The 130,141-nt window shown below is 41.9% G+C and overlaps 3 protein-coding genes and 1 long non-coding RNA gene across 4 annotated transcripts in view; 2 read left to right on the forward strand and 2 right to left on the reverse strand.

Annotated features, from left to right (window-relative positions):
* Nucleotides 1–3,007, forward strand: part of LOC109520659 (versican core protein-like) — a 13,214-nt gene extending 10,207 nt beyond the window's left edge. Inside the window, exons 6-8 of the mRNA XM_019878023.1 lie at nucleotides 1,825–1,969; nucleotides 2,374–2,556; nucleotides 2,638–3,007. Of these exons, the coding sequence (XP_019733582.1) occupies nucleotides 1,825–1,969; nucleotides 2,374–2,556; nucleotides 2,638–2,798 (489 nt within the window). The 3' untranslated portion in view covers nucleotides 2,799–3,007. The remainder of the gene's footprint in view (nucleotides 1–1,824; nucleotides 1,970–2,373; nucleotides 2,557–2,637) is intronic.
* Nucleotides 3,008–5,398: 2,391 nt separating this feature from the next.
* hapln1a (hyaluronan and proteoglycan link protein 1a) lies at nucleotides 5,399–11,167 on the reverse strand. Its single transcript, XM_019878000.1, has 4 exons — nucleotides 10,865–11,167; nucleotides 6,836–7,177; nucleotides 5,825–6,127; nucleotides 5,399–5,583 (listed from the first exon to the last, which is right to left on the reverse strand). The coding sequence occupies exons 1-4, from the start codon at nucleotides 10,953–10,955 to the stop codon at nucleotides 5,399–5,401; spliced, it is 921 nt and encodes a 306-aa protein (XP_019733559.1). The 5' UTR covers nucleotides 10,956–11,167.
* Nucleotides 11,168–48,864: 37,697 nt separating this feature from the next.
* On the reverse strand, nucleotides 48,865–119,979 carry edil3a (EGF-like repeats and discoidin I-like domains 3a). Its single transcript, XM_019878086.1, has 9 exons — nucleotides 119,629–119,979; nucleotides 93,764–93,892; nucleotides 80,680–80,793; nucleotides 76,735–76,916; nucleotides 71,934–72,089; nucleotides 70,534–70,678; nucleotides 70,243–70,427; nucleotides 55,341–55,496; nucleotides 48,865–49,118 (listed from the first exon to the last, which is right to left on the reverse strand). The coding sequence occupies exons 1-9, from the start codon at nucleotides 119,690–119,692 to the stop codon at nucleotides 48,969–48,971; spliced, it is 1,281 nt and encodes a 426-aa protein (XP_019733645.1). The 5' UTR covers nucleotides 119,693–119,979; the 3' UTR covers nucleotides 48,865–48,968.
* Nucleotides 118,721–119,478, forward strand: LOC109520690 (uncharacterized). Its single transcript, XR_002169220.1, has 2 exons — nucleotides 118,721–118,812; nucleotides 119,123–119,478. It is a non-coding gene; the product is annotated as an uncharacterized LOC109520690 (long non-coding RNA).
* Nucleotides 119,980–130,141: the final 10,162 nt, after the last annotated feature.

A 130,141-nucleotide genomic window follows, 5' to 3' on the forward strand; every position in this document is an offset into this window, starting at 1 on the left:
CAACCTCTATGGGTACAATACGGTGTACAAAAGACATCCGCAAATAGAGAGAGATAATGTTGGTCGGATTAATTGATTCAGTTCAATTTCTCAAAATGGGTGTATATAAATGACAGCACATAAAACATCATTTCTACTTAATACTGTTGTAGATCCTGTAAGTACATCTCAAAGTTTTTTTTTTCCCCGTTGTATCTGTACTTTTACTTACTTACAAAGTCTGAGTACTTTTGCCAATTCTGGTGGTGTCGCGGAAGCTGTTGAGTATACGTCACGAGACAAGAAAGTGAGTAATTGCCACGTGCATCTGTGCTGTACAGAATGATGTCCATATTTCAAAGATTATTCAACAGATAGGCTTTAAAGATTAGCACAAGCCACCTATTGATCCCCTTTCTCAAATGAGGGATGATGAGGGTACCAATAACACTTTTGGGAGGAGGAGATAGAGGTTATAGACCGGCAGGCGTAGACAGGTATGTTTTAGTGTCGCACCAACCCCCCTCCCTCCTTCCCAGAGCAGGCAGCCACTCGCTAGTGGAAGGGCCACCAGGCGGGAAGACAACACAGATGGACAGCACCTGTGCCCGCCTGCAGAAAGACAGAGAAATGGACGAAGCAATATGGGGGGTCTGCATGGGTGGTCACACTCACCCAACGGCTAAAAATACGCCACGTGTTTACGCTTTTTCATTTCCGTCATGATCAATGTTGAAATACAGTAGCATAACAGGGTTCAAAAAAACAAACAAACAAGGCACAGCCTTTTTCCTTAATGTAAAGGTAATAATATTGTAAAGATAAATGTTGTAAAATAAAATAATTTTAAAACATTGGTACTTAAAAATTAGGACATAAAGTTGTATTGCACATAAGGTAAATAAAGAAATGTACCAACCAAAATAATCATTTTTGATGTGGCCCTTACACCAATTAAAACAAGGGGAGTAAAGTGTTTTGGCTTGCGTAACCTTGCGTGGCTGATCAGAGTTTGTTTGATTATTTTGAGAGAGATGGCAGCCTGCTGTGCACAGTTGTGCAGCTGATGACATTTGTTACCAGCGAGGCCAGCAGGAAGTGGCTGTGTTTGTAAAGCCTAATGACAGAGTAGCACGGCCCAGGGACAAGACTTGGAGTAGGGTCGGGGGCTGGGATTGTGCGAGGGCGCGGAGGGGGGCTAAGGTATGGTGGGGGTCTCATCTTTGAAGAGGTCGTTTGAACCCACAATTTGCTGAAAGACCGCAGGTCGCATCAATTGCACGTCGAATACCCCGCAGCACTTCAGCTGTGTGTACACGTTGTATAAATGTGTAAATGAGCAGCACATCTGTGGAGTAACATTTGTAATGTTAAGTATGCAGACCGTGTGATGTCATGTTATGTCAACGCTTAAGTCTGACAGTCATTTACATGCAGGAGATGGAGGGTTTCATTTGAGAATCATGCTAAAAAAATTCAATTCGACTAAATTTCATATTCGTTGAGTGTGAAACGCTCCAGTCATTACAGAATTGGAGGTCTTCCATGACTGGAATGACCCTTAATGCTCCTCGAAGTAATTTATAACATCTCGTTTCATTGGGTCCCCCACAGAATTTAAAAAAAAAAAAAAAAAAAAAAAAAAAAAAAGTAATTTATAACATCTCGTTTCATTGGGTCCCTCACAGAATTAAAAAAAAAAAAGAAAGAAAAAAAAATCACCTTCACATCTTTCCGCACAGAGGCGACCTCTGGTGGCCATCGAGTAAAATCACAGCTCAACGAAAAAGATTTTCTTTTTGCGTGACGTCATGCCTCACACGCCCTGTCCCTCTTGAATCGCAGCACTACGTAAACTGGAGGCCCAGCCAGCCCGACAGTTTCTTCTCTTCCGGGGAGGACTGTGTGGTGATGATCTGGCATGAGGACGGCCAGTGGAATGACGTTCCGTGCAACTACCATCTCACCTTCACGTGCAAGAAGGGCACAGGTAAATGTCACATACACACAGACAGATGATGCAGAACATCTGATGAAGATCAGTAACACTTTGTACACCTTCATTAATGCTGACATTTTATGGCCAATAATTATAGTAGTCTGTAACAATTTTTGTGACCAATCTTGCTTTTCAAATTAATGTTATAATACATCAACAAACTTTTTTTTTGTTTTTTTACTGATCCACTGGTGAACGGAGACTTTGATTTTCTCCTCCTTCATCTTTAACTGCTTTAACCCTTTCATGGACAGCGATTACTACAGTGGACAGCTTATCATGTTATCAGGTGACAGGTTGCATGAAAGGGTTAAGCTATGAGGCATATGTAGGAATAGTTGTTACACGCTTCTGGTCGTCGGCGAATTTCATATGAAGTTGCTTGTGCTCCTCAGTGTCATGCAGCCAGCCTCCTCTGGTGGAAAACGCACGGACCTTTGGGAGGCAACGTGAACGCTATGAGATCAACTCGCTGGTGAGGTACCAGTGCGGCATGGGATACATTCAGAGGCACCTCCCAACCATCCGTTGTCGAGGCAATGGACACTGGGACATTCCCAAAATCACCTGCATGAACCGTAAGCAAAGCAAAAGGATTCATTTGTATTGGTTGTGTAAAGGTTCTCGAGCTAACTTTTCACTTTTTTTTTTCATTGCAGCATCCAACTATCAAAGAAACTTCTTTAGGAAACATCACCACACAAGGGTGTACAGCATCACCCACTTCAGGCAATGGCCGGATCAGCAGGCCTTCCGTCTCCACCATCAGCGTTACAGGGGACGGAGAGATAAGCCGGAAAACAAACGGAAGAGGATGTGATGACCAATGTGGATCGAGGACAGATCAATTATTTGTGCGCCAAAAAAAAAAAAAAATGGAACAAGCACAAGGGAATACAAACAACCTAGAGGACCTGCATTGGGGATGACAATGGAATCTTAGGGAGTGCCTTTTAAAGAAAATGATTTTTTCCAACGAGAGACACTGATTTTTAACATGGCCTGCGTGGAGATATATTTTCAACTGGCTACTGGAAATGCAAAAAAAAAAAAAAAAAAAAAACAAGACACTTTTTTTTATTTTAGGTCGTCAAAAACAATATAACAATGCCATTACATTCTAACATGACTGTTACTCAATTCCACCTTAGCTTTTGAAAACCGCCATAAGTGGTCCCTACGAAAACGGTGTGAATTTATAGCGCTTACGTTATTTGAAAGCATTTTGTTTGCTGCTATGCGCTTCGACAACGACATTTCAGAGCGTAGTTGCGAGTACCAGTGGTGATTAATCGCACAAAGCAGTTGGCGTTGCCGTCGTATAACTGTCGACCAGTTGAATCATTTTAAAGGCAGCTTTCAAAGGTACCAACCTAAATTCCAACCTTGATGTTTTGCCTGGGACATTTTTTTTTTTGCAAAACATATTTCTATGTAGAGAATAAATGCTATTTTATTTTGAAAGTATGGTCCATGCGTGCTAGATAGAGATATTGCACATCATTAAAGCCATCGACCAATGGACATCGATACACCAATGGCTTTCTATAAAAGGCGTAGCAAAAATGAATGCATTTGATGTGCACAACATCTTGCTACGACATGTTTACAATAAGCATCACGCTGTTTCAATGTATACACCACCGAACTTTGCTGTCATCTGCTGCTTCTGAGCTACACCTTGCCGGTTATTGAGAGAATGTATTTTGTGAGACTCTCCGAAAGACTTGAACAGACCACCTGTTTAAGCAAGCAGACATGCATGTAATTTATTTCCCATATGCTCCTGATTTCCTGAAATGCTTTTGTTTTACTTACCTGTACCAAACATGTAATAATTGACAAAATGTTTTTTTTTTTTTTAATGGAAACGTGATTTTGTTTTGTCTGTGAATGTCCTTGTGAGTGTCTCAGCCTTAATGTGCACATAATATCCTTTTATATTTATAACTTGTGTCACACTGTGAATGTCTGGGACGTTTTTTGTTTTTTTTTCTTAAAAAAGAGGTCCACCTGTTCACCTCTCTCTTTAACTCACCAAAGAAATAAAAATGAATATATCAATATGCTGTACTCGTATCATTTCATTTGATTAGGTAAAAGTGAGGAAGTGTGGCCCTTCCCCCGAGGACGTTTTGTACCTCAACCAGCAGGTAGCGCTGTTGATCAATCCTTTGATTCGCTCGTGAGTGGGGCGAGGTTTTCCATTCCGTTACTGAATGACTAACAGTCCAACAACCAAATATTTCAAGTGAGATGATTGAATGACTGTTTGGCTCTTGTAGACCGACTTTGTTTTTGTGGGGGGTGCTTTTTCTTTGGCTTTTTTGTGTTGTGGTGCCACTAAAGAAGGGTATTAATGTAGACCCAAAAGAAAATGTGTTGACTACTGTCCCCATAATTATTTTTTGTATGCAACATGCTGGTTAGTGCCCCATCACATTTTTTAAAATAAAATTTAAGTAAGTTTATTTGGTGAAATCCTGTTTTTGTCTGTGTGTTATGTTGACCCTGCATCCATAGACATTTCACCAAGGCATTTATATTTTGCTGGCATTTCACTGCAGGAGCAAGCTAAACATGACCCCATTCCCATGCTTTGCAACAGACTGCCTTTCAGACGACGGTTCCTTTTGTCTAACTTGAGGGGCTTCCCAGCCAGTCTTGTGCAAATTAAAATAAGCCAAAGAATAAATACGTGCGTTGGGGGTGAGCTTGCTTTTGAATCTTCTCAGGGAAGTGGACTCTAAATTGCCTGTTTAAGTTTTAAAACCTCCAAAAATTGATTTTTGGGAAGAAAAATTCCACAACGTAAAATAACAGCTGTTTTATTTTTCATTATTGTTTTAAAAATAGCTTTGTAACAAAAGTCAGTCAGAATTGTAAAAAAAAAAAAAAAAGGAAAAAAGTAAAACAAAATTAAATCGTTACGGAAGCTGATTTGATTGGAACTCTCTTATTCGGAAGAAATCACAGTCAAAGTTGTTTACATTCATTTTTCCCTGTGAAATAAAAAGTGTGCAAACCGCACCATCTGGTTGAAATGAAACAAAATGTTCGGCAATGACGATGCAATGTAACATGTAAACTGCACACCAAACGTTGCAGCTAAGTTTTAGTAAACGTGCAAGGTGACATTTGATGAATATATTGCAAAGTTTTATGTTTTATTAAAAACAAACAAAAAAACAAACAAAAACACTAACGGTTTCAATGTTAGCGCTATAATCATAGCAGCGCTAAACCTTGAGCTTTCCAGAATTACTCAGTGGAGAAAAAACAATCAACTCCTTGTCGCCGTCAAATCTGTGATTTTGATACATTGCATATTGTATTCTACTGTAGATGATATGATAATGTCCTCTAAAACGGTTCTGAAAGGTAACCACGGTTGCTTGTGTGTTCCAATGTTCATTTTAGTCAAGATCCAAGGAGGCGCCCGCTGCCGTCGGCCAACCAGCCGGCGTCGCAACGATCGTAGCCTTCCAGCTTCCAAGCGGAGAACATGTGACCCACCTTGGCAATTTCTGCGCCGTCATCGAAGCAAGCCTGGACGGCCTCATCGAAGTTGAGCTTTTCAGGCTGTGTCAGCCAGTAGAAATGTCCTGCGTGGAGTAGACGAATCAGGACATTTGATCGGAAACAAAATTTCAGTCTGATAAATTGAAGTGAATATCGTAACTGTCATGTTACAAATTACAGAGACAGCTCGATGTCAACTAACGAGAGCATCTGTTGACAGTAAATTTTACGTTGCTCTCTGGACTACCTTGCTTGAAATCTGGATCCAATTAATGTTTACTTGCCAGGTCAAAAATAAAAAAAAATGGTCGCCTCAATACTCACCATTCAATGGAGTGGAAAAGCAGAAGGCATCAAAGCGACTCATGTACTTGTCACGCCTGCCGTAGTTTCTGAGGCCGGGTCGGTTGTTGGCACCACCGCAGGGTTCTCTCGGCTTTGTGATGGGGTACTGCACGGTGCCATCGTCCAGCCAGCCGGCGTTGCACCAGTCCATGCCGCCCTTCCAGGCTTCAAACAGTTGGTCATAGGAGGCGACCACCGCGTCCTGATCCAAACAAGCCTGCAAAGCCTCGTGGAAGGAAAAGCTGTAGCGGCCAAGAGGTGGTGAGTAGGGGAACACCACACCTGTGGGAGAGGAGATACCCTTCAAACTATTGCGCACAAATGTCCTCCATTTCTGTCAGTACAACATAGACTTGAGAAATACAGTTGTAACGACAAAGGACTGCTGCAGGGTACTGATGGCGTGACAGCGCTACATTTGCCTGACTTTGATGCAGGCAACGTGGCTTGCTTCCAGTGACGGTGTGCATGTGAGAGTTAATGGTCGGTTGTGTCTATACAGTTCGTATGTGCCCTGCTACTGACTGGTTATTGGTGACCAGTCAGCTTTTTCTCAAAGTCAGTTGAGATCGGCTCCAGCTCCTGGATGGACTTAAAATTATTGTCGTTACTTTGATGACTGCGTTTGGTGCGATGGTTTATTCAAAAACCATTATCTAAGGGTGGGTTGGAGCTACTCATTTATGGAGAACATTGCGATGGTCGAAATGTAAAAAGCTAAAGCATGTGCTCAGTTAAACTTGTTCTACGGAGTTCTGCTAAAATAATGTCGTTCTCAGTCATGTCGCCATTTAGCAGATGCAATTGTAATAATAAGATGAAATGGCGTCACCTGACATTGACGTTTCTGTGAGGTGCAGATTATTTACAGTATAGTTTGAATACACTTTTTTTCCCTACCAGATTAAAAAAAGATACGAACATGTTCAATAGAAACACAAGCGTATGACCCAAAAAACCCAAACAGGATGGAGATCTAAATCAGTTTACCATCACGGAGGCCACTTTGAACCTCCAAGCCAATTTCTTGGATGGTGTCTACCATGCCGTTGATGATCTCGCAACGGTACGTTCCGGCGTCATCCATGGAAACGTCCGTGATCACCAAGGAGGCGTCGTCGCTGTCGCGCTCCTGCAGGTAGACGCGATCCTCGAAGCTTCCGTACGTTTTCTTGTGGAAGCCCATGGAAAGCAGCACGTCCTCATTCAGAGCCTCATCCTCCGCTACCTTGGTCCATTTGACTCGGATGCCGATGCTAAAAAAGCTGCTGCTTTCTTGCGGGAGACGGCAGGGCAAAGTAACGTTGGCTCCAAGGTCGGCCATCACCTTAACTAGAAAGGAGCATGGGGATGGTTGAACGTTGTTAGAAATGTTCAGTTTGTCCTCTAATGCTTCTACCAAATCTTGAGTTAAAACAGATATAAACAAAGCTTCTAACACACACAACACGTCGACAAAATACATATCGTATTCCTTTACTACAAGCAGCACACCCTCCAAAATGGTAGCTCATTTATTTTGCGACATGGGTTCCCACAACCTCTGTAATCACCCTTTTTTTGACCTCGCAGGGCTTGGATAAGTGGGCCTGAAGCAGCAAAACAGCAGTGCCCCACTCTAGGCAATAATAGGCCCCAGATGGACAGATGTACACAACCCCTTGACCCCTGTCTCCACAGGTACAGCCCTTGAACCAGTCCGGTAATTGGAGTCAGGAACTGCTGTGAGCTGGTCTGAAACAGTGTGTCCTAGATTTCTGAAGGAAATGACTGAGTTGGAACTTTGCTCGGACTACTGGATGTAGTTCAGCATAAACATATTTCCTCGACTGGGCAAACTGGGAGCATCTGGCGCCACGAGTATCCTTGGGACCATTTAGAAGGTAATCTGCCCGAATGCATACGGACACTTTTAGATTCTATACTTATTACTTACTTATACTTTTTATTACTTACTTACTTATATACTTTTGGGGGGGGGGGTCTCTTACCCATCCACCCCCCCTCCCCCTTTTTAGGGACTAGCATATTGGAGGTTTATTAGCAAGTTTTTTTTTTTTAACTTTACAGGTACTTCAATTGATTGACATTGAAAAAAAATCAGGAGGCCTGAAATATTCTGTCCCTGGACTTTTTCATCACTTGGCATACAAGGAATAAATGGAGTCACCTGCTTGAACCCATTTCCAGATAATCTGCCCTAATGCACATTAACACTTAAATGTTTAACACTGGAAGAGTATCCAAGGAGCCCAGTGCCGAATACTGACCACACAAGTAGAAATAGCTGGACTTTATTCAGTGGCTGTTACATTGTTAATATTGAGCTGTCATGCATGCGTACTGCTTCCAGATTCAGTCTGGCTCAAATTAAACCAGAACACGATTCACCAAACTCAATTTATGTCCAACGCGACTAGTCAACACAACGTCAAGTATTAGAACGGCTTTAAGAAACAGCAACTCCAACCAAGCATCTTTTGAGTGGTTTTTTTTTTTTTTTTTGGTTCTATGTTGTAAGGAATGACGCAAATCTTTACCAGGGCTCATAAATACTCTGCATGAGTTCCCATTTCATGAGGTGTGCTTAAAACCTAAGGGATTCCGATTGACTAACCAGCTTTTAAAATATCCTGGAACAGACGCCATTACGTCAAAATTGACTCTCCAGATGTGATTGTCGGTCACACAATTAGGCCAGAGAATTTGTAATTGTAATTTGTCTCATTTTTTAAAAGTGATTCATTCGATAAACAATAAAATGCAGTGTGTTTCCTTCATTCATTTGTAATGATTGTTGATTGAGCATTCTTCCAATGTACAAGAAAAAAATGTATAGACGTGATCGATGGAAGACGGCGCATTTGTAACTTATTCTTTCAGATGATGCTTCAACACTCCACCTCAGAACTTTTCGCTCCTTTGGTGCTGGCCTGTTTGTGTCAATATGGCAGGATAATTAACAAGCCTAGCTGGCGCAAACAAAGCACGTCGAAACCTCCTCACTAATTACAATACTGTTCACGCGCTCTGTAATGAATAATGAGCACAAATATAGAAAGCGGGTATAGCACAGTGGCACGGGGTGGGTGCGTACTTGACAGGATAAGCAAATCCCTGCACACCGACCTGTCACGTCAGATTTACCTCACAATTCATGAGCAGATAAGTTAACGCAACCGTGCATCATCACTGTCTGATATGGTAACCTAAACACGACTTGAGGCCTGGATTTGGATTGAGGCCATTTCCGAGGGAGCTCTTTCCCCAACGAGCAGCACCCGCAGCTGGAATCACGTTTAACAGACTTCCAGGGAAAAGTCTTATTTGGCTGCCGTTCAGTATGTGGTTCTATACATTTGGCCGTTGGTCGTCGATCGTAACTCGGCTCCTGTCAGGATGCCCGTTACTGTGTCAGTGTGCCAAAAATGCTTTGAGTGTGGGAGTGAGTCACTAAATGGAAGGACAGGCGGCACCCTGTGAGCAGGTAGACAATGCACCGATATAGGTTTCATAAAACGCTACTTGTATTGTGCTGCACTGCACTGGAGGCGCTACATGAGTGCGAACAGGAGTGACTCACAAGATGGAGCAGTTTTTCTTTTTTGATCTAAAAAAAGAACAGTGATTAAATTGCCCAGTTTGTTTAGAAATAAATCCTGACAGTACAGTTTGAGTCTTGGTTCTTTTTTTCCCACTGGCATGAAGCCACAAGGCCCCATGCAAACGAATATGTGTCATGTAGGAAAATGAAAATTTCTGTTCTCTGCGACTGCTAGCAAAAACGCTCACGGCGAATAATAATTTGCGCATGGTTTCTGACATTGCTGTAAAATGAGCAAACGTACATTTTAATATTTCCTTTGAAAATCAGAAAGAAGTAAAAGACTATTGTCGTTTTCCTGGTGCTGAAGCTTAGTCTCATCAAACAAGTGCTTTCTCATAGTGCAGCCCATCCCCCCCTCCTGCGCTCGCACACACTTCACTGGTTGTTGTGGGAACAAATCCAACATTTGAAAAAAAAAAATAAGTTTCACCACTTCCCAGCGTTGTCCCTCCCACAGACAACTCTGAATAGCACAAAGTTGGCTGGCTATCCAGCCTGCGACATCTGAGTCAGCAATGAGCATGCAGGCGATGCTGAAAGTGCATTCAATCAACTCGCGACATCAATATAATACATATATTTTGTTTGTGTGTTTGTGTGTGCGTGTGTGTGGTATTTGTCTCCCTCTTGCAGTACACAATATTTAAGGATGTTTTTAAACATATATTTTGGTGCTATTGGAAACCCAGCCGCTGGGGGGCAGTGCCCTCCCCTGGGGGTGCACTGTTCCCCAGTGCCGGTCCCAAGCCCGGAGAAATGGGGAGGGTTGCGTCAGGAATGGCATCCGGCGTAAAACTTTTGCCAAGACGACCATGCGAGTTGGTAGGACGGTTTGCAGGGGCGGATGGAAATTACTGACTCGCTGTGGCGACCCCTGAATAGGGACGTGCCGAAAGGAGAAGAAGAAGAAGAAGATTTTGGTGCTATTTGGCATCAAAATACACCTCTATAATTTTATTGCCTCTAACAAACAACCAATGTGATTCTAAATTTTAGAGTTGACCAATAGATGGTCCAAATGCTTGCCTAAAGAACGAATGAATGATCCAAATAGCAAACCAAGTGACTGACCGACAAAAAAAAAAAAAAAAAAAAAAAGCAGACTGCCTAATGAAGAACTTCCAGAAGACACACTGGCCCCTGTCAGACAGTTGCACAGAGCAACCTCATCGCGTTCTGTCCGACTTTGTGAGCGCTGGCCACAATGGCGATTTATTCCCGAATCATTGCAAAACGCGGTGGTCTGCTGGCAGAAAGCCAATGAGCCAATGTCTCTTGTGTGTTACTACCCCGGAAACCTCCTGTGACCCTCCTGCAGCGTGGAAGCAGTTTTCTCATTACATGGCTCATTCACTCAGAATTTAAAATAACAAAAGTCATCATTTTGAACAGAATAAAAATTGGAATCTTACCTGAATACAGTGTGGCAGAGCCTGTCCGCTGACTGTACGCACTGCCAGCCAGGGTCAAGGAGAATATTGTGATGCACAGCAAACTTATCATTTTGTCTTTTTTTTTCTACACAAGAGGCCCTCTTAGGTTGTAATTTGAATTAAAACGATTTTTTAAAGTTTTTTTTCCACAATTTTTTCTCTATTCTTTTTTTTCTTTCTTTAAAAAAAAAATGGATTGCTGTAGCCTCTGTCTTTCGGTGCAGCAGATGCCTTTGATGCTACTGGAAAGTGCGGGCTCCTCAAAGGTCCACACAAGTGGCTTTTATTGAAGCCTTGTAGGATCGAGACCACTCCCCTTACCATCAGCCCATCATCATGCGTGGCTCTATTGGGGCTCCTCTTTGGCACATTCTCTGGAACCCCCCCCCACTTCTCCATCTTGGCTGAATGGGAGTCTCGGCTTGGCTTGTTCTCGACAGCCGGCACGTAGACAATGCATGCGGTCGTGTGGGCTAATCGGATTCACGCAATTACAACAGTGATTCAGGTTTATGGAGAAAAAGAAACAAATTGAACAATAAAATGGAGAGTGATTTAAGAGTAGTTTAGCCTTATAAGAGGCTAGTGAGGGGAAGATAGCATCGGTCTCCACATCAGTTATATGAAGCTTTTCAATCTCGTTTTTGATGGGCCTGCTCTTCTTTTGTGTTCCTCAAGTATTATTTTAAGTTGTATTTTGTGTAAAAAAGTGAATTATTTGTCAGTATATATATGCCTTAAGAAACTGGAATCATTTGTTTTCTGATCACACTCGTAACACAAAACGCTTGTATCTCCAGGTGCCTTTCCTCATTTTCACAAATCTGCGGCGTGCAAAGGTGGGAACTGATAGGGGAAAAAATTCACTGGGCAGCAAAACAGATTTTGCACTGCAACACACCAGTCGCATGTGAAACAGAAAAATCTACAATTTGCAATCCCCGCCCATCAAGGACTCTTTTGGAAATGTCATCAGAACACGAGAAACGACATCCATCTCAGACAGAAGGCCATCGGCACCCCTGGACGCTGGATGTATATCGACAAGGAAAGGCAACGTTTGAAAACTTATTTTTGGAGACTACATTTTTGAATCGAGTTGATGTTTAATGAGACGTGGCATCGTTTTGCGAGTGGCGCGCAGCAGAGGTTGTGTGGCTCCACTTCACGTTTTCCCAGCCACTCAGTTTGTCTGTGAAAAATCCGGGAGTGGAGCAACACGGCGCAGATGCTGCTCTCAGCAAGAGCCCTGCGCCCCAAATGACCAAATAAGTCATTTGTTACAGCCCAGTTGAGTTATCACAGCTGTGATACGCTAAACTGTTTTCGGTCGCCATCCCTGACTTCCCCGTCTGTCCGCTGAGATGACAGCGTGGTGGGCCTCCATTGTACAGTCTTACAGTTCCAACATGCTCCAGTCTTGGATTCCCTCACTTCTCTGGAGATTGAAAAGGGAAACTTGCATAAGATGAGCAAAGTGGACACAAAAAAAAAAAAAGAAATAATACACTTGAGGTCTCCACGTGATGATTGCTACTCCCCCTTGTATTCGGAAAGGACTTAAATCACTGATGTCATCCCCTTTCTCTTGTTACAGCTTTTTTTTTTCTGTTTTGGATTCACAGCTCAGCAAAGTTCTCAGTTGCATCAGTTCTTGCGTGTTAGGTTATTGAAATGTTTCCCATTCATAAAGCCCTGCAGAAATCAAACACTGGAACTACTACTGACGGACTGATGGACCTTCCGTCAGTACTGATGGAATGCCAACTTTTGCAAGCAAATCAAGACTTTGATCAGTAAAACAGCCCACTTAGCTGCAGTCATGAATTTTCTTACTGCCCTTAGTCTCCTCTCGAATTTGAATTTGCGATGAAATAAAGGAGAGCCTCATTCTCCTCCATGATTTCGCATGTCTCGCGCCAGTTGATGTGGCCATTTTTTTCTCTTGGTACTATTTTGAAGTGGAAACGACTCACAAACAGCGGTGGGTCGAGTTCAGTGTGGTGGAATAGCAATAGCGAAAGACACATCTGGAAATGTTTGCATTTTTAAACACCCCAAAATTAAAATATATATACTGTATATATTTTTTTTCCCTGCAGTCAGGCCATTTACTAGAAGAGCAGGGCGGAGAAAATGAAGACAATATACAGTGCAAACACACACTAGCATAAACGCTAGCTAGCTAAATAAATAAAGAAATAAATACAATGCCATTGACATGAAATTAAAATGTAGGATATGATCTACAGCTTTGAAAAAAAACATGCTGAACTTTTTCAGTATCATCTCAGTTTTTAACTCTGAAATTGTTCGTGTGAAGAGGATGCGAAAGATATGATCACTCACCCTCCTATTTATTTATTTATTTATTTTTTGACTCGATGCACTTCTTTGCGAGAAAACGTCCATGTGGCGTTGCTTTTTTTGAAGACATCGGCGCTACAGGGGCTGCAAAAATTGCAAAAGTTGACGACACGGTTCACCGATGCTCATTGGAGAAGAAAAATATGTTTAATATTTAATATAATAAATATCATTTAATATAATTATATGTTTCCATTGGCTTCAATGGGACACACAAGTCGTCCAAGATGTATAGCTGAACGTGATGAGGCATAAAGGAAACCAATACAATACAAAAAAAATGTACAAGGCTGATAAATCATTCAGCAGATTGAAGAAGTCGACACATTTCTAGCTGCATAGACATATTCACGGGCCAAAAACGGTACGTGCAGTCCTGGCAGTTTTCTCTCATTGCGGTTCCCGTTCCCCAAAAGGGATATCAGATATTACATAACGGTTACCGGTACCTTATTCAAACCCTGACGGGAAGACAGCTCTAACAATGAAGTGGCGATATTTCTGTGCATACATCAGGGCTGAGTGAAATTTGCCATTGTTTTTATTGGAAGCGCATCTACCTCCATCCATGTTGCCATTTCATCCAATAAATAATCAAATCATAAATCACTTCTCATATCATTTGAACCTATGCAGTGACGTCTGACGCACACTGCTAGTTCGGGTGATTTTGGCATCCTCGGGGAATCTTTATTTTCCTGTGGCTAACTGCTATTCAAAAAGGAGCACCACCCTCTGCCAGGGGTGATAGGAAAATAAAGAAAGAAACCATATGAACGAGTTTTATTCATTGACCTGAAGTTATGTCATGTAAGCTGACACACCATCAAAGACTCCCTATGCAATGCCGAACTTTACAGTTTCAAAGTTTGTCATCCAGTGTGCCCACGGCACTCACATTTCATGTCATTGTTCAAGGTTCAATTCTTAGTTTCTTTCAGAATTTAGAATAATTTATATTACACTTAGTAGCGTGTTTGTACAAGTCTAAATCTACGTCATTAAATCTCATCGAAACGATAATAAGTCCAAAGCAACCCTTCAAATTAACGTTTGAGCTAAACACTAACAAATGACGCAGCAAATGGTATGACGTGTAAAAATAAACACAGTTCAATAATCTTACAGATAACAAGGGAAGGTGATACTAAATTCATCCGGGCGTATGTAATGCTCGGTAGAAAACACGAAGACGAAAAACTGAGCTGGAACTTGAAAAACTCATGAGGTGGGAGGCTCATAATACATTCGAATACTTGGAAAGAACCTTTATGACAAACAACTGGGAGCAAAAACAATGCATATTATTTGGAGAGCTGCCGATTGAAATACTGCACATTCAGGACGCGTCGAATACATCCAAATAAGAAGAAAAATATACACTTGCCAACCTGGATGAAATAAAAGTGCAACCAATAAAACAGAGGCCGCAATCCTGCTTCCAGTATGGCCCCAACAAAACGAATACTTTGCATTTTGTGCCAGAGGAGCGCCTGCGCTTGAGTAGGGAGGCTCCGAATACTGAGGGCAATGTTTTAATGTGCGAGGATTTTATTCAAACAATAATTAACACTTCAATAGAACTGTCATAAACAGTAAACACATGTTTGCGTGAGTCAAAGAGAAGCTAAAAAAAAAAATGCGCCTCTTTGTTTAAGCGACAGTGCTCCAAGCTGTGGGAGAAAACCTTTGTCGACTGACCTTTACCAGCGTGTGTGTACGTTGAACAGGACAGAATGTACTCGACGGTTTTGATGTATTGCGGATGTCTCGGGTTTGGAGCTCCACCCAAAGTGTCTTCCACGGCTCCGCTGCACCGGAGCCAATTCTCAAGGCCGTGAGTGCATTCACAGCTGGCTATCGGCTTTCCAGCTCTTTGCTGGCTTGTAAAGTTCCCGCTAACAACAAGCAGATCTCTTGTTCCGGGTCTTCGGAGCACCGGGGAACAGGGACAAACATGTCCCGTGGGAGTCTGCTGACGCAAGTCTCCCGGTGAGTTTCAACGGGGAAGGTGGAAGCAGCGCAAGACTGACTTATGAAGCACTTGCCAAATTGATAACAGCCAGCGCCGAGCATGTGTTTCTCATTATTTTCATCTGCTTTGGCGAAGATGAATCGAGGATAGCGCGTTGTTTGCCGCTAACAAGGCAGAGTACCTACGCCAGAGAGCAGCGACTCAAGGGTGTGGTGTGGAATAAGATGGAAAATGTGCTGAGTGGATACGAACTGGAGCAGACCGGCGTTGTCCTTCACACAGCTGGTCTGCATTTTGCTACGTGTTATGAGAACTGGGCGGACCAGAAAGTAAAGATTTTATTGTGGTCTTTCAAGATGACTCATTAAGTGTTGGTGGCCCGATTGGGGTTTCACGGCTCATTCTTGGTGGTTATGCTGCTTGAGCTGAATATCGGGCACGGTGGATGGATTGAGCGGTGGCACAAAAGAAGGGCCAATTATCCGTCGCTTTTTTGATCCCACTTAACCCTGTTAGGATTGCAAGTGGAGCCGACTGCAGCTGACTTTGGGAGAGAGGCGGTGTACACTGAACCTATATGACTTGTTTGTCAGAAAAGTTTCGGGAGTCGCGTGACTAAAGATAATATTCCAACGCCAAATGATAAACTATAAGCTTTCCGTTCCGTTGCGAATCACACAACAAAGCAGCACTTCTGTAAAGCTTTTCCCGGTTGCTTCTTTCAGTGCGCGAAAAGAGTTGAGAGTTTTGGCAGGACAGCTCTGGAGGGTTTTTGTCGAAATGGATGACATCGAGATGACCGGAAGAATCCGGTGGTTGCACCTTCTCGGCAGCACGCGCGTACCAGCACTGATTTTGATTGGGAGGAATGTCGGCGCCATTTGACTGTCGGTGCTGGACAGCCCCGGGGGTGCTTGTGTTTTTTGCGCCTGTAGTGGGCAACATTTCTCACAGCCCCTTTTTGTTCAGCGGAGATGGCGGCGCTGTTGGACAGTCTGCGTTGGTGCGGCTGGATGGATGGCTTGCGGAGCGCGGATGCGTATTTGGAGCTGAGAGCCGCCGCTTGGAATTGATGCGGATTTACATGGGCCAGGAGATGTGAACCAATCTCTTTTTTCGTCAATGGACGCAACAGCTTCTCATTTACTTTCAAACTTAAAAGTGGTTAAGATTGCACGACTGTCCGTGTTTTTATGTGTTGTGTTATTTGACTTTATGTTAACTGTTTTGTAAAGTGCTTTGTTACAGCTGCAGCGGTTGTGAAAGCACTACATGAATCAGGATCGTTCATTTTTCTGAAACGTTTATTTTGTGCATGCAATACTTCATTTTCTTTTTTGACCTTCCATCCCCCCACCCTCCACCCCTTCAATTTTGCTGCTGTAGATTGCAAATTTCTCCATTGTGGGACAAATAAAGGTTTTCTTATTTCTTATTTTTTAGGATGTATTATATTGTGTTGTATTGTATTGTATAAATGTTACTTAAGGAAAAACCATTGCCATTTAATTGTAATTGATCGTTCAAAAAAAACACGCAGTGGACAGATTTATGAAAGGAATGGCACACGAACACAGACATTCAAACAAATGGTGACTATTAAATCATGACTAAGAAAACCGCAAGTAAATCTGAGTCGTGTCAAGACGGCAAGAAAAGGTCAAGAGTCAAAAATCATATTGATGTATTACAGGAGGGTTCATTCATCCGACCTGCACTGGAGGTGAGCTCATGGAGTCTGGGAAGTCGTAACAGTGAGTCATATGTGGATTTTACCATGGAACGTTCGCAGATCGTTATTTTAGCCACATACAGCTGCTTTTCTCGACACATATCATATATGTGGGCGTGTCTGATATGTGCACGAGTAGCATTTTCCAGTGCCATTGTCAGTGTGATAGTAACACACACTGTAGGGATTAGGCAAATGCTGTTGGTTTTGTGGTCATGGTAACAATACATGTCACATTGGAAACCGCTCCTCATATGTTCCAGAAACTTGGATCCATGGGGTGAGACAATCTAGTATACCATCAATCAGGACCAGCAGTTGGTAGCTAGCGTCAACGCCATCCTCGGAAAGGCTTGTCAGAGGATGCACTTTAACCTCAAAAAGTTTGAAAAACAGCCGAAAGAGATTGTGATTAGGTCTACGACGACGCTTGACATGAACTGAGGTGCGAATTGGACCGTTGAAAACAAATAACGGGCGTACTCGTGTCACGGGAAGGTTGGGATGGCAACGGGCGTACGACAAATACAAATGTTTGCTTTCGCGTTTGCCTTCTTCATTTGACATCAGATACATCGACCTCCTTTCATCAGATCACATTCAAAATGAAGAGTGCGTGTTCTCAGTTGCGGGGTGATAACCCTAGAATATAGTGTCCCCCTGCCCCGGGGGCTGTGGCCTAATGACTGAAATCTGTAAAAAGGCTTTTGCCTCGTTTGCAAAAAATGATGGAAAAGGGAGCCACAATGGTAATTCATGTTCCTGGCCATCCAACAAATCCCCCACTCCCCCTAAAAAAGACAGAAACATTAAAAAGGTGTATCGAAGAGCATTTCAGCATGAAATGCCGTACGACAAATACAAATGTTTGCTTTCGCGTTTACCGTCTTCATTGGACATGAGATACGTCGACCTCCTTTCATCAGATCGCATTTAAAATGAAGAGTCAGTGTTCTCAGTTGCGGGGTGATAACCCTAGAATATAGTGTCCCCCTGCCCCGGGGGCTGTGGCCTAATGACTGAAATCTGTAAAAAGGCTTTTGCCTCGTTTGCAAAAAATGATGGAAAAGGGAGCCACAATGGTAATTCATGTTCCTGGCCAGCCAACAAATCCCACACCCCCTCTAAAAAAAGACAGAAACATGAAAAAGGTGTATCGAAGAGCATTTCAGCATGAAATGTCGTCTGAGATCTTGAGGCGTAGAGCGTCACGATACAATTTCTGGGTGGCTTTCACGCGGATTTCATGAACAACTCGGAATCCTTCACAATGTCAGTATTTGAGCACATGTGCTTTTTATTCAGGGCTGATTTACGTGCGTATTAAAAGTCAAGTTCAGCATTTGGACCAGAGAAGCATCCAAGAACACGGGTGGGGGTCATTCATTTTTACATTGTGAACAAAAGACACGTCGACCTGCTTGGTGAAATGTTTACAGTTTATTAGAAACAAATCCAAGAGAATTATCACAACCGATGAATGAAGCCTTGTTTCATGGGGTTACTGAGGACTGCTTCCACTTGAAAACAAATAAAGTGAGCTCTTAACTTGCGTTTGCTGATTGCAAACAGACGCTGTCCGTACTTGGACTGCAGCACAATCGAAACTCTCAGATGTTTTAACTTTTCAGCGATGACATTTTAGGAAATGATGAAACACAAAATCGTTAAACTTGTTTGAAAAGACAGTATGCTTATGAAGTTAACAAACAAACAAAAAAAACGTCACTAAACATAATCAGTTGCTTTGGATATTGTACAGCTGTCATGGCTCGGTGGTCGATTGGTTAGCACATCCGCGTCACAGTGTGGAGATGCGGGGTTAGATTCCGCGTCTGGCCTTCCTGTGTGGGATTTGCATGTTCTCCCCGTGCCTGCGTGGGTTTTCTCCGGGTACTCCGGTTTCCTCCCACATTCCACAAACATGCATGGCAGGGTAATGGAGCACTCAAAATTGTCCCGAGGTGTTACTGTGAGTGCGAATGATTTTTTTTCATCTATGCGTGCCTTGCGATTGGCTGGCAACCAGTTCAGGGTATCTCCCGCATACTGCCCGAAGACAGCTGGGATAGGCTCCGGCACGCCCCGCGACCCTTGTGAGGCTTAAGCGGATTAGAAAAAGGATGGACAGCTGAACGGCAGCTGAAAATGGAAAATGAATCGTGTGTCCCACTCCCAAGGCAGTAAATTGGAAGAAATCTTGATAGCACCTATAAGAGGCTGAATGTGAGGAATGGTGAAGAAAAGATTTCCACTCCTCAGATTGGACGGCCAATTACTCACCACACAGAAATGTCATTTTTACACACTGCATATTATAAGGTTATGGCATTGCATATACTCACACAGCAGGATTTTGACTGACATATAAATGGAAATGAATCAATCGTTGATCAAGATTAGAAAGTAGTTCTGTGAGCAGGCGTATTTATTTATTGATTTATTTTATTCCAGAGTGCATTAATATACCAAAACACACATTGTGCATAAGAATGCATAATGCCTCATGCTGATAATTGTATCGGATATTGTTAAATGAAGTACCGGAAATCAAAATATTACAAGCGGCTCTCAATATAATGTCATGTTTTTCTCGACTCCACTGCAAATTACAACCAAAATAACCGAGATTGGTAAATCAATCCCTTACAGGCGAGGTTATTTCAAAGCGATCAATATGTGACGACAGAATGTTGGACCAAACGTGTCTCGAGTTGGGGCCACTATTTGACGAAACGTGGTTCATTATGATTTGACATCTGCATGTGTCCTTAAAAATGGCATTTCTGTGCATGCAAACTCAGTTCTTCCACTGGAGCCCCCCGCTCCCCCTTGAAAGCATCATGGGAATTCCAACTCTGCAACTCTTTGAAAAAAAAAAACAGCAACAACCAAAAAAACCATAATAATGGGCGACCCTCCGATTGGTGATCAGCGATTGGTCACATCTGCGTCTCAGACAATGCTGACTTGAAGGCTTTTATGGATAAAGCAGGCTGCGATGCAAAGAACCGTGTTGCCCCCCCAACTCTTCCACTGACTGGCACGCAGTCTCCGCTCACAGAGGATCCTTTGTGCGATAGGCGGCAGAGTGAAAGCGAGAGAAAATGAGGGTGGAATGGATTAGTCTGAACCTTTTCTTCTCTTCAATCGTACTGCGGGACCCATGTTTGGCAGGAAATAATTGAATGAAGTAATGGTTGTAAACCGGGGCTTATTCATCGGGGGGGGGGGGGAGTGATGAAGCTCATGTAATGACTCAGGAGGGAAATGAGGAAAATAATCATAAATATTTTTTCCATTATATATATATATATATATATATATATTAAATATGCAGGTGGGGAAAAAAAATCCATTCGTCGAGTCACCGCGCAACAAATTTCAAACGAGATGTGTCAAGTCATCACTTGGATGAGGCAAGTCGAAGCATAGAATTGTGCTCGGTCAAAACATCATTTGGAGTGCTAATAAAACTACTTTTCATTCATCATCACACTAAAAAAGTGTTCCACATAAATATAACGTCAACACAAACAGTTAAGAGTACCGAAGGTATTTTGAGGCCATCTGCCAGCCCTAATTCAATAACGTGCTTATTTTTGGTGACTGTAGGGGTGTACGAGAGACCTTTCTCATCTTTAGACTCTTAAGTGTAACAAAATCTGGTGACCACGTTCTTAGATCCAGCTGCGGTGCAGGTCCACACGACTGCACTTTACAACCACAATAATAAACAATCTCGTTGAACGAGTAGCACTCGGACGGCGTCAAAAGTGACTCTTATTAGCTTTGGAAAGTGATCTTTCATACAGCTCTTGTACTTAGGAATAACAACATGATGGTTAAATGTCAATCACCGACCTTGCGTGTTCAATCATATCACATCTGCAGTTTATGAAAGAGTTTTCAAATATTGTATTCAAAGTGCGCCCCAATCACCGCCATGTCCACTTCCCAGACAAGATTATTCACACTGTGGATTGTTTTCTCTCTCATAAACACAAATGCAAATCGAGGTGCCCGAAGAGGGGGTGACATTTGAAGACCACCCGATAATTCTAACACACCAGCAGGAAGTTCAACCCCAGATCCCAAACAAGGTGACGGCGTTGTGGTACGATACCCAGCTGTTGCCGTTTTTTTTTTTTTCACTGGGGTCCACTCATTAAGAAACATATTTGAATGCAGGTCTGGAGCACCAACCACCACAGAGAACAGTTGATTGTATTTTCACTCGAAAGCCACATGTGGATACTTAACTTTCCATCGTTCTGATTTTTGTTTAGGTTACATTTGGTTTTGTTTCCTCATTTTCCTTGTTTTTTTTTTGTCTCCACCTGTTCTTGTCACGCGGGTCCCTTGTGTTAACCAATCAGCTTCCTCAAGCCTTTGTGTCTTGTCCAGGTGTTTCTCGTTGTCTCGTCACTTTGTTTGTATTTAGTTTGCCGGGTTCTGTCAGTCTGTCAGTCATTGTGCTCTTGTCATGTTGTTTGTTCCTGCATAGGCTTTTTGTTTGTTTGTTACTTTGACTTCATGGGGTTTTTCAGGACTTTGTTTGTATATTTGAGGTTTGTTTTTTTTTTTTTCAGTGTACTCCTGCAAGCATTTTGGTGTTAATATATTTTGTTCGGTCTACCCTGCTCTTCCTGCCTCCCTGCTTGTTTTGGTCCTTCTACCATTATGCAACAAGATGACAAGGATACAGTTGAGCAGACAAATCCAAGACAGTTAATTTGAACAGCAGCAGCCAAACATGCACTTTGGGGAGTGATGCGGGGGGTTTTATACCAGTCCACAGTGTAGTGTTATCCCCGCTCGAATACGATTCTTTCCGATCCAACCTTCTCAAGCCTTTCTCTCTCCCGGTCATCATAAAAGTCACGTCCTTTGCAAGTCACATAAATATCCTTAAACAAACCGTAAATGAAAGAAAAAAATAAATACACCAACCCCTTTGGAACGAATTATGCTAAAAAGAAGGGGGTCTGGACGGTGCATTCAGGGGTTATCATACACTTCAGCCTCACTGATTAGGTCTATTCAGGAGTCCTAGAGGGGAGGGTCCGTCGGGAGGTTTAATCTCAGATTTAAAAGGAGCGATGTGGTTTTCGTCCTGGCTGTGGAACAATGGAACGGCTTTACACCCTTAGGATCAATTTGTGGAGCTCAGAGTTCAAAGCAAACTTGGGGCATCAGCATTTCGCTGTTACGCTGCATGCAAATGCTGCCCCAATGTTTTTAATTGCAGGTTCGAAAAATGTCTTTGTTCCACCTGTGATTAAAGTCTTTTTGAGCATTTTATCGAAGCGATTTTTCCAAAATCCTGTGCTATCCTTTCTTTTGTAGCAATTTTAGTAAACTACTTATGTCTTTCCTTTGCCTTTCTCTGTCCTAAATTATTCAGTTTTTTGTATTTCTGAATTCAAATCAGAATATTTGTTATTTGACTGGCAGCTGAATGCCGTCCAATATTTTTTTTTTCTGCATGTGATAGTCAAATTGTCGTCGACCAAACAGGGATGGAAATGAAATGTCGATGAGTGGGTTCAATTTGTTGGCGTCAATCCCTTTCTTGCTCTGAGAAAAGTTGAGGCAACCACTCTGCTGCAGCCAGCCTTCTGCCTTCACTGTAGGTCATTTGCAGCACACTGACCCATTGTTGCATAAACATTTGGTACCACTTATTTCTGAGGGGTCCCATATGCTTCCTCGACTACTTAAGACGGCAGTACAGGACACTTGGGATTTGCATTCATCTGATCCTGTGTTGTGGGGGACATTTACCTGATTTATGTGGCTATAAAGAGTCGTTTCGAACAGATTGGCAGGGACATTAAAAACAAAAAAATAAAACAATCTGCTCATTCTCGAGCTTGAAACGTTAACGGTCGGCTGGAGTGGTTTTTCTTGCAGATCAAATCTCACAGAATCTAACAGCAGTTTCTGCCCTAAAAGATTTAGCCGTGAAAATATTTACATTGTTGGGTCACTTGAGGAAATGTAATAACATTTAAGAGTGACAGAATACAATTGCGGGTATTTCTGTTAATGTCAAATGTCAAAACAGCTCAAATTTGACCCCCCAAAAAATTTAAGAATTAATAAGACTGAGTATCATGAGACCCGCCTTTGCAAAAGTAATCATGCTCTGGTTGTACTTTATATTATTTGTGGCGATTGCTATTAGAAATGTATCTTTCTTTTGTTTGTCACTTTGTGATACGATGAGCTGAATGCAGCAAAATATAATCAGACATGCAATTTGGGAGCCGCTATAGCGTATCCAGATTTATTCCATGCATCTGATGATCACTTGCGAGATGTGATAAAACTGCATAGTACGTAGTGCATCGCGGAGAGAATCAAAAGCGGCTGCGCAGCGAAAACTGAGATGGAAGGGAATCCGCTTGTATTGGCATGCAGAGCGCCGCTGCTGTGAGACGCACTCGTTTTTATCTCATGACAGCTTTTCAGCTGTCATGGGCTATGGTGAGGCATAGAGAGTTAAATACATTGTTCAAGTCAACTCTTACTCAGTCGTTTTTGAAATCAAAGGACATTTTCTCCCCCCCCCAATTGCAACTATAAACAATTATGAAAATAAATGGTCCCTTTAAAAATATATATATTGGTGCCTAAGATGTCCTCAGGCACCAAAACTGTATTGTCAGGGCTGTTATGTACATTTTCAGTACATAAGGAGCTAGAGAGAGACCGTTGTTTCCGGTTATCACAACTGCCCTTTAAGACACTGATCATCCAAAACTGGCCCGGCTTTGCCACTGATAGGTCATTTCAACGCACGACAGCGACACTGCCGTAAAATCGTTTTCCATTTGAGGTGATCAGCTGGATAGAGTGCTGTTAGCAATTCAGCTGAAAAGACGCAATCCCTTGAAAGTGTTACTTGTTGCACACACACACACACACACACACACACACACACACACACACACACACACACACACAAAATCCGAGCAAACGGATTTCGGACTTGAGAAACGGCCCAGATAAGTTCTTTTGGAGAACCGGAAATATAATTACGATAGGAATCATTAGTTTTCTTGCCTGACGATTCTGATTAGCGATTCTGCTTTGACTGAGGACGTGTAAGTAGCAATAACAGAATTGGATTCACTAAATTCATATCAATTCCCTTCCCTCCTGATACGTAAGCATCTCTGTTGTAGAGAATGATATATGTTCGAGTAAGGCACCGCCATTCATGTCAAATGTGTCATCTTTGTGACGTTGGGATAAATCAAGTTTGAAAGTAGCAAATCCAACTTCAATACACTTTTCTTAGTAGTCCAAAAATTGCGACGTCTGACATCTGATTGTGAGTATGAATGTTTGAATGATCATTTTTCGGTATGCGGCTTGTGATGGAGACCAACACATCAGTGAACCCGTGCAACATAAGTTGGATGAAATGGATGGACATCATGCGATAAGAGATGTAGCTTTCGACGTGGTTTGTAATTCTGTTTGTGTGACAGTCAAACAATCCGTTTGTTACAACTCTTGAGTGAGTATGGAAACTTGGGCCGGTATACTCAGAGCTTGCTAACCCAGCGAGTGACATTAAAATAACAAGGCAGAAGCAAGTTCGTTGCCTTGCACCATTAACGAGGTGTTCCGCGATTCAAAGCCAAGCACCATTTACCCCCTCTGGTCAAAAGCTACTTGTTGTTTTTGTAGATTCTTGGAAATATAAACAGTTTCTTACATACACACATTTACACACGACATGATTTGGTTTGGGAGATGGCTTATAAAACAACAGGGATGCATATAACTGACAAATGAGCAACTGATGTAAAAGGTTTTGGCACATTAGTCTTTTCTGTTTTGTTTTGTTTTGTAATGATGCAACATGGAACTTTTTTAATGGAGCCAACAGTCCAAAACAATGTTCTCCCCTAAATTCTACACCTGGATGGGATTTCATTACGACTGGCATGACTGAATTTTTTTTTTTCATAATTCAAAATTTTAACTCATTTCAAAATAAAGTACTGTATACAGGCAAAAAGGTTTTAATTCAAACTCATGTAATAAACGTTTTATTCCAACAAAATGACAATTTAAAGTTCTCACAACAACAATCCATCCATTTTCCGATCCGCTTTATCCTCACAAGGGTCGCGGTGGGTGTTGATCCCAGCCGTCTTCGGGCAGTAGGCGAGGGACACCCTGAACCGGTTGCCAGCCAATCGCAGGACACACAGAGACGAACAACCATTCGCACTCACACTCACACTCACACATAGAGGGACAAATTAGAATGTTCAATGAGCCTGCCATACATGTTTTTGAATGTGGGAGGAAACTGGCGTTCAAGATAGATAGATATGTGGTTTCTGTGCTAGCTAGCTAGGTAGCTAGCTAGCTACATAGATGTAAGCTTCAAAACAAATTCAAAGAGACCCTTTTTGCTTCCCCTGGGCTTCAAATGACATTTGGATTCTACTCCCACAAAAGCGTTCTTCCATCATTCATTTTGGCTCTTGCTTGTCAATATGGGATTAATGTCATGAAATATGCCCCCCCGTCATAAACAAAAAGAGCATCTTTTTTCCTTTAAATCATGCACTGTCAAACTGAGTACTGTGTAAAACTCTCCAAAAGGTTACAAAGTTGTTTCCCAAATTGACAATGAAAAACTGCTTGAATCGTAGCAGTTCATAGTGCACCATCGAAGTCTAAAAATGAATCCATAGATTAATTAAACAAACCAAAAAAAGAAGAGAATGTGCAGAAGACTTCTGACAAATGAGGGACAGTGAGCGGAATCCAGGTGAGATTCTGTGGCTTGCTGCCTCTTTTCTGTTCTCTCCGGGGAGTAATTTCACACTCTTGAGAGGCTCCTGCACACATTTCTTTTTTCAAAAGGGAAGCAGGACTATGTCGGAAAGGATGGGAGCATTTGATTTCCCATGTGTGCGCTTGATGATAGGTCTGCCTTTCGAAAAGTTTTGTGCACTGTAGACCTCTCGGGGTTTTGTGAAAACGTCTTTCACCAAAGTGACGGGGAGAACATCTGGCGTCTTTGATGAAAAAAAACATCACCTATTGTCTGTTTGTGTTTCTTGCACGTCTCCCTCCAGATGGGATGAATATGGAGGACTCACCAGATGCAGCCGGAGGCTCGAATATTAGGGTGACAATTTTGGGGGTAAAATTTTCCACCAATGATTCCAAATCTGCCTTTGTTTTTGTTTTTTTTTCTCGACCACATCAGGTATTAATAACATCCGCTGTTGATTAGTGTCATAAACATAAGACATGACTGATGAGGTGCCAATCATTTGCTGTTCGCTAAAAATGCTGTTTTAGTCTTGCTCGCTCTGCTTTTTTTGTTATAGCTGGGTGTGCGTTCATTGTGACTATTCATCACAACGACGCACTTTGATATTGCCATTAAAAAATGACCGTGTTTGAGAATCGCACTTGGGCACATTCGTGACGGTTGTGGCTTTAGTCAGAGACTGGAGTGGGGGAGGGATTAGTGAAGTCAGGCAATGTTCAAATCTCGCTAACATTTTCAACACCGCAAATTCCCGCTTCGAATGCAAATGTATTGTACTTAAAAGTTAAAGACACCTGAACTGTACTCAGATGGTGATGCTTTCACATTCCACGACAGGGAGCTCTCACACGTGGGGAATCTTTATCACTGGACTCTTTTCTAAACTTTCAATTCCCTTTTGTGACAGGGAGATTGAAGCACGCTATAAGTTCCTTTGCTTCTCCTCAAGTTGGACTCGGAGCAATAACAATACTGTGCCTTTCTTTCATCTGAGGCCGCAATAGTCCTTGCTGTGGAGATCTATAGACATTATGTCAAAGAAAACCACGTGGACAACAGATGAAAGCAAAACGGAACCAAAAAAAAAACACACATTTTATGTGCTTAGACTTCTTTGTGGTTGACAAATATACATGGAGTACTGCGGGGCTTCTAACTTCAAAGCTATTTCAATTTACTGTATAATCCAACAAAGCTATTTCTGCTAACCAAAGCAGAACTATATTGTCAAACGTGTAAAATACAACCTCAAAGCCTCAGTGGATCTATGAGGTCTGAGAAAAGACACCATAAAGAATGAGCTGGACTTTTATTTATTGACTTATTTTTTAAGATCCTCTCCACCGCCACGAAGGTTTTCACTCCAACACACGCGATAATTTACTTCTGTCAATGGGAGAGAGGACAAACGCCAGCTGTCGGGCGTGAGGAGACTTTGGTGAATGAGCCCATTATGCTCATTCGGGGTCAGAAGTCAAGTGGAAATATGAAAGCAAAGTTGTATTTGAATGACAAGAAATAGTAATAATGACTCAACGCTAAAATATCAGTAATATTTCACAAGCAAGACATAAATAAGTATCTTATATATCTTCTGCCCACAAGCACGGACACATGCGGTGCCTGACGCGGCCGCATTACCCGGATGTGGCTATTTGTGAAAGGGCAAAGGTGCCCGGAATTCTTCTGGGAAGGCGACAAGGCAGGTTCAATATTGACCGTCTCTGTGTACTTATGTACATTCTTCCTGCTGGGAAAGCTGACAATGCAAAGGCAACAAATGAAAACAACCTTGCTAACACTGCGATACTTCTACATACTCACCCAGCAGTGATTTACGTCATGCGGGTGGTATCCGCTCACTACATTTGTCCAGGGGCTGAGCTGAGTACAAACCGTGCCAGGGTAGAATGGCAATGTCGGTATACTATACACGTTAAAAACAAGCCTATGTGTTAACCACATAAAAAGAGATAACGACTCCTCGTAGGCAACAAAGTCAAAACGCACGGACAGTGTTAGCAGAAGCTAATCAGCAAGGACTCGCTAAATTCCCGTCTCGCATCTGCATGCGGATGATATGCAGAAACGTATTCCACCCGAGCCAGCATCAGTGAACAGTAAAAGGAAATCACAGACATCCTGTAGCTTCCAGGCCACACAACAGCAGGACTCCAACAGCTGTGTCAATGCCCCCTCCCAGCACCAAAAGCCAAATCATGCTGAAAGATTCCTACAGAATCTTTACTTGTGCTGGTGCCAAGTGGAGGGCAATTTCAGCACCACCATTTTTGACAACTGGACTATTTCGTTGACACATATATTATTTTTTGATAACTGGTGTGTTTTCAGGATAACTCATCATATTATTTGATTCATCCAGCTCAACCATCAACATCAATGGTAAACGTTTTCATATCTTCCGCTGTTTTGCGCCAGCTTGCTAACAGATACTCAAGGAACCTTGAAAACAGATTTAAAAATGTCATGCCGGGTAAGTCATTTACATTCACGTTTCACAACAAAAAATGAGGACTTTACAGAACGGTTGTCCCTTTTCTGGAAGCCATATATATATAAAAACACACACACGCACACAAGCACACACGCATACACACACACAGGGAGGCTTTCTTTCTCAATGTTGACAGCTTGAGACTTCCCTGCGCAGTACGGGCTTTATTGAGCTGCGATTGGCTGCTCATATTGACCTGTACACATCATCAATCACTGCCGCCTCCCAGGTGGCTCACTTCTTGCCCCCCTTCCCTCTTTATTAGTCTCTGAAGGGCCAATACCCTGATGGATATCGCCGAGGGATACCGTTCATCTCCGCGGGGGCCGGTAACTTGAGGGCGTGCGGAAAATTCACAGAGATGAAGGGAACACGAAGGTTAAACAAGACACCATTTAGGCCTTTATGCGCTATTATACGTCAGACGTTTCTCGATTACTGCACCTCGCATTGTTATCATCCACTGATGGATGCATTTAAGGGGAATGGGGAAATAGGCAGGAGACCATAGCTTTACCCGGGAAAACATATACATTCAGCCCCATTAGCCACCTGACATGCAACGAACAGAGATGCTGTGACAATGTCATATACCAAAGCTTAAAGAGCAGGCACATGTGCTTGTATGGTTAATAGAGCCACAACACGAACCTTCTGTCTTTGCTATGAAGGAGATAAGAGCAAACTACAACGGAGTGGCCCTAGCTCAGCTCAGCTGTATCTATTAAGGGAGGCAAAACATACATATATTCCCAGCTGCTGATATTGTCAGTGGTAGGAAATAACAAAGGTATAAATGCTCTGTGACTGAACAGTAGAAGATTTTTCAGGTATCCGTACTTACAGCATTTATTTTTCGGAGGACTTTTTCATTTTGTTTCAACATTCAAACAAGATACTGCATTTTTCCTTTTTTTTCCCTCTTTGTCAACATAGGCTTGTTGCTTTTTTTTAACCTCAGAGGATGACAACACTTCTGTACTTTTTTACTTTCAGTTGAGAACATGAATAGTGAATCAGAACTTCTTTTACCGTATCCTTTTCATACAAATTCCTGTTCTGTCCTTTACTTAATTTTCAAGTGTGAGTACTTTTGCCACCTCGATATTGCGTTATGGAGATGTTATAGAAGAAGCAAACGAACAATATTATTATCGGATTCAAGAACACAATTGTGATCTCTTGTAGCATTGAAAGTTATTTTTAACACAGATAATAAGCATTGAAAGTTATTCTGCAGCTTCTCAAGAAAGGTGAAGTTAAGCGCAGTGTTAGGTAATGACCACTAGATGACACCATTGGACACCTTTCACTTTACTCCCCATAAACGTGTTCAGGTTCGGATAAGGGTGGAGCCAAGTTGGATGCTCCAAATGCACCCTGTATGATGTAAAATGACCTAATTTCACTCCTAAGTCTTTTTGCGAGTATGCCAAGTTTACTCGAGTTTACTCAGACATACGGTACATGAATGCCACTTGCCACTATTTTTTTCTTTTGACTTCCCATTGTCTATAGTCTGCTTCACCGCATGGAGAGGAGCCAGATGAGCTGGCTCGGGCCTCTAGTTAGGAAGCCTCCCTACTGAGTGTTCCGGGCGACCTCCCATTGAGAGGAGGCTGGCCTGGAAATGCCTCGGGATCCCCCTCCAAGTGCCGGACAAAGTGGCTACGGCTGCTCCTCCTATCCAGTGCATAAGTGGAAGAAGATGGATGGATTCAGACTTTGTAGTTATCCATCAATTTGTTGGCAAAAAAGATAATAATAGAAGGCAATTATGCATTTGATGCGGAGGGATATGTTTGAGGGCAACTTTACATGGGAACATGCTCATACACACTACTGACACACTCGTACACACAACCGAAATGCTCTCATACACACGACTGAAACACTCTCAAAACTACATCAACTTGATTGTACACGCACACACACACACACACACACACACACACACACACACACACACACACACACACTATTAAAAGGCTCACACACTACTGAAACACTCATACACAACTGAAACATGATCCGATGAAGTAGTAAAATGCCCTCACACATACAACTGAAACACTCGTTCCCAACTGAAACACTCACGCTACAACTGAAATGTGCTGATGCACTGTAAACACTCTCACACACTACTGAAACACACTTGAGCACACAATCTTGAAACACTCATACAAATAACTGAAACACTCTGACACAACAAACATTTTTATTCACTAATGAAATACTCTCACACACACTAATGAAACACTCTCATTCACTGTCATGTTCCCACATTCACCTCTGATGTCTTCTCACACCCATACCACCAAAACACTCTCATTTACAACTGAAACCCTTTTGAGCACATTCGTGAAACCCTCTCACACAAACCACGAAATCACCTTCATACACACGACTGAAACATTCTCCGACTCTACTGAACAGCTCTCAAGGACACTGGCTTTACACGCAAGTGCACAACTCAAACATTCTCACAATCACAACTGCCATTTTTTTCCCCTCATTCGTTCTTGGGTGTTCTTTCACGCACTAATAAAATGCTCTCACACTTGATTTATTCTCCCACGCATACTCCACTGAAAAGCTCTAACATACAAATGAGACACTCACACATTAGGAATGCTCTCTCTCTCTCTCTCTCTCTCTCTCTCTCTCTCTCTCTCTCTCTCTCTGGCTCCCTCTCTCTTACAGACACACACGTACAACAACACACATACACATATGCGACTGAAACAGTTTCACCCACTACCCAAATACTTGCGCAAACTACTTCAATAATCTCACATAATATACCAAAATTCCACTTTACAATGTAATAACATGTGTTTCAGCAATTTGCACGAGAGCTTTACCGTAGTGGGCAAGAGAGCGTTTTCATTGTACAAGTGAGAGAGGTAATTTGGAATTATGACCCTGACGGCCCCTCATCGTCACACGCTCACAGTGTGTCATCAAAGTTAATGACGAGTACGCCCAACACTTTGTTCAGTTTGACTGTACATAGGGTAAGCTTCTTTTTTTTTTTTGTTGAATTCCTAGAATGCTTTTAGTGGTTGAGGTAAAGGCTTTTTCCCATAGTTGTTTCATACTGTATTTGGACACCTTTCCAAACACTTTGTATGGTCTCTTCTCTGTTGGAGTGTGTTAAAATGTTCATTTTCTTTCCTTAGCTTTCCCCTTTTTCTCTTCGTTTGAGCAAGAAATGAAGTGGTATTGAAGAACGCTCTTAAACCACCGACACCAGCACCTTCGAGCACCCCAGCCTGCATTATTGAACATTCTGCAGCACGACCAGGAGCAAAGACCCCGGGTCAATGTGAGAGAATCGGATCAGGTGTAGTGGACATGTTCTATTTAAAGAAAGGTCAAACCCGTCCTCACACAAGCATGCCACCCATTTCGGAATGGTCTTTGGGTAAAGCCAGGTTAACATTATTGACGTTCGCTTTCAGCAACAGTGATTTTGAGAATAATTGTCCTGCAAAACGCTCAGGTTAGCACTCACTGTAAACTGTTTTTTCTTATACAGTCAACTGGAAAGTCGAGTGAGACGAGAGGTCGCCGGCACATGCAAGCATGCCTCGCTGGACATTGCTTGCCGTGCTGGAAAAAAAAAAGAGCCTTTGCGAAACAGCTGGAAACATAAAACCGTCCAATTTGTGTGGAATTGCAATTCGGGCGCCTTGTTCAACCTCTGATTGAATTCTATGAATAAAATCAATTGATTAAAGTCCCTCCAAACACTTTAGTCCACATAAGGAAGCCCAATTAAATAAAGCAAACCATCAGTGCAGAATAAAAATGTGTCTTTAAATGCAGAAAAGATGACATCATTGAAGCAGAAATTATATCATTGGGAGATGTCGCTGCAGCACTTGGAAGCTTGAAGGATGATTTAGCTCTTTCTGTCAACACTAAGAGAGTAGCAATGCAGCTTGTTTCACATGACCTGAGGTGTCCTGCTGTTTAATGGCTTTGAGGTGTATCAGGAGGGCCATGGGGGAACAACAACAAAAAAAGATTCCCTCTTAAAATCAAGTGAATTGTTGAATTCTACAAAACGTGACTAATGATCCCCATGTTCCTAAAATTGACTTTGAATTTTAATCAAATTGACGTCAAGACAATAAATAGAGAGAACTGCCATCAGTCGGTGTCAACGTTCGTTCTTGAATGGGAGAAACGTGATGTAAAGAAAACTACCACGATGGTTAATTCTATAAAGACATTTTGAAATCAGTCATTATTTTCCAGTCACTTTAAAAATCTGAAATGTCTTCTGTGGAGGTAAAACAAAATACATCTGCCTGAACAAGAAAGTATTTACATATGAGGCATTATCCAATAATTCTCACGGTTGACTGCACTGGAAGATGAGCGATTTAATGTGATGCATTCAAGGGACACAGTGCCGGAAAGTGGGGGTGATGAGTGAAAAAAAGAGGGCCAGAGGGACCGAACGGGAGCAGCATCTTTATGACAAATGGACCTGTAGGAGTTTAGATTATTTCCTGATGTTTATTTTAACTCCAGATGTTTCTATCTATCTATCTATCTATCTGTCTATCTGTCTATCTGTCTGTCTGTCTGCTAGCTAGCTCGCTAGAGAGCTTGCTAGCTAACTCTGCATTTCTCTCTGTAACACTTGATGAATGAAGACAATTTAGTTTGTCAAGATGGTTTGGTCCACTTTCGGTTCTGTGTCAGATATGAAATAAATAGACTTTTCTGAAATATATATATTTGTTTTTCCCGCACCTTGATCTCGGTAATTTTCAATTTATTGATTTTTAAAATGATGAATTAATCAAAATAATTTGATTTATTGCCCAGCCCTATTCTGTGTGTATTGACAAAACGACTCAGCAAGTTGACAGTCTTAGCCGTACTCAATGAACACAGACTTGTTGATCTGATGACACAAACATTTTCAAGAGCTGCAGTAAGAATTTTGAGAAAGAAAATGTTTTTTGCAGCGGAACCATGATGTTTTGCTGTTAGTACAAATTGAGAAATACACATACTGTTTCGCAAATGTCAATTCCGATCCGACCAATCGATCAAAGTAAGTGAGAAAAATGTGTAAACACACAATATTGTGGAATTCGTAAACTAATCTACAACTGGTTTGTAATGAGCGTTGCAAAGAAGCTACGTAAAGACAAAGAAAAAGAGTCAATCCTTTTTATGCTGGCTGAACCAAGGCCTCACTTCAGAAGTTCCACTGTTTCTGTTGAAATTTACAATCACCGAAATAAAAGAGGAGACACTATTAGTTTGAATTACTCTCGAATTAAATAGATTTAGAAAATGACTCATCTGTGTCTCCGGCATATTTTCCACCGTGTCTCTTGTTATGATCGTACCTAATGCACCTTGCCGTTATGTTCTTGAGAGAAAGAAATTGTATGTTGGTGCAAGCTGAGCCCTCAGTCATGTGTGAAAACTGAGCATTTAGTCTGTTAATGAGGAAAACAAACAAATGGGTAAAATAAATATATAGCATCCCTGCAAAGCATAAGCTATCGTATGCATGTGAAATAAGTAGACTGAAGATTTGTATTAAGATTCTTTCTTCAGAGGCTCATTTGTTGACAAATGCGATTCATGGCTGGAGGCGGTGAGATTTGACCAATTATCCATGTGTGCCATTGAGCATCCCTGCTTGAGCTGCATATAATAATGCATGTGTTTGGCTCCACAGCACCCACTGGAAAGCCCATTCAAACCGTTCAACCAGCACCGAAGCTCGCGGGGAACCTCAAATTTAAATCAGTGTGTGCCTAATAAAGCAGCAATTGAAAAGACATTAAAGCATATGATGTTATTTCTTGGTGCAGTTTAAACAGCTTGCTAGTGGATATTTTACCAAGAGTGTCTGTATAAACAGAAAAGAGCATCACAAATCGATGTTTACTTTTTTTTAGTTCAGTGATTCCCAACTCAGTGATACGGAACTGGATCTATAGGCGTACGTCAAAAACATAAGTGATACAAAAACTGTGCATGCTGCTACAACAGCTTCAACTTCCAATCCAGAACAGGACATTTGTTGAGTGCAGTTCAGTTGTATTTCACTTAAAGTACAAGACATAATCATTTAATTCCTTAGAATTATTTTCAATTTGATTATATTATTTGCAATACATTTGAATGGAATCTTTAAGTAGAGTTGTTCTATTTTCTTCTAGTAATGTCCAAACTGTGCCTAATGTTAGGGTGGCTTAGTTTATGATTATATATTTGGAGTGCTTAGATTTGTATTTTTTTTTTTAGGTGGCGCCGTATTTGGTTGTAAAAGTTTGAGAAGCACTGTTATAGTTGTTTAGTTTTATCTTCACAGCACCGCCGTCCAAAAGTCACGCTTGCAATCTGTGAATGTCCTGTTCTTTTGACACTTCATCAGATTCAAGCTAATATGAACGTGCAATAAATTATACAATAAAACAGTCCGTTAACACATATGTGTAAACACTGAAGAGGCTTCCTGACACACGGCGTGGTTGGTTTGTGACCAATGGGATCAAGTCAGCATATTTTTCTTGAAAAAAAAAAAGGTGTATATACTGTCGAAGTGAGAACTTCAGACAAACACATGGTTGGGTGTAGAGCTAGCCAAACAACAAACACAAAGCGACATGAATAATTTAGACCGGTCCTCATACTCTGTGCGATATCTTTTTTTGTGCGACTATATGGATCCGGTTTGGACGAGAAGTCCTCTGAAGGTCAGTCGACTCTTTGACGCAGATTTGGCTGCTCGCACAGAGCACAGGTGACAGCCATGCATTATGTAGAAGACAGGAAGGGAAGACCGGATGTAACATTAAGACATTCACACGCGAGATGAGAGAAGCACGGTTGACTTTGAAATGATTCCGCTGACATGAACATGAAGAGAGGAGGGTGAGCCCTTATGCAGAAGAAAGCTTGCAGCTTTCAGACACCGGGGGAGTTGGAGTCTGGTGGGTGGAACCTGATCAGCAAGGGGAAGGGGGCGTGGAGGATATTGATGATTAGTTATGTCCGGTGACTCGCGAACTTCTGCCTTGCACAGCACTGACATGAAAACCGTTTGAGGTCACCAATATTCTGAGTTTCCTTCCTGGAGGAGTTTGGCTAGGCCTTCACAGCAGTCAACTTCACTCGCTGTTTGATTGCAGTTTTTTTCTGCCTTCACTTTGGTTCTGAGTAAGAAAAAATGCTGATCATGATATTTTAGGTTGAGATCAGGGCCACTTACTTGGCCGGCGAAGAATATTTTCTTCTTTCTGCAAGTCTTGAGGTGCCGTTGCGGTATCTCACTGAAAGATAAATGAATAATTTCTTTTACAAAGAAAAAAAAACCCCTCATCACAGAGTCAAAAGAAGCCAAGAATATGCTGTTGAAGATCGTTATTTTTCTTTCTATGAGAACAGCTCATGATGCCTCCAACATGGTGGAAGCTGGGTCATGGCAGGGGCGTGCAGAACTGTACTAATGGAAAAGGCTCTCTTGTGTTTATTGATGATGAGACGGTTGATAAAAGCAACGGGATGGATTTGAGGTCTATAGGAACATTAAAAAAAAATCAATATGACCGTGCTTTTTGTGCAGCCGGAGAACAACCTGAAGCTTTTTTACATTTTTTTTATTATGGAAGCAACCGAAGAGCTTTTGAGGGCAAATAAAAGGAATACATTTTAATGGGCAAGTCAAGTCAATGGTCTGATCTGTCCTCACTGGAAGCGCCAATGCGTCAAAAATATACTTAGCACTCCAAGTACCACTACAATGACCAACAAATTGTAATACAGTAATGTAAAAGGCCCAAGTGCTCATCAAAAATGCGAGAGCGGTTTTATTTCTCTTTTCCTTATTTATGCCACTCGAGTGACCCTGCATACCGCACGTGAAACTCATTCCGTAATTTGCCAATCACTGCGACAGAGCGTGCATTTCACTTCATAAGCAGACCTAACAAGCAGCAAGTGAACGTGAGCGCAAAAGAAACCCGGCAGAGCCGCCCCAGTGAGGAAAACGACACATTTAAGTAACGTTTGTGGACTCTCGACTTCAAGCCGTCATTGACTGCGAGGTTTTTCTTCGATGTATTGAAAAAAATGATAATTGTATGCAAAATTATGTCTCATCCAGGTAAGTAACGAGCGATTAAGTCCACAGTGGAAGCTCACCACCCACCATAAGCTGCAACTCCTTCAGCCTTTGCTGCACCATGATTGCAATTTAAAAAAAAAAAAAAAAAAAAAAACCTCTTCCACACAAGGTAACATTGTTTGAAAGAACTCGGTTATATAATATATTCACCAGCCAGTTGACTAACATCCCCCTCCGAGGACTCCTCGCAGGGTCACATCTGTCCTCCATTGTGGTCGGGAGGGACGCCTCAAGTCAAGCGCATTCATCATCTTCAAAGTTGTTGATGATATTTTTTATTAACTGTGAAAGATTAATGCTTCAGATTAGGCTCACTGCAGGAACTGGCGTCTTGTTCACTGTCCACGGTTGGTTTTACAGGAATAATAGTGATATATTTTAATTTGCAGTGAAAGGGAGATATCGCATCAGGCAAATGTCATTTGGGCTTATTACTCCCAGCGGTGGAGGGGGGAGCGTCACACCAGATCTAGCAGTCTGAACTGTTTTCAGCCTGTATTTTTTTTATTATTATTATTTTTTTTTTTTTACATACAGACTTTGGAGTGACTTGCAGAATTTATTAATATGATGTTTTTGGTGCAATTTCCTGCGTAATTTCCTCTGACCATATTACTCCAGTCCTGAAGGCCTTGCACTGGCTCCCGATGAGAATAGATTTTAAAATTCTGCTACTGGGCTATAAATCACTGAATGCTTTTGGTCGTGAATACATGAAAGAAATGCGGATTGAATATCAACCCAGTAAGGCTCTGAGATCTGCCGACTTGGTTTAATGAGAAGAGCCCCGAATTCATCCTAAACATGGTGAAGCTACATTTAGCTGTTATGCCGCACGAAAATGGAATAAGTCAAGACAACCCAGAGAGTGTCAATGCTTTTCAATCCAGGTTAAAATCTTTGCCCACCTCATACCTTTGATTAAGGTCCCCTAAACACATTTAAATCATTTTTATTCTTTATTCTTCTTATTCTTTGTTATTTTAGAAGTCCACTTTTATTTCTTTTAAAAGTTTTCTGCCCACTCATAAAATGGTGTCATGCTGCTTTTGTTTTCGCTGCTTGCTTTTTTTTTTTTTTTGTAAATGCTGTTGTGTTTTTGTTTGCAGCTCCACACTGTCGAGAGTTAAATCAACACTTTTAAAATAGTTAAATATTTAACACTGGGAGAGAGTAATTTTGTTTTACTCGCCAAGCAGAGTAAAAGAGTGGAGAAGTAACTTGTCAGACACAGTTGTTTTCCCTCTGTGTTAGTTCAACTCCTTAACTGGGAGTAGATTGCAAGTCTCCTGAGTCCAAAGTCACCAGTGCTACATACAATATCATTCATTTTTGGACCAATTAAGGACAATTGGAACGAATGAATGCAAAACATGTAAAGAGAGAATCTTTGGAAGTGAGTGGCTGAGGCTAAGACTCAAAAAGAGTAATAATGAAAGGCAGCTCATGCAGGCACGCAAATATACGACACACAAGGGGATGTACTCCACGGGCTTCAAAACGGTTCTCGCAGGTACTACTGCCATCAGGAAGTGTGCACGGTGCCTCTTGATTAGTCTTTCAACAGGCTGAAAATTCTTAATCTTAATCTGTCTCTTATCGCCGGCGCCAGTTGAGGTGGCCCTCAGACCACCACTTGGCTTCTCCCCATAACTCGGCCGTTTCTCCTCATTAGTGCTTTAAAGGACGATGTGGCTCGGTGTGATAATGCGTCACTGCACTGTTCGCTTGATAGTGCTCTTCTCGTTTTGTGCCCTATGAATGATGTGCGTCTCCTGTGCGGTCGCTGTTTTTTTTTTTTTGGAACTCATGTTAAAATGGTGAAAATTGCGCAAACGTGGAGGTCATCAGATGGATGTGAGAATGAAATCCATCATCACATTTGCCTGGTGAAAATGAATGCAGGCACAGGTTTGTGCAAAAGAAAACTTCTTACATACCGCATATTTTGTTCCACACTTCAAATTCCCATAATGCAACATTTTTAAGTTTCTCCACCCGATTTTATTCATCGTTGTGTTGATTTCCAGTTGCACTTGGCACCCTCAACAACAATGCAGATGAAACAAATTGTAGGAATACATCATGTACTTCTGACAACTTGCTTTCAAGGATACATGCTACTTTTTCTTCCAGTGAGAACCAGCCAACTGGGACAGCACATGTTGAAACTTGCCTCCAGCTTTTTGGTAAATTCTGATCGTTCGACACAAACTCACAGTCATTTGAACGGCAACGCTCGAATCCCAGAGCAGCCCGGGCCAAAAACAAGATGTAAATAAATGATGAAAAAAAAGTGAATGGAGAAAAACACAAGCAAAATAGAAAGACAGCGCACAAAAATGGCATCTTTTTTTTTTCAACTAACCCTTTCAGGGGCAGCAGTTATTACAGTAGACAGCGTATGTTATCGGGTTACAGGGTGCATGAAAGGATTAAAATGATAGCCCCCCCCTGAGTTGTGTAAAAGCAATCACATTTTGTGGATTGCTTTGCTCGATCTGCCACTAGAAACTGTAACATATCACACAACATCGAATGTTGCCTCACAAGCAACACACATGGACAACGTTTCAGTGAAGTCAATATTCGCGATTTCTAAAACATTTGGAATAACCCGTTGACATGAATGAGCGCACGGGATGTTTCCCGTAGTTTCTTCCTTGTTTGTTTGTTTTCTTGAGTGAATGCATTTGTTTTGGAATACGGCTGCTATTAAAAGATCATTTGGAATTACAGAGAATTGAATATGTAGTTGTCGCTAAAACATGTCCGCGAGCAAATTGTTTCAAAAGTGACATTTTGACGTAAATTGAGCAAAGCTTCCACATCTTCGGAAGAGCACTATCCGTTTTCCACTGAGAAGACGGACAATCCAAATGGCTCATTAATTAATCCGTAGAGCCTTATCAGACCTCATAGAGGGCTCTTATTGCACGCCGCTTCAAGAAACTGGAGTCCCCAATTTTCAGGACGGCGCTGACACGCAGCTACTTCAACAACAGCCATCCGAGTAATGAGATAGATGTTGGCGCATGGCGTGTTGACAATTAGCTAACGGCAATTAGCTAACGGCAATTCATCTTGCTAGCACCGAGATCAGTGCGCGGAGCTGCTCGCCTCATACAAATATCTCATTAAGAACTGAATTACGTTTCACGATGACCAGTTTTCATGTTTCATAATATTTCCTCTCGCGTCATCCACATATATTTGTAGGTGAACGAGGGGATGACTTTATGTACGGAGATATGTATTCCATCCCTCTCGGGTCAGGGAGGTCAGCATCGCATGCTAGTCCGAATGTGACTTACACGGTGTTGATGTGTACAGTTGATTTTCGGAGATTCACTATAGTCATTTAAAACGATGTTCCGCAGCAAATATTAATCAGGTTCTGTCTTCGTAGCATGCATTCATGCATAAAAACTGGATGGGGGGAAAAAAATGTTGAGGACAGAATAAATGATGCTGTTGAACAAGATGTATCACATGGAGCAGTGGGGCAGCAAAAAGGTTCTCCGTCTGAGCCCTGCAGCATCCAACATAAAACAGTGAGCGATGTGGTTTCACACTGTTTGTATCCACTCAAAGCCCAGAGCTTCTTGTATTGAGTGAAATACAAATATGTCGGTGCCTTTGTAAACACGTCGCCGCGGAAAGCGAAGGACAGCAATGCAGTTTAGTCGACACTATGAGTCAACGTAGCAACATTTTGAAAAGCGTACAACAACAAATCAAGACACTCGTATAGGAATAAATAATGAGCCCGAGACACTGATTTGTTGAATCTCTGATCGGTTGCCTTTTCTTCAACTTGTAGGTGCATATCATATCATACTCAGATGTCTTATTTTAACCCTTTCAGGGACAGCAGTTACTACATCCAACCATCCATCCATTTTCTGATCCGCTTTATCCTCATAAGGGTCTCGGGGCGTGCTGTAGCCTATCCCAGCTGTCAGCAGTCGGAATGTGGGAAGAAACCGGAGTACCCAAAGAAAACCCACGCAGGCACGGGGAGAACATGCAAACTCACAGGGTCAAGGGGGCCGGAGATGGAATCAAACCCGGTACCTCTGCACTGTAAGGTCGACGCGCTACCCACTGGGCCACCGCAGTTACTACAGTGGACAGCTTATCATGTTTTCAGGTTACAGGGTGCATGAAAGGGTTAAGTGGGTGAACACTTACGCACACATACCAATATTTTAATCTCGGCAACCCATTGGCTGTCAAATTATGACATAGAATGGGGGGCGGAGGGGGGGCTGCCTGTTCATGTGTGTTTATATGACCTTGCTTACAGAGAACATTTCTAAGCTGTAACCATCCTGGTTGGAATTGAAGGTCTCCTTGGATGCAGGTTTATAATAAATTCCTCATCCCTCATCATTGTCGAAATGCTTGTCCTGTCTCTACGACATGTCCGACAGTTCTCCCACTAAACAGCCCCGCCTGGACGTCAGTGAGGCGGGCGAACCGCTACGCTGCCAGCGACAGTGGTCGTTGGAAAGTTTTTCATCCAACCTGCTGTTTCTGATGATGTTTGACCTTTATGTTCATTAAGGCGTTTGAATTCGAGCCCAACGCGAAGCGTAGAAAGTGCAGCGTGACCAACAGGAAGACGGGAATCCATCAGTTTGAGTAACGACCTCGCGGGTGCAGCCAAGACACCTCACCTGTCCAAGCTGAACTACGTCATGGCGTCATCGTTCCTGTGGATGTTTGAGCCGCAAGCCAACAAAAAAAAAAAGTGGTTATGCTCGGTGGCCTGACCTCAGCAGATGAGAGCCAGCGAGGACAGCTGCAGGGGACAGATGCCACCATTTCAGGATTTAGAGTGGAATTTCAGCTCTCCGAATACTATTAGGCTGCACTGTCGTGGAGGCAGCTTCCAAGGATCGGATTCACTCTGCGGGAGTGATTTCCGCAATCCAAGTGAACATTCATCTCAAGACTTATCAGTCATATCGCATATCCTGTACATCGGGAGTAGTGCCGAATACTGCGCGAAAACTCATCATTAGCGTTGGATGTGAGCGGAACCAGCTGAGGTTGGCGGTTGGCGGGATCAAAATTGTTTCTTTTTCCAAGTCACAACCTGCCCAGCTTGTCCTTCCTGATCATCGGCGTACTTTAACTTAAGATCTGTGAAGACAAAAACGTCGTGGTTGTTTGTTTACCCGAAGCCAGCAACCTCTTTATCAATTGCTTTTGCATTTTTGTCGACAAAATGATCAAGAAAGAGTTTCCCTTTTGATAACGCTACTGAGTCACCTCCTTTGGCTATAATGCAGCACATTTGTGTGCAGAGATGTAGGGCGGTTAGTAGGAAAGGCTCTCTCAAGTGGAACTTTGCACTCAAATGGCTCATCGGGCTTCCCACACCTTCTTGTACGGATTAAAAAAAAAAAAAACAAAAATAAATAACTCACCCAAAAAGGTCTACTCAATTTTATTTCGTCAGGTGCACAAAATAAAATCATCTGTAACCAGATACATTCGTTTAAGAAGATATTTAGTGTCGCAGTTTGACCTCTCAATCAGTCATTCCCAAGTAGGCGGTGCTATTATCCGATTTCACTTAAGCGCTTGGAAACGTATTTAATCGCGACAAATCGTGTTTCTCTCTCCCACTTTCTCTCCCAGCGATGTTTCGTGGCGTCGTGTTGAATCATCTCGCCGTGTCGACGCGTAACGACGACAAGCCGCTTCAGATGATGTCGATCAGTGGTCTCTACCGCCTTTGAAAAGAACCAAATCTCGTCTGTTGTCTTGTTGTTGATCCCGGAGGCGCGCGAATCCCAGTCACGTATGTTAAATCTTTGACTCGTCACATAAAAATGCACATGTCTACCAAAGCTCTTTGGACCCAATTAAACTCACATACTACAAGCAAACACCCCCAGGTAGTAAGAATGTGGTGTGGAGATTTGTGCTTTGACCTCGAGCAATTTCTTTCTTTTTTTTTTTTTTTTTTTTCTCCAACACTTCGACCTTGCATCATTTCGCTTTGGCACCCACATCAGCTCAATGTCAAAGTTTTTAAGAGCCTCTCACATGATTGACGGAATATAAAATTCATAGATCTCGTGCGGACATTTCTAATATCTTTGTCAATGAAATGCATGTCTATCCTTATATGCGTGCATAATTAGATGCAGAAATTTGCGTACGATTTAAAGCGTTTTCAGGTCAACTTCCATTCAGAAATAACCTGATGGGCTTCCTTGTGGGTATTTATTCCAAGCTGATTGGCAGAGATTCTCCCAAAAGTTGCGACTTATCTCGGAGACATCAGGGAAAAGATGTGGTCGAAATTACCTCGCAGAGTGCGGACGTGGTGTGCAGCGAAGGTTACTTGAAATAATGCATAAAACCGCCCAAGATGCCCTTGATAGTTCCTTTTCCGAACAAGGGTTTTCTTAATCTGTGCACTTCAATTGTGCTCTATTTTATCACCGCATTGGCATTCTGCTGAAGAACTCATTTGTACTGCGACAGTCAAGATCACCCCGCTAATGGATAAAGCGGGACTTTAAGCGTCTCTTGCGACTTCCATGGTAATTTTTGTCCCATTTGACTGCGCTATATGTCTGACAAGTAAACCCAAAATAACATTTGCTGTGGTTTCATTAGGTAAGCAGAAGGCATAAGATTGGCCCAGTTCTGCCCAAAAAAAAAAAAAAAAAAACTCCCCGTAGACGACACAAACAAGATAAGCAGCAGTATCACACAAAAACTTGCTTGCCCTCAATACTGATTGTGACAAAGCGCCATGAAGACAAATTTAGTCCATATGATAAGTGACACTAAATTTAGCGCTAATGCTGGGTGGCATTGTGATGTTCCAGATTTCGACTGTTTGGGGAAGATGAATGTTGTCAGCGCAGATTTTTAAAATGTGCTCAAGTTTTCAGCATTAGTGGATGTGCTCTGCTTAAATCCCAGACAAGATTTGAGAAGCATTAAGGAGCATTTGTAGATGCGTCCTGTTCCAAATGACTGTATTCATTATTGCTGCCGTTCCCATAGCAGTTGACGAAATATGTGAAGACCCTGTACAGTGAATTTAGAGATTTGGTTCGAGATACATTATACGTGTTTGAAAATGAGTGCAATTTCAGTTTTCCTGATTTTTTTTGGGGGGCAGGGGGGTGACACTTTGGAGTCTGGTACGAGTTGCTCCTCACCCACTACAGAAGTAGTTCGGCACCTTTGGGTGCATGAGCGGTTCGTGGGACTTTATTTGATTGACCTTTGACAGTTGAGTGGGATTTGATTTCAGCACAGTCAGCAGACATGCCCGCAGCATTTGAGAACGGAGAGAAGAGCTTGATTTCTCATGCTTATTGAAGCTTTATTTGAAATACTACACTTGAAATAGTATACTTCATATATACAACTTTGTCATAGGGGCAGTCAGAGCAAAACATCTCATTGCTACTGATTTCTGAAGGGCCCGGGCACATTAGATTGACACGGCAGTAAATACGGACTACAATGTGATTGGATGATACATACTTCATAGTATACTTTGCACTGTATCGTTTCCACTCGTGCACAGCAGCCTGCCACTTACTGTGTAGTGCATTTTAAAATAGTGTTGAGTCCCTTGCTCGAACTCCTCGCAGTCGCAGTCTTTTGATGTGGAACATCTGCTGTCTGCGTGAGGTACGAATCTGCCAATTGTTGCTCTGTGTAAAGCGGTGGCCTAGAGAGGAGAGCCATCGATAAAAGCTCTGTATCACCGCGAGCAACATGGAGTGAATATGGTTCGACCCAGCATCGAGATCATGATGTTTTTTTTTTTTTTGGGAGCACACTTGGCCCATTGTTTAATTTTGTCTCGCCCACAACGCTAGACATACAGGACTGCACGATCTTGGCACCACATTTAAACGGAACAAGATTGCAGTGATTGAAGTCGGCTGAGACCACTCCCACATCGGCGCATCCCTCCCTCTCTCAGATCCGCCAACCCGTGCTTGTTTGTGTGGTTACCAATGATCAATTCCGACCCACCTCTGCGCAGTTATGCCGCACGCAGCACGGTTGACGAAAACAGAGCTCTCAGTGTTTTGGCTGATTTGAAAAAAAAAACAAAAAAAAAACACAACCACAATACTTTCACAGATAATGTTTTATTTGTCAAACTGAACTGAGTTTTGGAGTTGAAGCATCTTTTTTTTTTTTTTTAACTGTACACAACATCTGGTGTCACATCAGCTGGCTTGAACCTAACCAGCGTTATTTTTAATTACATTTTCTAGTTGGACACTCGGGTTGAGCAGGTAATATGATGTCGACATACAAAGACAAGATGAGCTTCTCTTCATTTTCTACTCCCTCTTGAGATGCACTTGTACAACACATAAGACAATCAATGGCGAGTACAAAGTAAAACCTGTGTGGAATACAACAACTTAATGTACCGGTGAACATCTTTATACTATACAGTTCAAACTCATCATGCAAATCTGCCCACTCTTGTGCTCACGGGCAACAAGGACCAGATGCCGGATGAAGGGATTCGGCAGTAAACTACTTTTTTTAGCGCAAAAAATAAGACGCTTGTCTATGCTTGTCTTGCATCCACGAACGTGAAGAATGCCAGTCGTTATGCGATATTTCATAAATGAGTCATTTACAACATCATTTTTTTTTTTACAACAGTTTGCACAGCTAAGGTTGTCTGTGTCGATGTTTTTTTGTTTTGCTGTGCTTTTTCTCGCTTGGACAAAGACTTCCTTGATGTTTAGCTTCCCTAAATTTGAATACCAAATGAATGAAACAACTGCTGCCATACGGTGAGCTTGGAGCATTAAATGAAATGGTTGACTTTCTCTTAATACATTATTTTCCATTTCAGGCTTTACCGCAATCTAAGACTGGATGTGTTGCATTTGTACAGTATGAAATAACTGGATAAATTCCTTAAAGTTCATCAGTAATGTGGCACAAGAGAGGCATTTCCCTTCAACTTTCCTCTAAAGCTAAGAAGTTTGGATCAACGAGAGAACTGCAATGGTAATTGGAGACCGTTATAAAGAACATCCAATTAGTCGGGCACACTTGACACCTTTTTGTAACCATACAAGCCAGCTAGAATATTCAGAATGTGATTCCACAGCAGACTACCTAATCGTCATCAGCGCTCGACAAGGATTTTCTGCTTTTCCATTGGTATAAACTGCTAGCACTGGGTATTATTTTGTACCTCACTGGTGGGGGTTCCAAGCAGGCCAAGCGTCTATCATACTGCATATCTGTTGACAGCAAACCACTTTTAGTTATTTGTTGATGGCTCGTCATTGACACATTGAGAATTTATGGCTAGAAATAGCAAAAATAATAACACATGACCAACAGCCACACACCACAAAGAAACCAGAAATCCATTCTCCTCCATTGATGTTGTTTGTTAGCGTAGCTTGCTCCCACCGATGTGTTTGATGCAGCATGTTTTTTTTTTTTTTAGCTGGTACTTGTGTGCGTACTATCCATCCATCCATTTTCTAATCCGCTTATCCTCACGGGCATGCCGGAGCCTATCCCAACTGTCTTCGGGCGGTAGGCGGGGGACACCCTGAACTGGTTGCCAGCCAATCGTAGGGCACACATAGACAAACAACCATCCGGGCTCCTACTCACACCAAGGGACAATTTGGAGTGTTCAATTAACCTACCATGCATGTTTTTGGAATATGGGAGGAAACCAGAGTACCCGGAGAAAACCCACACAGGCACGGGGAGAACATGCAAACTCCACACAGGAAGGCCGGAGCTGGAATCGAACCCTGCACCTCCGCACTGTGAGTCAGACGTGTTAACCAGTCCACATTGTGCCACGCGTTCGAATATTGTGACAAATGTGTCAAGAAGAACCACAAAACTTCTCACTTTACGATTGTAAATGCATTTGCACTTAATAGGAACCATCCCATTGAATTGGAGAAACAATCCTTGTGCCGTTTGGAGAGTGTTTGGTCAACTGTTACCATGGTTATTGCAAGTGCGTGACAAACATCGCTTACGTCGCTGCATGATTCATCAAGGGTGCTCTCCTTCCAAAAACAAGAGACATTTGTCGATTTAAACATAATCAAAGTAAACGGTTCACTTATTGACTTACGCTTACTGACTAACCATTGTGGTTAAATAATAAATCACAGATAGTGTATGCAGTTGTGGGCTTGATGGGGCATACAGTATATCCTGAGCTTTTTAATAAATTCAGCTTACCATAGACAACACTGAACACAGATTTATAAAATGTGGAGGAAAAAAAATTTGGAATAAATACAAAAACGCACAAACACTCAAAACACAAATCTATGACATAATAGTAATGAGCAAAAATGAATACAAATGAGCACGTCAACATCCGCGTCGGCGCGGCAACGCAACTGAATGAATCGCCGAGAGTATTTGCCGACTTCACAAAGCTCCCCTGTTTCAGAACAATTTGAAAGCTTATGGAAAAACAGTTCCCTAAATTGAAGCCATTACCTTCACGGCTGGAGGTTTTGACTGATTTGTCGTATTAAGCGGTCTTTTCCTTCACGCACCATGCAATTTCCTAGTCTTTTACATATAATACAAGAGCATTAAATACGGTTTTGTTTAATGCAGTAACGCAAGTGCCCATTAAGGTGAAAGCATGGCCTGGCAAAGTTAAAGTAAAAAATATATTTGACAATTTGATGCGTTTGTGTGTGTGTGTGTGTGTGTGTGCGTGTGCGTGTCTGTGTGTGTTTGTGTGTGCACGTGTGGTTGTCTGCGTGTGCGAGGGTGCGAACGCAACATGGCCAACGCCTACTTTGTTTTAAAAAGTGACTCTGTACAATAGTTTGTATGGCAAATCCACAGTGAGACCCCCAGCCTCACACAGCCCCCGCCCCCACACCCCCAACCCTGAACCCACAAATGTATATTACAGTTCTCAAGAACAATAAAAAGGCAAGGATCACGCTGTAAAGAAAACTCAAGTGACATAAGAAACTAACAGAGAGCATTAAATTATTGTACAAATGATAGATCAAAAATGGTGACTCTTCACAAAATTCCTGAAATAAAAACAAACTACTGGAAATCTTTTTTTTTCTTCTTTTCTTTTTTACAGGTTGCACAGTTTGTTTTTCCACCACTGGGTGACATACGCCAGTATACCGCTAAGACGGGAAAGATGTTGAAACCAAGCAGGGAAGGACGTCACTCTTCCACAGTGCAGCCGAGTACCTCTGCGCGCAAAGTGATCCTTCCGTACCATGACCACGGAAGGATCCGGATGAGCCGAGCGTAGATGGGTGGATCGATCACGTTCTTTCTGTGGGTCTCGTTGTCAAAGTTCCCCTGAAAGACCTGCAAGCAGAGAAACACACGGAACTTTTGTTCTTTTGGCATCCTCAGCAGATCCTTCCTTAATCCATATTTAGGCCTTTCCATCGCTTTGGTATTGGTAAAATTTGGTCTCATCGGTCCATAAAACTTTCCAGACTTCCAAAGTCATCTCTGTACTTTTTTTGCAAAATCCACTGTAGTCCGAAACGATGGAGGTAATGTCATGACTGTTTCTGCAACAGGCTCACTAGTCATTATTGATGACGTAACTGATGATGTAAGCAGCAGAACGAATTTGGACTCTACAAAACTATTTTGTCTGGCAATTTAGAGAAAAATATATTCAAACTTCATCATGCAACATGATAATGACGCAAAACACACTGCCAACACAACAAAGGACTTCACCATAGGGAAGAGTGGACGTTCTTAGGCTGTCGAAGTCAATCACTGGTCCCTGATCCACTAGAGCCTGCATTTAACTCGTCAAGAGGAGACTGAAGAGGAAAACTGCCCCAGAAACAAACAAGAACTGAACGAGTCTGCAGTAAAGGCCTGGAAAAGCATTTTAAATAAAGATAATCGATTGCCTGGTGAAGTCAGCTGGTTGCAGGCTTCATGCAGTGATTGCAAGCAAGGCTTATGCCGCCAAATATGAAATGTAATTCACTTTTTCATTTCATATGCGTGTGCGTGTCTGTGTGTGTTTGTGTGTGCACGTGTGGTTGTCTGCGTGTGCGAGGGTGCGAACGCAACATGGCCAACGCCTACTTTGTTTTAAAAAGTGACTCTGTACAATAGTTTGTATGGCAAATCCACAGTGAGACCCCCAGCCTCACACAGCCCCCGCCCCCACACCCCCAACCCTGAACCCACAAATGTATATTACAGTTCTCAAGAACAATAAAAAGGCAAGGATCACGCTGTAAAGAAAACTCAAGTGACATAAGAAACTAACAGAGAGCATTAAATTATTGTACAAATGATAGATCAAAAATGGTGACTCTTCACAAAATTCCTGAAATAAAAACAAACTACTGGAAATCTTTTTTTTTCTTCTTTTCTTTTTTACAGGTTGCACAGTTTGTTTTTCCACCACTGGGTGACATACGCCAGTATACCGCTAAGACGGGAAAGATGTTGAAACCAAGCAGGGAAGGACGTCACTCTTCCACAGTGCAGCCGAGTACCTCTGCGCGCAAAGTGATCCTTCCGTACCATGACCACGGAAGGATCCGGATGAGCCGAGCGTAGATGGGTGGATCGATCACGTTCTTTCTGTGGGTCTCGTTGTCAAAGTTCCCCTGAAAGACCTGCAAGCAGAGAAACACACGGAACTTTTGTTCTTTTGGCATCCTCAGCAGATCCTTCCTTAATCCATATTTAGGCCTTTCCATCGCTTTGGTATTGGTAAAATTTGGTCTCATCGGTCCATAAAACTTTCCAGACTTCCAAAGTCATCTCTGTACTTTTTTTGCAAAATCCACTGTAGTCCGAAACGATGGAGGTAATGTCATGACTGTTTCTGCAACAGGCTCACTAGTCATTATTGATGACGTAACTGATGATGTAAGCAGCAGAACGAATTTGGACTCTACAAAACTATTTTGTCTGGCAATTTAGAGAAAAATATATTCAAACTTCATCATGCAACATGATAATGACGCAAAACACACTGCCAACACAACAAAGGACTTCACCATAGGGAAGAGTGGACGTTCTTAGGCTGTCGAAGTCAATCACTGGTCCCTGATCCACTAGAGCCTGCATTTAACTCGTCAAGAGGAGACTGAAGAGGAAAACTGCCCCAGAAACAAACAAGAACTGAACGAGTCTGCAGTAAAGGCCTGGAAAAGCATTTTAAATAAAGATAATCGATTGCCTGGTGAAGTCAGCTGGTTGCAGGCTTCATGCAGTGATTGCAAGCAAGGCTTATGCCGCCAAATATGAAATGTAATTCACTTTTTCATTTCATAATGTCTGCTCCAATACTTTTGCTCACTTGAAAAGCGGGTGGCTTCAAACGGGAAGTGCTCTGTCCTGAGTTGTTTAACACATCTAAATGTGAGGCGGTCTTTTCATTCATGTATTTAGTTTTTTGTTAGTTTTTTTTTGATATCCGCAGAAATGAAATAACCACTTTAGTGCCCGCCAAAAATATTTCAGAAGCTCTGTCCCGCTATTGTCGGCTTGGGACTGTAAAATATAATCAACGTAACACTTTGTGGCGCATGCTGATAGGAATTGTCGTCACATGTACACCGCAGTGCGGCCACTGAAGTACCCAGGCAACAAATGGAGGCTAAATGAAGTCTGATAATGAATTTATGAATCGCTTTGCTTGCAATAAACCTTTAAACAACAGCGCGGGGCCCAAGTCATGGCTACAAACATGCAGAATGCAGCATTGCATTCGTAAGTGCTTAATTGACAGTAGAGTGAAGTTTATTAAGAGGAAATGAATCTACCAGAGGGGGCAGCTTCATTGAAGGATATGATCAGTCCAATTAAAAACACATGATTAGGCCTGTGGAATTAGAATGTAATGAGACTCACTGTTGTGCAAAATGGAAAAATCAGTGGGCCAAATCCAAGCAAATGATGAACAATTCATTTTCATATTTTGGGGGGGGGGGGCGTTTTAGAAGACGCATATCGTGGAGGTTTCATTTAAGCAGATGGTTATGACCAAATGACTTTGGTTGAGAATAAGATGCTTTGTGGCGCTGTTTTTTTTACACACAGTTCCTCATTCTCCTAAAATAAGCCTTAAAAGCTTTGCCTTGATTTTAGTAGACAGTATGTCGCTTTTCAAGCATCTTTTATGTCACTGTGTACATTTCTAAAGTAAGAACAATGACTCATTGTGTTGGGATTCAATTTATTATTATTATTCTTTTACTTTTAAACACCAGGATTCTTTTTGCCAATGGCTCGACAAAACTTTTCTTGACACGCTCAAAGGGAAGAATTCAATTACCGTCAAATCAACGTTTTGCAGCCCAAATTGATAAAGAGAACTGCTGTTTTCAAGAAATTAGTCCCTTGGCCAAAATATGGACCTCGAAACCCAATCTATGTATTCATTACCCTGAATTTATAATCTATCAATTTTCTGGTGTTACGTTAAATTAGAAAATTACAGTTTGTTTAAACATCCAGCATTTTTTTATTGTAAATGAAGTAATGATTCACAGTGCAAGTGAAATCCCCGAGATTATCGCCCATTTTGGCGCAATTGCATATTACTGACCAAGTCACTTGCACCTCTTTGTGCCTTCTTGTCATAATTCATTTATCCCTTGTTTGCTTTTATTGGGTACTGCCAAACAGTGTTGTCAACTTTTCCGACCACTCTTTCAAAAAAGCGACTAGCGACGGAATCTGGCGACTTTTTCTGGTGTTACTGGAGACTCTCATTTGAAAGCGCGTATCGTTCTTATGGTTCTCGACGTGCGGCGGGTGCTTCCGTCGGCCTCTCATCCCATCCCGGAGCGCTCATGGGCGGCCCAGCCCCGTCCCAGCTGCTGTCAGAGCAGGAGAGGTTGACCCCTCCGTGTCCAAACTGCACAGGAAACGTGAATGCACTGTCCTCTTCCCCAGCCTCCATTAAAGCGTGCACGTCGTTCAATGATGCAAATTGGGTAACGACGTCATTTAGTGGCAACACTGCTGCCGTATTGGGTGTGTCTCCGTCTTCGTGTTTTGATCATGTGACAGTTGCAGTCTTTCATTGGTTTTGCCATACGTTTGATATTCTTTAAAAAAAATAAATACCGATTGACAGTTTTCTTACACATTCCGTTTCATCATGTTGCTCCTCCAGTGAAAAGGGTTTCCAGTTACGTCTGACACAAATTTTACGAACACGCTTCCATCTCTTCAGAAACTCCGCTTTAACGCTATCATGTTAATGGAAGGTGTTGAGCAATCCTATCCTGCCTTGCAGCGTTTGGTATACAGACCTCAGAAGGGTTTACGGTTGGTCGTGACTAATACTTGAGTACTATTAGCGCAGAATTTGCAGCTTAATGTGTACAATGAAATGTTCCCAATGAAGTTGCATATCCGCCCGGTCGGTAACTTTAATCAGCCCGAGGGATAGGCCGAATTTAATCCTTAATTGCAAACCAATTTGCAATCTCTTCTCCGGGGAGCCGCAATCTCGAGTAATCAGGAGTGGATGGATGATTTAAAAATAGACACAATAATGCAACTCCAAATTCTTACTCAAAACTGCTTCTGGAACTGCAAAACTATTGATTGTGTTGTCTGGTCAATTGGTAGCTTCACATTGCCAGCGGAGGCCTTGTGTGTCTTGGGAAATATGAACGTGTCTGTTATTTCAACCTGCTGGTTAGGTTAAGAGTCCGAGTCACCCACATTTATTTGCGCTTATTATCCTTGATAGAGAGACATTGGAAACCTGGCAGTTTTCTTACCGAAACGTCACTAGCCCAAAACTGATTTTAATTATTGATGACTGATCCAGCGTCCCCCTCCCACCCCCCCCAAGCTGCCAGACAAGCGGTGGAATGAGCAAGTTCATGTGCAGTTGTTTTCACAGCAACCATATTTTGTCACCTCTTTGCAAATCAAGGAGCTAATGGCTAATTAACCTCATGACACCCAAGTGGAAACAGTGTGACACATAAATCAATAACTCGGTCTTGATTGATCCCAACAAGCGATGGTGTAAAAAAAAAAAAAAAAAAAGGCAAGGGGTTTCCCAGAGTAGCAGGCCAAACACAATGGTCCACTGGAGATATGTTGAAAAAAGAATGGAGTTAGCCTGTTTTTCTATAATTTCAAGATATTTTTTGATATTGCACAAAAAAAAAGCCTTTTTTTTTTTGCAACTCAAAATACCCAATTTGTTCGGAACCCGTCATATGATTTTTAAAATGTTCAGTGTGTCGTATTCAGGTTGAACTGGCCATCAAGTGGACTTATCTGTTTGACAAACCGCTAATTTTCAGAAAATCTTGTCGCCTTGAACTACAACCCAAGAAAAATAAAGATATTTTGATTTCGCTTACATTTTGACAATAACTCAAAGATCCAAAATGAATCACACCCTTTCTAAGGACACATATCCAGTGTTCTAAATTGATCCTTAATGGCGCTCAAGATTGTCTGCTACTAATGGGAAAATGTATTTTTAACTATAAAAACAGGTAATTGTAAATATTTGTAATTAAAGCCTAAACATAACTTTTTAAAGTGCATTATCCTGATCATGTGCCAATTCACCAAATACAAATTCCCTTCAAATGAAACTGGCCTGTTGTTGGATCACCTTTGGACTTGAATGCGCATGAAAACCTGGCAGGAAGTAAAACATTGATACCGTCGTTGACGTCTCTCTTTTACGGTGCGCTGGAACAAAACAGGACCATCCCCTAACGGTTCCCACAAAGTTGGAAGCACACCATCAGAAATGTCTTGGTCAGAATTAGGATTCGGGACGAAGCCCCACTGATGAACACATCGATGAATAAACGTGCCCATGCAGTGCATCGTGAAGGACGACGTCATGATGCGACGCGTCTCGTGCGAAGAAAAGGCAACAACAACGGTCTCCTATGGACTTTGCGAGGGGATCCTGATATGAGTGCCAGCGAGCCGCTGACTGCCGATATCTGTATTCTGACAGAGGCTCCTTTCTAAATCTCCATCTAACCGCCTTTAGCTGCTGCCACACAAGAGCTGAAGGCAGCAGCTGAGAAGAATATTTAGAAGCATCGAACACTGTGCCCAAACCGACCAGCCAGGCGCACACACACACACACACACACACACACACGCACTATACATCCCTGTCAAGTCCACTATTGTGGTGTGGAAGGAGGAGCCACAGGAGCCCGACAGTCAAATGTGTCCTCTGGCATTAATGGCAACTTGAGCTGTCTGAGGGTTGAGGGTGGGAGGGGGGGGGGCACCTTGAAGAATCATGCTTCTGAAAGGTCCCCTGGCTCACTCTCAGGACAAACTGATTGACATTCTCCGCAGCCCTGCTAAACAAGGCTCTCCTCTAATAGCGCGCACACTCCGGCTGACTGGCTGTCCTTGTTTTGCCCTGAAGTATATTGCCACAACAACTCGGGGGGGAGGTGCATTATACACTGAAAGAAAGAGCTTTTCACAGTCGAACGTCATTTCAATGGACCCCGTTGACAACGTTCCCACCCCTATAACACTTCAAAGTCCCAAATTCATGCAATTCATTTTCCATTTGCGGATTTTGCTTCCTTAATGACGTCAACTTGATTATAACGACCGGATTTTTCCCACAAAGGAGTGAAAAGGCCCTCGTTAGAACGAACTGCGGGAAGCTAATTGCCACCGCGACCTGGCTTATAAGCAAAACGTACAGCGTGAGATGCCCCTCCGTCGCCTAGCAACGCGACTGATCGACTCGTACGTTGTCGTACTTCCGGAGGCACGGCGCGCATGTTCTGAAAACGTGTGTGGTAAACGAAAGCTATCTGCGAAGCCTGAAATTGTCTCTTACTTTCGAAAGGGGAGACTCCCAGACGAAGCTGAGCAAAGTCGACGTTTTTGACAATCATCCGTAATGGCAACAAAATCATGGCAGGGTTTTCACTTTTCACCTTTTTTTTTTAAATTTAAATACCAATGCTTGTACTTATGAATGTATTACTATTACTACTTTGGTTTGTGTTAAGTGCCAGCCATAATTTGAGTTATAAGCAAGCTTCGGATATCACCGCTCAGTTGAAGTGAAGAAAAAAAGAAAAAGAGCAATTAGGTAGTGGCCTTGCGTGTAGATGGATGTCTGCTTATAAAAAAAAAAAACAAAACTAAATGTTCAACTTCATTTTATTTGAAGTTTTTCCAAAATTGCCCCTCTTATAATACACCGGAGAAGCTCCGCACATTTGCAAGTGTCATGAAATGTAAACTGGCTCAATGTGGCAAGGTCTTCAAAAGGGCTGTGGATTTTCCATTGCCGTGGTCTTACCCAGTCACAAATAGAATCACAAGAGGCAGTGCTTATCTGTCAGTAACACGGAGACTGAGAAAAGTAAACAATGGCCCACTTGCCGACAGCATGTGAAAAGACAAAAGGTTTTTAGTTCCGGCTGCAGCTCTCTTCCTATCAACAGAGAAGCCGAGTGCAGCCCCGCTGCCTCTGATGTCGAGGCCGATTGGAGGGGACATGTGTACCCCGCTGAAGGGTCGTAAACAAGATTGTCTGATCAGAACCGGTCAAGCTTGGTTGACACAACAGTCTTATCTGATCCTAAAGCGCAAAGGCAATCCGAGCTAGGTCAGTCCGAGGGCTGGAAGAGGAGCTGTCGACGTGGAAAAGAGACGCGGGAGATGGCCAAAATGGAGATTTGGCATTTTAATCAGCTTCACACTTGTTTGTTCAGTTTTATTTGACTGCTTTTTCATTTAAAAAATTTTTTCTGGAATGTAGCCATTTTGAATGGCATCGAATAAGAATGCCCTTCATCCATGAGCATGCACATGGTGGCTGAGTGTAACGGGGTGAACGCGATCCATACCTTGTCCTTTCCTTGCTTCTCATCTTGGTATATTTTCCACCGCTCTCCGTCATTACTGTACGCCAATTTGTACGAGCCGACAAACTGCACATGGCCAAAGTCTTTAGCTCCCTGGGTGATGATACCCGTGATCTTGGTCGGCACCAGCAAGTCCACCTGGAAAAAGCCAAGCGAGAGAAAGAGACAGAGAGGGAGATTGGAAGAGACATGAAATAAGTTTGCAAGAGAACCAGAGTTGAAAAATGCTGACAAGATTAGAAGAATATAATTTTTGCATGTCTCTTTTCATGTTTTTTTTTTTTTTTCACGCAAGGAGAGAACTTATTGAGTAGAAACGCGCGGGCGCAATGAGTGGCTTTCATTATCCACAGATATTGAACAGCAAGGGGCACGTTCACAAGCTCGACTAAGCAGAATAGAAATCTCATGCAGCTTCAAAGAGCCAGACGTGTTGATTGGGGCTTCATTTCAAAGAGGTTCTTATTTGTTACACGCTGCGGAAATTTTACAGTGCTTACGGCTTTGAGGTGAAACATTCTTTTCTTGACATTTGAGGGGTCGCTCGCCAACAATGATCGCCGATGTGACTTTCAGTCGTTTGGAAAATGAGAGATTGCAAGTGCTTGTCAATAACAGCTTTTAAAATGCCTCGCTTGCGCAATAAAGCATAAAGCAGTGTATGTTGTGCTGATGCTCACGCACTTCAGAAGTATCTTTCTTCGGGGCACACAATTCGAATCACAAAATGAATCGAATTTGCAGTGTGATTTAGTAGAGCATTATCCCCCAAAATGTGTTTTGTTTTTTCTTTTTTTGGAGGGGCGGGGGCGCACAGAAGTTGCAACTCTGCAACTGATGTCACATGGAAAGAAGCTGACCAATTTAGAAACTCTCAGAGTACAAGAGCGACAAAAGGTGAGTGTTCCTTTTGCTGAATATACGCATTGAGGAAACATACATCAAACCAATTGCCTTAGCCTACATAGTACGGATCACAGCACACTGACAGGACTAAATGCACGTTAAATCCGACCTGTGTAGATTCAAAAGAAAACCTTTTAATAATACAAGACGTTAGGCCCCACCTTCGGGTTTACACCGAACGCCGCGGTGACTCTTCGAACCCCCCACTGCACTTTCATTCCCCCAAACAGCCTGCGTAATCTGAAATATCTATTTTAAAGCGATGCGAAGCAGTGACTGAGCCAACTTCCGCTGTTTTCCCTCTCAAGACTTTTGAACACCGCTCGAGAGATTTTCTCTCTCTCCCTTGACTGTGAGGTGAATTTTAGAGGAGCTTCCTTCAGCACAGCCGGTGAAAACAAAAAAGGAAAAGACCTTGGGCCCTGACAGACATGTAAACAGCAGGCCCCTGTTTATGCCTGGCATCAACCTATCACTCTAAGCAATACCCGGACTCTAAATCCTAGATTGATAATATCAGTAGAGATGCACCACCTATATATACACCGGTTTTTCAGATTGAGAAAACAAAAGAGTAAAATAGGCTGTTAGAAGTGATGGTCATGATATCAGTACAATAATGAGCTTATGTGGTGCTCATCTGGCATACCGTATTTTCCGCACTATAAGGCGCTCCGGAGTATAAGCCTATTTTAAAGCTGTTTTCATACATAGGGCGCGCCACATTATAAGGCGTATAGAATAGAAGCTACAATAGTGGCTGCTTTCACAACTGCTGCAGCTGTAACAAAGCGCTTTACAGAACATTTAAAATACTGCATCCAAGAAATCAGAATATTGATCCATATATATATATATATATATAAAAGGCGCGCCGGTTGCAAGGTGCACTGTCGGCTTTTGAGAAAATGTAATGCTTTTAGGTGCGCCTTATGGTGAGGAAAATACGGTAATTCCCTCAAGGAAAAAAATGCGGGGTGCGCTCAGGACGGAGTTCTCGGCATCAGCATTTTAGGCGATGGCGTCATTGTCAGAGTACAACAGACACTGGTAGGTGTAGTATTTTCAAAATCCTGGTCGTTCTAGCGTTAAAAATATTTCAATGCAATTTAAGTTAGGCTCCGCCTTCTTCAGTTATTAATTCATTCTAGACAGTGACAAAGCACCTCCAGTCCAAGTACTTCCATTTATGTACTAGCCAATATTGAGAACCGATACGTCATAATGCCATTACGTCTCGCAATCGTGATGAAAATGTCCATAAAAGCCACAAAACAAAACATGGCACAGTTCACTCAAACATGACACATTTTAGAGTCACAACTGGTCACTATTGACATTTTAACATCCAATTGTTTAGTCTTCCGATAGTCCGTAACCCTATGATGCGTGTCAGAAGACTAGAAAGGATGATGTAAAACGAGCACATAAGTAGATGAGAAATGAAGAAGAAGCTCGTGCGGCGGCAGCCTCCTTTGCCGCCCGAGCGGCATTCATCCATTTTGCAGAGCGTAATTTATAATCGGCTGAGAAAGTGTTATTACCTTAAAGAATCAATGTTGTAGTGTCGGTGCATCTCGAATTGTTGCAATATGACATATGGGTGTTCTGTCTTCTTGAGCGACATTCGAGATTCATTATCTGCATTTTCTTCACTCAATTTCCATCCGATTAAAAAAAAAAAAAAGATATCTGAATTGGAATTCAGCAAGCAGCTCAGAGTGCTGAGATACATTTGACAGGCTGGACATTATTCAGCATTTCCTCAATTAAAAAATGACAGCGCATTTGGTCTTTGCTTACAATGTTTGTATTTGTATGCAGGGCAAAAGAGCCCAAAAACTTCAGACAAGGTGAACATGGAGCCGCATTAATGCAGAGTCATTCTTAATCAGAAAAAGAATGTACGAAACATATATTGTTGATCAATACCTCTCGATGTCAATCACAACAATCGCTCATTGTGTGTATCGTCACTGTCAATCCAAATTCAGGAAGATAACATTGCCTGTGGAATGTTAAGGCTGATTCTTTTTCAGACCAGTTGAGCTGATTTTATTGTAAGCAAAGGAAAAAAAAAAAATGAAGTCTGGCATCGAACATGGAATTGTTGCCGTGGGTTGTGGTCGGATAATCCAAAGCACCTTTTGCAACCGTAAACTAAACGTGTGGACGAGATAAGCTTCTTCGAGCTAGACTTCCTCTTCAGTCTTCGTACACCAATGAGCAAAGAGAAATGCTTCAATACTGTTGGGTGGAATCCTGCATTGAGTGAAAACATTTGAAAACATGCTCCATGTGCTTCTATATATTTGTTTCCAATATTTGTTACACAAGCAGATGTGACCCGAAATTGTACTGGCAGGAGGCAAAGAAGCAACATTTGTACACTTGGGCCGAGCAAACGCTCGACTGCTCATTAGCGTGAGAGATTTGGTGGGCAAACTTTGTGTCCCTATTAGAAGTAGCTTTGCCAGTGCAAACTAAACGGATTAATGCAGCGAGGGTGGTCAGAGGAGCCTGGCTTTTCCTTATCTTATAAATACGGCACATGCATGCATCGCCTATTGCTGACAGCATCGCTGCTTTAACTGGATATGGTGAAGCCTCATTTAGTCTTCTTAGCCTGTGGCAAGTGTGTGTGCGTGCGTGCAAGGCATGCATGTTCTCCACTAAGTCACAGTGCAAAGTTCAGAGTTGTCTGTTAACTCAACTCGGGGTAGCATGAAAGAGATGATGTGATGGACCATCAACTCCACAGACAGGGTATAAACACGGTTTAAAAGTGGCAAGGACTTGTTGGGGGGAAAAAAAATAAATTAAAAAAATCATGATTGATCGAAACAGGCAGCCTGGAAAATGCCATCCATACATACACTACAACCACCGCCTTGCCCAGCTGACTTTGAGTGAGATGGAGTAAGTAAAGGTTATTTATAGAGCACATTTAAACACAGCTTCGCACTAAAACGAAGCGCCGTACATAATGCATTAGTAGGAAAAAAAAAAAAAAGCAGTGACCGACAAAACAGGTATAGTTGCAAATCAGAGGTGGAAAACTAAGGCACCAAGAGACAAACACCTAATTTCAGATGAACCAGGGTCAAACACTCAAAACACTGCAGAATATTTAATTTGACCCTGGTTTCAGAACCAGGGTCAAACACTCAAAACACTGCAGAATATTCTGGGGTGACAATTTCCCAATTGTCAATTTTGTTGAACATGTGTAGTTTGATCAATCAAATCAGATGAGACATATTAGCCAGAAACGTGAGAAATTGATTTTGTGCGCATGAGTGCGGAGGCAAACAAACAGCCTGCATGTGCTCCGTCATTAGCTCAGCCCACGGTGGCCAAAGACATAAAAACGTCTCAAACCGGAGAGCAGAAGAGGTCATGATGAATAGTTGTGCGCCCAAACAGGGATGGTCCCGAAACAGCTAACGATCTCATCATGACCACATTGAAATCCAATTTTTTACACAGGATACACAGTCAATGGCTTTTTATGGGATATTTTTTAATTTTTATTTTACATGTACATGAAGGAAATCACAACGATGGTAAAAATGATTTTATTCATTAAGAAAGCTATTTCATTGATATGGGTAAGAGCACAGAGCGGTTTTAGCCAGAGTATTTTGTTCGATGAAGGTGACAGGAGCTTGACGTCACACTTTTTTACACTCTTACATATTTCTTAGACATACATGAAAGGAAAACAAAATGTGTACCAGATGAAAGACCAAGGTCTCAGGTGTATAGTTAGTATTCATGCCATTTTTCTATTTTGTTTCCGTGCCGAGTTTTAACGAATCAAACAGAATTTAAAACATGTTGCCCCACAACTGTGTAAGTTGTCTCATTATATCGGGAATGATGTCACTCTGGATTTTCCAACTCATAAAACAAGGACAAAACACCCCCCCCCTCCCTTTTTTTAACGTAATAAACACTAAAGTCAGGCACAGAAAATGTCCAAAGTGATTTTTGCATCATTTGATTTGATATCCTCAATGGTAAGACACTGTCCAGCTTTTCAAAATGTACGTAAGACCTTTGTTGTTTTGACAGCACGTTACAAATGAAGTCAGCCGGTTGGTTGGTCAAGGCACATCTCACAGCCAAAAGTGTAACGGGATAAAACATGAGGAGAAAGCACGGTGGCGAATGGTGGCAAGCACACAAACCGTGTGACACGGCACGGGCATCACTTTGCATTAGACAGCAGCTTCCTCCTCCTCTCCAACCCGATCACTTCCAAACTCCCTCTTGATATGCCAGAGCAACGGATGGAAGCAATTCCGCAGTTGGCATAATTTCACAGTATCTGTTATTCAGACCAGGCATATTTTGGTCTACACTGTGCGCCTAGAATGTTTTTTTTTTTTTTAATATCCATTCATTATTGCCAAGCTACTACGTTGTTTAAAAATGGCTTCCTTCTCAACCACGTGAAAAAGTGACAAATGACAATGTTGACACTCATTACTGGCTGACTTGCTCTGTATGCAGTTTGTCTTGATAGTGTTTTTGTTCTTATTCTGAAAAAAAACCCGCCCCCGTTCTAAATATTTTACCTCAAACAACACACATATCTGTTTAGCTTTGGAAAAAAAATGACATGGCTCTATTCCTTTACAGTGAAGCGTGTGATATGCATTTTGTCTTAAGTTTAATTTAGCCTACCCTCGATAATGAGCTTCAATTAAATTTGTGACTCACTCCACATTTCGTCAAGCTTCATCATCACCCCGATCTGTTCGGGGTTTCACGTTAATGTACACCATAATGTTCCATCTACAGCTGTCAAGACTAACAGCTGGGTAGAGTCTACAAAGGAGCACTGATAAGAATCGTATTGTTTCAAAGTGTAAAGCCTTGTGGAGCGGTTACGCCGTTTCATCGTGGACCTCATTTCGTCATTTCCACATTCATTGGATTAAAAGACTCACGTTTGTCGGGAAAATGAACGGCACAATACGCACTCGCTCATGGTCACAAGTCTATGGCTGAGCAGGCTTTTTTTTTTTTTTTGGCAACCGTTAATGTTTCGTATTACATGATGTATGATTACAATTTGGATCCGACTTTCAATAACATTCAGAATCTACTGAACACATCATAACCAGACCATCAAATCACTGTCCCGTTTTATTGTTTCTTTCGTGACGAAATCCAAAAGAATACCGTCGGCATACGATGCTAGAATTGAATTCATTGTTATTTCTCCAACCACACTTTTCAGCACTCGACCTGATATTGTTAGAGCCACTTTAAGCAGACTGCAGTAACACAGATGGAGCCTCAGTTCAGCTTGTCAAGTAGACTCGAAATGGCTGCAGGAACAGATGAAGGGAATTGGCCATGGCAACACCAACAGGAAGGAAATCAACCATGATGCCGTGGGTCATTTAAAGCTCTCCCAGCAAGGAGAACAAACATCTGTGACTTTTCATCGTGTGTCAGTGTGAGTGAAGATGAAGAATGGCTATGATATTGCCTTCGAGCGAGACCCGGTAGATTTCATTCCTTTTTTAATGTTCACTGTGACCGAGCACGTGATGGACACAGTGACGATATTAGTAATAAGAAGTCTGTCCCAATGTGTGTCCTTGTCTAGAATCCAATCTGTAACACACACGGCCACACATTGCCTAATACACATAAAAGGAAAGGTGTGCTGCACAAAAAATACCTCTGCAGTCGGTATTGTTTCGGATCGTTCTGAATGTTGAATAAGTAGACAGGTGCAGTGCAACCCCACATATAGCGAAGTCTCCTTTGCCGTGACAATTTGCCTGCACTCACCAAACAATTACTGTTGTCGCTAAACCGAAAAAGTGACTGAGTAAAATGTTATTTTGCATATTTATTAACCTATGTGTTAGCATTTTAATTAGGCTAGCATGCTAACTAATGGCACAGATAGCATTGATGAGCCTCGTGTGAAGCTGGTTTATTTGTTTTGAATAATTTAACTCTTGAATGCAGCCATTTGTGTAACATGGTTTAATAGTTGTATCCATGCTTACATGCATGGTGATGTTACTTTGCCAATTGTTCTTCATCTGTGTCTGATACAAAATTAATTTGGGTTCAGGCCGCTGCACTCCAGACAATTCTGGCAGAGCTGCTGAAGACTCGTAAATTCATCATTGGGAGATAACACAGATACGTGAATGCTAAATTCGTTGAAAGCCGACAACGGGAAGGAAGAGAGCAAGTGTGGCATGGAGGTGTGCAATAGATGTGTTGCGGAAAGATAAGATGGTGTCCTTGGATAATGAAAAGTTACCCAGGCACCAGCAGGCACATACAGAATGTTTAAGGGTGCGTATCGTTGGAGGCAGCCAAATGCTAAAAACCTCCTACCGTAAGTAAATCAAGGAAGCAGATGGAGTCACCGTATATTCGGTAATCGAATTTGGTAGCTGATTTAATCATCATACTAGCTGAAGGGAAATTGAATAAAAAAAGGGGAGGAAAGACGTATTATTGAGCCGATTACACAATACAAACAGAATACCATAATATTATAAGAACAGAATGTAATTTACAACGGACAGGTTTAGATTCTTCAAAAACAGGCCCCTGCGATGAGGGCAATTAAAACAATTTATTTTCTGTTGTACATATTTTCCTAAAAAATATATTCCTTTGTAACACGCCATTGCCAAATTTCAAAACATTTATCAAATCAAAATAAATCAGTGCATGACTTAAAATTTTCACGGAATTCCTACGTAGGTAACCAGCGTTCATAGTGTTTCTTGTTAGCTCATCTGTACTTTAACAATAATGTCCGGTGGTGTACATTGGTGCTCACAGTTTTTTGCATAATTTCCTGAAAAATTTCGAATGCATTCATGGTCAATGAACGACTCTATCATATATAGTAGTGACAAAGTTCCGCATATTTATTGCTTTGACTTGAGAGCAGAAATTCAAGATACGAATGCTGGATGCTAGCAGTGAAGTCCACTCGCTTATCAGCAAGCAGCAGTTTGGCAGAAGGTGAAAAAAGTTTCAAAAACAAAAATTCAAGGTGTTTACTGCCACCGCAAATTGGAGTTTACTCTGAAACAAAAAGTAAAACAAAGAGATCATCCAATCACGAATGATGAGGTCGACTAATAGAAGTCCAAAAGTCATTTAATTTTCATCAGAAAATACGATACCTTGTATGTTGCTTATTGGACATTTTTTTTCCTCACAAACATTGTATAAATCGATGAAACAATTATAGATAACATATTATTTTGAGGATGTTGATATTGTGGTAAAAAGCTTAAAAAGCCATAAAACAAGTCACACGGCAGCAGCTTCCGCTAATGAAGCCATCTAAAAACGGGTTTTATTTCAGTGCAAAACTGCGAGTTATTTCTAACACCACACAAAAGACTGCTTTCGTAGAATTAGTCATTAGTGTTTAATGTTGTATGAAGACGCGGGGTAGCTACGGGCCAGCTTCCCCAGTTGTTTGTCATTTGCTAATGACCAATTTAGCTCCCCGATGTTGTTTTGAGTTCTGGCCTCCTCAAGTATAAGATAACAAATGTAAGATAAGTAAACAAATAAGTAGATGCAACTGAAGTGTATTTTGTCATCTGCAAATGGGGCACATGATTAAATAGAAATGAATTGATGAATTGGACGAAACAATCATAATTTCATCGTACATGGTTTGCAATAAAATTGATGTCATGAGACAAATCCAAACAGTGGTAAAATAATGAGCAGCCAGTGGAATAAAGCCTACTGTAGGGAAAAGCACCTTTATCTCTGTCCAGCTCGATCAATACGGCATGACAAGAAGATAAATGCAGGATTCGACAATAACTATGAATTTATTTATTTTTTGGCATGTGTGTGTGGGGGGGGGGGGGGCTGAATTAAGTTTGAAGAAGTCACTGTTCAAAGTTGCTTATAAGGCTACAAAGAAGAAGGCTCTTTCTTGTTCTGGAGAAAAAAAGACATGATGATTGCCATTCAACTTAATCCCTCAGTGGATGAATGAACCAAACATCCCGGCTCAGTCTCACTAATTGAAAGAAATACAGTTTGTTGTCGGTGGCGCTCCAATCGAGGTAACGTTTCGATCAGGATGTGCAGAAGTATCAGTAAAACTCGGTTTGATTACAACGGCATGCTCACAAACACGTCCGGAGCGGTCATCAGTCACATAGTAAAATCGTCCCTCAGGTCTCTGTTGGGACACAGCTACATGTGTCAAACTGATGCTTTTGAGACTACTTGCACACAGATGGCCTGTTTAAGTTTTATCGTATAGCAAGTCATGCATTTCCGCAAAGGGCATTCTGGATTTCATTATTACGGGAAGATACTGAGCCTCGGGTTTATATTTTCCCATTGATCGTATTTAAATTGACCCGTTGTCGGCATCTTTAAAAACCGTTTTTCACATTTTCTTTTTGTAAAAGACCTTTAATGCCCCAATTGTAAAAATATTTTAATTGACTCAGCTTGCAGTATGTGCTGCTAACCAGAGCAGGGAATTTAAAGGTAGACGTCTATGTACTCGAAAAGGCCACTTCAGGTTTCTGCTGAACATTCTCAAATATTTGATACATGGTGTTGATCTTGCTTTTTTTTTTTGTTCTAGAAGAACAAAAAATGCCGCATAGATCGCCTTTTATTTGATATCACCTCATTCCATTATTGGCAGTATTGTACCACGGCCATTGCTGTTGAGATTTTACTCTGACAGGTGTCAATACAGTCTGTCTGTGGGCATTCACAAAAATCCATCCAGGCCACTAGCGTGTCACTAATTCCTCGATGATCACACGATTGATGATATGCTTGCTGGTTGACAAAATGCTAAAGTATCTAAAGTGTCAGGAGCCTTTTGAGTTATCTTCTTAGTGTCTAACCTTGTATCTGTAAGTCTCCGTCATACATAGTCATCTCTCGTTATATTATATTCAACGGCAGGTTTTCCATTCGTGTCTCTCGACATTCACGCAACCCTGTTACTAAAGCCCTTTGAGCCATGTAGTGGAAGAGTTTAAAAAAAAAAAAAAAAAAAGTGAATGCCGTGATTCAGAAGAAATGATTATCAAGCTGATGTAATTGTTCTGACCATAGGTAGACCTAAAGTAAGTCATTGCTTCTTTTTTAATTGTTTTCAGCTGTAATGGAGTGTGTCACTCAAACAACACCAGTCCTCACATTATTTGAAAAAGACGTTAATATGATAGTTTTTCTTTTTTTAATCTAACGGCTACCGTATTTTCACGACCGCACAGCGCACCGTATTAAAAGGCGAAGTGTAAATTACGGGTGCGATTGGACGCAGGCATGGTAAAACGTATGCTAGCTTAAATAATACGGTAGCATGCAAACATGCGCGTTAGCTTATGTTTTTAAAAAGACAGCGGGAGCAAAACTGAATTTGGTTATCCTTTATTAAAGAATTTAACAATATACTCACATTATTATTATTATGTTTTTGATCAATCCTCATTGTCAAATCTCTCAAATTCCTTATCTTCTGTAGCCAAATTGAACAGCTGGGCAAATTCAAAATCAAACTCGCCAGGTTCCCTCGCGTCATTGTCAGAGTCAGTCTCGCTCAACACGGTCGCAATGGCCAAGGATCGAAACACCAACCTTTCTCAACTGTTTAGCATCGCAGCAAACACAGTGACCGTTGCATTGATATGCAACGTAGTTCATATCAACTTAACCCACTGTAATTAATGTTGAAATTAAATTAGCATTTTATATATCTGCGCTCAATCTGTCTGGTGCTAAGTGCTACCTTCGAGTGTAAAAATACTGCTTACACAAGAGGCTACCATAACCACACAGCAGTAAACGTGTTTAGGCAGAGTTGTTGATTTTTCTTTTTTTTTTTAATTGGACATATGTTCACGATTCATTAAATCAGCACAAGATGGTGCATACAAATGTGTCTAAGAAAGGAGATAAACAGATTGCTGATAGCCCAGTCGTGAGTTTGGTCAAATGGGAATGTTGCCAGAATGAAACTTGATTTTAGAGTTTCCCCACATGCTTTAAAAGCACATTTTGGGATGGAGAACAGAATCATAACAGAAAATGCAGACCTTTGGGGATTTTTGCAACAAGAGGGCTGCTGTTGCAGATGTTGTGATTTGCAAATATGCGCTGTACTGAATCGGAGCACCCGCACCGGCGCATCACTTGCAGAGCAGCTAATCTATTTATTTCTGCATTTTCACAAGTGTGAGCTGACTCGGGTTTGATCTCAGACTAAAGTAATTATCAGTGTGCCACAGCCACACTCGCACAAACACACACACACACACACACACACACACCCCCATGCTGCACATATCACATCAAGGTGATAACTGGATGAAAGAAAAACGACTTACAGATGATAACTAACACACTTGAATACCTTACAACTCATCTACAAAGTACTTTTCCTTACCCCGTAGTTGTGGCTGGTCCTCCTTTTTGGGATAAATGTTGCAGAGTGATCTGCAGTTTTGTTGAAAAATCTCCAAATTGTCCTATCTATGGAAGGCTATGCATTTAACTCAGACGACTAATATAGAGTACAATATATGAGCTGGCTGATTTTGAATGTGTAATTAGCAGGCAAAATACTCATACTCATATACTAGTCAACATTTTTAAAATGTCAAAGAAAAAGCATCAATGACAATTGATCCTGGCCTGTCCTTTAGCAGTTGCTGGCTTCCTCAAAATTACTGGAGCGATGAATTTATTTTCTGTCGCAATTATACTTTTCCACTCCCACTAGCACTTCCAATTGCATCACTTACAATTATATTTTGTGCTTGCACCAGTCTCCCAAGGTTACCATGGTAAAAAACAAAAAACAAACAAAAAAAACATCAAAGCTACTTTGTACTTAATTAAAGGGTAAACCCCTTTCTCTACCACTTTTGCACCTGTTGCGACCAGCTCGAGCAATCTGTCACAGTGAGCAAACACGCAGTTTAGCTCTTTTCAATCTTCCCTAAATCAGGCCCATTATTACTCGCTCATCGTGAAATCCGGGCCTGTTCAGTTGAAGACAAAAACGACTATCCTGGATGAATGGCAACATGGCGATATGCAGGTTAATTGTACCGTCAACCGTTTAGTGGAAGAGCTTGAAACGGTTCTTCGTGACACAACATTGCTGGCTAAGATACATAAATAAAGATGCCTTATTAACGAATTAAGTGGAATGAGCTAACCACCCGCAGCATGGCTGGTGGTCTCTTGGCAATTACGGGCATATGCCCGCCTATAAGTACCACTTGCTGCAGTAGAGAAGAGGCGTTCAAGATTTTCAACAAAGAACCAAAAATTTTGCGTCAACGGCAGATGCTAATGACACTGAAAACTGCAGAGGCACAGCGGATCGTCTTTAAATGGCTGCCTTTAATGTTGTTTACGAAGTTTCAACACAGCTATTAACCACTCCAAGACTTTATCTTTATTTTGATGTTTCCACATGGGATTCGTAAGAATGTGAGAAAAACGTGCTTCAAGTTTACGCCGCGGAATAAAACCTAAGTGCCTGGATCTGTGACAGTAATGACATTCCTTAACAGGTGCCTACAGACAAAACTAACTTGAAATAAAGATGATAGATGTTGGGTGGAAGTGATTATAAACTGGGTGTGGAAAAAAAAAAGTTGTTTCATAGCACCGGACTGTAGAACAGGTGCGCGTTGTATTAACAGGGACAACTAGGAAAGTTGAAAGCAGTCAGGAGGTGTTCGAGTGGATAATAAACTAATCTTCTCAGACCAGCTGGAGCATTTGGCAGCTCACTCTGACAAGCTTCAGCTTCCCTCTTTAAAACATCTTGAACGATGATTTCGTTTCCTCGCAGCCTGAAATAATTCTGCCTTGGACAAATCCCAAACAGGCGTGCTTTCCTTCACGTCTGTTGAGCGTTTTAGATTTTTTTTTTTTGGGCACCATCAATTTTAAATCTGTTTTCATTCACTGAAAGACAAGAGATCGGCGTTTCGGCAAGTGATTTTGTTGAAATGTGCGTTCACATATAGGAGCTGTCAGTGATCCGTGATGGACAGAAATATGGTGCAGAATGTCGACGTTGTTGAGGCGATGAGACATTTTTGCTGATGGCAGAAAGTGGGGAAAAAGCTGCATAGCAACCTGATGCAATTCATACACGAGAATAATAGCTTTGTGCTCAAGTAAACAAGTTCAGTATCACGCTGGGTGAGTAAATGTGTGAGTAAAAGGAGGCAAGATTGTCATTATTTCAGTTATTGACTTTTTGTTGGCGGTGTGCTGTGAGATTTGTGAAGAGGTGCGACGGGGCACAGGATGTGGGAAGCTACTTAGATGTGTAAAAAAATAAAATAAAAATTCTCAGTAAAATCCTCCGATTTTTTTTTTTTTTTTTTTTGTTCTCCCATTTAAAGTGAAACCGAATGCATCAAGGAGTACGGTTTGCTATTAGTGCCTGAGCAGCTACCCCGCAGTGCACAGCAGGGAAAGCACTGGGTGCCTTGATTAATTGGAATGCTTAACTTGTCATTAAGGATGATTTATTTCATTAATTTGTAAGGTTGAAACGAATTTCGTAATGTGGCTCAGAATCAATTATTTGCCGCGGTGGCACAACAAAGATAACTGATGGGTTGAGGTTGAAGAATGAATACATACAGCAGTGATCACTACTTGATTAGTCAGGTTCAATTGTAGTCGAAGTGTGAAATGTGAAAGCGCGCCGCACAGCGCACGATCTTATTGTGCTCTCTTTTTAAAGCAGATGCTGTGTATTAGTGCGCAAAAAAGGGCCCTTGTCAGCGAGCATCGATTTTCACAATGCAACTATATAGCGTCTAAAGATTCCTGCGGGCACAGCATGTAATATGAGACAAGTTTTCTTTGACCAACAACAATCAATTTTGCTCAGCCGAGCTCTCCGGTCGGGATGGGGCCAGCCTAAGTACACGTCTATTTCCGGCACACACCCTCCCCGAACCTCAAATCTTAACAAAACCTTTCAGTGTAATCAAAAACATATCGGAATAGAGCCCAAACAATCTAATACCATCGAGATAAGTCAGTGTGACACCCGAACGGTGTCATCCATGGACAGGCTGTATGCATGGAGCGGCAGGCACAGCAGTAGGGCCAATAAATCAAAGAAATCACTCTGATCTTCAATTCCCTAGGAGGATGATCCACAGTGCCATTCCCAGTGCACATGCATCGGTTTTACAGATTGAACTTGGAGCAGGGGGCTCACTTGAAAAGAAGTCAGCGTTTTCTGCCTTTTAAAGGGGATAACAGCAACACAACAGATCATCCTCATGAAGGCAAACTGCTAAATTGACAATTACTTTGAAATGTATCGGACTCGGCTTGTTAAACAGAAAGCGAGGGACGCAATGGTTCACTCAGAGGCATATCTTTTTTTTACCATTTTATGAGATATTTCCAGTCATCACTTACTGTAATGAAAACAAATGAATGAGTGCTTTGATGAAGAGACTAAACCTCAGCTGAAGCCCAAGATAACTGCACTCATTCAACGATGGGAAGGTCCATCAAGCCGAGTGAATGCAAAAAAACAGTTTCAGCGCATAATAGTTACAGCGAGCAAGTATGAGCCGCAATTCCAATGGAGTTGGATCCACATTCCGGGTCCTAATTATGTGCCCAGTGCAAGCATAGCAGAGAGACTCTGCGCATGGGTGGAGTTTTCTTTACTTTGGTGTTTTGCAAGACGAGCGCAATTAGAAGTACATTTTGAAAGAACTGCAAGAACTCCACTTGCGGATGATCTATTTTTGTCAAGTGCGTCGGTTTGGACACCCCTGCATTAGATGATGTCGTGTACCTAACACTGCCTTTGAGCAAATATTTTCAAAAGCGGATGTCTGTGTTACATCCCCCTGCTTTTAATATTAGAATATTTAAGTGTCAGCGCAGCTTCAAGTGAGCTCGGGTCATTCCTTACCTGCAGCCACTGTGACTGGTCACTGCGTCCTGCAGTCCAAGCATTCACTTTGCCCTGCTTGTCCAAACGGGCTTTTCCAGGCTCCCAAGTGAACATATCCATGTTGAGCGTCCTGAAGATGGAGGAGGCTGTGATCTGGTAGTCCTGGACGTGACCGGACTTCATCCCCAATGGTTCCGAGCAACCTGAAGAAAGCAACAACATATTACTTCTGTTTTCTGATTGCCTAATTGTATATTACCCATTGCAAATACCAATTAAAGCGGGTAAGTGTGTGATCTGTTCACTCACCTGTCACCTCGCATCCAAGCAGTTCCATGCGCAAGGTACAGTGCCTTCTGCAGACTTGGGGATAAATGCGCACAAACTGGGCTTCAATGGGTGGGGTGAAGGAATTGGCCGATGGAGCGTTGTTGTCAACATTTCCTCGGAAAATCTGTCACAGGGGATGAAAACACATGTAGCGTATGGGGGTGACAAGGGGTGCTGGAAGAGATCAGTTTTACCATTATGTAGCAGTCTGGCACCAATGTCTCTGGTGTCTACTCAACACTGAGCAAATTGCTCTCCTTCAAGGTCAATGAGCTCCACGCGCAGCAAAAAGAGACAATTTCTCGCACGATTTGAGCCGGTAATTCATAAGAACAGTAGTGTATTTGGAATTAGTGCTCCTTTTATATAACTATTTCTTCTGATAGTTTGACAACATTCCCTTATCGAAGGACTCATGCACCGTGAAATGGTACATTTGCCTAACTTTCACATTCCCTGTCAAGCATTTTTAGTTGATGAGAAAATGTGCATGAAAACACGACTTGTTTTAGTTGCTCAGCAACTACAATGCCACATTATTTACAGATAGAGTGAAACCTTGCATATTTGCGGTTCGGCATTTGCCAATTTACCCATTTTTTGAGTGCCATCTTGTAAAATCTTGAAATTATGATGATGTTTTTTTCCCACGTGCACTTGAGATGTCCTACTTTAGTTGGTGGTCCTGGAATGCACCTTGTGCGAGGAAATAGTGACATTGACAGCACCTAATTTTGTTTAGATTTTGTAGTCCACTTTGCCATTAAAATTTGCATATAATCTTTAATGTTCATTATCGTGTTAAAATGCCCAAATGTGAACTGAATGACTTCGACTATCCGTGTAAATATATTTGTTTACTCATCTATGATGCTACATTCGTCGATGCTAGCATATTATTTTGGCTAGTATGCCAGCTAATACTGTTGACATGAAGGTAATTGAATGCGTGGCGTCCATGCTTTACTAGTTCTTCTTTGTGTTGTTCCAATCCACAGTGACTATCTCCAGTCTATGCCCAGACTTTTTGCCCAGAAGTCTTCATTTTAAAAGTTTTGGAGGTCAGGATTATCCGTAGCATGGCCCAACTGAGGACAGGGTTAGTGTGCTGTCAGCAAAGACAGAGCGCTTTGTGACCCATTTGGTTTCTCCTCATCCACAAATAGAATGGAAAAAAAAAATCATAAAAGTGAAGGGGGTAACAGGTAGCAAGATAAGCGCAGCGTGTGCGAGATAATTAAACAGCACTCTCAACTTGTCCTCTGCCCTGCCCTTGAGTGAGTTGAACAGCCTCTTACTGCCGTGCGTTCCTTCAATAACGGAGATACGGTCCTGTACATAGTTGTCGACAGTTGTTTTTGTGGATGTGTGTTTCTCACCATGTCTTCATCTTTGCCCTTGACTTTGTATGTTCTCCATGTCTTCCCGTCCTCGCTGTACGCCACTTTGTATGACTTGACATACTCTGGGCTTCCAATTCGCTTTGCACCCTGGGTAATTAGGCCCGTGACCCTCATTCGCCTCTGCAGGTTTATCTGTGGGAATCAGGGGGATATAAATAAAAAATGTTGCAGATACCAGAATTGTCGGGCTTCGCAGGGACTGTGCACGGATGCTCAGTGCACCAATTGAAGTCATAGAAATCAATTCAGCCTCTTGACTCTGGCTTGTCAGGGCCATCCATCTTTTTCAGAAAGTCTGTGATCAGATAGAACATTTAATCAATCCTCCCATTCCAAAGCCAATCTGCCATTTCTGTGTCGACTGTCAATACGGTCCCATGTAAATTACCAATGAAGAAGAGGTTAAGACAAGAAACTCAGTATACCGCAAGATCATTAACAGTGCATCACAGATGTATTGCACACATGGTTTTCTCTTTGGCATCCACGTTAAATAGCTTCTTTGTTTTCCCCTGAATTTTCTGAAAATGTCTAAATGATTTTCCTTTGATGTTCATGTTCCATGTATTGGATTTTACATTACAATTTTTTTTTAAAAGCATACATGCCATAATGTTACTAAATGCCCTCGCAGCTCTTTTCCACCCTTCCTGTTTTCTCTGTTCTTTGCATATTTATCACAAAGGTTTCAGTTCATCAAACCAATTTTAATATCACGCAGACACTATGCAAGGAAATACAAAATGCAGTTTCTAAATGCCAATTTAATTTCTTAATTCCCCGCCCAAAATCCAAAACTACTGACCCACTAGCCCTCTATTACCACTCACTTCGAATATTAATCAGCTAATACTTTGGAATTGCACTTAAAATTGGTCAATTTTGAACATCCCATTCACAAAGTATGAATCATATCCATAGCAATTGCCACTGAATTCAACTAGTTCCCAAATATAATTTGCTGCAAAAAGGTCCAATGTGTTCAAGCGAGATTGCCCGTTCAGTGAATGGAAAAAGTCGAAATGAGAGGAACCGCTCATTTTATTCTTTTATCACCAGCCTTGTCTACACTCAATATGATATTCTGAGCTACGACGGTTCTACTTCTTGCAGTTTTAACAGAGGACTCAAAAATATGGTTTCCCCGGCAAACTTAAAGCAACTTATAAAGTTAATTATATATAAGGACACTACTTAGAGCCGCATAGCTGCAGTGACCCACTCTTTCCCATTCAGGGCATTTCTTCTTTGACTTCCCCTCCACAGAGACGTATACTTCTTTCGCTAATTAGAGGCTCTGTTACTAAAAGGCCACCGCCGAGGTAATTGGGGTGATCCTTCACATTTTTAATGAGCGCTCAGTAACACACCTCTGACACTTCAGTGCTAATAGTGATGCATACATTTGTTTGAGTGAGGCATCTTTGGAAGCATCCTGCGGAGACCTTGGTCTGCAGGCTTGCATGCATGACCTAGTTTGAAAGAAACATTGGTCACTTTGAGGGTAGGATTCACCTAAATTTGTCTTTTTTTTGGGCATATTCTTCTATGTAACATCTGCTTGAGTGATTAAAAAAAATATATGTATATACTGGCAGTTGCCTACGGCGGTTGCCATTTGATGACTGAATGTTTTCCGAGATGAAGTAGGAAGGCTACAGTTGTTTGTTTCACGTCTTATGAAGTCTTTTTTTTTTCTTCATATACACGTATTTGTAAGCGACAGGTTTATACTGTGTTCCATGTTCATGGTTTTACATCTGTACGTGTTCATACTGTATTATACATCGTAGTTGGCGGCCATTTTTTTGGAGATGGACACAATGAACTACCGTTATAATGTAGCGATTCGTTATGTCCCTCGAGGTATGCTGTAGTGAGGTTCGACTGTCGTCATCCATCTATACAATATACGAATAATACTCATATTTATTGACCCACGATTTTGCCAAGTGTGTGTATATTCAACAAATGCAGCATCCTCAAATGTCCCGCATAGACTTGCGATGGACACAAGCCAGTGTAAACTGTAGATCTCAAGGGTTGCGTCAGGAAGGGCATCAGGATTCAAATGATTCTGATCATGAGCGTTCATCCGAAAAATTCCAAACCAAATCTGTCACCTCCAGCGCTGTTAACCTACAGGGCACCTGTGGAAATCAAAACGACTGTAGGTCGAAGACAGAGGAAAGGTAGAAAGAGACAAAAAGAGAAGAGGAGAGCCAAAAACCTAGACCATGAAAGTTGGGACTTTGAATGTTGGGGCGGCGTTCAAATTGTTTTACCGTGGTGCATGGTAGAGTTCGTTAGGAAGAGAAAGTGTTTGTTAGGAATGTCCTGGAAATTAGAGTGTCAGAGAGATGAGGCTGAAATTTGAAATCGAGAGTGTTATGCTTAAAATAATTAGTGGTTAAGCCCAGGGGGTGCACATAAGTGGTGTGCAATTGCGCATGTGGAGTGAAAAAAAGTCACATGCCCGACTGACTTGATTGCCTCAGTGCGAATTTGTGTTCCAAGCGTGACTGTCAGCAGGCCAGCCTGCAGTCAAAAAGTCAAAGTCAAGTCAGCAGCAGCAACGATTGCTTCCTAAGGCGAGCTTCAGCATGAATGAAACTTAAGGCATCAATATCCTGATACGGAATTACTGTTTGGCTTTTATTTTGAAGTTGGCATCGCGCTCAGGTGCATGGCGACAAGTCTCAGGTGCTGACGGCGGTGGCGGACGCGGGGACGCTGCAGACCGGACCGTCATCTCGTTGCGCCGCGGCTTCGACGGTCAATGGTGATGCGTGCCTAGAATTATATTGACTGTTTAACACCTTTTCAATGATGCATAGACATTCTCAGGTGCTTTGGAGTTTTTTGATTCTCTCAACAGTGCTGGTTGACACCATATTTTGCTGATATTGGTCAGAGCTGCAGTATATTTCCCCGGAGTGTTCACATGCATTTTTACGTGTGAGCTAACTGTAGAAAAGACTGCGTAGAGAAAAAAAAAAAAATGACACTCGCATTGCATAGATGTGTGAAGAGAAACAAGTGCATGAACCAACACAAACAAACACAGTGCATGCGAGCTTGTAGGCAAGGCTGTGATGTATTATTCAAAGTCTGTTGCTTTTGTGATTCATTTGTCGAGGTTCAGAGGAGAGAGCTCCACTGACTAGCTCCCAAAGACGCACACTGCATCAGAACAACACTTTCCAATAGCCGGAAGAATCAAATCCCTTCACAGACAAGGTTGTCATCTGTCAGTATTACCTGTGTCACATTCCAGACATCCAAATACAGTCTGCCAAATGGTTTTAGAATACAAAAGCAGGCCCAGAATATTCCCAAACCCGTGATCCAACGATACATGTCTGCTCATGTCCCAATTATCCGAACCCACATGTAGAAACACACAATGCCTACAGCATGCTGCTCAACATCCCACATGACATCATTAAAGCCAAACAAACTGCCTGAATGTTTGATGTCCCGTTCTCCTCAACCTCTGCATGTGCCAAGCACCTCATCTCTCGTTAATGTTGCCTTTGCCTCATGAGTTTCTTCGACAAATCCCTTTTTTTTGTTGTGTCATTTGTCTATAGATACCATTTCTGTTTCTCCATTGCACAGGCGGGTTGATAGAAGCACGACAAATTCTTTAGACAGTATCGTAGTTGTCTAGACAATAGGCTGAATGAAGCATGTCCTGCAAAAGAAAACGACCCACTTCTATGCCAAGGCATAAAAAAAAAAAAAAAAAAAAAAAGAAGATGAAGTAACATGAAAAAAAAGAAAAAATAATATTGCTCTGTTGGGCTAAAGATATCTCGCACAAATGCTTCATTTACACCACAGTACAGTCGCTGAGAGACGGTAGCTAGCGAAGCGTCCCGTTAGTTTACCACCGCGTAGATTTATGAGCTAAAAGCGGGAACTAAACGCTGTTGTAAATCTGTGCGGTGGCACAAGATGGAGACCAAAAGCCCAGCCTTCTGCTTTGACTGAATTTGCATATAGTTGTTTATATATCCAATTTACCTCAGGGGACGAGTAAAGTATCTAGCTAGCTAGCTAGCTATCAATCGAGGTATCGATCTGTCTAGCTATCTATCTTATAGCTGCTGCTCTATAATTATGCTACTGCGAGTCTGACAGCCTTTGAAAAAACAGAGAAGGGAGTTTGGTTTAGCACGGTGATATTCTTCCCGGCGAGGAACTGTCAGATGCTCAGCAATTGTGAGCAGCTACTAGCTGTCCGACCACAACTCTCGACTCTTCTTGCACAGTGAATGAAGGAAATGCCACGGGATCTTTTTGTGCTCGTCGATTTCAGGCTGGCGTTGAGGGGTATAACTCACAGTTTGGGTTTGTAATATATTCTTTGTGACACCGGTCCTATACCCTCTTCTGACACACCTTGTAAATTAGAATCCGAAACGACCACTGACCATTTTTTTTTTGATATATTTACACAGTTCATTTATGTCTTTGTCAGCTCAGCTTTTTTAGCTGTTTGGAGGTACCAAAGCCAACCCTGGTGAGTTTGTTGCCAGTGCTGAAATATACCACCCAGGTGACTCCAATAAAGGGATTTCCGCACATCAAAACGCAACAAGAATGTATACTTAAACAAACAAATAAGAAAACCCCTTTACAGCATTAGCGTTGCCATTTTAAAGAAACACGGCTTCCGCCAAGCACAGACAACCAAACTGCGTGTTGACTCATCTTTTAGTGGCCTTGACTCAGCTTGGTGTTGGGCCTTTCGAGTGTATTGTGTATTTACCTGAATCCACGGCCATCTGTCATTTTCAGCTGCAGTCCATGCGTTGACCAGACCCTTCTTGTTGAGGCGTGCAAAGTACGGGTACCACTTCTGCAAGCCAAATAAAGCCCGGTGGGTGGAGGATGCTGTTATCTGCTGGTTGGAGATTATGCCGCCTTCCATGCCCAGTGGTCCAGAGCATTCTGAACGAAGAACACACAGTGGAATATCGGTCATGCTGCAGCTCTCAAAGTACAGCTCGTACAACTGCAGCAAACAAAGTCATGTTGGTCTTAAAAGTACATCAGACAAAATTATATTTGTAAAAACACAATTTTCTGGACCTTACAACAGTGCAAATGGTGCAAAATCTCCACTCATGGGCACAATTACACTGCGCTTTCCGCTAGTCTTGCGCTGATCATGAAAATTGAGATCTTGGTTGTAATATGTCATCCTGACAAAATGCAACATTTTTCCACTTTGAGTTCAAAGTTTCACTGACAACTTTGTCATCAACAAGAGACAGTCAGACTTTGTCCCGAAGGAATTATCATTATTATGATTATTACTATTTCATGACTGAGAAAAATGTGGAGAAATCCTCTCACTTCCCGAATCACACACTGGGGTATCGAACACATTTGTATCCTCACGATAGAAAAATCCACATTTTCAAGTAAAAATAAAAATACAGCAAATTACCCTTGAAAAAAAAAGTGGGCTTCAAAAGCAACAATGTCTCTGAGCTGTCCTCAGTGGACAAAATGGAGACACACAGCAAGGAAGATCTGTGTGCTTTATCCAGTAAAAACTTTTTTTTTTTTTATTTTGATAATTCCAAAACGAGTAGTCCATCTCACCTCAGACGACATTTCTTGTGTGTGTGCGTGCGTGTGTGTGTGTGCGCGCGTGTGTGTGCGACACTCAATAGTTCCAGACGGATGAGAGAATGTCGGCGGGTTATGCGGGATTCCACTATTCATCTAATTTTCCAAGTCAATTCATTTGACCCTCTAAACAATCTGAGGGACTCACATTTCACTTCACTGTAGTGACTACAGGGTGTTTTTATAAAGCCTCTCAAAAAAAAAAAAAGGATGCAAAAACAGAAGTACATACCTCAAGGCAGTGATGAATTCAATGAAATACATTTGTAAATCAATAGCTAATTAAAGCAAAATTTGCTTTCAGCAATAAATTCCCCTTCAGAAATTACCGATCTGTCTCGAGATGGAACAAGCTCTCTCTCTCTCTCTCTCTCTCTCTCTCGCGAGAGAACACGCTCTCTCTCTCTCTCTCTCTCTCTCTCTCGCTCTCTCTCTCTCTCTCTCTCTCTCACACACACACACACACACACACACACACACACACACACAGTAATTCAGATTTATGATTGTGGGCTTCAGTGTTCCATTTGATAAATGTATGTTCAGGCGCACTAATTAGTTAATGGTTAGACCAGCCTTGATAAATATGTTAAAAGGACTGCACGTTGCCTCATGTAATTATGGCATCTGCCCACAAAAGGAAACTAAGTGGCTCATTCGCACTTATCATGCAGCATCAAAAGAACCTCAACTCACTCAACTCAAAACTGGACGCCAACTAATCACTCCTCATGAGTTTTTGGCACCTTGGCCTCCGGTTTACAGCGGACTGTTGATTTACCCGTCTGCTGCTGTCACTGGAGTAAAACACTCTGTGGAGCAGCGAAATGTCTGGCCAACAAGACCACACAGTCATCATACGGCCGCACGGGTACGAAGAGGATGGAAATAAGCTGGTTGTGGACGAGAATAGCGGTTAGCTCCACTAGCATTCCGATCCTTGATCGTCTTAAAATATTCATACTAGCGGGATTAAGGGACTGGCAGCGAGGAACGAGAGCAGTGCCGCCAAGTGAAGCATCATCTCTATCGTCAAAGTGTTCAAGCCAACACGGCCTGGGCACCTAATGTGTGATAAGAAGAACTCTATTCATTTATAACATTCACCGGCATCACAACACTTTGGTTGCTTTGCCACAGGGTGTTTGTGGTAACCACTCACTGGTGCAAGAAAGATTGAGCTGAAAAAAATATATATCAATGACATCATTAATGAACTTCAACTCGTCCTTCATCAAATTTTTAGTAGACCACAAACAATCTTTCGTCAATCAACCCCTAAAACCCATTCAACACGCCCGCCTGTTTTTTTTTTTTTGCCACCGTGTCATTTTCACAATTTCTCCAGCACCGTCTTCTATCCGTTTAAATGTTGGGCAGCCGACAAGCCGTCACCTAACAACATGCTGCTGCAAAGCCGTGGTCCTTCTCACCTTGCAGACATGAGTGGGCACTCTTAATGATGTGCCTGCCAGTCGTCTATCAGAGCAGCAGAGGCAGCCAGCCCCCGAGCCTTGGCCTGCTGGCCCCTGTGCATACATCAGCTCCGCGACAGCCCGCATCACTAACGGCGGCACCGCCACGCTGTGACAGCTGAATCCATCTCACGCAAACCCTACCTACAGCCTAAATAAATTAGCACAGCATTACTAATGAGCACGCAGCAGATGGGGAGATGAATAAAATAATAACCGCATCTACCAGGCAGCAGGTGTCAACGTGAGGCTGGACGGAAAACACCTGTATGTCTTACAGCGGGGGTGCCCAACCGTTTTTGACAGAAGATCTACTTTTCAAGCCAACGAACCTTCCGCGATCAACCGTTACCGCACACGCACGCATCTAGGTGCGCACGTGCGCATATGCACACATGCATGCCATGATGAGCAACAGCCATAACGGCCCCTAATATGAAGGAAACATGAAAATAAAGTAGATCCAAGATTTTGGGGGTTTGCGAAAAAGGAAATGCATGAACATCACCATCGTAGTTCACGCGTACCTTTTTAAAATGCTTCTTCCGGCGTTCCATATTCCAATTCTTTGCCAGTGCCATCAGTGAATTTTAGATGACAGAAAGTGAATGAGAATAATCACAAAAAATAGATATATCGCAATGGCTCTGATCGCAAGCCGCCATTACAGAAAGCTTTTTTTTTTTTTTTTTTAAATTCTTTTATTTTTTTTAATACTTAATGGCGAAAGTGAAACTGATAGGAATGGATGGATTGGGGTCCTGCCCTCTGCGGCCACACATACCGCACACACCAGAAACCGCCACTGCTTGCGTGTCATATTTATTGTACTTCAAACATGAAATATGTGATTTGGAAAAACCACAGAGATAGAAAAGTGAAATGTAACCCCTGGAACACAGCTCGATATATTCGAATACAGGAGAAGCATATCTTCTCCTCCAGACAAGCAGCATCTGCAAAGTAGACTGGGAATGCTTTCTGTGAACTGTCGACGCGCTGTGAGATAGAAAAGCAGATGAATACATTTGCGAATCACAGTGGAGCGGAAGCTCACGTTTCAGAGTCGCCGGGAACATTAATCCTAATCTGCTCCTACAGTGAGTCGGCAAAATCCTCAGAAGAAGCATAATAAACACACTAAGTTCCTTTTGAGCGACTGAGTATTTTGTAAAAAGAGAAAGCCACTTGTGATAAGACAGAAGCACTCTCTCGCTTTCTCTTTCATTCTCTGCACAGCCAAGAGGAGCATTTTAGCAAAAAAAAAAAAAAAAAAAAAAAAAAAAAACAAATTGGTTGTGAGGCACCAGCATTGTAATGTTTGAACATATTGTCATGACTTTATGCTTGGGGGTTTTATGTGAGTTTTTTTTTTTTTTTTTAATAAACATTTTGTGTTTCGATGTAATATATATATATATATTTTTTTTGGTATTAAAATAATTCATTACGACATGAACAAAACCGAAATGAAAGAACCTGAGCGTGTTATGTGGTCACCGCCGCAATTAGCGGCAACATCAGATGTGCGGTGTGAAGCAGTTGGATTAAAAAAAAAAAAAAAAAGCATTTCAAGATGAAGAACAAAAGCATGTACATACTATGTTGACAGTTCCGCCCCATGTACTCCCCGGGGCATTCGCAGGAGTAGTTTGCAACGAGGTCGGTGCAAAGGCCCCCGTTCTTGCATGGTTCTCTTTCACATTCATTAATATCTGAAAACACAAACAAACACAACCACAGATTAGCAGGAATGGCATTTACATTTAAATTAGAACTCATGAAAACTCCTGCTGTAGATATGCAAATTGAGTATTGTGGACAGAACCATGGGTAGTAGGTTTGAATTTCAAAAATACTGTCGTGAAAATGAAGAATGGGATCCTAAAAAATAAGAAATTGTGATTCTGAATGCTTATTTCGGAGACATTTCCCAATATTTTCTTGTATGTTTGTTTTGCCTTTAATTATGCCTAAATAAGTGTCAAACAAATTCTTGGTCAGTAATTAAAAAAAAAAAAAAGGAAGGAAGGGAGACAAAGAACAGCTTTTTAGTGTACCATTATGTTCAATCCGATTTAGCAGACCCTTGAATTTGTTGAATTAATTTAAATTCATTTTGAGGTCATCAGTAGTCACTGTTTCCCATTTCATTTGATTCATGGATGTCGTTTGTGTGACTTTACAGAAAAAAAAAAAACAGTTTCTAACTTTAGAAATAAACATGTAGTCCAGGCACTGACAAAATTTGAGTCGTTTCAAATTTTAACACTTTTAAATCAATGGATTTACACACTTGAGCCCATACTTGAAATAAACACCAGTGTTAGTGTTTTCACCTTTGTGTAAAAAAAGCACATTTGTAGTGACTTTTGCTCAAGGTACAGCTCACAAGATACACGACAATACCGAGACCCCGTGTATTGTTAACAGATGTGTGCTGTATTGATTTTACTCAGGCCTTAGTCCTTGGTAGGTAGAAGAAAAATGAAAACGGCGCCCCCACACACACGGCGACAGAATTATTTCACCACAGCACTGCGCAACACTGTAGTTACTCCTTGAAGTTCATAACACGCGTTATTTTTTTATCACTCGGTTCAAATGCGGAGGTTATAGGCAAGCCAATAAAATAGCCTGGAGCCCAACACACGACAGAAGAAAGCAGAGTGAGAGCACTTGTAGCATTTACCTCCATTTTATGAGCAGCCGTAAGCCCCCCAAGGAGATCAGGAGCAGGACTTCACTACCTCAAAATCATAAGGGGGTGGGGGTTGGTGGTAGGGGGGGGGGGGGGATTGCCTCAAGGAATGTAGTAAAAGTAGTGAATGAAAAGGAGACGGTGAAAGAGTGACAGAATGACAGACCGAGCAGGAATCGAGACAGATGTAATGGAAGGGAAAGACGCTCACCCAGTGATCGGCTAAATGAACCAGTTCAGGAGACGTGCGTGTGTTTGAATGTGCTCTCTTCTATTGTCTTGTACGATCAAATAAAATGTAAAAAATAAAAATAAAAAATCCTAATAATAATACCACCAATCCCAGAACATGCTGAAAGCTTTCAGCAATGAACTGAGTTAAAAATATCCAGTCATTTATTTATACATTCATTCTTTGTGACAAACAAATTTATGTTCCAGAACCGCCAGAGACAGATTAAAATCGACTAAGTAAAAATCATATATCTATTTTTTCTCTATATATTTTTAATTAGGGTTATGCATTATAACCAAGGCAAAATATGCATGTGAGGTGCAGGTATCGTTTTAGTCCATTTGGGTTAACCATCCTATACTGTTGTCGCCGATGGTGTCGTGGTCCACACGCCGGACTTGTGTGTGGGCAGAGTGGAAACGGTTCCCATTCAGTTACGAATGTGGGTGTGAATGGTCGTTTGTCTCTATATGTGCCCTGCGACTGTCTGGCGACCAGTTCATAGTGTAGTCTGCCTTCCGCCCGAAGTCAGCTGGGATAGGCTCCAGCAACTGCCCGCAACCCTGTTCATGATAAGCGGTGTTGAAAATGGATGGATGGATGTTCTACACTGTAGTATCTGTGAATTTGAATGTGTGTGGATTTAATAGTTGGGGCCTGGTCCGTTGAGTGATGTGGAAATCAGAAAATTATAGGATGGTTATCTGCTGTTAGCTCAGGTTAAGCAGTCTGTGTGTTGAGTCTCTGCATCACTTGTGGCCATAGCAGCAAGCGTATGAATATGCTTTATGTTTATTTTGTTCCCATTTATTAAAAAAGAATGCAAGGGCATGACAACACATTCCTACTAGCGGTGATAAACCTGATTAAATGAGCTAGAGTAACTGTGCTGGCTCGTAGTCATGCTGTTCTGTAAGCTAGTTCTCCAATGTGGGTGACACATTGCACTTTATCTTCCTTTATAAGTGTGAAATGATCCCAAAACGATTCGCCATTCTCTGTCTTTTACCCACTTTTTCCTCCTCGCTCACGCTTTATTATTCGTGAGTCAGCAGTAAGACCAGTCAGTGTAAAAAGTGAAACGCAATACGATGCGGGACAACCGTACGCTTTGGTCAAGGGTATGAGTGAGGGAAAAACAAATAGAACAGCTGCTCTCCTGGTCTGTGGTCCGACTCTAAAGGAGCTCTCATCAGTTCACTGGAATGTCTCTTTCTTTGCCTCTCCTCCTATTATTCTCTGGAAAGTGTCTCCGTTGGACAATAATGAGAGCAATGAATAGTGCTATATGTCAGGAACCGAGGCTGGCCGTGAGCGTAAATTGGCTGTGGTGTGTCCAGGGAGCAGGAACATGCCCGAAGCTCTGCAACGGTATGGGTCAGTGGTGACCTTTCTACTGGGCTGCAATGACCTCACCGGTGCCTGCCTGCAGCTGCTGCGGACACATGGCCAGAGTAAAACTGTGTTCCAGTTCATCCAGGTCACGGTAGAAGAGTACTTTAGATTAGCATATAGATGGAATTGCGAGACCAAACAAAGTAAAACAATGCATGGCTTTTATTGAAGAGAAAACAAGTCAAACATTTTAAGTTTCCATTTGAGATACATTGAATTCATAACATGTGGGTGCGGTTTTGTTTATGTATAAACCATGTCTACAAAAATACATTTGATCCCAACATAAGCTTTTTTCCGGGGGGGGGGGGGGGGGGGGGGGGATCCTCAAAAATTCGTACAATTTTAGTTCACCAAATCTACCACTAGATTAACGACAGAAAATCCAATTTTTTAACATTTCTTCCATTCATTGTTTCCCAGAAAGGTAAAAACTGACCCTATGTTGGAAGAGCGTCTTCAGATAAAGTCCATAACGCTGGCTACGTGTCTCCATTGTGAGACGAATGAATCTTATCTTATCTTATCTTATCTTATCTTAAGTTGAGGCCACCCGTAGCAAGCCACTTCTCAGTTTCATAAAAGAAGCAAGCGGATCCTTCTTGTCCTTCAGGCTCGGAAGGTCGCTGGGACCTCTTTGTTCGGTGATTGTCATGAATGAGACAGACAATATAATTAGCCGCTGACCCTGAATACTCAAAACCTTATTTGAAGTAATCATCCCGCTCCCTTACAGTGTGAGAATTTAGCCTGGAAAAAGCCTCCCTGCTGATGTGCTTCACGGTGGTCCAGCAGTCAGACGCTGGATTCGATACAGAAAAAAGCTTGCGATTCTCTTGATAACAGCATGAATTCATTAAGGGGGTGATATAAAAAACAGACGCCCAATGACTTTACTCGGTGAACTCCATGTACTCTATATCATCGGTTTAATTAGCAAAATGACAGAAGACTTTATTAAAGACGTTTTAAGAGGATAATTTATATGTTGATGTCTTGGACTGAAGGTCATTTAATATTTTTATATGGAGCCGGCATAAAAGGCATAATATGATTTTTGCATTGGGTGAGTGAGACTTCATTAAAGCTTTCACTCTGGTAAGTACCTGAATAACAGACGGTGATGGAAAAGCTAAACAACACAAATATGTCCCGGGTTGCTCATAACGCAGCTTCTTTTCTGTCCGCAATTGATGAATATGCATATATCATTTAATACTTTCCAGAGAGGTGATTTCTTTGCTCCATTTTTTTTTTTTTTTTTAGCAATATTGTGCTGACGTAAAAGATCTGCTCAGACTTCAGTCAAATGAAAGAGCACCTTTTGCTCAGAACAGTGCTCGAGGGTGGAATCTTTTTTTTTTTTTTCACCTCCATCTAACGTTAAAGTGATTTCATTCTTTTTGTCTGCAGCTTAGTTTTCACATGCAAAACAAAACTGCACCGAAACTAGTATGTTTTGTACCACGCCAAACACACTGATGACAGACACTTCGACAGTGACGCTCGACCGTAACATATGGCGCCAAAGTCTAACGTGCCATATTTTTACAAGACGATGTGTAGAAAGAAGTGTCTGTCACCATTACGTGAGTGTCATGCAACGGCAGTGACAATCACCGAATCAGGAGAAAAAGAGCAACATTTTGGAGTGGGCAATATCATGTCGTTGGAATGAACGAGGGAATTACAAACGCTTGAAAATCTTTTTTTCTGAAAGGAAAATATTTGTCAAAAGGAGACATCTCATTCTGGAGTCATATCCGTCCTCAGACTTAAAGGGGGCACAGAAAAAGCATTTGGGGGGGGGGGATTATTATTATTATTGGCCTTGAGACAGTTTTTACTTTGCTCCATATATTTTATGCTGACCATACTCTGCGCGGCACTTGTCACAGTCTGCAAATATTACCACGGACAACGTTCACAGTAAATACGCATCACTCAATTTTATTAATTGCTGATGTTATGGCTAATAGGGTGGCTACATCCAATTTGGCGAAGGCGCTGACATATTGCCGCTTCAAACGGATGTCTGTGGCGGAAAGGAACAGACAAAAGGAGTTGAAAATCAATCTCATATTTTAGATGTCCAAAGGGTTTGTGGCTCCCGTGGTTTCTTTGATGAAACGGGTTCAAATGGCTCTTTGGTTGGAGACTCCATGTGCCCCCCGCCTTCCGCCATACTTGTGATTGTGTAAGGGACAGTCTGAATGAGTAGGTCATGAAAACTAAATGTGGCCTCGTGTCCAACAACTGCAATCAATTAATTGTCAATTTTATCAGACCTATACGGCACATTTCTAAAAATGTCTTGACGGTGAAAAGAAAAATGAGTCCGTGTTTAGGTCAACTGATTTTCATTGTACTAATTTGCAGGCAAAGTCAGTGCCTTTATGTTGCAATTGCAGTATTCAGTCATTACTTTCAACGGGAAGCAAAAGCACATAAAAAGCAACTTTGGAAAAAAATGAATTGAGACTTGGAAACTCCTGACTCAGCAATTGTTTATCGATTTTAAAACATTCTTGATTGAGGTTGGCATCCGGAAGATTTATGAAGAGTGTAATATTGATGCTGTCAATTTAAGATGATTCAGCACTTTCACCAGACGAAATTCGCTCTGACTTTGATTTTTATTTTATTTTTTATCCTCGCTGACCTTATCTTTGAATTCTGCTCAAGTACACGACTTGTGATCAGAAGAGAAAGTATTGCAAACGTATTCTGGTGGAAGTACTAATTATTTACATGAAGTTCTATGCTTTCTGAACGCTTGGGATTACGGAGTAGATGTACAGTATGTTTACAAAGTGCATCTCTGACCTTTTTCCTGTGAGCACCTTAATTATTTGATTGTTGAGATTCAATGCAGGCTTGTTTGGTCGAGCTTTTATCAGTGTGTCGTTATGGCTGCTCGAGCCAGACATAAGCCGACGGCAGAATTGAGTGTGAGGGTTTAGAAATTCCTCTGGGATGATGCTGTCACCATCTTCCAGGTCCTGCGGGTCCTTCGCTCCTGGAGAGGCCACAAGGTCACAGTGTAGCTGAATTAAAGCCAAGGGGGATTAAACACGTCGGCTGAACCTCTTCGCAAAAAAGGTAAAAAGTAGAGGAAAAGTTGAAGAAATGCATCTTTTTTAATGGCTTCTTTGAAAAGGAGGAGTTGGCTGGCTGACTGATTTTACACCTCCATTACCTTCTTTTTTTTTTTTTTGACAGCCAATGTGGAATCAAATTCCAGCTTTCTTGCAGACAACAGACTTTCCAGAGAATGTTCTTGAAAATAGTATATTTTACACATCCGTTTTTCAAAAACCAAGGGCAACGTGTGGAACACAAAACATCATTTTCATTTTGTATTTTCTGTACTATAAGGCGCATCTAAAAGCATTCAATTTTCTCAAAAGCCGACAGTGTGCCTTATAATCTGATGTGCCTTATATATGGATCAATATTCTGATTTCTTGGACATAGTATTTTAAAGGTTCTGTAAAGCGCTTTGTTCGAGCTGCAGCGGTTGTGAAAGCTCTATATCAGGGGTGTCAAACTCAGGTCCTGGAGGGCCGCTGTCCTGCATGTTTTCCAAGTCTCCCTGTTGCAACACACCTGATTCAAATGAACAGATCATCAGCAAGGTCTGCGGAAGCCTGACATTGAACCTGTTCATTTGAATCAGGTGTGTTGCAACAGGGAGACTTGGAAAACATGCAGGACAGCGGCCCTCCAGGACCGGAGTTTGACACCCCTGCTCTATATCAATAAAGCTGTATTGTTTTGTAGTGCATTCCTTTTAGCGGAGCTCCATCTAGTGGCCGCATAACACAACCGCAACCACTAAAAGCAGCACTGTCCAGACTAAGGAGAGTGGTGCTAAGAACAGGAAAGTCTAACGGACCAGCTTGCTAACCAGGCTAAAGGTCACCAACACAGCATTTTCCATCTGCATTGCAGGTGAGCGTTCAGCCACAACAAGATAATTGGGATGGTAAAGTGAATTAGCAGCTCAGAAGGCATGAGGAAAAAAACTGAACATTTCTGTCAGACTAATTTAACCGTGGCCGATTCCAGAGTGAGAGTGCTAATGCTAATGACCACATCTGCAACTCCCAGAAGCCTGAACCCTGTCCGTGTTGCTGCCACTACTTTCAGGTCTGTTGGCAATGCTTCTGTCCATTTTAGCATTCTCCATCCCTCCAGGCAATGCATTTCAGTGTGTTGTTATTAACGATTATTACTTTTATTTTTTTCACCAACCAGATAAATGAGCTAACCTGAGCTATGTTCCCATGTTTGACTTGAGAGACCATTAACAGCCAATCTGTGAGCTAATGTTCAAAGATGACTTGAGGTCCGGCTGTGTAACTGCGGTCATTTCTTGAGCTATTTGGTCAACTGTGGAACTTTTCACATTAAAATCTCATGTCTTGCTGTAAATGTGTCTGACCGCAGATTGAAAAGAGTCAAAACAGTGGGTGGGCTAATGCAGTAGGAGAAAACAGCTGTGTCCTCCCGAAAGATCTATAGCACAATAATTGAGCACAGCGGCAAGCCTGTGTGTTCACTTGGAATACAAGAAGAAATCTTCCCTCAAGTGGTTACACGCCCAAACACTTTGACAGTATTTTGTTTCATGGGTATTGGTTATAATTAAAACATATATTTCATGTGATTATCAGTGTCACCTACAACCATGTTTACCTTGACAAAAATGATTCCGTGATACAGTCGCTGATTTAAGTGCGGTGAGCTGCCTGGAAAAGAGATCAGGCGCTATACTTTGTAAAATCGCTGCCATAAGGTTCTACAGTATAGGTCACATTAAGGGATTGAAAAAAAAATAACATTTGAGCATCTGCCATATTTTTGCATATGAACTGTTCCAGTCGTTCTGTGTTGTGTCGGTGTTTAACTCTTTCAGGGAAAGCGGTCACGACAGTGAACAGCCGAGAATGTTATCAGGTTCCAGGTTAGCATTATCGGTGCATCAAGAGAAATGCCATGAAGACTCCAGACTTGTTGACTTGAAAGAAGCGTACGCATTTCAGGTTTCTTGGGACGGCCTTAATAAAACCTTTTTTCATTCCTTCCAGAAAAAAAAGAAAAATCACATTTTTAATTCAGTTCAGTGTAATTGACTGTAAATTGCTTTCCACCAGCTCCTTTCTTGCCACATGAAAAACAATGTCAATATGATTCTGCACCTCTTTTTCTTAGTGAGAATTAAAGTCACCGGTTGCCTTTTATGAAGCATAATCCCGAGATGAGACGGACAACCTGTTAATTTGGCAACAGAAAATCTGCTTGAGTAAACTAGCTCCTCTCTGTACGTAGCCATGTTGCATGTTGCAGCCATATTACGTGATTTTAAAAAAACAACAACAAACCAAACGGTAACATCAATGTTAAAATAAAAAAAGACAATGAGGTAATCAGCGTTTTTGTAGTCACTGTTGCGCTCAGGGCTTCTATAAACTAAGAGCACAGAATCAGCAGCATAAAAAAATAATATTCACCACAAACTTGGAGATAAATTTACATTACTGGATTTGCTTTGAGAAAGACAGAGACCCTAATGCCTCCAGCCAGAGCTGTCACCAAAGCACAGGCAGAACAAAACTGGTGAGCAGATTACCATAATATCCATTATCCTTCACAACTTTTGTGACCCAAAGTCAGATTTAAAAAAAAAAAAAAAAAAACAAGAACATACCCAAGGCACCCTGACTGAAACTTTTTCGGGACAAGTATTTCTTCAGCCTGTTTACATCGCAACTTTTTTTTCCTTGAGCAAACATTTCCGCCAACTTTTTCAGCTGTACATCTTAATCAATTGAGCTAAGCCTGCGCCCGCAGCATCATTTTTGAAGGGTGAGGTTAAAATCTTCCCTCAAAATGAGTTCAGCTTTACTGCTTAAATAAATGATGGCTTTGAGCAGCTTGGATGAATAGCAAAGAGATTTGGTGGACACACTGGCACATTATAGAATATTTCGTCGAATTACTACGATGAGTCAACATTCGATTTCATGAAGGAAACGCAGCTAAAGGAATATGTGTGAGAATTTATGTTATCCTTGTTTGTGGTTCTGGTTTGAAAAGTTCACATTTCCAAAACCTATGCATCTGCTGATGTCGTAGAAATTTGACATTTAACATTGTTAACTTGTATCTTATAATTAACTGTAATCTTGTATCACACATCCTGCTATCTGGAAGTGTTGCTATGCGAGTTCGTTGCTGGTCGTCAAGGTTGTGCATCAGACTTTAACCCCTCCCAAGAAGGAAAAAAAATGGTACAAGAGGGACTGCGCCCCACTGCTTGGGGAGTCGCTCCATCACAGATCTGCAAATGGTGTTTCTCCATTAATTGCAGTTGAAATAAATCACGTTGTCTTGGTTTCCCTGGACAAGACACTGATGTAATAGCAGGCTAGATGCAAGAATGATGAGATTTATACCACTGCCCAGATCGTATCCGGTATCCCAATTCACTGTTTATATTGACTGAACAACTGATACAAAACATTATAAGTATGAAAGTATTGTACACCAACTTCTTGATGCAAAAAGGATCCGGAAAAGGGGATCAAGATCAGCTGACCACTCTGCAAATGCATGTCGATGACAACATTTACGATCGTGGTTTATGAAGTAGCCTTGGTACATGTAATGAAATCAAATCTGTAGCTTGTCATTGATGAACATGGACAAAAGCTGTCCGAATTGGCAATAACGTGAGATTCTCGTGGACTTGCACTCGGATTAAGAGTGACACAACCTTCTCTGCATAGAAATTGGTATGAACTATTTTCACCGTGCCACAAGTGTGAAATGCAGCGTTAACACGGTTGTCATTATGACTATCTTACAATGCGCGATGGGAACGGAAAAGTTCATTTGACTGTTTTTTTTTAGCCGACTTAAAATTCAAGTAGATGTCAGCAGCGCGGCGAAGGTTATCGCGGATATAAATGAACATGAAGGGAAAAACTACAGGTGCATCAGCACAGACTGATGAAAGGTAGCCTGTGATCTGTGGCAAGGGAATTGATTAAAAGTCATGGCGCACAGCAGATTTAAGTCGGACCGATTGTCCTGTGGCAGGAGCCGAGATAACGACTGTCGATGAACAAAATACGCTGTCTGTCTTATTCACGTTTCCTACATTTAGTCCTTATCAGTTCCGCCCGACTGCCGCGTTCCAAGAGGAATGGCAAAAAGTCCGTCGTCAGCAACCGCCATCAAAAAGACAACCATCAGCAATTCAGGTTGCACCGTTCATTTCTTTTGTTCAACAGGCCACTGCCATGTTCGGCGCGACTTACGGTTTGTGGTGAGAAAAGGAAAAAAAAAAAACACACATTTGCCGGTGGACAAATCTCTATAATTCTATGCTTCATTTGTCCTTGATAAACTTAGCGCATGCGCCCCTAAAAATACTTTGGCACCTCATGACGAGCAAAGCAATCACTTTCTATCTTTACGCCGTGACAGTTCATTACGATGTTTGACTCCTTTCCCGATAACAGTGCGCGAGCTCTGTTGTCACGGTGGTTCATGACACGCACTATTACAAAAGATGATCGATGGTGAGAATAAAGGCTCAAAAAATGACATCAGTCACACTAGAGCCAACCTTCAATTGGGAAAGCCAATAGCTGTGAGCTTGGAAACACTCATTTAATGCTAATACACAACATTAGCTAATGGGCTGTCTGGTGGTGTAAGTCATATTTTTTTCTTGCTGGAAACGTATTGGAAGTGTTGAGTAAATTGAATGTCATAAACCTTTCTGATGTGAAACAAGTCTGCAGAGACTTTGAACTGTCATTACCTTCAGAGTATAATGTCAGCCGTTAGCTGCCAAAGACATATAAAGACATGACAAGTAAGCTAAAATACGTAGCTGCAAGGGTCAAAATAAGACGTTTCGCATTGCGGTTTGCCAGTAAAAATGAGCATTTTGCACTTCCCATTGACTCGGGGGGGAAAAGCAAAATTGCGAGTGGGCACAACACATGTCCAGGTGGAAGCTAAGCGAGTCGGATGACGGCGCGGGAAGATGGCATAAGTGTGGGAGCAAGCCAGATTCCAACGCAAGGTGACAACCGTGGCGTGTAATTGTTGTAACACAGACCTTGCTCTCCGCCAGTGTGAAGCCGTGTATGACCTGAAGCACTGTAAATATGAATGTTACGCAAATCAGTGAGATTCATAATGCACCTGACAAATATAACATTAGCCCACTAGATGACAGCGCTATAACATTAGCCCTGCGGAGAACTAGGTCTTTGTTAGTTGCGACTGCCGGCAAACTTGTGTCTTGTTTATTACCATGGTGACAAGTTACAGTACCGTATATGTAAAATGACAGTATTTAAGTACATTTTTTTCCTCATTTGTATTAATAATTGCTCTTTAATCAAGCAATCATGCATTTTATGTAAATATTTGATGATTCGATGTAATTGTCAGGAGGATACTCAAATACTTGGTAAAATATTCAGTTGCTGCATCCTTACAACTCCCTCTTTATATTGTTAAATTTTTATTGTTGAATTAAACCCTTGCTTCAGGTCACCTGAATGCTCTTCAGAATGGCTGGATTGCACCTCAAGTGAAGTCAGTGATTGGAAAAAAAAATGCTCTTCCAATAAGTTATTTTGAGCCTTGACAGTACAGTCCATTTAGAAAACGCAAGACGACTTGTAGTTATTTTTCTCGTCCACGTGTGACACATTTATAGCCGGGCTTCACAAAGTAGCTCTAACAAGCGGGATGTGTAATGCACGTATTAAGGATAATGTTCAAAGGTGTGAAATTGGATTTGGCTCTGACAGAGCAGTAAAGCAAATGTGGTAAAAGCCAGACACGATAGTGTGTTAGAACTCGGGTAGCCTACAAAACCGCTTTTAAAACTCCGGATTTGTCTTTGGTTTAATGTTGAACTACGACTGTGCTCCTCAGTAGTCTTCATTGCCTGAACATGTAACCTTATTAAAAGAAGCCTCTTTGCAATTATAGCTAAGCAGCAATCACATTTTAGCAACAATGGACGCCTCGCTGAAATCAACCGGTGGTGGTTTAGCCTGAAGTGTGTCTATATTTCATAAAAAAGTGAGACCGGTACGGCGTGAAAAATCCGTAAAACTGTCTTCAAGACAATATACGGTCGCGTAAAAACTGAAACCGAGACAAGCAGTGGTTGATCAATGACCCCTCTGTTGTGAAAATGAACACTTCTTGTCGCCAAAGAAGAAATCCAAGTAGCGTTTCTTGTATTTCTTTCTCATTTCACTGGCTCCGCATCCAATCACACACATTAGTATTTAAAAGTTAGAATTTTTTATTTTTTTTATTTTACTGTTAAGTTTTACACTTGAGGCATTCGTAAAGGTAAGTTATGACACTCCTGTCATTCAGTTTTACGGAGTGATTAAACTTGGTCTGTTGCATGAAGACTGCGGACACGTATGTTATCAAGAATGACAAAATATTCTTTAAAAAAAATGCCATACACTTGATTCAAGTTTATAATGGACACTGGAATAGATGAATTCCCTTTTGAATTGATTGAACATTTTGAGCAATCTTTATTTCTAAAAAAAAACCCCGATGTATTAAAATTCTAATTCGAAAACCTGAATCCAATCATCGTATCTTTCTTGCTTGTTGTCAGCCTGCAGTTCAAGGTGTGGGAGATGATAATTTTCCCCGGCATGTCTGCCATTCTATAGCAGCAATTATTTATGTCTGTTTATCGTTTAATACGATTGTTTGTCTCTCCAGATGAAGAATTGTCAATCTCCCATTCTCTCGCTCACTCATTTTCTCGCACTGAACCGTAATGACTGTGAGGAAAATTGGCAGACATTAGTGCATTCAGCCCATTTCAAATCAGCTTCCCACAACCCTGAGGGCTTAAAAGGAAACAATAACTGAATTATGATGAGAAGGCTTGCCAGCGCCGCACTGCTTTTGGCTGGAGACAAATATTATAATGTGATACCGATACGCTGACTTTTTCCATTTCCCTTGTGTTATGCCTTTTCATAAATAAACGAGATTACATGTAAGCAAACAACTCATCTGATATCAGTGTTGTTCGAGGAACAGCATCATTAGTGTAACGGGTCGGGGTCGGAGTCAGCGGGCGCTTGCTAATTGACATGTTGAGAGAACGCCTGCGGTGAGTACGTTCAGAAACACTAAGCATCATATCACAGATGAGGCATAATGTATTTTAATATGTAAAGTATTGATGAAAGCTTTTTTTTTTTTTTTTTTTTGGCTAAGGTTAAAGGTTACTCGGTATGTTTCATTCACCACAAAAAGTTGGGGTGCAACTTACTGTGTTGGCAGTGAACCCCACTGAAGCCAGGAGGACAACTGCAGACATATCCAATGAAGGTGTCCCCCCTGTAGGTCTCACTGATCTCGCATGCCCCTCTGTTGTGGCAAGGGTTTGGGTGGCAAGGCCCTACGTGCAAAAAGGGGGAAAAAAAAATAAACATGGTCAGAATTTGGTGCAGTTGTTAAACACAAATTAAAAAAAAACCCTCTTGGAACAAATATTACGACTCACACACTTCAGGAAGAACCTGAAATACATTATAAACCTTGCAAGTCAACTTCATTTGATCATCGGTAAACATTTGAATGCCCACCTGTTGAGCATATCTGGAGCCTACTTTTTGCACAACTTGCTTTTCTCAAAAAATGAAGAAACCGGTGACTGACCCAGAATTTCCAAGGATCTCCAATTTTAAACCTTTCTGTGACTCTTCCAGTAGCTCCGTATCTCTGTGGCATCTTACTGATAACTCTGTGACACACTACAGAAAGCTCCAGTGGCCACTTCTTGTGTGTAAAGCCTCGTAATGTATGCACATTTGTTTTTCTATCAATTGTTAGGTGCCAACTTGATGTCAATATGTGAACAGCATTTTGAAGAAGGCCGTTCATATCAATTCTAACTGAAAGAGGAAATGTTTTGGTACATTCGTGGATCAAACGGCGGTTATGAATTCTAAGGTCCGGCTTCTTGTCGGAGCACAACAACAAGTACAGAAAAATTGAACAGCCGGACGTGTGCATTCAAAAGTTCAACTCAAATTAAGTTTAACCGTGAATGCCAATCACGTCCTAAATTTTTTTTGTGTATTTTAAGTTCATTGTGAAGCGTGTTTCCATGTAGAGCGAAAAAAGTCTAATTCGACAAAAATCAGATCAATATTTCAGGTGCGTTCAAGTGAACAAACATGAGCCGGCTTGCATGTGTGTCACAAACACTTTTGTAAAGAATTGATCATTCTAAAAGCAAAGAATAAAATCACAGTTCCACATTTAGCACGACCATTGTTCCAATTCAGCATTTTCGGTGGAGCGAACACAAGGAGGCATTTAATCATCCGCGCTTTGGAACAAAGGAAAGCATTTATTTTTTTGTTTCAAAAGAAAAGCTGAAGAGGATGAATAACTGGTTTAGAGTGATAATTAATAATTAAAACCCCCTCCTCCTTGTTGGCGCTAACGGCGATGATCAAGACTTTTACAACTTATTAAAACCAGAGCAGATGACACATGAATTCAGTGGCCTAGCTCCGAGCTACCGTAGATTGCTACCCGTGTAAACGTGCAGCATGTGCTTTATGACAAGGTCTTACGCAGACTTATTAGTTTCATCAATCAATGGCATGCAAATGTCAGCTCCCTCATCTTTTAAATGCTGAGTGAAACAACTGCTCTGCGGCTGACCAAACTTGAAAAAGAAAAAGCGCAGGCTGGAGACGACCACGAGGAAAGCCTTGCACCCGATGGCTCAACGTCGTTGAGGGCGACCTCCAACGACACGGAGTTGCCGTGGAGGACGCGGAGCAGCTGGCACAAGATGGCCAGCTCTGGAAAAATCTGGTGCACGTGGTCAGCTCAACGCACAGGGATGGGACGCCCCCACCCTCGCTTGAGCACAAGTCGTAGTAGAAATACTAAATACACCGTAATTTCCGGACTATAAGCCGCGACTTTTGTCACACGCTTTCAACTCTGCGGCTTATTTCATGAAGCGGCTTATAGAAAGACTTTTCTAACGGACGCCTGTGTACCGTCTTTCTTTGTAAATATCACATGTTACAATATGGGCACCTGCGGCTTATACACAGGTGCGGCTTATGTGTGTACAAAATATTTTTTTCCTTTAAAAATGTAGTAGTGCGGCTTATAATCAGGTGCGGTCTATAGTCCAGAAATTACGGTACATATGCCAGCAAATACAAATACTTTGGTTCAAAAGATTCTACCACTTAAAGGAAGGCCGAAGTCGAGAATCAAACACCAAACGTTAGAACTACAAGATCGACATGGAAACCAACAGGGCAATCTGTTCCACAAAAAAATAATATACAGTATATAAATAAAAGGAAAAAAGTATTATCTATTCTGTTATAATTTTTGTTTCGATGACATATGGTTTTGTTCCCTCATGTGGCTTTTTTGTCTCCACCTGTTCTCGTCACGCGGTTCCCTTGTGTTGAACCAATCAGCTGCCTCAAGCCTTTGTGTCTTGTCCAGGTGTTTCTCGTTGTCTCGTCACTTTGTTTGTATTTAGTTCGCTGGGTTCTGTCAGTCTTTGTCGGCTCCTTGTGTTCCTGTCATGTTTTGTTTCTGTCATAGGGGTTTTTGGTCGGTTGGTTGGTTGGTTGGTTGGTTGGTTTCTTGTGGTTTTCATGACTTTGTTCGTGTATTTGAGTTAGCCTTTCCAGTGTACTCCTGCAAGTATTTTTTGTTCATCTTTGTATTTAGTTCGCCGGGTTCTGTCAGTCTTTGTTGGCTCTTTGTGTTCCTGTCATGTTTTATATCTGTCATAGGGGTTTTTGTTTGTTTGTTTGTTTGGTTGGTTGGTTAGTTAGTTTGTTTCTTGTGGTTTTCATGACTTTGTTTGTGTGTTTGAGTTAGCTTTTCCAGTGTACTCCTGCAAGTATTTTTTGTTCATCCATTTTATTCAGTCCAACCCGCTCCTCCTGCCTCACTGCTTTTTGGGTCCTCTACTATCATACTTAACTTGACTTTTTCATGTTAAACAGTCCAAATCGTGAGGAAATATGTTATTTTCTTCTGCCTGGCCATTGAAGGTTTCTCTTTCTCTTTGATCAGAAAACAAAAACTTGCATATGGGCTCGTCACCAATGAAATCTCTCACATCTGGTGTGCCATGAGTCACTTTGCCAAGCCAACAGCCGTCACATTTTGATTGGCATGTAAACAACTCTGTTTTGATAATTCTGTCCAAGACTAACAAAAAAGCAGAGCATGTTTTTCTAAATGTAAATGAATAAAAAAAAATAAAATACAAGCGGCCAGTTGGAGACAAAAAAAAAGGAGAATATCACCGTAAGAAGATTATTGTTCCCCTGCAAGAATTAGCCCCTGAACGAGAATTACAAACAAGGTAATCCCACCGAAGTGGTGCCATTTTCCAAATGGGAACCTGTATTGCTAATAATGAGAGTGGCAGCAAATCAACTGAGCAGAACAATGTGTGAGAGCCTTCACGGAGGCGAGGCCCGTGGAGGGAGTCCGGGTGACAGCTTGCTGGGATGTTTTGACGTGACGATCTATAGTGGCGCCAAAGCGTGCTGACACCTCGCTAATGGAGAATGCATAAAGCAACATTTTTAAAAGACTGATCTACGGACACTTTGATTTATGGAACTGGATGGCAATATGAGCCATAATGTAAAAACGGCATGTAAAGAATATTAAAAAGATGACAGATTAAAAAAAAAAAAAAAAACTATTACAAAGACAGTAAATAGCAACATTTTTAAAAGGCTGATCTACGGACACTTTGATTTATGGAACTGGATGGCAATATGAGCCATAATGTACAAACGGCATGTAAAGAATATTAAAAAGATGACAGATTAAAAAAAAAAAAAAAAACTATTACAAAGACAGTAAATAGCAACATTTTTAAAAGGCTGATCTACGGACACTTTGATTTATGGAACTGGATGGCAATATGAGCCATAATGTACAAACGGCATGTAAAGAATATTAAAAAGATGACAGATTAAAAAAAAAAAAAAAAGAACAGTATACTTTAATTAATTCAACTCCTCTACGGTCTGTATTCATAGAAATATAACAAAGAAATCTACACATCAAGGATATTCTTGGCTTATTTGAAACACAAATCTTTTAATCTTTTAACAAACAGAGAGCGGATGAGAAGAAATATCACCTTAATGTCAGGCCGATGCGAAGCTTTCAAGCTGTCCAACATGAACAGGATGAAAAGTGCTTCGCTCCAAGATGTCTCCGAACAAACGTCAGCCACCATTCCTCAGCCTCCACCAATTTCCATGATTGGAAAAAACACAAAAGTTCACTTGCGTCGCTGTTTAACTGCCTTGTCCGGTAAATAACCAACAGACAAAACATTTTTTCTTTATGGCATTTTGTGGTGTTGTTATTATTTTTTTGTCAGACACTGGCTCTCATACCCAGCAGTCAGCAGATACTGTATAGAGCCACCATTACAGTAGCATAGTAGGCCCAAGTGTTCTTCAGAAACAAGGCAGATGCTTTCTTGCTAAACAGAATGTTTCCGTGTTCTCTTGTTATTTGTTGCTTGTTGATGCAATACTACGATGGCTCATACTACCGGAGACAAATTCCTTGTATGTTTACATGCTTGGGGAATAAAGATGATTCTAAAAAAAAAGCTACGGCAACCTGATGCAGTTTGACCTTTAACACTGTTCTTGATGATCAGACATACTGTACTTAATGTATTCTGCGTTAAAATGAGTAAATAAAAATGTTTTTAAAGGGTGATTTTGGGTGGGCGTATTATAGACGGGTGTGTGTGAGTCACAGGATTTACGGTACATGTAGAACACAGGTAGAAACGAGGGACACTCTGAAAGCAGGAATAAAGCGAGGCAACAGAGAACCCTACTTCAAAAGTCTTTAAAAAAAAAAAACTTTTGGATCAAATATGTCGTCTCAGAACATCTCGGCAGAATGTCAGGTATCGCTTCCTTCACTGTTCTGTGTTCGTTGTGGGACGCATGTCTGCAGGCAAAGTGGCAGCCTTCCTGTCTGAACGTCAGCCGCTCGAGCCATCGCCCGGCCCGTGATTGATGCGAGCTGGCGCACAGTCCAGCAGGAGCGGCGTGATTTCTTTTCATGGCTGCAAAGAAAGTTCAATCAATCAGGCGCCGAAACATGCCTTGTGGTTTCACGCGGGAAAAAGTAATATTTGTTTCCTTTTGGAGATCGACCACAAGACGCCTGGAGGTTTTAAAGCTCTGGGTTTTGCGCCCCGACATCTTGGCTGACAATTGACATGATCTTATTTCTAAAACCGCTCTTGCTAATTCAATGACACAGCATTTCATCGCTCACTTATACTGTCATTACATCAAAAAGTGAGTAATATTTACAGTGAACTGTTCAGCTTAGTTAATTACTTTTGAGCTATGATAAGTCCATTTGAAAAATAAAAATCCTCAATCATCTTCTGTTTGTGGAATTTATCAATGGATTACATTTTTATTATTATTTATGATTATTCGTTTTTAATTACCGGTATTATTTAGTGTCATATTGAGCAAAATAATACAGCCTGGAGAAGTAGCCAAAAAGGAGAGCAGCATTTATGAAATTAAACTTCCCTGATGTCATGTCGGCCTGAAAAGAGACTGCACTCCATTTTGCCTCAACTGCTAAAAAAAAGACATCACCAGTTCAACACAATTGAGATAATTATTCATAATCATTTCAATTATTATGTAGGATATATGGTGGTACGGTAGAGCAGTTATTAGCATGTCTGCCTCACAGTGCAGGGTCCGATTCCAGCTCTGGCCTTCCTGAATGAAGTTTGCATGTTCTCCCGGTGCCTGCATGGGTTTTATAAGGGCACTCCGGTTTCTTCCCACATTCCAAAAACATGCAGGGTAAGTTAATGGAATACTAAATTGTCCTGAAGTGTCAGTCTGAGTACGAATGATTGTTTGTCTGTGTCCCCCCGCCTACTGCCCAAAGACAGCCGGGATAGGCTGCAGCACACCCATGACCCTTGTGAGGATAAGCGGGTTAGAAAATGAATGTAGGATGGAATGTGTCGCTTTTTTAAAAATTGTTCATTAGGTTGTTCTGTCATACTTGTAATGGAATTGTGGGAACATAAACATCAGGAAGGAAAGGGCGCTGACCCTTGTTGAAATGCTCAATCCGTGCTAATTATATGTTGTCAGAAGACTACTAATCTACTTCATCACCGTTATCTCACCCCCTTGTATTAATACTCGGTGTAAAAGTCCCCCAAAAAATGTAAAAACAGTTTCACTGATCATGAATGAAGTGCAAGACGACGTTCCGCTTCTAAAATCCCTGTTCTAATTCCTGTAAATTTCATTATGGCGGGTCACAGAGCGGTCAGACATCGAATTACTGACTGGATGGCCGATTTTCTCCTGATCCCGGTGAAATAGGTCAAGTTGTGGAGCCGGAGGATCAAATACACAAGCGTTGCCTGGAATCAAATGCATGACAAACGAGTGCGTCTCACACGGCTTCAATTTCACCGATCGTAACCACCGTCACGAAACACACACTTCCGCTGTTGGATCAGCGCTTATTTCATACAGCTGAGTTAAAGTGACACGGCAGTCCATTGTTACACTTGAAACTTTTTTTAAAGGGAATCTACAATGGAACGTTCTAACTATGGACGTACAGCCGGCGTTGTCTTGCTCAAATGCGACATGGCCTAAATGTGTCAAATCTGGTTTAACCTTGCCTTGCTTTACAGGCGGGCCTCGACGCTTCACAAGCTTTTGGTGACTGAACGCATCCTTCACCTCCACTGATCAACGTTGGCACTGAAGCTCCAAAATGACATGAGCGCTCCCGGCAGGGGTTGCAAAGTGCTCAAGCTGGAAGCGTCTCTTGTAGCACTTTGCGCTCTCGCCATTTTGCCATTTCGGACCGTCGACATTTGACAAAGTCAAATAAATGCACTTTGAGTTGAATGGATTAAGAAAGCATGTAGAGGGAAAAAATGGCTTGGGATATGTCAAATAGTAATGAAAGCCAAGAGTCACATTGAAGATCGACATCTTTCTGGAAGTCTTGTCAGAGACGAAATGTCACCAAAATGTCACAGCAACTCTAAAGGTCTCCTCTAAATAAGGTGTTTTTTTCTTTTTTTTTTTTTTTTTTTTTGGAGTGTGATCATGAGCGAAAGAAAATTGTCGATAATTGTCCCCCCAAAAACATGCATGGCAGGTTAATGGAACCCTCAAAATTGTCCCCAGGTGTGATTGTGAGCACGAATGGTTGTTCGTCTATGTGTGACCTGCGATTGGCAGGCAACCGGTTCAGGGTGTCCCCCGCCTACTGCCCGAAGTCAGCTGGGATAGGCTCCAGCACGTCCCGCGACCCTTGTGAGGGTAAACGGATCAGAAGATGGATGGATGGATAGTTTCAGATGTCACAAAAAAAAAAAAACACACAAATAAAATTAGCGTCAATATAACTGTTTCTTTTCACAAAAAGTGTATTTTTTCCACATTTGTGTTAGCAAACGGTGTTTTTGGTGTGTTTTCCCTTTGTCCATTTTTTCCTGTCTCCCTGTGTCTACCAATCAGCAATCAGCTTCCTCCAGCCAATCTTCTTACCCAGGTGTGCCCCGTTGTCTCGTCAATTAGTTTGTTTTTAGTTCCCCGGTTTCGTTCAAGTTAGCTCTGAAACGGTAACTGCGCTTGATTGTGGCACGTACTGTATATGTTTCTACTGTATATGTGCTTGCTGGTTTGCTTGAGGCAGACTGTGATCGTGATTTTTTTTTTTTTTTTAATAACCTCAGCTTGACTTGAAACTTTGAAACGTCTTCGAACCAAAACAAGCTGACTTTTTGGATGGGAGGCAGAGGCGTTAACACGCAGATTTATAATAATGGGCAGTCTGTGTTTTTCATTAAAAGGTAAGATGCTACTTTTAAATGCCATGATGCGAGACAACATCTGAGATTTTTACCTGTATTTTACCGAGTAAAATTGGAGTTACGTGACTTATAAGTAAGTGACTCACCCTGTGTTCTTCTCTATAATGGGTTCTCCTTTTTTCTAAGATGCGCTAATGCTTCAGATTGGCACCCATGAGAGCATGTAATTAAGTACGTTGCATTGATACTGAAGAGGGCCATTTGGATATCTGAACAGCAGAGGCTCCGGATACATAATGGAAGACTTTTATAACCCAGTATGGGTTTTATTTTACCCAAAAATTTTATTTCAGACTGCATTCAGTGATCGCATTGAATTCATGTGTCAAACCAACTCAGTGAATTCCACAGAAAAAGTTGAGGGACGTTTGTTCTCATTGCATTTATGTGGCCAATTCCGCAAAGCCACTTTATCTCCAAGTTTTGCAGCGAAATTCAAAGTGGGTCACAGAAGTTGTCGGGAATTTTGTAGGATGGTGAGTAGGCATTCTAACATCAAGGAAAATTCCATCAGCGGCTCAGCAAGATGAAATGGAGTCAATTTAACAGTTGTATTGGTCTAGATTGAAAACGAAATGAAAGGCGATACTCGACCACGTTTAGCAGACAAAGCACATTTTCGTCCCGCCACCCTTGAGTTTCAATGCAAAAGCCGTTTGGATGGCGGAGGCTGAGGCTCAGGTACAAAATGCCTCAGAAAATTAAGAAAAACTCTCTTCTGACAAATCTTCCTTTCACTGAGATAAGAAGACAAGAATATGCAGATTAGATACATCATGACATCAAGATAATATGCAAAATTGTGTCGTGTGTTGTCTCATGCGTGACTTTCCTCATCATACTGTCCTATTTTCCTTTCAAGTCCAGTTCCAGGTCAGCGGTCGCCAGTCACACCTAATTTGGGGCAATATGAAGTCCGATAATTGTTTTGCCGGCTGTTCTCCTCATTCTGTCTGTCATGTGAAATGTGGAAACCTTTAGCCCTTGCCTTGTGGTATTGAATGCTACCCAACGAATACGAAACAAATGTGGTTATCCTTCAAAAATATTTAGATTTATTTCTCTGAATTGGTTCAGATTTAAAAATAAAGTCCCAACTGAGATCGGTACATTAAACAGCGATGCCTTGCGATACGGGTGACCTGACTGAGTTTGCTGTGCGGTGGCAGTGAACTCAACTCAGCACACTTCATAGCAAGCAGCAGTTTGAAGGCTTCAAGCTGTTTAATGCCCCTCCAAGTTAATGTTTCTTGTCCTAGTTAATATTTACTGTCAAACTAATCATAAAACAAAAGAATTACACGTTGTGTATGTAAAAGAGCCACATAACCTTTTCTTCAAATCACCTAGCTTAATGCTAACACATAATTGGAAACACCCTTGACAACATGTGTCATAACGCTTTCAGGAATGTACATATTAACACGAATAATACACATGTAGACTGACCATAAAGCAATATGCAAAGACAAATGTTCTTTTTCCTGTCCTATCTATGACTAAAATTACTGACGGAGTGGCGGAGCGAACCTCATTTGTGTGCATGATACAGCCGCCCATTTTAATTATGTTGTTCCCGAATGTTTTTATAAAGTACACGATTATCAAGTAGTATTTTCCTTTTTAAAGCCACATTACAAAATCTTCTAGGTCTCGGGGTGGAGGCTGGAACCAATTAATCGCATTTCCATTTATTTCAGTGGGGAAAGACGATTTGCAATACGGGTCACTTGATTTACATACACGATCTCGCATCAAATTGAACATGTGCATGCCCACAAGACACAAATCAATGGAAATCATGTTATCGCGCGTAAAAATCTCCCACCTGCTGATGTCGGTTCCTCGCCATCTGCTGCTGCGAAGAGGGGAAGGTGGAAGGAGGGGAAGAAGCAAAATTCAGCATCTTAGCTATGTTACAGTATGCGGTGATCTGCCGACGACTGAGCCAACGTTAATTGCAATATGCACTCACATATGGGGAGTAACACTTTGCATGCAATCTGAGAACGCACAGTTTCAAAAGGACGACACACCTGCTTCCTGCCAGGTTAAGAATCTGCCCATCCCCCACTTACACCGAGTAATTATCCTCTGTCCTGGTTGGAGGCCCCGGACTAATATGGATCCATCATTCTGGACCAATGTCAGATGAACCCCTGTGGCACACGAGCCCGCTCGCTGGCTAGACACCAATTCAGCACAGTGGCTGAAATTTGGCTCGCCGACAATCATTACCACAGTCCTCGATCTCCATCAGCACTTGTAAAATTGCCCCGAAATGGGCCTGAAAACTGGACACTCATGTGAAAGAACAAGGGAGTCTGACAAATGGGAGGACAGGTAGGACCGCCGTCACCGATGGGGTGGTGAGCCAAAGCCCGCATGAGATCTCCATAAAAAAAAAAAAAAAACTCCACATTCTGTGTATATCTGGAGGAAACAAGCAGGACTCTCGTGTGGTAATATGCACATTAAGCATTTATCACCGACTAATGCAAGCGCTAATGATACACTCTCCAAATAACCATGCTTGTATAATTAAAATATGATTCAATGTCAGGCCCGTGTTTCCATCCAGAGCATTGAATACAAATCAGGAAACATACAGACAACCTGAATGCCAATACTACACAGGCTTTTACGGGTCATACTTAAACACAAACACATGAAATTATCTTCAAAACCCCAAAGTTGTAGAAAACAAGTAAAGACACATTTTTTTCATAGCACCATAAAAGAAATATGTTTAGGGACACATAAAGCGATCGCTGATTAAAATTTGCTGTTGACCAATGTGATTTACGTCCATCTTTTATTCATCTTTACACCACTACAGAGAAATACATTCCCAATCAGACCGCAATAGAGAAGTCAGCTTGCTTCACATAATGTTCTCCATGGACTTTAAATAACATGTAGATTGTCAATCTTGGTGATCTGGTTGCACCGGTGAACAACAAATATTGTTATTCCATCACATGTGTCTGAGCAGTTAAAAAATCTCGTCGAAAATACGAGTCAAGTAGATGTCAAAAACAGACATTCATCAGCAGCTCTTTAAATTTGAGAGAATGCTTGAATTGACGACGCAAGGAGCCAAAAGCCGCCGCGAAGGCTGCGATTTGTATTTTCCTCCGTGCGGTTTTCCTCTCTGACATTTCCTCGCTTCTCTTTCCATTGAGGTCAAGAGGACGCACACACGCAACATTGTGCCGCTAACGTGCATGTTTGTGAAGATGAAACAAATATAAATGCGCCTCGGAGTGCAAATGAAATATTCACACCCACACATACATCGAAAGACTGAGGAGAGGAAAAATCGGATGTTTGCTTAATCCATTCATCCAACTGTTCGAGTCGGGAATCACATTTTCACACGGCAGACTCCTTATTTGGCTTGAAATCTAGATTTGTCCATGAGTGCTTTGCAGAATTTACTTCACTTTACTTAATCTCATACAGCAGATAAATAGATTAAGTTCAAGATAGCTTTACCAGTTTTTCACCTCTTCCGTAAGGGGTGAGCGCCAATTCAATGAAATAATCCCGAAGCAAAAAAATATTTGTCATGCGTGGTATGGCATGATTCCTTTTTGTCACTCGCTCCAAAATTGTACAGCTACATACATGACGTGTGGCAATATTTTTTTTGTTTCTGGCATTTCAAAAATATTCACACAAAGGGATAAGATCTGCACTCACCTTTACACCTGCCGTTCAAAGACGATATAGGGAGACACAAATTAATCTCTTTGCATGCGTTCCTCTCAGCATTTCAAGTGGAAACGCACAAAAATGAACAGCGCTTGCATTTATGACCATTTGGCAGCCGCAATCCACGGGTGCGCTCGGTTCCCTATCATCTTATTTCCACGCGCAAGGCGACGGTTGATCAAGTGATGGTTTGCATTACAAATAGCTCAAATGCACAAACCCTACGACCGTACATTGCGCTTAATGAATAATTGAAACAAACCGGGAGATTAATTATTCGCAGCCGCTCCTCTCTGAAGGAGATGCATTTTGAAGCATGACAAGAGTCCATCCTGGGTCATATTGGTTTAACCTGACTGATAGCCAGAAGGCAGCGACAACATCCATAATCTAAATGGGACCGGCCACTCCGTCCGTCCAGCATGGCGCTGCTCTGTCTTCCAAGGTGTTCGGTGGAGATAGGAAGGTCTGTGCGCAGGGTAACGAACCCGACAAAAATTGGGACATTTGCATGTCATCAATGCACTCGATGACGGGGACGGGAAACACGTTCCTGTGATAAAACGTGTGCAGGGGTTGAAAGAAACGTGTTGCATCAAAGTTTTGAGCTGTTTAAGAGACCCGAGTAAGGCTCAATCACACAAAATTTCACAACTCCAGTGGAACGTCTAAGGTCAACCATACTCTGGAACTTGATGCCTCAATTCTATCTAAAAAAAATAAATAAAATCATTAGCAAAGGAAATAATTGATCCAGAGTCTGATTGTCACCTTGATCAATTTTATGACCTGCAAGACAATATTGCACTAACATGGGAACATACTTCCCTGTCAAGTAAGTGTAAAAATAATTAGAAATATGTCATATTAATCATATAATGAGCACTCCCTTGCACACAGCGAAAGTAGAGAGAGAAATGAAGGATGCAAGCCACATCACAGATAAATCGAACACGATCAAATTTGCTAATCGATTAATCGTTTAGAGTGTTTGCTCGTAATTTTAGCTTCTCAATAGTAATTATTTTCAGAGATCTCCGGTTCTCTGTCAAAGCAGATTCAACATCTTTGTGTTGAATCAAAAATAAACATTTGCAAACATGTTCTTTTTTTAAACAATGATCAACATTTTTGCCTAATTTTTGACATGTCACGGCTCAAACCCAGCGACCTAATTAGAATCACTTTCAGATTTCCCTGGCTTCACTTTTTGTACGAAAAGGGCAGTGCATACACCCACGGGGATATTCAACTTTCAATGTTTTACTGTAGTTGGGATCGAAGTGATGACCCATCACTGATGACTGGATTGCAGTCACTTTGACGTCCACTTGACGCACAGACTCCACCACGCTCATCACTTGCACCTTTAAGGCCAGTCAGCACATAGCGATGTCGAAAACAATCCGGGTAATGGATTGAACCCCTATTGAGCAGTGTGGCATGAAGACTGACAGTCGGCTGTCACCGCTAATGCCGGCAGCCCAGACGGCGCTGACTGGGGCTGACAAATCCTGTTTGTGTCTGTCAAGTCTCTCTTGTTCCAAATCTAAAGCAGTAAAACTTTTGTCAGAGTTTCACAAATTTCTTGACGGCGTGCGAGCCAAATGAGAGAGCGTGTCAAAGTATGTCTTTTACCGATTCCATATCAAATCTAGTTTGAACACAAAGGTCTCTCTGCTGCCACTTGCGGTGGCCTTTAGCTTTTAAATGTCTACTTTTACCAATTCCGTGCTGACAAATAAGATACCCTTGTCGTTTTAGAATTATGATCCTACGTACGGTGTTAAAATCCTTGCCACTTGCAAATGTGTACGATTGAAAGTACTTTGGATTGCTCCTTTGGACCGTTGGCTTCAGGGCTAGCTAGTAGCGGCTAAACTGCTAACGTATACGATACGTGGGCAGGCTTTGCAAACTTCGGATCATCACTTGGGTGGTACTTGCTCAAACGATTCAAAAGGACTGTAGTTTTCCCGTCTTTGAGGACATACTTTGCATCACGGCCTGTTTCATTTACCCGACATAGCTTTGGGCATACGGTCACACATGCGATGTTAAGGAACTGTGCTTGTCCAAAAAAAGTGCCGAGTCATGATTTGTCCATCGCACATTTGATCATTGTTCACTCCTGTAGCTTCGCATTATTTCTGTTTACTTGAACTCTTTCATGCCATTTAGAAATGCATTCAAAATAGAGTAGTTACCTGTAATTATCTAAATTGCCTGAATAAGACGGTGTGTAATAACAGGATCAAGTTTTGCTTTGACATGTCTCATGACTCTTATCAGCTGCAATATTAATGACCTTGGCAAAAAAATGAAATGTCACAATGAAAATAAATGGTACATGATCACAGAGTCAATATAATCTATCGATTGTGGCGACGTAGTTAAGCATCTGCTTGTACTCTTTAAAGTCCGTGATATTCCTCAGGCACAGGCGGATTTAATGGCCTGCACGAAAAAATAAACATCCTTCCATTTTTATACCGTGTGTCCTCATGAGGCAGCAGTAGCTCATCTGTATGGATGTATTTTTTTTTTCAAAAAAGAGAGAGAAAAACCAATAAACTTTTTTTCCCCATTGAATTTACAGGTTTCTTTTCATCATTTAGCAGTCGGAAACTTATTTTGTCCCAAGTGAATCCTCATCTATTGAGGATTTAGTTGACTGCAATGGCGCACATATGGCTATGTGCGCACGTGCCAGATTGCGGCAACAATTGTCACTTTTTATGTTTCTGAATCAACACACACACACACACACACACACACACACACACACACACACACACACTTCAAGGCCCAGCAGATGCTCAGTGCACATCCATCTCCCACATAATATAACCCTTAGAGGTGTTTGTTCCATCATGGCAGTGCTTATTAACATTAAATCTTCTTGGTTTGGAGTGGGTGGCTGACTGTGAAATGACTCTCAGTCTCACACACACACACACACAGACACACACACGCGCAAAAGCATTACCGACAATAATTAGAAAGACATTGTTGATGCTTCTCCATCTAAATGAATGAAGCACAGCACCCATTTTTATCAACCCCATCTTGAATGTGAATGGCTCATCCATCCATGTCAAAAGAGAAGACTTCAAGGGTAGCGTGATCCCTGAAACGTTTTCAGCTTTTAACATCAACGGCCGGGACTTCAAAAATGTCATCCAGTTTTCCGGCAGTTGACAGAAATGCAAAGGCGCTGTGAATGATTCGATTGCCAACAACGCAGAGACTTTCTGGAGAGTTCCATTGCCCCCACAAGTGCAGTCTAAGTACATCATTAGCGTCAGCTTGGCCTTAAAATCTTAAAATCAAAAACAAATGGGACTTATAATGCAGTGACGTGCAATGAGGTTCACGACTGGTGGGGCACAACTTCTTCGGAGTCACATTATAAAAAAACATTAACCCAAGGAATATGAAAAACAACTGGTAGATACTGAGAGCAAAGCTTTTGTAACGTACCGATCCGGCGAGAGACCGACAATCAAATTCTCAAATGCTTTTCGAGTCCTCCTTAAACTTCAAGGTCATGCGTATGAAAATGCACTGCATTGATTAACATCACTGTTGATTGCACAAACTACAGTCGATCCGATAGAAAGGCTCCATCAAGAATACACAAATGGAAAAATTGACAACAGTCTGACAAATGCCAATAAAAGGCACTGACTGACGTTGGTAATTGGAGTTGCGCGACATGTCCGATTGATCCTTAGACAACTCAAGCTTGTTACATCCAATACATCAAGATGCAAAATGTTTGTTCAAGAGGCAGCTAAATGTAACCTGTAAACAGCACTTCAATTTACCTCGGGGCAGTTGGACGGCAAAGCCGGAAGTTTTAAATGGTTGGTGTGTGGGTGGAACCAGGAGAAACTTACAGTATTAGTCAATTGTGTACAATAGTAGAACTATTGTACAAAGTATGATATAAGTCCTTTCTTTTTATTTTATTCATGGAGATTTAAGATTGACTCTATGCACTTGACTGTGTGTGTGTGTGTGTGTGTGTGTGTGTGTGTGTGTGTGTGTGTGTGTGTTTATAAAATTAGCAAAGTTATAAAAAGAAAAAAAAACCCAGTTGCACTGAACAAGCGAGAATTCCAATTGTGAGTGATGATCAGCAGAGGGCAAAGAGTGCAAACTTGAAAAACAGAGCCTCGTTGTTTCCTTGCCAATTGTGTATTGTGATTTTCCACACAAAAGAAGCGAAGAAAAATCCCTGATGTGCTTCCATGTATTGCACATTGTTAGTGCGAAAAGAAGTGGGAGGGGCAAAACGCTCAGTCTTCATAATTGGATGTAATAGCTCAGGGGCCATGTGCTTGCTTTGGTTTCGAGGAGGAGTGAGAATGTTTGGTGAAGACGAAAATACGAAACCTTTGGACGGCACGGTGAACGACTGGTTAGCACTTCCGCCTCACAGTGCAGAGGTGCAGGGATCGATTCCGGCTACGGCCTTCCTGTGTGGAGTTTGCATGTTCTCCCCGTGCCTGTGTGGGTTCTCTCCGGGTACTCCGGTTTCCTCCGACATTCCAAAAACATGCATGGCAGGTTAATGGAACACTCTAAAGTGTCCGTAGGTGTGATTTTGAGTGTCAATGGTTGTTCGGCTATTATGTGTGCCCTGCGATTGGCTGGCAAGCAGTTCAGGGTGTACCCCGCTTACTGCCTGAAGACAGCTGGGATGCGCCTCCGTGTCAAGGAGCTATGTGAAGGTCAAATCAAAATACCGTCTGTATCATGGAATTAAAAAAAAGGGGCAGGTGTGGCATGACATCATAATATATAGGGTCAGATGAAAAAGGGCATCTTATTTAAAAGGCGAATGAATCATGGATGACAGAGAACATCGCGGCCATTAAGGAGCTTTTGAAGGAGACAGCTCGGTCTCCATTAAAAGTCAGGCTGAAGATGAAAGACAGCTCAGCTCTGCCATGTGAAGCCATTTGTCCCTCATTTCAACAGAAGGTGGACGCTAACCAACCATTACTGTCAACTAATGATGTATTTGAAATGTAATATAAGCAGTTATATGATGATATGATCTCGCTGCATCAGTTACACCGTTGCCATCCAAAATGGGGTTAGCTTGTGCTCGCCATGTAACATAATTTAATTATCCTTCCGAGAGCGTACAACGTGTTCCTCCAGAACTGAGGCTGCGTGGCTTGCTGCGATAATGAACTGGTATAACTTATTGATCGATCAGTGGTCGACAGACCACATTGCTATTATGCCCAAGTGATTGCAGAAATTCCTTGCGGGGAAACTAAACCAGATTTCTCACTGCAATCTTCGGGTTAGACGGAGACATGCTAATATTGCACGGCACATGTTCGATTCCCATAATCACCATGCCCACGGTTCATCTTTGACCATTTTGTATTCAGAGGTTGCCTCTTGCGTCATCGTCACCTCAAAAGCTTTCTCACACAAGTGCTCTGTCTTGAGTGTCGGTGTGTGTGTGTGTGTGTGTGTGTGTGTGTGTGTGCGCGTGTACATATATATATATACACTAAAAGCTCTTTAAGCCCCCCAAAAAAGTTCAGTTTTGAGCTGGCGACCTTCAGATGGCATTTACTTAATAAGCGGATAAAGGGATTTTTTTTTTTCTTTTAAAATGAACACGATGACTTCAACAGGTAGCCAGTGACAGCGGTGGCTTTTGGTTAACTATCCCTTTAAGGTCTGCTGTGGTTTGGAACTGTCTGGCAAAAGGAAGAATGTGTTGCAGGCTTATTCAGTTTGACTAGCAGCGTGATTTTAATGCAAGAATATGCCACGTTCCAAACCTAATAATGGCATCAAATAGACATATAGCCTCGTTTTTTTTTTTTTTTTAAACAGCAGTGATATAAATCCCCCTGGTGCTATTCTCCGACATCAGTTTAGGTACGCCTAAAACGGGAGACCAATATCAATGACTTTCTATCTCTCACAAGAATAATATTGCAACTAAAAATACATCACAAAGTCAGTCTGAATCCTGGCGCGTTGCAAATCACGTGCGGACAGAAATTAGCATTACAACTCTTTGATGTGAACATCAGCTTTTGTAGTTTTCCATTTGCACTGACACGGCACGCTACTGCCTATTACGAGTAAAGCATCTGGATAATATTGCAGCGTTTTAGCCTGTGATTTCCATTCCTTGTAGCATGACAGTTGACTGACACTGATCAGTGGAAAATGTTCAGAGAAGAAACGCTACGACTGCTTTTCCAACTGAATCTAGTGAAGTCCAAATATGGTCGGGGACCGACCAGGTTTGGGAGTGTGACGCCGTCGATTTGGTATGATGTCAAGGGGAGAGGCTAGGGATGGGACTTCTGGTGATGTCACACCCTACACGTTCTCTGACAGGTTCCGGTTACCTGCAACACTAATAAGAACAGCCAGTTCAAAAACAAAATAAAACAAAACAAATGGCTGGATATATAAAAAAATGGAAAGACACATTCTTATTTGCACAGCTCCTTCTCTCTCTCTCGCTCTCTCTCTTGAAGCGTTGTAGAGTCGCAGCTAGTGGCAATGTTCAGGTTCACAACACGTCTCTCCACTGCTACGCCCCCACCCCAACAAGCACCCCCACCCCACCCCTAAGCTCATTACAGATGCCCTAGTTTGCTCGTGAGCCAGGAGAGTCTTTTTAGCCTCATTACAAACTTGGACACCTCCCATCGTTTGTACCTTTCTACCAGACAAGATCTCCCACATGCACTCGTCGTTTCCCCAAGAAGAAGCTTAAAGGGGCTGGGATGGAAGTGCTGCTACAAATGATCACATAGAGTAAAGAACCGACTGAAAACCGGAGTGTAGGTAACTTTGTATATGTTGTGACAACTCAAAAGCAACAACCGGTCAACGAAGAGCCGCAACAGATCGTGCCTAGAGCAAAGGTGCCGACAAAATTGGAATACGGTCGCCACTGTGTTACACAGAGGTCCAGCGCTTTGCTATCAGACCGTCATATTCCTTTCCTAACTGGACTTTCACGGTGCTCGCCTGAACTCCATTCAGATGTTCCATTGTAGGCAACGGCGGATTTCAAAAGTTGACCTGGAGCTAAGATGCTGCTCAGGAGACTGTGGTTTTCCGCAGTAGGCAGGGGACACCCGGAACCGGTTGCCAGCCAATCGCAGGGCACACACAGACGAACAACCATCCGTGCTCACATTCACAACTCGGGACAATTTAGAGTGTTCAGTCAACGTGCCATACATGTTTTTGGAATGTGGGAGGAAACCGCAGTACCGGGAGAAAACCCACGCAGGCAACATGCAAACTCCACACAGGAAGGCCTCTGCAAAACCTCTGCACTGTGAGGTCGGTGCGCTAACCAGTCGAACACCGGGCAGAATACGAAACATTTATATTGATTATTCCGCATTAATCTTCAATGACACCCTTCAAATTTCCAATGAGAACACATTATGCAAGTTTGAGGAGGAGACCGTGGAAGAGAAAGAACTGCATGGAGCCTTTTTTTTCAACTTCTGGTGCTCAATTAGCATGTGACACACTTCCAAGCTTCAAAGTTAGACACAATATGACGCAAGGCATTCACATCGTCCTTCGCAATGTTTTTCTCGGGAAAATATTTGATACCCCTCATTGAGGTAGATAATAGAGTCGGAACTGTCAAATTAGCTGGTCGGGAAAATAACTAGTTTAGTAAATGAGGGTGGCTTCTTCTTAACCTTGAAATGCTTTCATGACAACATTCCCGAGTGACTAAGAAATATGCATTCATTTTGGTCATGTACATATTTGTCATTCAGACGGCAAGCGACGTGAGTCGATAAAAAGCGACGAAGAAGGTGCCATTTCGTGCTTCGAATTCAGCCGACAATGTGAGCTTTTGCGTCACAAGTTGCTGTAATTTGCGCTGATGAGCTATGAAATGTGAAAAAGAATTTACTTTTATAGGGTGTCTTTCAGACAGCCAATCCAACGACGCAATTTTCTCCCATCGCTTTTCGCTAATCCTCTCACATGGGGAACTTTACAAAGCTTGTCTTTATGGAAATGTAAAAAAAAATGCTTATTCATTCAGTGCGAGGTAGAAGCTTTGGCGGGATGAAAATTGCAGCACTAAATGTGAAATCGCTTTTGCTCTCAGAAACATTACGAGCAGCCATATACTCGTGTAATTAAAAAAAAAATGACGGACTAAAAAAAAAAAACAATCGTAAACACGATTTTATTCAGTCGCCTCCTTGAAGTCGAAGCATCTTTTCACAGCAAATGATTTTTGCCCCCAACAGAGAAAAAAAAACAAATAGAGCATTCATTTCAACAGAAGATACAATCTTCTTGATTAGTGACTGGAGAGAGCAGCCTGCCTAAGGAAGTCCTGCCCTCACCTCACTTCACTGTGCCGTGTGTTTATAATTTAATAGAGCGGAAGTGACCATGTGATAATCCCTTTAGCCCTTTTATCCCCCTTTTTATACCTGCGTTTAACAATTCCCACAGCTGGTTGGAACTCTTGGCCTTTTACGTGATAATAGAGTGCGATAACTCCGGTGGACATTCTGATTCTTACCCTTGGTTTTTTTATTTGAGGATTTATAAGTACAGTTGTCGCTCGTTGACATGACTTTTCAGGCTCAACTTCCTCTCTTTGTCCTTTGTGCGCTCGTTTATGCAATCCGATGATGCCGTATATCTAGGAACATTGTTTCATGCCTGTAGTTTGGCTTTGAAGTCTATCTTTTTGTGACACGGGTCCTGCGACTTTTCTGACACACCTCATATATGTTCAAGCCGATTGCAGGCAAGTATTCTCTCGATACGCAATCGCGGAGCGGATGCAAAACGCAGGGCAAATGTGGCTGGACATGAAATCAAAAAGCAGAGCAATACGCAGGACGTGATTAAATAGTTTCGCTAGCCGGGAGAAAGAGAAAGAGATGATTTGGTCAAACAATTGAGGTGCAGCAACAAGTGCGGACTCCTTTCGTGCAAGACATTAACAGAAATGTCATGAGACAAGATTAGATAAATCACAACAATGTAAAAAAAAAAAAAAAATGTCTATCTTCCTTTTGTGTGAAGATCCATCCATCAATCCGTTCGTTTTGTACGGTATATCGCTTATCCTGTTCAGGGTCTCAATTTCATTTGTCTTGGGGCAAAAGGAGTGGCTGACTCCCATTTACACCATCACTGAGTAGGAACTGGAACCAACGCCGCCTGTGCCAAAGTCAGGTAAACCCACCGCTACACAGTGACCTGTGTGAAGATTATTCGACCCCAAAAAAAAAAAAAAAAAAAGAAGTCGACGTGTTTGTTACTCAGCGAACCACATAAGTCTGGAAATGAATCACAGCACCAGTTCTGAACAGCCTGCCACAGTTTTACACGTTATCTGAAGTCATGTTGCCTTCATTGAATTTCTGTAGAGGCACGCGGAGCCGGCAGTTTGATCGGTGATGTTTGATGCTACTGTGACACTTGGTCGAAATTATGGGCGGGGGGGCAGAGCTGACCGAACCGCACCCATTCAAGTGGAAAATTGTGCTCACGAAAGGATCGCCAAAATCATCCATCCGCGATAACCGTCTCTGGACTTTGAAGTTGAAATCCCCTTCCGCTTTATTCCATTTAATTCGGTTGAAATTCTACCTTATGGGGCAAATATGCCCCGGGTTAACTCATTTGAAGGTACAACGTACAAAAAGACAGAAATGGGTCTTTTCTTGTTTCATCACACTGCATTTTTTTTTCTACTTGGTGGAACGTAAACCGACGACAAAAAAGTTTCAGCTGAAGGGTCAGTGCACAACTGTGTTAAAAAATGTAAACAAGGAGACCAACAACAGCTTTGCGCTGATTGTTTTCGGATTGGAATCGCAACTCACTTTTATTTTGACGGGGTGCCTCACTTTACAGGACTAACCTTGACTGTGATTGTTCCTGCGCTTGACTGAATAGAATCGATCCATCCGTCCATTATCATAAAAGCAAAGCCATAAGGCCGCTGTGGTTGTTTCAAAGCTGAAATGCGTCACATCTTATTAATTAAACACCTTCGGCATGGAAACGCAGAGCTGATCAACTTGAAGTCGCCTTGGAATACAAAGTTGCACCACAATGCAGATTTTTGTCCGTGGCGATAGGTAACCGGAAAAGGTGAAGAATCGAATACAAGAGACTCAATTAGGGAGAAAAATGTGACAGACTGTTATTTAGTTTCTTTTGGACTGGAAGCTCTCATGTGTGCTCCCCAAGATGGACAATTTCCAGAACATTGCTGGTTAGTTTCCATAGAAATTTAGGCTTAGGAATTTTGGAAAAATTCCAAATTGGAATTTGTGAGAATTTACGGGGGTAATTTAATGGAAGGTATGATAATTACGCATACAATAAATACAATAAGTTTTCTCATAAGTAAGCAGCCATGCATTGCAGTATATTAATTGCTCCATTTTTTTTTTGCCACTGGCAGCGGCATATCTCCAGCTCCCTCAAACATCAAATTTTGGCTTGCAACACAAAGCAAAAAAATCCAACTTTTTTGAAGTACCCTATCAAGAGCCAACTTCCAATTTTTTTTAAAGTCCTACTTTATTCGTATAACTTCTCGTTCCATCCCACTGACAGATTCCCACTTTGAAAATTCTCACCATTTTGCAACCCCAGTGTTCCCCCCAAAAACTTATTAAACCCATGCGCCACTCAGGGCCTATTAAAGTTCCTTTGATGAGCTCTTCCTCAGCATGTGTCCTTGCCGTCTCCATAACTGTCCCTCAACCGTCCTTCTAATCAGTCAAGCTTGAAATGTGGGCAGCACAACACAGACCCGAGCGACACCAAGACAAATAGCAGTGTATCCATTAACTTGTCAGCATCACAGACAAATAAAATCTCTCTCAAATCCTAATTGGAATCAAGTTTTGTGATCAAAAGTGAAGCCGCTGACCAGTGTTGAGGGAGGGCCTGATGAAGATTGACTCATAAATCCCGTTCAACCATTAAGCGCGGCTTGTCCTCCAATGAGTGACTTTGACTCCTTTTGATCATCACGGCGGGGAATCTTGACAGCGCCGTGACCTCTCTCGACTGATTGAAGACCATGATTTTTAAACGCCGAGTGAAGGACGCTATAGAGGTTGGCCACGAGTCATTGTTATTCAAAGTCACCTGGACTTAAAACTATAACCTTCACCGGCTTAAATATAATGAGCGTTTGAAAAGATTGCGATCCATTTAAGCCATAAATGGGACTTATTTTCAAAGCATGGGACGGTTACTGTTTTTACGGGTTTTTAAAATGTCCATTCATCCGTCCATTTTTAACAGCACTTATCCTGAACAGGGTCGTGGGGAGTTATCCCAGCAGACTTCGGGCAGAAGGCAGATTAAACCCTGAACTGGTCGCCAGTCTGTCGGAGGGCACATAGAGGCAAACAACCATTCACACGCACATCGACACCATCACTGAGTGGGAAGTGGTTCGGAAAATGGATGGATGTATTGTTTTGAAACGGCTAAAACTACCCTTTTTTTTTTTTTCCTTTGCCAGTCAAAGTGACGCAAGTAGTCAGGGAGCCCAACGGATTTTCCCCGAGTTGAAAAAGTCGACTCTTTTGGTAATTTTTTTTTGGGGGAGGGTACCACATTTTGCTTCTCAAGAAGTGTTGCTCGAGGTGGCAATTATTTTAATACGTTATCGCATTTACGAAAGAGCCACGCAACACCACTCAACAGATTCAAGGTAATGTTATTAAATAGTGACAATCTTGTCTTGAAATTAATATTTGCACCCAGCTACGAGATTAAGCGTGTCGACAATTGGTGAAATAGATACCATAGACTCACTACAGAGGAAGATAATTAGCTATCTAGCTGGGCTAACATCTCTTCATTGCCACTCAGACGTTACTTCACATGGCAGAGAAGATAATTTTCTGAGAAAGAAATATTTTAAGTATAATAAGTGCACGTTTCAACTGTGTATTTTCTTTACTAATGTACCGGTAACTGTGATCCTGAATTATAGAAATATGCATGCCTTATTTCCACTGCAAAGTGCATTTGTGCCGTAGTACTTTGCCAGCTGGAGTTCAAAGTGTGAAGAGTGGCTACTGAATGGTTGAATGTATTGTCTGGGTTTTTTTTCCCTGAGGTTTAAAATGCGAGGAAGAGCAACAAATTTTGCCCATGCATCTAAAACCACAACCATCACATCACAACATGTGATGTGGTGTGAAACAACCTTCTAATGGGTCATTGTTGCTTCAGCAACACGAACGCTGACCAACAGTCCAATCCTCATTGTGACTCATCAATAACAAACAACCACCACATCGCCTTTCCAGATGGCCGTCCATTTGCCTCAGAGATTGTAATGTCACAGCCATTATGAAAAGCACAGAACCCGGAAACAAGATGCATAGCGTTCATTTCAAACGGCCTTTCTAAACAAGCGCAAAAGCATCTTTCCATTCACGAACCGGCCGGGCCTACGGGAGTAGTCATGCGCTGCCTTCTGCAGCCGGACAGCCGCGCTCCTAACAATGTGTACGACTCAGCACCAGTAACCAAGCAGAGAAAGAGACGTGTTGCGATGCTTCCCTTAAGAAAACAATGCAGTCAGTTCTACCTGAAGGCGAATGCTTCCACCCCATCACTATGTTCCGGGGGACAAAGACACTCTCTGATATCCTCCGAAGGGTGTTTGCTAGCATCTGTCTCTCAGAGGACACTTGCCACCTCCAGCAAAGAATAAAAGCCTGTGCACGGTGTCAACAAAGAGAATCCCTAATGAGCCCAAGTTCCATGTGGTGGTTGAGTTCCTGGTTGGAACTCAAAAAGAAAAGACGGCATTCTGTCAGACGTTTAGATGACCTCCGACTCCTCTCTGGATGTGTTTTACTTCGATTTGGCATCATGGAACGCTAATTAATTGGGCTGGTATTTTGAGTGGAGTAAGTCTACATCACTGCCTTCATGACACGAGTCGGCCACACGTTTGACACTGAGAGGCTTAGGGAGCCTCCGGAACTCGGTCTGCATGACATGTGTGACTCCTGAGGCGTGCATGTTACGAAATGTGCACAGACAGCGAGACTGTCATGACCCACTTCCATGGAGAGCTGCGCCGCTTTCTACTGCAATCCCACAGGTAGGCTTGCCCTGACTGACTGTAAAATATACACTCTGGAAAGGCTTACATCGTCCTGTCACCACACAACTGGAGGGCAAAGATGGAGGAGGATGTTTAATCTCCAGCTCAAGCAACTGACGAGAGAAAGCTATTTCTGGAGAAACAGCACGCTGATGCAGAACGGCAGAATGAAGTGAGATGTTGAAATGGTATGCCGTGAGACTCGGAATGGATTGAATCGCTCTAGAAATCTGGATGGAGAGGATAAATCTGTATGATCTTGCTCTGGAATTTGGTGGATTTTATTCTTTTCAGGAAAATGGGGGAATTCTGGCAAAGGGTGTAGTTCATGAGACACCCTGAATGAGCAGAACATGACCCCTTTGTGCTTTCTTTAATAGCTCTTCATTGCTTTTATGAAAATTGGAGAATCTGGGAATGGGAATAACGGCCAAGATTTCCTGCGTAATCATTTGAAGTTGGAATTGTGCGAATCAGTCCAGAAATGTGGGGAGAAGAAGGAATTGATGTATTTATGAAGGTATGTATGTGTTTATGTTCTGTGAATTGTGTTATTAAAAGTATGGCATTTTGGAGAAGTGAAAATGTGAAAATTAGTACTCAAGATGTTTGGAATGAATGGAAAAGTCTGAAGTTTCAATAGGAAATGTTGACTTTGTCATTGGGCTGAATGTTTTGTATTTGTGTGTGTGTGTGTGTGTGTGTGTGTGTGTGTGTGTGTGTGTGCGTGCGTGCGTGCGTGCGTGCGTGCGTGTGTGTGTGTGTATATATATATATAAAATATATATATATATAAAATATATATATTGGGGGTGTAGAATAACATCAGTATGGAGCTGCAGCAGTCACTCAACGAATGAGCACAATTCTAAGTATTTCAATTGGCCTCAAGTCATTCGAAAAGGTTTCACCCTAATACGGTGGCAAGCGATCCTTATCTTTCAGCCCTCGAGTAATTCAGTTTGGGGTGGAATTAAAAGTGACGTCTGTCTGGCTGCCTGGTCAGCTTGTTATCCAGTGGCACCAAACCCAGCTCAGGATAAGAGTGCATTCTACATGACATAGGCTTTCCAAAAGCCCCTTGGCAGAGAAATAACAAACGCGGTGGTGTAAAATGCGATGCTACTTTGTCGAGACCCACTTCAAAATAAGCATAGGAAATAGTCGAGCAAGATGTCAGCGCGGTTTATTTCCAATTACGCACGGGATACAAACACAATGACAATACTGTTTACGCACAAAACCCTACTGGTTATTTCCAATAAACAGTAAGCACTTAATGCGATAACAAGTGGAAGGCTGCCCCCCAGCCCCCCCTACTCACCCATCACATGCTGCGGGACAGCGGCGCTCACGCACAGGGCGATGGAGAGGAGGAGCGGTCCCATCCTCTCACAACGAGAAGAGACGTGCTTCTTGGGCAAAGATGGGAGAGAATGGGAGGAACAAATCACGACGAGATCAACTCAAAGTTGTCCCTCCGTCACCCCCCGCGAGAGAAGTGGAGCGGATAAATATGTCCTGTTTGATAAAGTCCTCTTCTGTGGTGGAGCGGAGTGGAGAGACGCGCCGGAACAAGTGGCGTGAGGGTGCCAGGTGCCTGCTTGGCCCGTTACTACCGCAGTGAGTGGAGACGGAGGTGAGTGAGCGCTCGCAACTCGCCAGGACCATCATCAAGTAAAATACAGAGGCAAGCATTTCCGGTCATGCCCTACAAAATTAAAGTCGTGGAAAAATCTGCAAATCCAGTCACACCATCTGTGGAGGCAGACTCAAGGTTTGACCAAGGACATATTTGTTTGATATTCTCATCAATTTTGGACTTGAAATGACATTTAGTAGTTATTTTATACTGCTGTTCTATGATATATTTTGTTTTGCCATGTATATTTTTGCTATTTTTGGTGCAAACCTCATCAAGATACTTAGGCACATGAAAATAAAGTAGTTTACAGTTTTCTACTTTTTACTTCAATACAAATAGAATTGTAGAGATACTCAAATTTCACTAACGGAGTTGCAAATCAATGCTGTGGTTGCAATTGTACATGCTAGCTGTGTTAGCTGCTAGGCTAATTGGTCGAGAACAAACTTAGCTTTATAATAAAAAAAGAAAAGCTTTGATATTAATATCTTTATAATAATTTTTGGTATGAGTGATTGCTGGTTGAAGACACTAAAATGGGTTTTCTTTTTTTTTTAATTAGCAGTTAAAAGTAAAGTTACTCCATTCGATCCATTTCAAACATCAAGGTTCACGTTCCAATTCTGTGTTTTTGTCAGTCTTTAAAAACCCCACTGAACCCATCTTGCAATACTACTCTCACTATGGCATCACCAGTGCACTGCTTTGTTTGTTTACGCTGAATAGTGTCTGTGTAAATAAATGCCAGCGGGTGAATTCAGAAAGTGGTTCACTGTTTAGTGTAACAGTAGCATGACGACATTCTCATTGAGTGCAGTGAGCGGCCATGCGATAGATGTTGAGACGTTACTACCTGTGCTGCCTTCCCATTGGCATGGTCGCATCTTTCTATCTCTGTGCAGTCTATATATCACGGTGAGACCAAACAGCGGCTTTGTAACCCCCATGGGGGAAACATCAGTGTAGACGACGTAAAAGTCTCAATGATGGAGACGACTTCTCCACTCTCTCCTCCTCTGCAGCGCACAAGCTCGACAATGGAAGGTGCTGAATCAGTCTCTGCTGATTTGCTTTTTGAATCAGTCTGTTCAGCCTTGCTCTAACCTCTTTTCGTGCCCTGCAGTAACACGTTCAAGCCCGGGGAGCCGGGATCACTGGATTTTGATTTTTCCCTAGAAAGCTCCCTCACTCACGCAAATGTGTGGGCTGAGCATGCCGACCTATTTACTCTCTGTCATGTAGCTGGGTAACAGTCATACAAGATCTCGACTGTTTTATAACATTGTCAAGAATCAACAACCGACATGTGGTTGTACAACTGCGCACACCTTCTTATAAGTGGGCACGTAGATGTGTTCAGAATGAAGGAATCACTTTCCAAGTCATATTAAAATGGACTCAGCGCATACTTGCCCCCATTTAAAGTGCCTTAGATTAATCTCAAATAAAATTCAGCTGTTCAAGGAGGCTTTTTTTTGTTTGATGACAAGTCCCCAATATCTGTCGCTGTCATTTGTCTTCATATTTTTGCACAAATTGAGTCTCAGATCCCATCTTGTAGACGATTGGAATAAAATGAAACTGGCCTCGTCGTAGGACAGCATCCACATGGTTAACTTTGATTTCCGTGCAATGCGTTCATTTGCAGACAGCACAGTGGACTACTAATACTAGTTCCCACTTCTGAATTTCGGGATTCGAATCTTGGATCCTGCCTCCCTGTGAGGTATTTGCGTATTCCTCCTACATTCCAAGATTAATCGAGGACTCAAAATTAGCCATGATCTAGTTTTGAAGAAATTACACGATGGTCTTCAGGATTCTGATTAATGATGCAAAGTGAAATGTATCCTGCTGTCAACTAATACAGATATAAAAGATAAACGTCCATGATAATGTTCATTTGCATAAGGTGTTTCTTCACAGGCCATTGTATGACTTTAGAACCGAGGAGTTCAGCGATTCTGACAGTTGTACTTTCGCTGTTCCAAATTTACACGGCCATTAACTTACAACGGGCACTGTAATTAAAATTGAGATCACACGCAGTCATTACGGATAGACTTCTTTATGTATTATGATAATTCATTGCCTGCCGGATGCATTATTTACCATAATTGACACAAAAGACGATGCAGTACAGATTAAGTTTGCACACCCTGACACCTGATTCGTGAACTTGACTGTATGAATCCGGAACTGGATACGTTAAACCATCCCGTGTGAGGGATTTCGTGAAATCTGTTAGATTAGTGAGCAAACTCACAGGAATATCCGAACACTCTGTCTTTTTCCACAGGGCTTTGACCGTGGAGGACATCATCAGCCAACATCGCACAGTTATCAGTCTGACCTTGAGTTATACACACCCTGTGCTTCATGAATCATGAAAGATATCGGGTGTCCTTTTGTTTAATGCAGATATAGACCTCTAACTTTATGCAGTTAGTCAAGTCTTATAAATCATCCCTGTTGGCCAGTTGCGTTTCTTGGCATCTTATTGCGATACCGCCTTCTGTTCCTGCAATCATCGTTTCATATATAATCAGTCAGAAAACAAGGTCTCAGTTTCTCTCGCTAATTACAAATAACCTTCCTGATGCGATTGGTTACAATCCACTGAGGATATGATCAGCATGGGGGGGAACTACAGGATTTCTTCAGAGTACAAAGTCTTTGTTAAGACGAGGATTAAGGAAGTATTGTTTAGCCGGCATAAATATGGGTTGACTCTGCAGTTACAAGCAAGAAGATAATGCTCTCTGGACGTTTGCTTCCAAAGGAGTCAGAAAAATGACCTTTAACCCCCTTCCACTCTACACACCGAGTATAGTCCCTCAGCTAGCCACACTAAATCCTTCATGGTCGTTTATCTGAAACATCAGTCCTTCCTCTTACCCAACTTTCCTCGTCTTGTTTGCCCTTCACTTGCTTTTTCTTTTTTTTTTTTTTTCTTTTTTTTGGAGTGGCTGAACTCAGACCACTGAGTCCTGCACAGCTCACATCCATCCTCATTAGGATCCACGGAGACCCGCTTAGGATGAGCAACGGGCTGGAAAACACAGTGACCTTCTCATATTTGATTCATTTACGATTTTTTTTTCTTCTTTTATTTTAGCCACTGAGATGTGGTTCAAAAATTTGGGAGTCGACGGGCCACCCCGTCTGACGCTAATGCTTCCCCTTGAAGGAGGACAAAGACTTTATTCGATCAACCGGGTAGAGACAGGGGTTAAGCATCTACGAGGCAAAAAAATGGTCTCAAATTAAAACTTGACGGTGAACCGAGTAGGCATTCCGACTGAGTATGTACCATTACCACAAGGCTTTATTACATGTCATGCCCTCAACATTTCCATAACCGCAAAATTAATGAGGTTAACCTCTTCAAAACAGCCAGTAAAGGGGATAAGCACTTTCTCCCCCTCTTTTTCCTGTTAGCGATTCAATCGGCTTTTCACTCCTCCCCTCCACCGCTCAGTGGACCTGAAGAGGTTTTTTTTTTTTCTCAATCACTCTATCTCACTCTCATCTTCCATGTCTGCAGGTTCTCGTCCCTCCCAATCAGACTTCTCGGCTCGAGTCTTGTTTCTCCCTCTCTTTATACTCGCCACAAAGAAAGTCTCACAAAAGCCCAAGGCAAGGCAAAGGGAAAGTTTGCTGCTGCTTCTGCTGCTGCTTCTGGCGGGAAGGAGCAGGATGGAAACAGAAGAGAGGGATGAAGAGAGCGAGAGAGACAGAGAGAGCGAGACAGAGAGAGAGAGAGAGAGAGAGAGAGAGAGAGAGAGAGAGAGAGAAAGAGTGTGTGTGGGACGTGGTAAGGAAGTCAAGCAAGACTAAATGAGATGCTCTTGGAGAAAAGACATTGAATTAATTCCAAAGAGAATATTGCATTGTATCATATTTTCCCATCGGCCCTTAACTCTGGGACACACAGCGGAGTTATGTTACCCAATGTAAGCGTCTATATTTTTCTCCCCCACTCTTCCGCTCATCCCGGACCGCTGAGCTGCCTGGCGTCGGCGTCGACGTCTCAAATTTTCCTCAGCAAACACTTTGCTACCGTCTCAGTGCTATCGTTAGACAATCGCTGGCAGGATTTCCGTCTTTGAAAGGCAGCTACAACAACATTTGATCATCCAATCAGCTTTCTCGATATTGCATTGAATCCAAAGTGGTCTTTGCGTTTCAAAGATATTCAGCAGATTTGATACGGAACGTTTTCCAGAATCCGGTGCCAGTGTGCAAGCATAATAACGATGGTATGTCCCGGTGTAATCCATGTAATGTCTCGACCACCGCCGTGACTAAATCAAGAATTTGTTGGTGGCCTCAGACGCTGGAAACTTTTAATAATTGTCTGGAAATGTTGAGAAGTCCATTTTACTCTTCTGAAGTTCCATTTTGTGGCATTGTGTCAGTTCAGTTCATTTGCCGTTGACGTTTTAGGGGCTAATTAAGTGGGACGTACGCATTTTTGTTTTTAAAAGGTATTAACCCATTTAACAGTTAGTCATTCGTAAAAACCAAAAAGGCTTTCACACATTCTCCTCTTTTAGTGCTCCAGAGCCAACAATAAACAGTTAATGAGTGACCATCAGCTTTTTCAAAATGAGAAACAACTGGATTACCGACATTATGTGTCAACATTTCCAGTGAATTTAAACCATTTACTCAATGTGTGAAGAAATGTTCCGCTGCCAAGCAGTGTTTCCACCATGTCGACACTCGCATGATGGATCAAAACCAAGGCTCCCACTGACACTGCAGGGGTGGAAAAGGAGCTGATTAATAGAGGGAAGTAACCCTTTGCGTCAAGTTTCCATGCATAGAAACTAAACCAGTCATGAAGTGTTTGGGTTTTTTTTTCCAACCTTGGACTTATTAGTTTGAATGACAGTAATGACGGAAAATTACATTCAATTAACCACTTCCCATTAAATTTTTTTTTTTTTACTCTGCGATGCAGTTGACGTGATACAACATTTCAAATGGATTCATGAAATGTAACAATTGGGCTTTGTTCACATTGCAGCTCGATTTTCTTTTGGGCATATGTAACAAATCGGATTTTTTTGTTGTCTTTGTATCTGACTTTAATTTGAAGCATAAAGTTGACATATGTAGTGATCGTAGTAATTCAGCCATGCAGATGGTGCATTTCTTACTCGCGGCAATCATGTGGCATCATCTTGAGGATGTTGAGAAGCGTCAGCTCATTTCACCAAAACATTTCTACCTCCTCCCACTTTACTAACGCTGGCAATATGAAAATCATAAAAAGATAAGTCCCTCAACGCGGTACCATATCATCTCGTGTTTTTAATCATTATGAAGTGTTTTGGTCGATTTTGACTCATTTTGACATGTGACTTGTACCACCGCTACCCATTGGCTGTCCGAAGGTGAAAGGTCAGATGGTGCCTGCACGCTACTGATTTTCATGGCTTGAAAATCTTTCATACTACAGACAGACAGACAGACAGATAGATAGATAGATGGATAGATTTTGTCTGTTGTTTTGTACGAGTGCTACAATTTTTGTGGACACGAACGCTGTTCTGTGTCATTATGAAAATGGATGGTTGGCTGGATAAGGGAAAGCATATTTTCTGTCATCACTGTCACATCCACAAAGTTTGCTAATTATATTGCAGCGCCCCAGTTACCGCAGCTACTGGGGAATGTAACGAAAAACAAACAAAAAAAAACAGGGTGCTGGAAGACGATTCTCACGTCGATAAGTAACGCTGACAAGTATGATGTGTGTTAAAGATGGTGATGATAAAGTTATAAATCCTTCTTGTCATTGCCTGTCACAAGCACAGTTAGCTGTTCACATTCCATGTGAATTATTTACATATTCCAGCGAGGGTGCTTAAATATTACTGTTTCATGTCAGCCTGGATAAGAATGGACCGAAAACACACACTGACAGCTATCATATTCCACTCACACTGTGTAGTGGTTGAAGAACCCACTGAGAATATTCACCATCTGTGTCAATATGTGGCGGCGCGGTGGACGACTGGTTAGTACTTTTGAACACATGGACGGCACTTTTGAAATATCAAAATGACAAAAGCCACACATTCAAATCAATTAAAAACAAATTTAAAAATCCTGCAGCGGCTCAGCATTGAATTGCTATCTTTTGGCTGTAAATGATCACGACTCCTAAGAACACAAGCTGCAATTTGGGCCGTCACAGTAACAGAAACCGCGCAAGAACAAGGTCTCCCTCGAGTCCCCAACAGCATCACCCACGTCCGTATCCATGGAAACGATAAATCTCTGGGGGTGTGCAAGTATCAGTAACCAGACAAACACAAGCGCCAGCCATAGTTGTGCTTGGCACCTCCAACAAAAAATGAATTTGCCAGCATCTTTTCTTATGTACTTGTAGCCATTTGCATGCCTATTGTGAAACCTGGCTGAGTGATTTATTTTTATTTTTATTTTTTTATATGAAATACCAAAACCCTTGGAGCCCATTACTGAAACTTTGTTAACGTTTGTAGAAGGTTATTGAAGGTACAAAGATTTTTGCATGCCCTCAACTCGTAGACGGGATGGATATTTGCCAATATGGCAACAGAGAGACTTGAACTGTCTGCTTGATCTCTATATTTCTTCAATTCAATAAAAAACATCTGGACAGCTATCTTTTTGGGATACAATTATATCAAGTGTCCATTTTTATATTTTCTTTTGGGGGGCGTGGGGTGATGATTAACTGATTAACTGTCAACACCTCCCTTTTTAAGAATTAATTATCTTGATATTTTGTCAGATATGGGCGACCGCTTTCTTTTGGACTGTCTTTTAGCAAAAGATTCGTGTTCCTGACATCTTAACGGCCAATACTCCGTGCGTTGGTCTGTAGTTTTATTGATCTTCTGTCTCTCCTTGCCTCTCTCACAAAAGGGAAGAAGTTGCGGGGGTGAGTATCATCAACACAATCCTTCAAGGTCTTGTCATGGATGCGTTACGGTTTCGCAGGTGTTTTTTTTTTTTTTTTATTCACGGAGGACAGCATTCTCTGCTTCTGTTGTGGGTTAAGATGAGTGTCAATATAATCACATTTTTGGGATGGTTTGCTCTTGCCGACCACTCAACAGCATCTGTCAGTTGAGGGTAAAAATACTTCTGGGACTGCTCTTTTCCTTTGACGAAGGAACATGATGTCGGAACTACTGGTTTGTGTAAGTGACAAAAAATAAAAAATAAGTGAAAATATGGAGCGGAAGCCAAATACAGTAATAGACACACATTTGAAATGGATTGGAAGTGTGACTGCTGTTTATGATCAGTAGCCATGTTTTAGTTCCTTTACTCTAAATTGCCGAGATGTTAACAGAAACTAGCAATACACCAAAGGCGCCGCACTAGATTTTTTTCAAGTACAATAAATGCTATTATATTTTCCTCATTTGTGATTGGCTGGCAACAGGTTCAGGGTGTCCCCCGCCTACTGCCTCGGATTCTCTGAAGAACAGGTTCCAATAGATTCTGGATTCAAACCAAATGCCATGAAGTCTGATTTAACATTTGCATTCCACATCCAAGAAGGACGTGGAACACCGACAAACCCCGGAGTGCTGTGTTTCTTGGCCGATTCATCTTCACAATGGGTGGCCTGATTCCAGCAGGCGCTGCATTTAGCGTGTCACAGGAACAGGATCATTTGGAATTTCTAGCCGTGCGTTATAGTCTCTGGCACATAGGCGCGGCGATGTGATGTCGACTTGGCAAATGTTTGTCTCATGTGCTGTAAACAGCTAACAGTGGTCAAAACCAACTTTGAAAGGTGGAACACGGTGGTCATTCAGCAGAAACGAAGAGAACAAAAAAAAATCGCCGGTTGTGCGTATCGAGGAACCGCTTGGTCATTGTTAATTCAGAGCAGAATGCTTGAGTCACACTTTTTTTTTCTCTTGATACCAGGCATGCATCAGGGGTCCTCTTGGCCTAAAAAGGCTCACACACCACTTGGTTTCATGCTGTGAGCATGTTGGAAGCACTTGGCAGCCTGAAAGGAAGCAGCCTTAAAGGCTTAACTCGCGAAAATGCCCTGTGGCTGTAAACTATATGCTAGATTTGCAAAATTACTGACACTCAAAATAGAATGAATACTACCGATTTGGAGAGGCTTCAAAGCTTTTCTGTTCAGTCGCAAATTGGTATTAATATGGCAACAAAGAAATAATTTGTGAAATGACCGTGTTGAAAATGGCTCGGCCTCTTTGACAATGCAATGTGAATGGCACAACAGCCAAGTCGTTTTAACGTTCCACGGCTTACACTTGACCTGAGGTGAACTACACCAGAGTTGACTTGTCCAACCGTAAGAGTTGAACTGGCGAATGTGAGCCAAACTTTAGTGAAATCCAAGCAGGGAAAACATGGTGATAGAAATCCAACGGCTATCTGGAAGCTAACAGACAGCATTATTGTTCGGAAAGTTTGAGTTTTTGAATAGAATGTTATCATTTGGAGCAACCGCTTTTCGCTGATTGGTCTCGTCTGGATTTCTTGAATGGTGTCATAAATGATGTGATCTGGCTATGCATGGGTCACTTGTGTTTATTGGCAGCCTGTCTAGATTGTAATGATGTGTGACGTTCGTTGACGCTAAAGTTGGCACGCTTGCTTAAGCGTTTCAACCGACTCGACACGAAAACAGGATTCTTCGGACATGTTTTTTTTTCAAAAACCTACAATAAGAAGACACTTATAAGTACAAAGATTGATATTAAAATATCAATTGATTCCAAAAAATGGCGAAGCTCTCAATTTACTGGTCGATCTACATTCCGACCCTCATCTATGGTCACGAGCTATGGGTCATGACTGAAAGAACGAGATCCCGGATACAAGAGGCCGAAATGAGTTTTCTCCGCAGGGTGTCCGGGCTCTCCCTTAGAGATAAGGTGAGAAGCTCGGTCATCCGGGAGGGGCTCAGAGTCGAGCCGTTTCGCCTTCACATTGAGAGGAGCCAGATGAGGTGGCTCGGGCATCCGATTAGGATGCCTCCTGGACGCCTCCATGGTGAGGTGTTCCGGGCATGTCCCACTGGCAGGAGGCGCCGGGGACGACCCAGGACTCACTGGAGAGACTATGTCACCCAGCTCCCCGGGAAGAGCTGGAAGAAGTGGCTGGGGAGAGGCAAGCATGGGCTTCCCTGCTAAAGCTGCTGCCCCCGCGACCCGACCCTGGATAAGAGGTAGAAAATGAATGGATGGATGGATTCCAAAAATAAACTTGACTCCACAAAACATGGCAGTGTGAACGGTGTCCAAAACGCAGCACATAAACGTTTTTCTTTCGGCCCAACACAACCAAATTCTTTCACTGCCAACCTCCCAGTTACAATGCATGTTTGGCATCGACATTTATCGCTGGCAGTGAATAAGATTGTTACGTGTCAACGCAGTCTACTTATGATTATTTTATGATGTGGAGTTCGCTCCACTTACATCTTCATGCAGGGTGCGTGTGTGCACGTGGGCGTGTGTGCGTGTGTGTGTGTGTGTGCGTGCGCTTGAAGCTCCGGGATGCGGTTGCAGTGTCTTGCCTTCGCATGAGGGGGTTGTTGACAAACATCACAGCAAATATCTCAGAAGAGCCTGCAGAAGTATTCCAGCGTCAAACTCCCAGCGGAAGCGCAGCCAATCCTGAATTTGCCGTAATAACGAATGCCGAGCACATGCCAACGTGACCTTTCGTTGATCACCGTGTTGGGGTTTGTTGGGACCGCTTGAAATGCTCCGACCATGTTGGGTCACCTGTTTGTGATTCAGTGGTGGCATCGTGTTACATTTAATCACTTGTATGCATTTCAATGACAGTGGATTAGAGGCAGGGTGTGTGAGTGCCCATCCAAAATTTCACAGCCATCTGCTCATGTGCAGTAATTGGGTTCACGGTGCTTTCGAGAGTCTACAAACTACATAGTTACTGTTTTGTTTTGTTTTGTTTTTTTCTCCATAAGCATAAAAAAAAAAAAAAAAACAGCCTGTATTTCATTAAATCAAACCACAGGCAACTGGTATAACAAATACTTAGCACCAGAAATAGGTTATTTCAGTGTTTTGCTCGATGTTGTGCATGTGATACTTTTACGCTGACATACTCAGAAGTTAGCGTCTGAGAAAAAATGGCTATGTGGCTTCATATTTCATATATATAT

The sequence above is a fragment of the Hippocampus comes genome, unplaced genomic scaffold, assembly GCF_001891065.2.
Source record: "Hippocampus comes isolate QL1 unplaced genomic scaffold, H_comes_QL1_v1.1 scaffold13, whole genome shotgun sequence".
Classification (NCBI taxonomy): Eukaryota; Metazoa; Chordata; class Actinopteri; order Syngnathiformes; family Syngnathidae; genus Hippocampus; species Hippocampus comes.

Excerpts from the sequence above, each read along its gene's own strand:
- edil3a (XM_019878086.1), bottom strand. The coding sequence starts at position 119,692 with ATGGGACCGCTCCTCCTCTCCATCGCCCTGTGCGTGAGCGCCGCTGTC. Across the intron at positions 80,794-93,763 it reads TGGGGTTCACTGCCAACACA|ATATTAATGAATGTGAAAGA; the intron begins GTAAGTTGCACC and ends TTGTGTTTTCAG. Across the intron at positions 70,679-71,933 it reads AGGGCAAAGATGAAGACATG|ATTTTCCGAGGAAATGTTGA; the intron begins GTGAGAAACACA and ends CCCCTGTGACAG.
- hapln1a (XM_019878000.1), bottom strand. The coding sequence starts at position 10,955 with ATGATAAGTTTGCTGTGCATCACAATATTCTCCTTGACCCTGGCTGGC. Across the intron at positions 6,128-6,835 it reads TCAAAGTGGCCTCCGTGATG|GTGTGGTGTTCCCCTACTCA; the intron begins GTAAACTGATTT and ends CCTCTCCCACAG. Across the intron at positions 5,584-5,824 it reads CTTTTCCACTCCATTGAATG|GACATTTCTACTGGCTGACA; the intron begins GTGAGTATTGAG and ends TACTCCACGCAG.